Source organism: Pituophis catenifer, unplaced genomic scaffold (genome assembly GCF_029215685.1).
Source record: "Pituophis catenifer annectens isolate HBS135680 unplaced genomic scaffold, rPitCat1.0.hap2 SCAF_16, whole genome shotgun sequence".
Lineage (NCBI taxonomy): Eukaryota > Metazoa > Chordata > Lepidosauria > Squamata > Colubridae > Pituophis > Pituophis catenifer.
In genome coordinates this window covers 21,647,015-21,758,998 of record NW_027256896.1, presented here as the reverse complement: position 1 = coordinate 21,758,998, position 111,984 = coordinate 21,647,015, and the positions used below count along the sequence as shown (strand labels likewise).

The window sequence follows — 111,984 nt, the reverse complement described above, 5'->3', positions numbered from 1 at the left end:
GGGTCTCACCGACACACCTGGTGATGCTGTAATCCCCTCCAAATCATGTGCAAAGTGGGCTGATTTTAATTTATTTTAGAGTCACATGGCTGGCCATCTTAAAAACAACTCTGCACAGCTCACAACAACAATAAAAACCCTAAACAATCGTAAAACACAACACAACCTGGCGCCTCCTTCATCTCCCAGGGATGCCCTCCAGCGTCTGGCAAAAAGCCCATCTTGGTGGCCCCCTGGAAGGCCAGCTGAGGGAGGGGGGAGAGGGGGAGCTGCCATTGCCTCAGGTGCCACTGATGAACAGGAAGCTGTGCACTTCTCAACACAGACTTTCCAGTTTAATGATTACAAAAACTGGTGCAAGTTTCATTCTAACAGTCACATGCATAAATGCAATTAACAAATCATTTAGACCGGATACATTTTGCAATTATATATTTGGTTATCATTAATATATTAGTCATCATTTCCAAATTGATTTTGGGTGTCTCATATAAATATAATCACTGAATTAATAACTCAGTTGGTTTACCAAGAAGACAACCTATAATTTCCTACATCATTTGAACTTTTGCCATTTAGCCCAGAAGATATTAAGTAAAAGGCTAATCCTACTCCGACTACTTTGTGTACCAACCCTTCCGATACTGCATGCAAAAGATTGTTTCTCATGTTGATCTCCTTCCCTGTGGAAACCCAGTTTGCTGTAAAGGATTCTAGCATTTGTCAAGTTCCCACAAGGCACAGAGAACTGCAACGCTCCCCAGAAGGTGCTCGCATTAGTCATGTGGCAACGGGTCTTTCGGGAAGCCTCCAGGTTGCCCTCCATGTTTCGATGGGTAACTGCAAGATGGCGCATTGAAACCCCAAATTGGCAGCTTGTGCACACTGAAGTGGTAGCCACAGAGGTGGATGTTGGAGCAGGGAGATCTTCAGGGTTATTTATTGCTGTTGTGGCCTTCCTCCACTTAAATAAGAGATATATTCTAAAAATCAAAATATTGAAAAATAATACACACGTAACCTATCAGGATTCAGAATAGATGACTACAATCTAGATATGATCTTAAGGTGACCCAGATCAACTGAGTCAAGGCTCCTCCCTTTTGGCTTCCATCTTCGGGGACCAAGGGGTTGCTCTGCAAGCCCTCTCGGAGGGAAAGAGCCTGGGGGGAGCTCCCAACAGCCCCGCAGCCATGGAAAGCATCCCCAGCATAGTCAACACATTCGGGAGCCTTTTGATAAGGGTTAGGCCAAGTGCCCAAACTGGCCGCTGACTGGGCTTGCAGGACACCCTCTGGCTTCACTCACCTTGCACAACACGGCTGCTTTTCAGACCCTTTGCTGGCCGCCTCCCTCCAAGTCTCCAAGTGGAAGCTGAATGTGGCCTTTCAGAGAAAAGAGATTTGGGGCTGGGTGAAGAAAAACCAGCCAATCAGAGAAGTCTCCCCTCCTTTCTGAACCAGAGGAGCATCAGCGACATGCAAACATCGCAGCCCCACCCCCCACCCCCCCAGCAGGGAAATGACACTGGTTCCTTGGCTTCCCCTTGTTTGGCCCAGCAGATGAGACACGTTGGAGAACAGGTGAGCTGCCCCATCCCTCCTCTGCCTCCCTGGTTTTTGGAAGGCAACAAATATCAAATTACTGAAATAATTCAGCAACTGAAATAAGGCTCCTAGGGGGAGAGCCTTCTCTGTGGGGGCACCTACAAGCTGGAACGAGCTCCCCCCGGAGATACGGAGGATCCCGGATCTGTGCACCTTCCATCGCGCGCTTAAGACTTTTTTATTTCATCAAACTGGCCTGGCCTAAATCTTCTCCTTTTTAAATGTAAATTTTAATTTGTTTTTAAATTATGGGGTATTTTAAATTCAGCCAAATTATTTAATTCATTTTTAATTTATTTTAAATTTTTGTATTTATGTGTTTTATTTTGTGGCTGTTCACCGCCCTGAGTCCTTCAGGAGAAGGGCGGTATAGAAATTTAATAAAATAAATAAAATAAATAAATAATTGCAAGAATGATGAGCAGTTTCTGGATTCACCCCCCGTTCAGAAAACAAGGGGATGCAGCCAGCATCCTGGCAGGTCCCTGCCTCCTGATGGTCACTAATTCCCAGGCATGTGGACCTGCAACGGGCTGCTTTGATGCTTTCAGTGGCAGCGAGACCTTTGTCCTTTGCCCTTTGTGAACTGGGTAAAGAAAATGGCTCTTCAGAGATTGAGACCCCCCTGGGAAAAGCAGCACCAGCAGGACAGTTCGGAAAGAGGAGGGTCACTACCTTAAGCTTCACTGCAAGGAGGAAGCAGCCGGTCCTTCCCAGAAACGCCCCTGGGCTCCCTCGCCTTCCGCAATGACAGGATTAGCACAGTGGGTTCAGGAAGAGCAGCAGTACCCCAGTGGGCGTCACCTTGGCGCTGATGGTGTCATTGAAGGCGTAAACGCCCATGGACAGCTTGCCCAGCACATCGTAGAGCCTGTAGCCTGCTCTGCAGTCCGAGATTCCCAGGCGGCTGGGAGTTGTGGCAAATGACCGTGGGGCCCCATCAGTTCTGTTGTTCAGGACTGCGACCGCATACTGGCCATTGACCAGGGGCCTCTTCCAGACTTCAAAGTTCTGCTTCTGTTCGAGAGACAAGTGAGGGGCACAGCGGTGACCCGCCTTGCTCAGGCCACAGAAATGCTTTTTCACCCGGACTTGCTCAAAGATTCCCAAGCCGGCAATGGCTCCTGCACCTGGAGAAAGACTGCCACCCAATGGCAGAAGTGCCAGGGCAAGGGAACCGTTTCCCCAGGCACAAGACAGCCCTGCTCTGGTGAAGAGATTCTCCCACACACACCCTGACAAGGAGTCTGCCTTGAACTCCCCTCAGGTCCTGGTTAATGTAAATCAGGAGCGGGTTCTGCAGCATGTCCTTGGCCTCCTCCGAGATGTTCCTCAGGTTGCAGGAGATGAAGAAAGGGGCTGCCAGGATCGCCCACAGCGCCGCCTGCACCTTCGACTGCTCATGGCTCAGGCCAAAGTCGCTGACGATCAGCTGGAAGGAGACAGGATGCCAGGCGGCCTGACCCAACCCATCGGGAAGAGAAATCAAAGGAAGCCCACTTTGGGATTCTGCAGACCCAGAAAGTGGAGCTGCTTCAGAACCGCAGAGTTAGGCACTGAAAGCAGGATTTCTAGTTGTGCATTTTCCAGCCCACCTCTGTGCCTTTTCCCCTCACCTCTCCTGCCAACTGACTTTCAGGGTCCCCGTGGAGTGGCCATCAGACCTCGAACTCTTCCCTGGGCTCAGGGCGTGGGCAGGAGGTAAGGAAGAGAGTCTCACCATGTCAGGGTCATTCCACCTTCCGGGCCCCGAGGCTGGCTGCAGGATATCCTGGTTGTCTCCGTACCACTCAATGATGTGGAAGAGGCTGTCCCAAGTATCTTCAATATCGGCGTAATTCCTCCAGAAGTTACAAATCTGGCCCAGTAAGGTGTAATTCACCTTAATTAAAAGAAGCAGATTTAGGCTTCTGAAAGGAAAGACAGGTCTACCGTGTATTGGGCAGAAGCAATTATGACTGCTGCTATCTTCAAAGCTGCTTAGTAGACCAAAGGAAAACCGAAAGAATTGCCACAACTAATGGGGTGGGATCGATGACTGGAATGCAGATTTGATTTTGCCATTTTATGCTCTCAGAAAGTGTGGGGGGAGGTGACTTCAAACAGCCACCAGAAAGAGACCTATCCAAAACCTGGGAGAGGTACTGGCTTCTACTCCCCCACCTCCGCTGCCATCCTTGCCATCCTTAACTGCATCCTAGGCTCACAAGGCAGCCTTAAAAGAAACCATGCCCATAAAGGGGCCCTTTGCTGGAAAAGGCGGGAGTCGGGGTCTGGGATTACCTTTGGAGGAAGACCCCCTTCGTAAGCTGGCCAACTGCAAGACAAGGCTATGGGCCGCCCAGTTTGGTTCAGCGCTCTGCTCATTTTGGGGTAGCCTGAAAAACACCCAGAGAGGGTGGCAAGGAGAGACTTTGTCAGCTGCCCAGACAGAGGCTGCCTCAGTTACTTCAGCCCCCAGAAGCCATCAGCCTCCACTGCTTGCATGGGAGGGGGCTGTCTTGGAAGCGACAAGCTGGCACATCCCTGCCTTTGGCATGAATGAAGGCAAAGGACTTTGAGAACCCCAACTCAACTGGCCCTCCCTCAAAAGATGAAGCCTGGCTTTCATCGGAAGCAAAGCCACCTTGTCTCTGGTGCCTGAAGGGGAAACCCTGCCCCCAATGTCCCCAGCAAATTGTGATGTTGCCATAATGAGCAGCAACAGCCTCATGCAAACTCTGCACCTTTGTGGCTTCATGCATCAAGGCAGGCATGAAGTGTTGGCAGCATCTAGAATTACCTGGTTTGCTCTTTCCTACCTGCCCCACAGCCTCTATGTCCTGTGTGCTCCCCCAGCCACTCTTCCCCCCCCCGCCTCCTCGCCCACCTATGGCCTTGAGGGAGGAGTCGGAGAAGCAGCCGTCCAGCTTTAGCATGTCGACTCCCCACTCTGCAAAGGTGTTTGCATCTGTCTCCACAGTATCCAGGGTTGTGCCCGGATAACCTGCACAGGTGGCGTTGCCCAAGTCGCTGTAGATGCCGAATTTCAAGCCTTTGGAATGAACCTGGAGGAGGGGGAGGAGGAAAGAGGGGCTGAGGATGCCCAGTGCAGTCATCTGGGATGAGGGTCTGAGAGGCCCAACTGGCAGCCAGAGCTGAGCCAGGTCGCTGCATTGCGAGACCCTCCCTGGGTGAGAGTGAACCCTGGATCTTAAGACCTGGCTCACGTTCCCTTTTCAAATGGGTGTAACACAGCATGCCCACCTCCTGTGTTGGGTTAAAGAGGTGGAGCTTTTCTATTTATGTGCAGCCTTTTTAGATCACTAATGAATGATAAAACAGGCACAGATGCTTCATGTTACATACGTGTGGCTTAAAGTTACAGGTCAACATAGCTAACCTGCCTGAAGGCGCTTGGCCCTCGGGCCACTTGAGGGCAGGCCCTCCCTGCACTCACATAGTCAGCGAGGGCCTTCATCCCGCTGGGGAACCTCTGGGGGTCTGCCTGGAGCCTCCCGCGGGCATCCCGCTTGCCAGCCGCCCAGCAGTCATCCAGGGTGACGTACTCGTAGCCCAGCTCCTTCCACCCGTCCACAGCCAGCCGGTCTGCCATGGCCTTGATCAGGTGCTCACTGTGGGCAAAGGAAAGGCGGCCTTGGTCTTCCAGGGAGCTGCCTCTATTCTCCTCCCTGGCAAAACCATCCAAGCCCCCAGAGGGCCCACGATCTCCGAGCGGGCGTCCCGACAGGCTCCGGGCCAGCGTCAGCAGCCTGCGGGTTGCGAGGGGAGTCTCGGCTGCCCCTCGCCTTCCCACACCTGATGCAGTTCTCGGGGTCCTTCCCGCAGTCCGTGTTGCACTTGAAGCGCAGCCAGGGCTCCCAGCCCATCGGGGGCGTCCTCAGCAGCCCGTTGTCCAGCGGGGAGACGCCGGGGGCCAGGCCCAGCAGGACCCCCAACGACAAGGGCAGCAGCGCCACGGTAAGCCGCTCCAAGGCGCGGCGCCCGGGCATTTTCCAGCTCTGTTTATGGGCTTTGGCAGCGACACGCGTCTTCCCCTGGGGGTCGTCAGAACAGGCGCCGAACCTCCGGCCGCCTTTCGCGCCGGTCTCGCCCGCGCGAGCAGAATCTGGCGCCCAGGCAGGACCCCCGCCCAGCTGGCGGGCTTCCCCCGAAGGCGCATTGCGTCACAGGGAGCCCCTCTGTGACGTCGCGACTTCGAACCACGCCTCCCCTTAGCACCGCCCACGGGGGGGCTACTGGTCGCTTCGCGGAAAGCCGCGCGCAGGCGCACATCTCCACTGCCTCGTGGAGGGGCAAGATTGTGGGCTGGGCAGGTGCTCAGGAGCCCCCACCCCCCCACCACCCACCCCGCAGGGCGTTCCACGCCTCCCTCTCTTGTTAGCGTCCGGATTGCAAACGGCTCTGCCTATAGGGTGTGGTGGGCAATTTCGGCCCCCTCTTTAGCCGCCCTCCTTGCTGAGTTGAGGGACACCCGGTTGCCTTTTAAAGGGGCTCGGAGAGCGCGGGACTCTAGGATCGAAACGATTGATGGCCACCCATGCAAAGTAACCAATGGCCAGGGAGCAGCTTTACGTCCCGGCCAATGGGAACGCGCGGGAGAGCAATCTCGGGCCGGCCCTTTGCCCGAGTCGCCGCCCCCGAATCGGCTGCCGGCTTAGAACGCCGATTCCGGTTGCGGCGCCTCCAGGCGGCCTCCGGTCGAGAGGGGGCGCTCTAGCTCGCGTGGCCAGAGGTCCTGCCCGGAAGGGGCCGGCGGCGAGGCGGAAGCAGCGGAGGGGGGAGAGAGGCAGAGGGCCTGGCTCGCCGCGACGCTCCTCGACAGCCGCCGCCGACTCCGCGACACGGCCCCGGCCTGAGGGAGCCGGAGAGGCCGCAGGCAGAGCAGGCGCGAGAACGGAGGTGAGGCCGCGCGGGGCCGCCCAGCTTCTCCCGCGGCGGGCGAGGACCCCACGCTCCCCCGGAGGGGAACGGCCGCTTCCCCCGCGCCCACCCGGGAAGCAAAGCCGCGCGGCCGAGAGCCGGCGGGCCGAGGGGGAGCGACCCCGGCCGGGAGGCGGCGGGCTTCTCCTGTCCGACGGCGCCTCTGCCCCTCCTGCCGGGCCGCGGGGCCCTTCTCTGGCCGAGGCCGGCGCCCGGGAGGCCTTTCCGGCCGAGGGGAGGGAGAGTCCGGCCGCCGCGCGGACTGTTGCCGTGGAGGGCCGCCCGGGGCCGCTTTGCCCCTCGGCCGAAGCCTCGGCCTGCTCGCCATCCCAGCCCGGCGTCCCGGGCACTCGCGCTTCTTGTGACCTGGGAGAGATTCCCACGTCCAATTTTATAGAGGCCGAGTTTTATTCCTCCTCCTGCCTTGGTCGTCTGCATGTTTGAACGGGGAGCGTTTCCCGCGAATGGGCTGGAAGGGAAAAACGGGCCCCTGTTCTGCTCCCAGCTGCTCCTCGGGGCTGCTCCCCAGGAAAGCGGCTTCTAAATGGGATAAAATCAGGGCATTTGCGGACTACCCAGGCTGTCTGAGACCAGGTGAGGGAGATTTGGGGTGATTCGGTCTTCCCATTATGATTCCCCCCCACCCCATCCCCATCTTGCCTTTCAGAGGTTTGGGTCATTCTTTTGTCAAAGAATGACCCAAAGATCTGTCAAAGAATGAGACAGAGAGGTCGGTAGGAAGAGGCGGATGCGGGTAGTTCTCGATTTATGACCACAATTGAGCCCAAAATTTCTGTTGCTAAGGGAGACACGTGTTAAAATGAATTCTGCCCTGTTTTGTGACCTTTCTTGACACATTTGTTAAGTGAATCGCTGCAGTTAAGTTAACACGGTTGCTTCACATGAATTTGGCTTCCCCATTGATTTTGCTTATCAGAAGGTCGCAACAGGGGATCACATGACCCCAGAACTCTGCAACAGTCATAAATGTGAGTCAGTTGACAAACTCTGAATTTTGATCAGGGAGATGCTGCAACAGTCATAAGTGTGAGAAAGTCATGCCACTTTTTTCAGTGTGTTGTAACTTCGAACAGTCACTAAATGAACTGTTATAAGTCAAGGAATTCCTGTAGCCTTGTTCTTTGGTTTGGTTTTCCTTTCCGTTTTTGGTGTTGCTGTTCTCTGTTAAAATGGATTATATGTTGAAGGGGACTCATGATTAATGGTGTCTAGAATAGATTTTCTTAAAATATGTTGAGGTAGACCAGTTGTCTGGAATGTTTCAGAAATATTTGAAATTGTTAGCTTCAGTAAACTCAAATAAAAAGTCTTGCATTATTTGAAGTAGTTTGTTTTGCTCCCCTAGATGGTGGGACTTATCTTGAGAAATTTCTTTAAAATATGGCTGTATTTATTTGCATTTACTTTTTCTGTAATAGTTTAGGTTTATGTTGCAATAGTTAGAATGATTGGTTTCCAGCTAAAACAGTGAAAAATGTTATAACATCTTAATGTGCACCATATTTTTGTGAACTAGATTCAATTTTCGCAGATAAATGAAAGGGTTTATTGATGTCCACTGGATTGGTTTAAATATATTGCAACAACCTTGCTGGGTGGATATCTTGGGAAATTGTTGTCCCAAGTATTGGGAAGAAAACTGCTAGCAAAGGTGCATTGTAGCTTCCCTCACCACCACTTGGAATTAGATATATGTTGGGGTTTGTTTGTTTTTTTGAAAAATGAGATTTTGAAAGCTATATACCGTAGATCCCAGTTTTAGAGGGATATGATAGAACAGAGGCAGTATTTATTGCCTAATTTATTTTCTTGCCTAATTAACAAAGCTAATTAATGTATGGCTCACTTCAGGTGAAAACAACTATAAACATTTATCAATATAATTAATATAAAAAAACAAACTTACTGTATAAACATGGATTTATTTTATAAGAGTTGATGTTGAATAATTGTTTTGCAAGCCAGCGATGAGCTGTTACTTTTGTTTCAGAAGCTGTGTACGGAAGACGAGGGTGCTCATGATAACATGTCCAGTGTTTCAGTGGACAGGAGCATCAGGCTACAGGACATTAAGAAAGGGCTGCAGTTTATACAGTAAGAGCTTTGAGTAACTAGACTTCTCTGTCAGAACTCTTGAACTCTCTCTGCTTAAAACATGATATATTTTCTTATTACATATCTTGTGCTAAGTTTATATTAAAGATCAGCTAGCTTTGCTGTTATAAAATAAAACACGGGCAAACAAATTCTCTTGGTGTACTGTCTCTCATATCTTGTGTTGCGTAGAACTCTTTAATCTGCATTTGATTGCATCTTTATTTTGGAATATGTGCTATACATGGAACTGCAAATTCTGCCCTGTTAGCAATATTATGTTCCAATCATATTTTTTCACTGGTGTTTTTGGAGATAATCTGGATTGCAGAGTTCATTCTTGTGACAAGTGTGTAGCACGGATACAAGCCAAGATCAAGAATTTCAATGGCAAGTGCCTTGGGTGTGCGAGATGCTTGAATGTGATCTGATATTTATCTTTGTGATTTCTAGGTCTACTCTACCATACCCTGGGTCTCAAGAACAATATGAGGTAACTGATATTCCTTTCTGAACTTCTCTACCTGAGGCATTGTGGTCTCAGCAGTGGGTAGAAACTTCTAGAATCTTGGCTGTTGTAGGATGCGATGATTTCTCTTGACTTATTGACCACGTCAGCCTTGTCTAATTAGTGCTTGGTTGTTAGTAGTGGTTGTGTGGAGGTAGCGGAAGGACAATAGGTTTCAGGATTTTCTTACCGCATTTTGTTAGATGGAACCTTACTCCAAAATGATCTAAAGCTTTGCTCTGAGATGCGCTACTTTGCGCCTCTGCCTGGAGCCCCTCCAGAACAAGTTGTTGACGATAGCAAAGTGCCCCTTGTTGAGCTGCAGAACTGCCTGCGTGACTTAACTGAGGATTTATGTTTCAGATCTTCATACGAGAACTTGTTAAAAACTTGTTTAATGAAGGAAACGACGCATACCGAGAAGGTGATTGGGAAGGGTCATTGAACCATTATTCTGAAGCTTTGAACATAGCCGATTATGCCAATTCTGAAGGAATCCACATTTCTGATGAAATATTAGAGAAACTGCATGTTAATCATATAGCCTGTTACTCCAAGAAGGTAGGTGCTTCCTAAAAAAGCTCATGGCTTATCAAGAACTGTTTCTATTCTGTAACCCTGGTGGGTGTGATGGAATCAGCATTTTATCAGCCCCAGCAGTTAACAGTATAGTAGTAAAAACAAACACTGAATGATTCTTAACACAAACATAGCAAAATACAACCGTTTCATCACCTTAAAATGGCAGTAATAATAGTCTTGGCAATGAGCATTCTGAGCTCCCAAGAACTTAAAAAGACCTGGCCTGATCTCCCTGATGTACATTTTGTGTTTGCGTGTGCGGCATGCGTTGTCTTGGAATATGCTTGCAGCCTGAGATTCGAATCACAAAATGCTTGACACTGTTCTGTCCTTCATTCTTACAGGGGTCGCATGATAGAGTTCTAGAAGAATGTGGGATAGTTTTAAAGTTGAATGAAAATAATTTCAGAGCCCTTTACCGGAAATCCAAAGCTTTAAAAGAACTGGGAAGATATAAAGAGGCTTATGATGCTGTAGCAAAATGCTCTCTCGCAGTGCCCCAGGTGCGCATGTCACATCAGCTAGTGTGTGTGTGTGGGGGGGGGGGCATTAATAGGGTTTACCTGCATGTGGTTTCAGAACAACAGAGAGTAGAAAATTCCTCTAAAATAAAAAGCTGCTGACAATCCCATGGCCAGAGAGGAAGTGAATACATGTGCAATTACTATACGTTGTTGTATTATTTTATTGGAATGTTGTACGTGGCCTAGAATCATAGCTGACTGAGGTGATAAATGAACCTCATGGATGCATAAATGTACATCATTCCCTTGCCTGGACTCACTGCAAGAATTATTAATTTAGATATACTGGCACCCCACTCCAGAGGCCTCCAGAAGCCTCTTGGTATACAGTCCCAACTCAGAGTTGCTCCCTACAGAACCCAGATCAGATGCAGGTGTCATTGATGTGACAATACGAACCCAGACCTGATACAGTTGTGTGACATTTCTGAAAAAAGGTTTGTTGCTAATTTGCATTGGATTCTGTTTTTATTTTAATTTCTAGGATGAAAGTGTGATAAAATTAACTCAAGAACTTGCTCAGAAGCTTGGATTGAAAATAAGGAAAGCCTACGTTAGGGCCAAAGTAAGTGAAAATAGTTGTATACTTCTGTTCTGAAGTTTTTCCTAATGCGTTTGTTACTTACAATGATGTGCTTACTTGCAGCCTCCCCCCAACTCTGTTTCTGGAGAAGTAGCAAAGGTAAGATTTTGTTCTGCTTTCCCTTTAGATCCTATTAGTGAAGTAAACATGTGGCATGGTTAAAAGATGCATGGCTTTCTTAATGTTTAAGTATTTCAGTTGAAACCTCTGTCTGCTAGAGGTTTGTTTGATTTAAATATTTAGAATAACTAGCTGTTGAGTTTGAATGGTCTGTGTACTAGGATTTTTACCCGAGATTCTCCTTTCATCACTATAAATAGAAGTAAAATTTGCTTTTTTGAAAAGAGGATTGCTGATTTCAAGCCTCCTGTGTAAACAGCACTGGAGTCATGCTTCAGTGGCCACTTTGCCAAAAGCGATTTGCAATTTATTGAATGTATATGCCACCTAACTCCCAGCAACTTTCAGTGGTTAATTGAAAGGATATCTAGTATCAAAATTGCAGGAGCATCTTGTCTTTTACTTAGCTGGATCTGACATATTTTATAAAACAGCTGACCTAAGTCTTTTGCTGCTTATGCTTCTGGATGATAGATTTTTTGTTTGCTTTCAGAGCTCAAATTCTTCTGTAGAAGACATTGAATCAGGTGAGGCCTCCTGGGCTTAATGGGAGTAAATAACAGCATCACTTTGTGTGGGTCAGGTTGAGGTGGCTCTGTCTGTTCTTACTACTTTGAATTTCTGTGGGATGGAGATACATTTTTCCCCTCCCGAAGACTCAGTTGGGTTTCATTGGCTTCTAAGTGGGCAAGAGAAAGTCGGGGATGAATGGTATCCAAGAATTGAACAGCTGAAGGAAAAGTCCCTCTGCGATTTTCCCTGCAGCCTTCTCCTTGCAGTTCAAAGCATGCTGCTTGTTTATTTATTTCTTTATATAAATGTAAGGGGTAATGTTTGCTTAAGTTTGGACAGTCACACTTCTCTGGATCTTTTGATCTGTTGCACAAGCTTTGCCTCTCTTCTGGGGAAAGCATCCATTGGTACTTTTTTTTTAATCAGAGGGAGGCTAAGAAAGGATGTGGCAGCCTCCAAGCTCTGGTCCTTTGAGAATCTCTGCTAAGAGCTCTCTTCCCTTACCAATATCTCTTTCAGATTTTTCCAGTTGGACGGAAAAGGTTCTTTCTTCCTCCTCCACTTCCTCTTCCCCTTCCAGTTTTGCTCCTGAATTGCCAAGTGACCTGCCTCCCTTAGCAGCCGTGTCCCGCATGGCTCTCCCAGCAGAGAAGACCACTCTCTCTGCCCCTTCGCTGGCCAACGGAGGGCCCTTCTCTATCCCGGATGGCTGCTTGGACTGTGAGGACGGGGACGACATCATTGGAGATGAGCTGGACGAGTTGCTCGATTCGGTGTCCGATCCTGGTGAAGGTGGAATGGTCAGTTCTCTCACTTTATGGAATGCGGCTGGGGGGGAGGGGCTGCCTTTTCCTCCAGTGCTTCTTGCAAGCTCTCCAGGGCCTTCAGTGTGGCTCTTCCCTTTGGGAAGTGGGAGGTTAGAACCGGAGTTTCTGCACAGCCCCTGACTCATCATCTGTCCGGCAGGCTTCTCATGAAGCAGAATCAATCACAGGAGGGAGTGAAATTTTGTCAGGAACCTGGCAAGAATTAGTTGGTGTTGAAAGCTGTAGCCTTTTTCTCTTCCTTGCTTAGCCAAGTGCTGTCGTCCGAGGAGCCATGCCAACTGCCACCATTGCTCCCAGCATCCCGTTCTCTGCCCCTCTGCTTGGGACGTTGTCAGTCGGGGCTCGATTTGTTCCTGCCGCCTCTCTTTCCGAAATGTATTCCCAGCCCCTGGTTTCTGCCCTGGACAACTTTTGTTCCTCTTTAAATAGTTTCTCAATCGGCGACTCTAAAAGAGGTAAGATCAGTCTTAAGCAGAACCTAAGAGGAGATGTGCTTCTGTCGAGGCTGCAGCCCTCTCTTGAGACATGGGCCCCAGGAAGGCAGCGCCCTATTGGGCATCAATTTCAGGGGGCAAAAAGCTCTGACTTTTCTACTTGAAATCAAAGCTGGTGCTGAGAATCTCACAGAAACAAATCCTGTCCCAAGTGAGGCCATTGCCCATTTTGCTTTGCGTGCATAACCCATCTGTACCAAACTAATGTGTGGTCTTCTTAATTCCAACAGATATACCCAATTCTCTTTCTAGAGATGTCAACGCAGCATTAAGCAGTAATTCCCCTCTTCGGCTTGTAAGTATCTTTCACAAACACTTTGCGGTTCTAATATTGTTTTGTGCAAAATTAAGATGTGTTTGTTTTGGTCATGTCTTTTTTTATTGGAATTGGAATTCAATACATTTTAAAACAAGCTAGGACCATTTGAGGCCTGGATTCAGGTCTATCAGGCCCTAGGATGGCCTTGGGGTCAACCGCCAGCTTGCAAGATGGTGGTAATGATAAGAAGGAGCAGAGGAAAAGACCCACAAAGAATTCCCTGGGTTCCTGGAAAAGAGGGCAGGGTGTGAAAATGGATTCGACAACTACAGTGAGACTGTTTTCCAGCAACAATGCGTCGGTCTCCTCCAACAGATGAACGGCCCCACAAGTTTGTTTGGCTCTGAGACCTACATGGGGATTGCAAGTCCAGCTCGCGGTGACTATTCTGGCGTGTTCAGCAGCGCATCTGCCAACGTGCCTGTGCCAACGGCAGCATCCTCATTAGTGGCGAGAAACCCCCTGGAAGGCACCCATGAGCTCAGGCAGGCTTGCCAGGCGTGTTTTATCAAGAAGGGTGAGGAGCTGGGGGGCTCTGGGACGACCTGGGCTTTGATGTGGGAGATGAAGACAGCTTCCTGCATTTCAAACTTTTCTGAGAACAGAAGGCCCGTCATCCTATCTGCCCCTCTTCCTTTTCTTCTTTAGCTTGAGCTCTTAACCGCTCTTTCTTTTGGTTCCTAAAAGCATCCCTAAAATACAGGCTGACTGGGTAAGAGGACATTTTGGTCAGCATATGCAGCTGTGTATATGATGTTTGCTTTCTACGCATGAAACCTGCCATTTTAGGTTTTACAACTCAGTTACACGATCTGTTTTTTCCCCTTCATTTGTTTTTCAGTATTTATAACTTGTAGAGATTACCCTGCTGTCCTTTTCCATGTGTTAGTTTCAGAGCATTTCAAGAGCGAGAATGTAAATGTAAAAATTTGTTGCTTTTGGAAACAAAAATGACACCCCAAGAGAACAGCCTCCCTTGATGGAGACCACACACGTCTTACGGACCCCATTGTGCTCGGCTCAGCTTCCTCCCGTCAAACCCTGATAACATTAGCTTCCAAATTCCCCCATTCCAGCACTTAGCAGCGAGAGAGAATCAAGTGGGCTGGGAAAAAATGGGACAAGCTTTGTAACCTCTCTCCCATTTCCCTTAGATCCCAAATTACTAGAGTACACTTACCATCCGAACTTGGAGCACATATGTAAGAAAGACATCTTAATTGGTAGAATAAAGAACTTGGAAGATAAATCCTGGAAAAAAATAAGGCCAAGACCAACAAAGACCCAGTATGTGGGACCATATTATATATGTAAAGGTAAGGGTCCCCCTTTGTTGAGCAGCCCCATTCCCCAGGGGGTTTGTGGCGGGGAGCAGCATTTCCTTATTGAGACTTATTGAAAGAACGTTCCCGGGGAGGCACCTGGTTTCCCCATTTCCACAGGGGAGACTGAACTAGGACCAGCCTTCTCTCTGCCTCACTTGCTGTCTGGGGGTATTGCAGATGTTGCTGCGGGAGAGGAATGCAGATATTCTGGCCACTGCACTTTTGCCTATTGTCAAGAGGAGATTGACGTGTGGACCCTGGAGCGGAAAGGAGCCTTCAGCCGCGAAGCCCTCTTTGAAGGCAGCGGAGAGATCAGCTTGACAGTTTCCCGGCTTCTTCAGGAGCATCATGGACTCTTCATGTTTCTGTGCGAGGTGCTTTTCTACTTAGGCCGCACGAGAGAACTTCACCGTAGAGCCTCTTTTGCTTTGGGGAATGGTCTCATTAGGGGTGGGGCAATGATCCTGCCTTAGGCTGCCAGTGTCCCCTCTTCCTGGTTGTCGTTTTGTCACTATCCTTTTAGCCACATCAGACCAATTCATCCTGGCAGCAATGTGGACTCCACAAGGACCTTGTGTGGGCTTCTGGAAACGAAAGGCATGGCTGTCAGCAATCTGCCCCTCATAAATTCTGGTTGTTTTTCTTCTGGTTTACCAAACCAATAGAAAGTAGCTACTCAATCAAGCCTAAGAAAAGAAAAGCTACACAGTCCCGGAGAGAGCCAGGTTGATTCTCTCTCCGGGACTGTTATTTCCTTGCCAGGGTTATTCCTTCTCCCCAGATTTCTGGTCTTGACTGCCGTTGGGTTTGCCCTTGCAAGCAGAATTTGTCAGGAGTGGATTGCCTGTTTTGCTGAAGCACCTTGGTTTTGCATTACAGAAATGTTTTGAGCATAAACCCAGAATAATCAGCAAAAGGAATAAGGATAACTCCTCTTCCTGCTCTCACCCTGCTATGCACGACTTTGAGGAGAACAAGTATGTTCCTTTTCTGCCTTGCAGTTCAAATGATAAGATGTGCAGCTTTGTTTCTGGTGTGCACGTATGCTCCTTCTCCAGGGCTCCTATTGTGCCCCTTTCCCCGTTGAGAATGTGAGTGTGCAGGAGAAGATGGCTGCAGTAAGAGAAAAGAGTGCAAGTGTGTTATGACTAGAAAGATGTTGCTAATTAAAATGGCTTGTACGATTTTCAAAGACTTCCTTTACTTACACTGGACCTTTCTCTAACCCCCCTCCCCCTCCCATAACGTAATCTAGGTGCCTTGTCCACATTTTGCGAGAAACGACCGTGAAGTATTCTAAGATACGACCCTTTCACCCTCAAGGTCAGCTAGATCTGTGCAGGCATGAAGCTCGCTATGGCTGTTCACGGGATGATGAGTGTTTCTACGCTCACAGTCTTGTCGAGCTCCAAGTGTGGATGATGCAGAGTAAGACAGGTGAGACTGTGCTTTTAAAAAGCCCTCCAGGAATTAGGCAGGCGGTTTCTCACCCTGCCATCCACATGCTCTCTTCTAAATGTGGTTGCTTTTTAAGCCCAAATCTCTTAAGAACCTAATATTTGCTTCTGCATTTGGTGTTCTTAGGCAATTGTACTTTGTGTGTACTATGAAAGCAGAAAATAATTTGTGTGTAAAATCACATGTGATCTTCTGCTTGTCTTATCTGAAAGTGAGCCCTTGCAGAAGGGGAAAATCAGTGCAGAGATGCCTACCATTGCACTGCTTGTATCCCTGGGCAAGATCTTCCCTCTCGAAGCTGTTTTGAAATACTGCATCACAATATTGAACTGTTCGTAAAGTAGTCTTCTTCCTTACAGGTATTACTCATGAAGCTATTGTTCAAGAGTCAAAAAAATATTGGCAGAATCTGGACTCTGCTACACATGGAGCACAGGTATTTCTCTTAAACTGCCTTCCAAAGAGATCAAAATATAATACTATCTTGCAAAAAAAAAAAAAAAAACCATCACCACCAAAAAATCCCTCTCCTGAAGGTGCCTTTACTTGCTGAAGGAATTAGGTTCAATTCCTGTAGATGTTATAGCCATCTCTTGCCTCAGAAATACTTTAAAAGAAATGCCAAAAGCTAACAAGCCTCCTAAAAGCTTAAAATGCTGCCTTCACTGCATCGGTTCCCTTCATTGCTTGCTGAGGAAGATATTCCATAAATGCTGTCACAGAGCTCTCTCCATGATTGCCATCCACCGGACTGCTCCTGCCGTTGCATTCGGTTGGGGGGTGGGGAGGTTCTGCACCAAATTTTAAGGTTCAGGTAGAGCCACATTGGAGAAAGTGGCCTTTATGGCTTTGTCCCTTCTTTGTGGGTAGTTAATGGCACAAAGAATCATTTTGACCAATCTAAAATTGTGTTCTGTTGTATCTCTCAAGATTCTCAGCAACCAGGTGAAGCATGGCTCCCTGAATTTGAAAATGAAGTTTGTCTGTGCTCAGTGTTGGAGAAATGGCCAAGTTAGTGAGCCAGACAAAAACAGAAAATACTGCAGTGCAAAAGCCAGGCACCCGTAAGTCATTTCTGCCTTTCAGAGGTGCAGGAGGGGGGCAGCAAATGGGTTTACCTGAGTTATGTGGTTTCTTATTCATGTAGTGACACTTGTATTTGCCTCCTGAGGGAATCTGTGGCCTGCTGTGTTTGCAGGCTGACCCTTAGCAACCATGTAGACTGTAGATCAGGTTGCCTGTCTGTCTCTGTGTTGTCTGACTTGGCTGATAACACAGCTGTCATACCAAGCTGTGAGTCTTTCCTTCTGCTATCTGATCCCGAAAGCTGCTTTGCTGGCCCTAAGTAAAGTCCTCAGCTCCACAGAAGGCCTCAGAGCCACAGCAGAGCTATAAAAGGTGCAGACCTCTCCAGCAGCCTAGATCAGTGCTTCTCAACTTCGGCAACGTCTTCAAGTGTTGCTGGCAGGAGAATTCAGAGCCACAAGCAGAGACACTTCCATTCGTGGGAGTTCCATTTTGTTTCCTGGGGCAGCCATCTTGAGGCGGTGATGTAGCCAAGGGGGCCTTTCCTTTACAGGTGGACCAGGGATCGCCGTGTCATGCTAGTGATGTCAAATGAGCGCAAGAAGTGGAACACAATTCGCCCCCTTCCCACAAAGAAGCAGGCACCTTTGCAATTTGATGTGAGCATCTCTTTATAACCTACTTGTTTTTCTTTTCCTAATTTGTCCTTATCCTATTTTAAAATCTTTTTCAACCATTTGAATATTTTAAAAAAATCCTAAACTAGGAAAATAAGTTTAAATTTTACCTTAAAGGAGTGGAGGTAATTTATTTGCCTCCTCTTTGTCTTTGAAAGTGTCCACGGTGGTGGGCTGAGAGAGTGACCCAGATCTATCCACGGGCTACATGCCAAGCCCTCTGTGCCACAGGGACTGCCATCAGAATCCTTTGCAGGCCAGAACAGGCGTTGGGCTTTGCTGATCTCGCCAGGCTTTGGTTCCTTCGTCTCTTCTTCCCATCCACTCCCCTTGATTTCCCAGAGCTCTTTCTCTTTCCCCTCACCCCCCGGATAGAACATGTCTTCGCTGACTTGTTCCTTTCCTTTGTCTAGCTATGCAATCATATTGCATCAGGCAAGAAGTGTTTGTATGTTGGGAACTGCTCCTTTGCTCACAGTCAGGAAGAGCGAGAAATGTGGACGTACATGAAAGAGAATGGCAGTAAGTAAACAATCGTTGAGAGGAGGAAGTAAATTCACAGGCCGCCTTGCCTTGGTGACTCTGCCTTGCAATGTGCTCTCCCTTCCTTTCCCTCCTTCGTTTAATAGATGCGTCTGCCCCTTTCTGACTCCTCTTTCTGGGGGTGATCTGATTTATTTATTTATTTATTATTTATTCAATTTGTATGCCACCCCTCTCCGAAGACTCAAGGCGGCTCACAATGATTAACCTTTGGCTTCCGGTAGTCCAGTTCCCAGACGGAAGCATTACCATAAAGATATGAGAGAATAACCCCAGGTTTCTATGACAGAATTAAGTTGCATTAATAAGAGTCCTTGAGTTTATTCTGTTAGTAAGTTAATGCCCCCGAGAATTTCCTTGCTCAAATATCAATTGCTGTGGACTTATGTAAGCCCCTTTCCTTCAGTTCAAGACATGGAGCAGCTGTATGAAATGTGGCTGAAGAGTCAAAAGCCAGAAAAAGGAGAGGATCCAACCCCTCAAGGAAACAAAGAAAATGGGAAACAAATTCATATGCCAACCGATTATGCTGAAGTCACAGTAAGTCACAGAGACAGAACAGTTACCCTGGAATCGGTCATCTTGCTATGCAATGCTTGCTTGATGATTGTGTGGCCTTTTAGCAGAGGGGAGTGAGCTTTGTGATGGTCTGAAGCGCAAGAGGTCAGGATATCCAGAAGCTGCTGTTCTGGGTGTGACCTAAGCATGCCAAAGGCCATCCCTGGAGGACTACTTCCTGGTTGGTAGCAACGTCTGGCAGCTTATATGCTTAAGCCCGTGGCTCTTGGGGAGGAGGCAGCAGGTACTGCGAGGGGTTCTCGGGCCCTCTCGACACATTCACTGCTGGAAAGCTGCCGGTTTGGCTCAGTGCAAATTGCTTAGATTCACACGTGTGGCCTGCCCTGCAGTTCTCCTTTGGGTTTGTATCAACAGGTGGACTTCCATTGCTGGATGTGTGGCAAAAACTGCAACAGTGAGAAACAATGGCAAGGCCACATTTCTTCCGAAAAACATAAAGAGAAAGTTTTCCACACTGAAGATGACCAAAACCGCTGGCAGCATCGCTTTCCAACTGGGTATTTCAGCATTTGTGATAGGTAGGTTCCTTCTGCAATTTTCGGATCTGCTTATCGTATCCAGAGCAAGCCAGCTGTGTCAAGTTATGATTCCTTTAGGTTCCCAGAGGTTAGCAGAGTTGGAAGTAAAAGGGTTAATCCATTTCACTATCTGTACATGCCAAACAGAGGGCTTCTCTGCTTTGCCTTTTCCATAGCGAGCAGAACTGATGTTAAATTTGACAGCAAGGCAAAGCCACAATAATTTTTTTTTTGCTTTAATTTATATGCCGCCCTTCTCCGGAGACTCAGGGCAGCTTACAATGCGTTAAGCAATAGCCTTCATACTTTTGTATATTTATACAAAATATACAAAAGTATATTTGTATACAAGTATACAAAATATACAAAAGTCAGCTTATTGCCCCCACAATCTGGGTCCTCATTTCACCTACCTTTGAAAGGATGGAAGGCTGAGTCAAACTTGAGCCTGGTGAGATTTGAACTTGCAGTAATTGCAAGCAGCAGATGTTAATAACAGTGCTTCAGTCCACTGTACTACAGGCTCTTAATAAATAAGCCACGCCCTCATCCCTCCCCTTTCATTGCCTGCTTAGAGAGACTCAGCCAGGTTGGAAGCTGGAATTGGCGGCAAAAGGTTTCACCTGGTGTCCGGCATTGTATTGGGCCCCTGATGCCGTCCACCAATGTTGCATTCGAAGAAGGTGTGACTCGCTTATTCTTTTGTGCAGATTTGTGGCTGGTGCATGTATCGAGGGGAATAACTGTAAATTTGCACATGGACCAGCTGAACTCCGTGAATGGGAGGAGCGGAGACATGTCCTAAGGATGAAATTCAACAAAGCCCGAAAAGACCACTTGATTGCTCCCAACGATAATGACTTTGGAAAATATAGTTTTTTGTTTAAAGATTTAAACTAATGATAACAATGCATTGTGTTGCCAGATGGAAGCATAAAATCAGAATTTGACAATAATCAAAAGCATGTGACAGAAGCTGCAGATTTTCTGCTTTTATTGGCCCGTATTGTTCCTCCTGAAGAACAAAATGTAGTAGATGTGTTAGGGGGAGTAAGTCGGCAGGTCTGTCTGTGCTCTCATGAAACAGAATGGTGAAGTCATAATAAAAACCACAGCCTGAAGTCTTACGTGCTTATTCGCCTTCTGTTGGACAGAAGAAAGTTGGAAAATAGCCAGAGGAGGGTGTTGTAATGCCGAGGGAGCCCCTCCGGCTGGCCTTTCAGCTGAAACCTTTTAAGGTAAGCTTCTTAAAACAGAGTGTTTGAGCTCAGAAGAAAATGATGGATGAAATTCTTCAGATGTTTTAATGGAAAGGATTTCTCTAAAAACCAGTTTGCTATTTATCTCTATGTAGGTTGCTTAATAAAAGGATTTTCTTATTAAAAAGATTTTAAGCAAAATAACCATTTAACAACAATATATGTTGAATGGGGTATTTTTCTCTATTTGTATGTTTCAATATAACTTACCAAAAAGGATCTTGGAAGAGAGATGCGTATTACTTTTTTGAGAATCAAGTAGTTAAAAATTGTTTCTTGGTCTTTACTGTTAAATGATGATTTTGAAAGATTCAGCTTGTATGTCAGTATTGTGTATTGTACGGACCAATATTGCCTGTAATAAAAAGAACTTTACATAAAGACTTTCCTAAACCGATCTCGGCCTCCCAAAAGGATCATTCATAAGGAACCTGCTAAGGGAGACCCAGAGGCTGACACCTGCCTGCCAGGTGGGGAGGGGAGGGGAGGGGGGGGGCTCTCCAGGGGCACCTCGGCCGCTGGAGGGATGGGGGCGCTGCCCCTTCCATTGGCCGGCTGAGGGCCAATGCCCGCGCAGGCGCCTTCCCATTGGCTGAGAGGCGTCGGCCCAGCCGTATAAAAGGCGGCCGGCGGGGGGCCCTCGGCTCAGTCCCCTCCGGCGGCCCGGGGCTGGCGCCGCTCCGGTTCTGCGGCGGCCTGGCGTCAAGTGGCGCCGCTCCTATCCGGAATACTCGGGGGGGCCCCCGGGGGCGCTCCCTTCTCACGTTCCACCTTCCCCGTGTCGGCGGCCCCTCCCCCGATAGGCTTCTCCTGGCGCGGAGGCTCGTCGCGGCCCATGGCGGAGGGCGGGCCCGCGGAGAAGGCCGGGCGTCGCGCGCCCCCGCCCAGTTACGCCGTCATCAGGCGGGCCGGGAGACGTGGCGGCGCCCCGTTCGGCTTCCCGGCGCGGGCCCGACCCGGAGGCGCGCTCGGCCCCGCCTCGGGCAGGCAGGCCCGGCCGCCGGGGAGGGGATGTCGTCGGCCAGCGAAGGCCCCGCCGCCCCGCCGCCGCCCGCACAGGAGAGCGGAGCGCCCGCCGCCGCCCCCCGCATGGCCCGGCGGCCCGAGGTGCTGTGCGGCGCCGCCGTGGTGCTGGGCTGCGCCTGCCTGCTGGCGCTGCGGGCCTCGTGCAGGTGAGCGGCGGAGGCCGGCCGGGGGATGCGAGTCCGAGCCTGGTCCTGGAAGGGGCGCCCTCGCCACGCGCGTCTGTTCCGCAACGCCAGGCAGGCAGGCAGGCAGGCAGGCGTGCGGGGACCAGGCCCCTCGAGCCTGGGCTGTGCGGGGAGAGAGGGCCGGGAAAGGGCCTTGGCTGCAGGGCCGGCCACGTCACGCTTCCTTTCTGGGAAAGGGCCGGTGGAGGGGCCGCGGGGCTGCCTGGCCCTGGCTAAGGGGACCCTGCGGGATTCTCTGGTCCAGTGCAGGAGGCGCTCCGTCCCATTTAATCCCCCTTTTAAGCCTGTATTTGAAAACTTTCCTTAGCAGTTTTGGAATCGAGTGGATTCCAAGATCAGAAAGCCGGGGAACATGCTGGAGCGGAGCCCTGGCTTGCTTCCCCCTCTGGCCCCTCCCTTTGGAAACCCCAACGGGAAAGTGATGGTCAAGAGAGTCGAGCGGAGCATGTTTGGAAGGTCCTTTTTCACAGGACCCCCAACCAAGACGGCTTGGAAAGGAGGCTGGCAAAGGAGGCCCTGCTTTCCTCTGTCCTGGGCCCCCGGGCAACCTGTTTCTACGGATCCCTGCTAGTGGGGATGACCTTTTCAGGAGCAGAGCCAGCGTGGGTTTCTGTGGGCTGAGGTTGAAGGACTTTTCCTGCGAATGGACTATCGGTGTTTTTCCCGCTTTCTCTACTAGTAGGGAGAGGGTGAGTTCTGTTGATCTTGGTCTCTGAGCCCCCTTTTCTCCCCACCCCACCCCCCAGCCGTGCAAAAGATGTGACGATGCCTGCCAAGCTGCCTGTCAGCTTCTTCCCTTCGACGTCACCAGTCCACGATCTCTTTCTTGGGCAGCTGGATCAAGCAGAGGACATCCGTCAAAGTTCAGAAATCTCGCTGGTTTTTTTTTACGCTCCATGGTGCGGCCAGTCAGCCGCTGTGCGGGAAGAGATCGAGCAAGTGGCAAAGAGCCTGGCTGACCAGGTAAGGGAGGGTGGGCTGTGCCAGGCCTTGGAGGGGCTGCCACTTTGCATCCGCTGCAGATCCTTTAAGGTGCAGCCTGCAGCTTGTGATCACATTGATTGCTGTGCGTCTCTCAAAAGGTTTTCTGAATCTAGCCTTTTGTGGTTGCCTCTTTTACGAGTCCCCCCCCCCCCCCCCCCCGTAGGTGTTGTTTGTAGCCATCAACTGCTGGTGGAACCAAGGGAAATGCAGAAAACAGAAGCATTTTTTCTACTTTCCTGTGATATACTTGTACCATCAGAGGTGAGAGCTTCTGTGAAAGGCATATTGGGGCTGTAATGGGAGGAACAAAGTCGGACTGACCATCGTGTAATCCCAGAGGCCTGAGCAAAATGCAGGAGGTGCGACTTGAGGGCAGCTCCAGTGAGGCTCTTTCCAGCTCTGGTTTCATCTGCTGCGTCCTCTGCCTGTGGCCAGGCTTTTCTTCAGTGCTGCTCGGGCTGAGGGCCTTTCCAGCAGCTCAGGCTGCTCTTTGGGGCCAGGCAGAGAGTTTCTGCAGGCTGAGGAGGGCATCAGGCTGACAGCTCCTCTCCTGTTCGGGATGCCCATGGCCGCCTTCCCAGCCAGCAGGAGTTGGCTGGGTCTTGAGACGGAAGAAAGTGATTTTCCATTTATATTAAATTCTTCTTTGGCAGACCCTCCTGGCCTCCGATGCTGAGGTTCTGCCTTTGCCAGCTCCAGCCATTCTCAGCATAGGAATTTGATTTGCGTTGGCAGTTTCTGACACAGTCTCTGTTTTTTTCAATGGCAGCTTTGGGCCTATCGAATACAAAGGGCCGATGAATGCTGTTTACATTGAGAAATTTGTCCGTCGAGTGATGACTCCCCTTCTATACGTCTCATCTCAGTCCAAACTGCAGCGGTTCCTCTCCAGTTATGAGGTAACCTGCTCTGTTCTGGGGGTGAGGGGCCTCTAATGCTGGGTCTGGTTGCTTTCAATGGCAGTCCTACTATCCCTCACTGCCAAGAGCACAGCTGTTTCTTCTGAGGCTCCTAAAAGGTTTCTCATTGCAACTTTTTAAAACTGGAAACTGGTTGGCATCTTTCCTAATTGGCCTCATCCGTTTCTTTCTGATAACGTTGGGAAAAAGGGCCGTAGCTGGGTGGGGAGGGGGGCAGTGTGATATGTGAATATTATCACATTCTGAAATGTCTGCACCCCTCACAAAGTCAGAAGCTCACGTCAACTAAGGTAGTTGCTGGAGGAAATTATTAGCTCTGCGTTTTCAGAGCAGAGGCTTTAAACAGCAGAGGATGTATTTCCGTTCAAGGAATGGTGTTTTTTTTTTTTTTGGGTAAAGCACAGCTGGCAGCGTCTCAGAAGCAGCTCATCCCTGTGCAGCAAAGGGAAGGATTTCTTTGCAGGTGGTGCCTGCCTTCTCTCCCCCCCACTTTCCCTCCCCTTTTGAAATTATGTTTTTATGCTTTTCAAGGTAGACCAATTAGATTAGGGCAAGGGAGGAAGAACAGGAAACAAGTTTCACCTGGCGTTCCAATTGCTGCTTCTGTTTTTAGTGTCTGGCTGCCTAAGCAGAGATTGTGGTCTGATTGTGGTTTGTGGGTTTTCTCTGTTGCTCCAAGCCACCTGGAGGGAGCCAGCTGGAAAGACAAACGCCTCTGAGTGGACAGGCTGGCTTTTCTGCCGGGTTTTGTAGCTGCTGCTTAGCTGCTTCCTTCCCCCAAATAAGTTTGCCCGAGTCAGATTTTAACTTTCCCAGCTCTTGCAAAGCTTGGGCATTTGCTGGATCTTGGTCCCATTGCAATTCCCATTCTTCTTGTAAACTGGGTGTGTGTAGTCTACCTCCCCTCTCCCACCATGGCGGGCAGCGGCGAGTCTGGCCATCTCCTTGCAAAGGGAATTCCTGCATTCATTTCGTCCCGCCTTTGCCTGTTGCAGCCTGGCATCTTGGGATACTTTGAGTTCAATGCTTCTCCCCAGCCCCCCGGCTACCTGACCTTCTTCGCTTCAGCGCTGCACTCCTTAAACAAAGGTCAGTGATGGGGCCGCCCTCTTGGCATGTGGCCTTCCTGGCTTTCACTTTCATGGGAGACGAGGGCAGGAGTGGCCTTTATGGAGCCTGTGGCATGCTGTGTCCTGAGGGGGCAAGCGCTACTTTCCAGGAGGTGCCATTTTCTGGCCTCCATGGCAACAAAAGAAGCCTAGGACACAAACAGCACAGCTGGATGCACATGGGGGGGGGCGCGGACACAGTTTTCTGCAGGGACTCCTAATTAACCCTGTTTGAACCTGAAGGCAGGCAGCAGCTCTTACGGCTGCTTCCAGCCTGGCCAAGGGAGGGCAATGGTGGAGCTGATGGAGAATCTCCCGTCCTGATTTGTCCAAGGGCTGCAGGGGTCTTTTTGGTGGCGCTCAGGCACCCCGCAGCCTCTGAAGCCACAGGAGCCTTCAGAGGCTGGGAAACCCCCATGCTTTCCAGTTGGCTGCTGCGGTGGCTGCACCGGTCGGGCAGTCGTCACAGAAGATGGAAAAGTCATCTCCCCTGCCTGTTGAGAGGACTCCTGGGAAAAGCCAGCTGTTGTTTTCCTTACGGGTTTCCTGATATATTCTGACAGATTACCTGGGAACCATTCACTTTGGGGTGATCACCAACAGGCTGCTTGCTAAGGAAATTGCGCTGACCGATTCGGGCACCATCTACTTACATAGACACGTCAACACATCCCTTGTGAGTATTGCCACCCCAGTTTGCAGCCCAAAAGAAAGCCAGCGGATGCCCAGCGGCCCCTGAGAGATCTTCCTGCTTGGCGTGAAGCGCTGCCCTCCCCCAGAGGCACCAGTCCCTGGCTCAGCCCCAACAGCTGCTTCTGGGCTCAGCAAAGGAAACGTCTAAAGAACCGAAGCTGTTCCTCTGAAGAGCGTCCAGGGCAGGCACAGCTTTTAGATAAAAAACTAAATAAAGGTAGAGAAAGGCATTTCATTGCTTGAGGGGCTGAGCTGGCTGAAGCTGCTTCAACCAGCCCTCAGAGCTGTGCCTTCCCTGTGACCTCCTGTGTCGGGTGGAATTTCTTGGGTGATCCTGCCTGCTGGTGGGCTCTGCTCCTTTGAGCTATGCTGGGAATCGACCCAGTTCTTTGTATCGGGCACAGAAAGGCTTCCTTCCTGGATCAGCTTCTTTGGGGCCCTTACAGGGGTTTTGCACACAGCCTGGGGTGCAAGAGGTGGGTGCTGAGAGCATCTGCTGGGGGGGGGTCTGCATCCCATCAGGTGGTCGGTCCAATTGCTTGTTCTGTGACTGGCTTGCAGCACTCGAGAACCGTCTCTCCTCTCCTTTTAGCTTTATCCCCACGAAACCCTGAACTTCACTGCTGAAAACGTTTGGAAGTGGGCCCTGGAGAACCGGGAAACCTTCCTCCGCTGGCTGAGACCCCACGGTGGGAAGAGCCTTCTGCTGTACAACGAGCTGAAGAAGGGGCCGGCCCTTTTCCTCTTCCTGCCCTTCGATCCGCTGGCCGAGAGCCACCCCCTCCTGGATGAGGTGAGCGAGGGCCGGCTTGGACTGGCCCTTGGTGGCACAGCTGCCCCTTCCTGGTCCTCTGCTGCCCCCAAGCAGTGTCGCCCTTGGGGAATCTGCAGTTCAGAAATTTGGGTCCCGAGCCATTTTTTGGCCAGGCATCCCAGAACAATCCCAAGGGAGGAGGAGGAGAAATGACCTGGCATGGCTGCTGGCTAGCCCAGCTGCCCTCTGGGATCAGGCCTCCTCTGTGGCAGCCACCGGGCCCTCGTGCTGCCAGGGCTGCGTTTGCGAGGTTCCCTGGTAGGAGCAGGCTTGCAGTTTGCTCTTCTGTTCTTTTCTCTAGATTTCCAAACTGGCTTTAGAGTACAAGAGTTGCAACCGAAGCCAGCAAGAAGACGTGGAGTCCCAGTCCCTGCAGGGAGGGGACCCCCCAGTGCCTGCCAGTCTCCGCCTCCCCACAGCTGGAAGCTCCTCCAGCCCCCCCTGCTGCAACACGGTGTTGCTGCCTGCCCAGTGGCATGGCCTCTCCCGGACTCACAACGTCTGCGAGCTGTGCATCAACCGGACGGGCGGGGTGCAGCCCAGCCCCCTGGTGCGCCTGAGCTGCAGCTCCGTGGCCATCGAGGCAGCCGTGGACTCCTTCTACCTCAAGGAACAGGCATTCTTCCGTGTCGTCTCCAAGACGGTTTCCTGGTGCAGCAACTTCCTCAGCTTCTATAGCCCTTTCGGCTCCTACACCGCCTGCTGTAGGACGATGAACAGGGACCTGCAGGACTTGGTCAAGGCCAAAGAGGCCCCTTTCCACCCGCGGGAAGCCTCCCTCGCTCTCCACGGACAGAGCCGGCAGGAGGGCAGCCCCGAGTCTCTTCCACACGTTGAGGAGCAGGCTGGCCTCCCTGGCTCTGCCGTGGCCGGTCTTGGCTGCAGGACCAACAAGACCCTCAATCTCTACCTGCTGGACTCAAACCTCTTCTGGAAGTACGCGGAGAGGCTGGGGGCCGCTGGTTCTCCCCCGGCAAAGGAGTTCGCTGCCATCGTGGACCTTCAAGAAGAGGTGCATTACGTCCTGGGCCAGAAACGGGCCCTCTTAAGAGCCAGCCTTGGTACGGCCTGCTGCTGCCCCTCCACCGGCTCCACCTTCGCGGCAGGGGCAGCGGGAGGAGGACGGCAGCCAGGAAATTTTGCCTGGGAAATGCTGCAATTTCTTCAGCTCTTTCTCTTCTTTCCCGCAAACCTTTTATGCCTTTGTGCTTAATCCCAAGAAGACCCAGAGCAGCTCTCGCTCCATTGACCTCCCGCCTCTTCCTTGCAGAAACCTTCATCCGCAACTACACTGTCCTGTTCAGCCCCTTGAAGAGGCATCTCGTTGGTGACTCCCGGCCCAGCCAGACCCACCTGCAGCAGCACCTGGTTCAGGAAATCACCACCAGCACTTTCCAGGCACTGATTCTGAGGAGCCCAAAGGTGAGGCTCCCAGAACTTGTTCTGGGGGCGGCTTTGCATCACAGCTGTTTTAGGCAACCCCTCCCCTCCCCCCAACCAGGCTGGGGAAGGCTGCCAGGACGGTTCCGTTCAGGGATTTGCATTTGGGGGAAGAGTTTGGCCAAGGCACTTGGGAGGGGCGCTCTCTGCCCTCCCATGAAAGGAGGGGCTTCCTCCCCAGGTTGGGATGACTGACCCGTGTCGACTCCTGACCTGCCTCTCCCCACCCCCACCCCCAGGCTGTCCTGCTGCTCTATTACGCCCCCTGGTGCGGCTTCTGCGCCTCTCTCAGCCACATCTTCATCCAGCTGGCTCGGATTCTGCCCCCCAAGCGCTTCATGGTGGCCAGGTAGGCAGGTGTCTCCTTCTTGCGCCTGGAATCTGAGGGGATCATTTTCTGGTGCCAAAGAGGGAGAGGAGGCTACCTCACCCCTTCTGCCTTTGGGGGTCTTGGTGCCATTTTGGGGGAGCTGGAGCCCAGGAAGCTCCGAGGGGGCCAGTGGGTCTGGGCACCTGCCTGGCTTTTCTTTCTACAGCTAGGACCCCTCCTGCCTATTCCTGGCCAAGTCCCCACTAGGAAAGTAATGGAAACTGGCATCTCTCTCGGAAAAGTCTCCTGGGGCCCCTCCACCCCTTTCTTCTCATGCCTTTCTAGGGGGAGAAGGAGGGAAGCCATCATGGGTGACCCCTAATCGGCAGGTGCTCTGCGGGGCTCAGTGGCCAGAGGAGAGGTGCTCTTTAAAGGTTGTTTCTCCTGTTGCTTTGCTTGTTTTTGCCAGGTGTGATCTGAATGCTGCAGGAACAAATCCCAATTGTGTTTAAATCCAAATGAAGCCATTTTGATGTTTTGATTTTGAGCAGAGCTTGCTGATGCTTGACTTAGTACCCCAGTTGCTGTTCCCTGGAAAGGAGGGTCTCTTTTGGGAGGCCTCTCTACCAAAGCCTGCAGCCTGTCACACCCTGCGTGCTTCTCTGTTTTAATAGGATTGACGTTTCTCAGAATGATCTCCCCTGGGAATTCATGACTGACCACCTACCCAACATCCTGTTTTTTCCTCATGATCGGCAAGTAGTACATTTTGCATCTGGATTGTAAGATTTTCATAAAATATATGTATAATATGGGAAGGCAACTTAATTGCAATAATACTATGTTGGATTAAGTCTCAAGTAAAAACCTTGATTATCAGGGAAAAAATGTATTGCAAATTGTACAAGCTGAATAACTGAAGACAAAACAGCAAGGTGCTCAAAAAGTCGTGAAAACTATAGTTCACACTCTAGTTTTGTAAATCATTAGCATAAAATGCTTTTTTCAGAAAGGAGAATTTCAATGCAACAAGAAACCACTTTGTATCTGAAAGGGCTGCCTGCTTAAAAGCAACAATTTTGTTGTTCATGTTGTTGCCTCCAAGTTAGTGTTGGTTCCTGGATGAGCAGTTTTCTTGGCAAGCCTGGCTGATCAGTGTCTCTTTCCTAGGGTTGAGGGAGAGGGACTCGTCCAAGTCACCCAACTGGGCAGAATTGGAACTCATAGTCTCCTGGTTTCCAGCCCGGTGTCTTAACCAAACTGGCTCCCAAAGCCACATGACCGGTTGGGAAAATCGGTTAGTCCTTGGCCTGATGTCACAGGCGCCATTGCATTGAAAGTAGGCCAGAGCTCCTTTCTCCAGCAATGAGAAGTGGCCATTAAGGAAACCGAAAGTGGGGATTTCCTGCTCAGTTTCTTCCCACACCTGGGCTTCAGGATTAAACAGCGATATTTTAAGGGGTGGGCTCCCTAAATGAGGCCTCCACAATCTGCAGAGTGCACAGGAGGCTGCTTTTCCTCCTCCGCTTGCAGTAATCTGAAGTGGTGGTGGTGGGTGGGAACACGGACTGAAGTTCAGCTGCAATTAATTTAATTATTGCTTTTGTTGCCTCTGAGGAAAAGAATGCTGCAAATTCCAGCTCACTTGCCTTCACCTGGGTTTTGCACCTTCGTGCAGTTCCTGGCACGGTGCACCTTGAGAGCAGCCTGTAGAAGTTCAAGGACCATCTGGATTTGGTCCAGACCCCAAAGGGTCTCAGAAATAGGGCTGATTCAACTATATCAGAACCATGTTTCTTTTCCATTCGGGTTGGGAAATCAGGTTGGAATTTCAGCTGTTGCGGAGTCATAAGGAGCACTGGCCCAGCTGATTGTGACTTGGACCTGCAAAGAGGAGGGATCCAGGACTTGCCAGCTGGGATCTTGGCCCAGAGGTTGGGCAGGATGAACAAACAGCTGCTACTGCTGCCCAGAGCCTGTATTTCCTGCCCTTCTGCTCCTGGGATAGAAACTGGCAGAGCAGCTCCCTTCCTGCTGTCTTCAAGTCCTTGGGTAGATTCTTGGGAGTCTTACAATGGCCACTGAGATCAGCACCAGAAGCCAGACTCGCCCCAAACCAGGGATCCCTTCTGCTCTGCTCTCCTAGCTGAACAAAATCAAAACCGAGGGAAAGGCTGCCTGGGAGGGACGTGCCAAGGGTTCAGTCCCTTTCTTAACCCAGGCAAAGAGGGCTTCTCATCAGCAGAAGGTTGTCCAGAAGAGACTGGACAGCCGTTTGTCTGAAACGGGCTAGGGTTTCCTGCTTGACTAGGGGGTTGGAGTAGAAGACCTCCAAGGTCTCTTCCAACTCTGGTTATGCCACCATTGACCCCGTACCCAGCAAGGCTCACACCTCTCTCTTGCTCTCCTAGCAAGGACCAGAGCTCCAACTTCCCCGCGTCTTCCCTGATTAGCGTGCCCAACCTCCTGAAATTCATCCTCCGCCACTCCAGCCCACCCTTCCTGGCTGCGGGTTGGGGGCCCGGCCTCTGGCAAGAGACCGACCTCCAGCAGGCACGCATCGCCCACCTGGAAAAGGAGATCAGGCTGCTCAAGGCAGAGATCCTGGCCCTCCACCAGGCCCAGGGGCAGCTGCAGGAGCAGCTGTCCGAAACCCGGAGCGAGAGCCAGCGGCTACAGCGAGAGACCCACGCCCTGAAGCAGCAGCAGAGCCACCAGGAGCAACTGCAGGGGCTGTGCAGCCAGAGGACCTGGCAGCTGGAAGACATGGCCGAGAAGCTGCGGAAGCTGGCAGAGGCCTCGGAGACCCTCCTGACCGAGAACACCTTCCTGAAAGTCCTGCTGGCCATTGCAGAGAAACACCGGGCAGCAGAAGTGGGCTCGGAACGCAGCCTCCCCCCTGAGGATGCCGCAGGCTTCCCGTCCCCTGGGCGGGACCACTTTCCCCAGGTGGAGAAGGAGGGGGCTGCCCCGCTGGACTCCAGGGTCCCCGCGGAGCACAGTAAGGAGAATTGGACAGAGTAGCTCTGCTGAGCCTGGAATAACAAGCAAGCCGAGTCTGGAGCAGAGAGGCAGCCTTTATGCAAACTTTATTGAAGTGTCACTAGAAAACCTCCCTCCTTTTGCTGGACTAGAAAAACGAGAGAGTATTTTTTTTGATGAGTCGTGGACCTAGAGTGGCATGGCTCTGGATTTGTGAAATTGTCAAATTGCAGGGATTGTTCTTTGCACTTTAAAATTGCACTAATTTGATAAGATTTTGTACCGGTTTAACCTAAATTAAACAATTTGGAGGGTGGCCACATGAGGCCTCTCTTTCCCTTCCCTCTTCCCTACCCACAAACAAGCCAAGATTATCCCATCAGCGCTTTTCCTTTTTCGGCTCAAAATCAGTGCCAGATTTACACAAAATATTCAAACACAAAATGTTACCTTCAAGATTTTTCTTTAAAGAACTTCCAGGAGTGTTAATTATACAGTTAAGGAGTGGGGGGAGCAAGGCTTCCACCCCACGGTACCCCTTTGTTCTCTGTTCCTGGCACAGAGCTGCTGTGCCCCTTCTGGCTGAGGGAACCTCTGCCATGCCTGCCCTGCTCTGGGAGAATGAAACAGCCCGGGGGGAGGGTGTGGGGGGGGCTGATGAGAGGTTGTCAGTGGCAAGCAACATTTACACAGTTGAAGGCAACAAGATGGGGTCACCAAACTGCTAGCCGTGAACAGAGGAGGGGGAACTCCAGGCAAAGCTGTGCAAGAGGCCCCGTTGACTGTGTTTCAGCAGCTGGTCAGAGGGGCTGAAATGGGGGGCTCTAAGTCTATTGCTTAGGCCAAAGAAAGAAGGGGGGGGGGCTTGTTCTCAAAAGTATCAGGGTCTCCCTTTGGCCATAAAAGCACAAGTGGAAATAAGTGAAAGAAAGGTCAAAGATGCTGGGAGGTGGGACGTTCTCCCCTGGTGCTTGGCTGGGTATTCCCAGAAGCCCCTTGAAGGGGACGGGTTTAGCTACAAAAATACACTCACTGGGAACTGTACATCTGAGGAACACCAACAACCCCCCCTCCCCCAACCGAACTCTGCATCCACAGGCAAAGAAATGGCTGGTTACACAAGGGCCTCGCTGCCCTTCTGTTGCACACGCCCCAAATCCAGCCAGCCTCCCGGCAGCCTTCTGACTGCACCCCAAAAGGAAAGCGGTCGTCACTGGCTGGCGGCGGGGGGCTGCTTTCAGCAATCAAACGGCTATTCCCCCCAAGACACACCCCCTCACTTCAGGGAGAGCAGGCTCCCATCATTGGATTGTAGCTCCCATCATTACCAGGCAGCATTGGCCGGGCCCTCATGGAAGTAGATCCCGTCTGCACATTGGGGCCCCTATTAAAGTACACCAACAAAACGGCTGTCCAGAAGCCGCATTTTGCAGCTGCAGCTGCCGATACCAGCACTGGTCTTCTGTCCTGGAACAGGCGATGCAAGTCCAGCATTGTACACGCACCCTGGTTTTGGAGAAATCCCTGCAGGGCTCACGCAGGCAGTGTCTCGTAACTCCAAGTGGCTCACCCTGCGTGTTGCTTCTTCCTGGAGAGGCTCCCCACACACTCCCTCCGCAGCTGCTCACATTATGTCAGGGCTCAGTGGGCAATTCAAGTAGCAGGTTGAGTAGCACACGCCGTCCGTCCCCCACCCCACCCCCCTCCATTGCCGGCAACAGACCTCGTGCCAGGAGCAAGGAGGATCATCTTCCTCTGGCATGCATGGCTGTGAGCGGCCAAGCGTTCGGCACACTGGTGGGCGCAGCCCTGCGTGTCCTTCACAGTATCCGTGGGATCCCGCTAGCCGTGCGCCTTGGGGCCACTGGGGCTCAGCTTGGCCTTCCTCTCCGTGCAAGGTCCCCGCGCAGAATACTGGACCAGGAGGAAGGGCTCCTTGGTTTCGCCTTCGCCCACGATGCTCTCCTCGTCCTCGGACTGGCTGATCCGCTGCAGGCGCAGGTAGCACCAGCAGCCCAGAATCAGGGCGCCCAGGGCTGCAATGGCGATGAGGATGACGATGACGGTCACCACCCCCGTGGTTGGGCTGTGATCCATGATGGACATGGTGAGCGGCTGCAAGGGGGCCCCGGGCCCTCCGCGGTGGAAGCTGCCTCCTCGGCAGAGGAAGGGGCTCAGCGCCTGCAGAGGCAGAAACTGGTGAGGCCCTGAAGCCCGGCGGGACCGCAGCCCACAAGCCCAGGCCAGCTTCCGCTTGACCCTTCCCCAGAGCCTCGGGCATCTTTGCCAGGGGCCCAGAGGGAGGCAGGAACGGAGGCGCCTTCCCCGGGTGACGCCCCAAAGGCCCGGGTTCTCCTTTCGCTCGCCCCCCTTCCAGCGCATCAGCAGCGCCCTATCCGATGCCCCGAGGCGGGGTCGCGCAGGGCCCCCCGGCAGCCACTTCTACGCCAGCCTGCCGAGCTCTGCCTCTTTCCCCGGCCGGCTCAGAGAAGGCAAGGCCGGCCAAGGCGGGCAACAGGCTCCGGTCTCCCAGCGGCTGAGCGGCCTTTCCAGGCGAGGGAGGCTCCCGAAGGAGGCGGGGGGCTCCAGCGCTCGACTCCGCCGCTCAAGCGACCCCGCCTCCCCCGCCTCCCCTCGGAAGGCAAGGCCGAAGCCGCGGAGGGGGAAGGCGCACCCGCGCTCGAAGGCGGTGGGCAGAGCGCACAGCGCGGGAGCAGCGGCGCCGGTGCGTCACGGCAAAGGCTCCGGGGCAAAGGCGCGCGCTCGCCGCCGCCGCCGAACAAAGGAGCCCCCCCCCCCCGGCCCCCTGCTGCCAGCCGACGCGGCGATCGGGCCCGGGCAGCGGGGAGAGGCCCGGGCGCCCCGCGAGGACGAAGCCGGCGCAGCAGCCTCCCTTTGTTCGCCCAGCGCGGGGCCGGGGAGGGGCGGCGATGCCCTGGCCGCCCCCGACGCCTCTTGTGCCGCAGGCGCCGTTTCCCTCCGCCCCCCTCCGGGCTCGGCAGCGGGAAGGGGAGAGCGGCGTCGCCCCGAGAAGCCCCGGCCCTGCAGCTCACCAGGGAGGCCGCGCTTCCGCCCGAGGAGGCGTCGAGCTGGAGCTGCCGACCGCCGCCGCCGCCGTCGTCGTCGCCCGGCCCCTCGCGCGCCGCAGCCCCCGCGCAGCCCCCATGCCGGAGCCGCGGAGAGCCCGCACTGCCGGCCGCCGCCTGGCGCAGCCTTATAAGGCGCGTGGGCGGCCAATGGGCGCGGGCGCTGGAGCTCGCTTGGCAGCAGCTGACGGCGGAGGGCGGGCCGGGGCCGGGGCTGGGGGCGGCCCAGGCGCGCGCCGCTCTCCGCCTCCCCGCGGCTTTCCGGCCCCCGGCCGCCCCCTCGCCGCATCGCGCCCCGCGCCTGCCGTGAGGGTGAGGGCTCGCGGCGCTGTGCCGGCTGCCCTGTTTGTTGGGTGCCTCTTCTGCCCGTCATTCCTGCAGCGTCCCCTCGCTCTCCCCGGGGTCTCCCTGCACATCCGCGCCTCCCTCTTCCGATTTTTTCTCATGAAGATGATGATGAGAAGAAAGGCTGGGAACCCAAGGCAGCCCCCGCCCCACCCCTGCCCGGCCAAGAAATCTGCCGGCTCGGGCTCCCATGGGCCCAGAACATAGGAGAGCCGGCTCAGAGGCCCGGCTCCTCCTTCCTGTTGGCCCAGCCTCTTTCACTTTCCAAGGGACCTTGGCATAATTTGAACCGGGCAGGAAAACAGGCTGGCTGTGGCACATCTCCCTGGCTGGTTTCTGCAGCCATCTTTGCCCTAGGAGGGCCCTTCACGTGCTGCAGAGACAGCCGGGAGCTTTTCTGGAGCGTCCCACCGATCCAGGCAAAGGCTCCTCCTGGGATTCTGAGCTTACCACGAGCAGGACCGCCTCCCACTGCAATTCCCCATGGAATTCACCCCACCCATGGAGTTTCCAGTGCTGGAGGGAATCTCAAAGCTGGGGGCTGAGCATCATGAGCTGGTCAACCCCCTTTGCAAGCTGATGGCCACCTGGGCCCAACCATCCACCTTCATAGCTCTGCGTCTATTTCTTAACCTTTCCATGCCCAACAGTTCCTCTTTCTGGATATGCCAGTCTGCCCAGCGAGGCTCTGCCAAACATTGGAGAAAAGTTGCTTCCTTGTTCTACTGGTTTGCACCATGTGATGTCATAAGACTCACTTGCTCTGATAAATGTGTGTCTTCTCATTTTTTCTCAAAGGATTGGCCCGTTTGCTTCCTGAGGAAGACTTTTTAAAAATGCTTTTCTATCTGTTAAAATTGTCAAATTATATTGTATTTTTATACTGAGCTATTTTTGCATGCACTGCTACTATGGAAGAAACTTTGTGTGGCATATTATTTAAAACAAACAAATGGGGGAAAATAAAGACTAAACTGCCCGTCTCCATTCTTGGCAGAGAACACCAGGCAGCAGTGGTGAGAAAAGGAGTCATGCAAAATCTGGTTTTGCACATTACGGCATCACACAAATGATGAACCTGGACACACTTGCTGACATAAACAGACCTGAGTGGAAATGTTTCCTGGCCTCTTTGCTTTTTCCTGTAATGGAAGCTTAAATTGTTTATCTTTTCTCTTCAGCAGAGCAGACTGGGAAGAATTCCCACTCTGCATCCAACTTCTTGGCACAGCTGGGAAACCAACATGACTTGGGAGGGGGGGGCAGCCTTCCTTTAGGAGGGAGGGGAGGAAGCTGCTCCTGGCCCCAAAGGCTTTGTGGACGTTTGAGTGAGAGAGCCCTCAACTGCCTCCCTGGGATCTCATGTGCAGTAAACTGCAGGCAGAATATTTTTAGAGATGGTCGACATATTGCAATGCTCACAAGTAGACCAAGGGTATTTTATCTGCAGGAAATGCAGGACAGCAAGGAGACACCACAGGTTCTTGGCACATGTATGCTCTTTAGCAAACAGGTAGAGAATGTCCGAAGCCAAGGAAGTGAATTTCACTGACTGAAGTGACTTTCAAGCAGCCCGAGGAAAGATCTGGGAATAAACACCACCGCCTTCTGCCATGCTTTTTCATCAAGTTCCTGCCAAACATTTCCCTGAGTTCTTAGCTGGGGGCAGCTCTCCTGGGAGCTATCCCCGAAAGCTGAACTGGGCTGAGCTCCTGTGGCCCTTGGGTGGCAGAGCTCGACCCTTGGCCCGGGGGGGGGGGAGGGCCGTTCCTCTCCCCTCTCCCCCATGTGTTTCTGCAGCATCCTTAGGGGCAGAGCTCCCTGACTCAGAATGGAGGTCTCAGCATCACTGTTTTCGACTCTCAGTAAGACAGGGAAAGGGTTGAGTGGCAACTTCAGAGACATGGAGGGAGCACAGATGGATTGATCTGCTACGCCAAACAATTCCAGGGAGGTGCTGGAAGAAGGGCCCACCTGGCGTGAAATGCAGCTTGGGAAAGGAAGCGCCCTTCTGCCCACATTGTAGTAGCTCCTCCCTGAGCCTCAGGGGGAGGATTTGTTCTGCTACAATCTGCTGGAGAGGCAAAGACAATCTGGCCGCCATCTGGAACAGAATTAAGCAAAGACAGTGGCAGAAAGGCTGCGTGCCTCTGTTCAATGTAAGATGGGCTAGAGGGTCTTCAGGTGTCCCACCAAGCACCATGTGTTTTGTGAGCCAGTTCCTCCTCTCCAATCCCCCTCAGAGAGGAGGGGCGGGGGGGGGGGGTGCGGAAGAGGCTGCTTGACTCCCACCCTTGCGACCTGCAGGATGCTCTGGCCCATCCCTTCCCAGGCTCCAGCACCTGCTGGTCTTCAGGCTCCTTTCTCCTGCCAGCCCACGCAGGCCACCACCACAGACCCGTCCCCAGCCTTCCCAGTTCAGCATTGTCTCTGGGACCACAACCTGTAGGAGGAGAGATGGGGATGACCCACCTTCACCCTCCCCATCCTTCCAAGGGGGAGCCTGTAAAAAGCTTGTGATGCGGGGGGGGGGGCATGATTGTCTCCAGGGGCTGTGAAGCCAGAAAGAGAGAAAAATGGGTCAGTTGTCAAGAAAGGAAGGAGGAATGCTGGAGCTTTAATTAGCAGGACCATCTTTTTATGGAAGTCTGAGCTCAGCAAAGCAGGGGGGGAGAGGAGAGTATAAATGGAAGAACTGTGTGAGGAACAAAGGGGAGGGAGGGGAAATGAATGTAGGGGGATGCGGGCAGGAAGGAGCCCTTAATTTTGGGGGTGCCATCCAGCCTGCCCCATTTTAAGACAGACTATAACCATGAGATGCTCCCCCTCCCCCGCTCCTGGCATACGGTGACATGTGCCAGGAGATCAGAGATCACCTGGTCTTCAAGAGGCTGCAGGTCTCTTGAAGGGATGGCTGCTCTCTGTGCCATCCTGCCCACAGAAAGACCCTCCCCTCCATGTCCAGCTGAGCCTCGGTTGTTGAGGGCTGTCAAAGCAGAAGTCCGGCAGAAGAACAGCGGAGCAGAGAAACCGGGGCCGGGGGCTCCCTTCGCCCGCGTCGACCGGCAACGCGGCCCGGTCCCCAAGCGGGCGCCCTCGGCGGGCTGGTCGGGCGGCGGCGGAGCCGTCGGGGCCGCTTTGAAAGGCGCCGCGCGGGCCGGGTCGTCTGGCAAAGCACCTCTGCCAGCCCTGGCCGGGACGGCGGCCCGCCAAGGCGGCCGGGAGCCCAGCGAGGAAGGGTGGGGCGGGGCGGGAGGGGCGCGGCCTAGAGGACGGGCTGCGGTCCAGCCAGGCGGAGGAGCCCGACGGCGAGCAGCTGAAGCGCGTGCCTGGCGACCGGTAGGTAAAGCGGCTCTCTCCCTCCTCGGCCCCGCGCGGGAGGGCGAAGCGGGGGGCGGCGGGCTGCTTGTGCCGGGCTCTCGGCTCGCCTTTCCGGGGGGCCGGGGGGCGATCTGCCCCTCTTGCAGGGGGAGGGGAAGGACGGGGAGGGGTGGCTTAGGAGCTCCTCGGGGAACGGGGCGGGTGGGGCTCCAGGGGCTGGGGCGCCTGCCCGAGGGCCCGCCCGCCCCGCTCTGCTGCTCCGCCGGACCCCCGGCCTCCCGGGCCTCGATGGGGCTTCTCTGGACCCCGCCAGCAGCCTGGCTGAGGTCGGCGCTCCAGCTCCAGGAAACAACTTGTCTTTTTGCCCCGCTGAAACCACCCGGATCCTGTCTGGGGGCAGCGCGAACAAACCCATCGGCCTCTTCCCGTTCCCCGGTTTACAGGCGAGCCACTTTCCGCTTTAAGCCTGGGCAAAAGTCGGGCGCTGCGCAGGGGAGGAATTGGGGCGGAGATTTCGGGGCGCTGCGGGAAAGGCTTTAAAACTTGCTTTAGCCGAATTTCCTACTAAAGCCAAATAGGTGAAACATTTTCTGTCCTTTAAAAATCAATTTAGGGCACCGCATCACAAACCCTTACAGCCATAAAAAACGATATCGGGGGCCATAGCACATGGGCCGTGCAGGTTGAAGGCCACACTAAATCTTCCAGAAGGTTGGAATAGTTAGAATCACAGAGTGCAAGGACTGGAGATATTAGAGATCATCTAGTCCAGCCCCCTGTCCCATAAGAAGAGAAAAGGCCTTCAGGATTTCAGTTGGACCATCAGTTGAGAGGTCTGACCTCTGTCCCATTTTCCTGCGCTTTTCTTTTGAAGCAGAGTTTCTTTTGAACCAGCATCAGGTTCAACCTGGTGGGCATTGAAACTTTCCACTCACTCCCTTCTGCAAGTGTGGGTTTTTTTTTAAGTTATCTATCTATCTATCTATCTATCTATCTATCTATCTATCTATCTATCTATCTATCACCTATCTATCTATCTCTCTGGTGGCAGAGTTTAATCATCATCCTGGCATCCCAAAAATTGCTGCACAGGTAAGGCTTATTGGCACAATCACAGCCCCAGGGATGGATTATGGCATCTCCCTGGCAAAGAAGCCCAAAAGCAAAAGGCAGTTTCTCACTTGCTGGGTTCCTGTCCTCCCTTTCTCTTCAGTCCTTGCACTCTGTTCGGGACAGTTGACCACTTCCCCACAAACTGGGGTGGGACAGAACAGGCAGTGACTATTACTCACACGGGAGGTGACAGGGTTGATAGTATAGGGCAGCGTTGTGACCCAAGGCAGGTGAGCTGCTTTGCCCCACAGGCAGTCAAAGGGGCTGCCCTCTATGAGGTTGGCATAGCTGTGGCTCCTGCTGACCTCACAAAGGCTGACTGGGCCCCTCCCCCAGCTTCTTAGGGGCCTGGGCATCTCCAGAGCCACTCTGGGGCCTCAGCAGGTGGGTGTGTTGTCTCCTTCTCACTTCCCCTTGAGGAATTCTGACAGCAACTGGCTTGGCTGAGATGGAAATGACTCCCCTCTCCTCCCCTTGGGTCCTGGGCGGGGGGGGGGGTAGCTGCTCCCCTTGCAAAGAGTGGGACCCTTCCACTCCCACTCCGCAAATGCACAGGAGGCCAGGGACTGCAGGCAACTGCACTGTCGGTGGGAGGAAGGGTGGGGAGGGGCAGGCTTTCCTCATTCGGGGAAGTGTTGAAAATCAAAGTCCCGGTTGTGTAACGAGAAACATTGCAGAATAGCGGCCTGGGGAGAGGCAGTTCCGGGCTGATTTCTGGGCTTCGGGGAACGGCAGGGTGGGGTTGACAGTCACTTCACAAGCTATGGGGAGGAGGAGCTTGAAGCCGTTTTCTTGGCAGTGGGACGGAAGTCATAAAAAGAGGCGGTGAGAAGACAAAGCAGAGAGGCTGGGCTGCCTGGCCAAAGGTCCGGTTTGGCAGGTCTTGACGATTTGTCCCTCGGCCCCTGCCTGGTTCTCTGATACCTGCGCGGCCCTTGAAGCCCTGCATGAGGGAGGCAGTGGAGTTGGGGAGGGGGCTGCCCCTTGCTGAGAGCAGGCTGCTCGGACCAGGCAATTTTACACACTTGCAAAGTTGTGCAAACTCCTCCTGGGGCCACTTTCAGGGCTGATGGGGCCTGAACCCACAAGGGCATTCATCGTTCTGGGGCTGCCCCCATCCTGCCTAGGGAGTGAGCCAAGTAAGGACCGCCTGTCACCCACATCCCTCACTTCTAGCTATTTGGGTTTTATGATGTCTGTTCAGACATTACAGAATCCATTTCCCCAAATGAGAAGTTTGAGACCAAGATGGTGTGTGTGTGTGTGTGTGTGTGTGACTTTCCCTGAAGCTCTTCCTCTCTCTCCTTAGAAAACTCTCCCAGGAGCCTCGGTTCCTCTTAGGGACCCTGGCCTGGGTGACAAACACCTGGTGACAACCTTCTCCTGGGGTGAAGGAGATCCCGGGTTAAGGGCCTGCTCTGGGTGGCAGCATTCTTGGCACAAGAGTGCCAGTCCTTTGAGGTGGGCCAGGCTAAGAAGCTGGCAGGGCAGGGATTCCAGGAAAGCCAACTGATGGTTGTAGGTTAGGAAAACCAACTCTTAAAGGCTTTCTCACTCTAAACCAGACCAAGTTCCCTTGAGTGTCTTTCTCATCACCATAGGTAGCTCCTGGCGGTGGAGCTGACTCAGAGCTTCCCCAAGGTCATTATTTGAGCTGTTTTGTCAATATTGCTGGGTGTGGGTGTGGGTGTAGAGTTTAATTCCTGGAACAGGGAGGCAGGCAAAGAGCCTCAGAGAGGAAGAGGGCCAGAGGGAGATGACCAGGAGTGTGGAACTCCTCTGGGCATCTGAGGCACTGCCAGCTTCTTTTCCCTTTGGGGCAGCACTGTTGGTCAGCTCCTCCTCCCATCCTCCTGGCAGGGCTGTCTCTCCAAGGGGCCACCAAGCACCCCAGCTTCCTTTTGGCCTCTCTCCTAGAAACATGGCTACTCCTTCCTCAGCTCCTCCACCGTCTTACGAAGAATCGACCACCACCAGTAATCCAACTCCGCATCCCTACCCACCTGCAGGGGGAATTCCTGCGAAGGGGGCACCGGCCCCTTACCCAGCCCAGACCCAGCCGCCATTCCCACCCCAGCCCTATGGCATGCAACCCCAGCCAGCCCCAGCAATACCTCCAGGTGAGTCCCAGTGGCACCTGCAGGAGGTTGCTTGGGGGGGGAGGGGGCCCGGCCTGGCCTCAGCTGGTCTGGTCCTGGGAGCTGTTCTTGGGGCGTCTATGAGGGGCACCCCAGAACCCCCCACCTCTCCTTCTCTCACCAGTGCCCATCCACACCGTTTACATCCCGGGGCCACTCATCTTCCTGGAGCACCCCATGCAAATCTGCTGTCCTGCCTGCAACCAGATGATTGTAACCCGGATCTCATACCAGCCTGGAGCTCTGGCCTGGCTCTCCTGTGGCGGCCTTGCCCTGGTGGGGTAAGTTGGTCCCCTTGGCAGCTCCTCCTCCTCCTCCTCCTTCGCCCAGCTGGAACGAACTGACCACGCTCTGCCTTCTCCCGCAGGTGCTGGCTGGGCTGCTGCCTGATCCCCTTCTGCGTGGATGCCATGCAGGACGTCCAGCACTTCTGCCCCTGCTGCAATGCCTTCCTGGGCGTCCACAAGCGCCTGTGAGCGGATCCGGGCCCCGATGCCAAGAAAGCCCCCTTTCGTACAATGCCCCCCAAGTCCTCCCTGGCCGTGCCTTGCGGGGCAGGTCCAGCCTCTCTTCAAGACCAGGCCTTTGGAGCAACGACCACCTCTCCAGCCGCTCTCCCAAACTTCGGCCTGCCACAGCCCACACAGCTGCCCATGGGATGAGCGGGTCCCGGCTTCTTGCAAAGGAGCGAAAGGACCACACAGAGGCTGCCACCACCCCTCTAGGCCAGGCCTCTGCAGGGAGAGTTTGCGGCACAACCTACAAGGGCCAAAGGAAGGCCACTTTCAATATTTGGTCCAAGCCATGCAGGGCTCCAGCTGGCTCTCGCCTTTTCCCTCATGGCACATGCCTAGGAACAGAGTCACTGATGTGGGCATCAAAAGCGCCTGCTGTGATGCCAGGGCTGGGTGTTTCCCCGATCCGAGGGTTCCCAGTTTAGGGAGCATAGACCCTTCGGCCTCAGCCCTCTCCCCCAGCCCAACGGGGAAAGAGAGGCCCTGTGGCTGCCTTGGAAAGCGGAGCGGGTGCTGCTGGCAAGGGCACCACCACCGAGACTCAGCTTTGCACCTGGGGGTTCAAGAAGCGCCTTTTGTCCTGCGGATCATGGGGCACAGAGCAGTTAGAGAGGGAGGCAAATCTCTGGAGCACTTGAAAGATGTTGGCTCTGCAAATCCAACTTTATTCTGATTTGCTTCCAAACTTAGTCCTGACTTTTTCAGCTTTTGAAATAAAACTGTCTTGCAAAAAGAAAGAGCTGGAGGTGATCCTACTTTTTCCAAAGGGAGAGACCCGGCCCAGCCTCTTTGCTGTGGGGAAAAAGCAGGGGTGGCCAGTCGCTGGGAGGGGCAGGGGGCTCTGCTGGGAGCCTGGCCAGTGCTCGGGGCATCTGTGGGGCCAGGGCCCTTCAGGGAGGCAGGGCTGGCAGTGCGACCGGGACCACACAGCCTCCCTGCAGCGGCTACAGAGGCATCCGATATAGCCAACTGATACCATCGCTGGCTATTGGGGAGGAGATCTTGTCCCCCTCGGAGAGGGTTCGCAACTTGGGCATCCTCCTGGATACGCGGCTGTCTTTAGATGATCATATGACGGCCGTGGCCAGGGGGGCCTTCTATCAGGTTCGCCTGATTTCCCAGTTGTGTCCCTTTCTGGATCGGGACGCCTTACGCACGGTCACTCATGCCCTTGTCACTTCCCGTTTGGACTACTGTAACGCTCTCTACATGAGGCTCCCCTTGAGGAGCACCCGGAGGCTCCAACCGGTCCAGAATGTGGCCACGTGAGTGGTTATGGGAGCAACTCATCGCTTCCGGGTAACACCTCTCTTGCGCGAGCTGCACTGGCTCCCAGTGGTCTTCCGGGTGCGTTTCAAGGTGCTTGTCACCATCTTCAAAGCGCTCCATGGCTTAGGACCGGGATACCTACAGGACCGCCTTCTACCACCAAATGCCTCCCACCGTCCGATACGCTCTCACAGAGAGGGCCTCCTCAGGGTGCCGTCGGCCAAGCAATGTCGGCTGGCAACCCCCAGGGGAGACCCTTCTCTGTGGGGGCTCCTGCCCTATGGAATGAGCTGCCCCCAGATATAAGAAGGATCCCCGACCTTCACGCCTTCCGTCGTGCTCTGAAGACTCTATTGTTCAGTCAAGCCGGCCTGACCGAATAAATTAATGTTAATGGGTTTTAAATTGGTTTTAAAGGGGTTTTAGTTAAGGGTTTTAAAAAATGGCCAAATTGCTTTAATTATTTTAACTGTTTTTAATTTTTGTGATGGGTTTGTTTTAATATGGCTGTACACCGCCCTGAGTCCTTCGGGAGAAGGGCGGTATAGAAATGTAAATAAATAAATAAATCCTAGATCAGGGGGCCTGCAGAAAACCAGGGCTGGGCTCACCTGCATTGGGGAACAGGTGGCTCATCCTGGCAACCTGCCACCCTCACTCAGGGCCAGCCAAAGTGGCCTCTGATGCACTTGGCCTTCCGCAGGGGACAGCAAGGGCAGCTGCGCTGGCCACCGGGCTTCTTCAGTGGGCCTTGGTGCCAGGGAAAAGAGATCCCCTCCCCCTCCGCTTGCCTTTATTCGGCTATCGAAAGGGGCGCTGCCAAGATGAGGCTGCAACCTCCATGCAACAAGTGTTATGGGAGTTGTGATCCAATTCACAATTCACAACACAAACCTCTCCCCTCTCGGCTTGAAGTGAATGGGTGACTTTACAGAGGAAGGGCTTCCTGGCTTCACAGGCCTGGAGGGTTGTGGTTGCTGAGCCTTTAAAGCACTTTCCAGTTTTGGTGCACAACTTTACATGGAAACAGACTGGTGGAAATGTGCCCCCCCCCAAGAGACACCCCCAAGGCCGCTTGAGAAGGAATAGAAAGGGCCGTTCTCCAACTAAAAACAATTTACTACAAAAGCATCAAAGAAAATTTCAGTCTGCTCAACTTTGGAGAAATTTATTTACAAAAATTAAATAATTATCTTCTATGAAAAGAGATGTCTAGGGTGTTTTCCCTTAAAAAAAGGTCCACATTATTCAAACGGATGTTTCTAAATTCCCAAGCTGGCAGAGGGCTCTCCTTCACTTAAAATGTGACAAGGCAGCGCCAGGAGAGCTGCGAAGGCGGCTGGGGCTGAACCTCCCTACGGGGGAAAGAGCAGTTTTCCTCTTCTGCATCTTAACAGCCTCTGACCTTCTGCAACTCTTGAAGGAAGCTGTTAGAAAACCAAAAGGGTTCTTTCTGAATCTCCTGCAGCCGCTTCTCCCATCACCAGAATAAGATAAAATATAGATTTTTTGGTGCAGACGGTAATTCCAGCAAGATGGTCCTTCAAGTCAGGGGAGCCCCTTCTGCACCCCAAGCTGCCGTGCTTCTCCTCTAGAGCAAGGAGGAAGAGGGAGCAGCTGTTCTACTGTCCAGGTGCCGGCTCTTTGTGCAAAACGGGTCCTGGCAGATGCTGCCAACCTGCCTGTGCTTTTCCCTGGGCGTGTGTGTGTGTGTGGGAAGGCCGGCTTCACCTGGTCAAACCAAGCCGGCATCTTTGGCCATGTTGCAGAAGACGCCTCTGCTCTCAATGAGGTCAGCAGGAGCCCCACACTCCACGATTCTGCCTTTCTCCAGGACGATCACCCTAAACGGACAACAGCCCCGTCCATCACCATCTTCCTTTCCCTGCACAAGGGCCGCCCCGTGCCAACTCCTGCCAGTGGCCAATAATCCCAGAGCCTTACCGTGTGTAGTCCATGATGGTGTTCAAGCGATGCGCAATGGTCAGGACCGTGCAACCCTCAAACTGAGTCCGGATCGTCGACTGGATGAGGCTGTCGGTCTCGAGGTCTACCGCGGCAGTGGCTTCGTCCAAAACTAGGATTTTGGATTTCCGCAGCAGGGCTCGAGCGAGGCACACCAGCTGCCGCTGACCCACACTTAAAGGCAGAAAGGGAAGCGTTAGATGCCAAAGGAGCAACGTGCTGGGTGCTTCGTCCTTTTAAATGAAACAGGAATTTTGTAAAGAGAGGCTGTGTGTGTCCTTGTGCCTGTTTCCCAGACACAGGCCGATGTGTGTGTGTGTGTGTGTGTGTGTGTGTGTGTGTGTGTGTGTGTGTGTGCAGAGCCTGGCTTCTGTTTATCTCAAAACTGACTTTTTACAGCTGCTCCTAAAAGGGTGGAGATGTTTGCCTGGACTCTGATCATTTCAGTCGCAAGGCACAGCTCAGGCTGGCATTTTCCAGGCAGCTAGCAAAAACTGCCCCAGATTACAGCCCATGCCAGAAACCAATTTCCTTGAATACTTAAGACATCCATTGCATCCTCCTTTTACAAAAAGGCTGCAGCCAGAAATGGGCCGCAACCACTTCTCTCTGTCCCCCCTCTTTGCAATTAAAGAAAGTTAAGAAGAGGACCAGAAAAAAAACAGAAAAAGATCCAGAGGAAGAAAGAACATCAAAGAAGAAAGAGAATGAAATATATTAAGAAAAAAGAAATGCGTCCTCTGTTATCCCACTGGAAGTATTAAATTGGTACAATGTATAAAGACGATCTTATATCAGTTTCATGTGTGATCCTCCATAACAACACGATTAGGAGAACACAACTATCTCCAAGGATTCTGAGTCAGGCTGTCCTTGAGTTGATGACTAACCAGGAGGAGGAGGGCGCACCGCCCCTCCCCTCAGGAAAGACAGCCAACCAAGTAAACACCAGGCACGGTTTTTCTCCTGGTGGTGTGTTAAGGCAAGGCTCAGCTTCTCACATCTGCTTCTTCCTAGGTTCCCAGGCAGCCAGAATCACACCTGAGTCTGAATCAGTCCTAGATGGAGAGCTGGGCACACAGCCAGAGACCAGTCAAAACTGCTCCAAAACTGTGGAACTCCTGCAAAGCGAGCAGATGCTTTCTCAGCAGTGCCAGTTTAACAAAGGGCTGGCAGAGCCAGAGTTTAGAGGCAAACAAGCTTGGCGGAGCTCAGCATCATGCTCTTAAACACGTGCCTAACATGCACGCACCCTTGTGTGTGGCAAAAACTCTGGGGCTTTTGAAGTCCGGTTGCCCTGTATACCTGAGGTTTTCTCCACCCTCTGAACACTCATGGAGGAGCTTATCAGGAAGGGAGGAGACGAAGGCTTTTAGGTGAGCAAGCTCCAATGACATCCAGACGTCGTCATCAGAGTACTGGTCAAAGGGGTCCAGATTCATACGCAAGGAGCCAGAAAACAGGATGGGATCCTAGGTAGGAAAGAGAAAGGAGAACAGAGAACCACCCATCCAGGACAGAACCCACCAAAAGGGTCCGATGGGCTCATCGCTCCCTCAAAGCTTCACAGCTGTTTCTCCCCCTTTCTAAAAGGGCCTCCTGGGTGGGAAGATTAAAATCTTCCAAGGGCTCTGAAGCTGCAAACGCACCATGGAGGCACAACTGGCCTTTGCATTTTCCACGGGCTCAAATCCAGGCTTTGCTTGCATGCATTCACTCCCAAGTGATTCCATTAAATGGGACTCCAGTTTTGGGGAGAGGCGGGGGGGGGGGGAGAGACCTTGCAGAGAAGGTCAGGCCCCAAGGCAACCCCTACCAACCTGGGGGATGATGGTGATCTTGAAGCGAAGGTCATGGAGCCCGATTTTGGCAATGTTAACCCCGTCAATGAGGATCTCTCCTTCCGCTGCCTCTTTGATCCGAAACAAGCCGAGCATCAGAGAGGACTTCCCGGCCCCGGTCCTTCCGACGATGCCCACCTGCAGAGGGCGGAGAGCAGAGACAGAACGGCAGAAGCAGCTGCAAAGGGCCCAGCCTCCCCTCTTGGCCCAGCCCTTCCCAAGAGGAGTTAAACACATTTTGAGGGATCGGAGGATATGTGGGCAGCACCGGACGGACATTCAGGAAACCATCCCAACCTCTGCAGGCAGAGACGATTCTCCTTATGGACCTTGAAGAGGTCGTGCCACGCAGGATCCCTTCTGGGCACACGGTATCTGCACTGCTCCCCAGTGATTCAGATGAGCACGGAAGGAGCTCCTGCCTTCACCAGCTTCCCTGCTGCCCCCTCCCTCCCAGTGCCAGGAAGCCTCTCCTCTCCCACCCTCCATCCTGCAGAGACGCGGCTGCTTCCAACCTCCAGCGCTGCCTGGAACTCACTTTCTCCCCACCGTGTACCACGATGGAGATGTCCCACAGCACAGGGTCCATGTCGCTCCGGTAGCGAAGGCTGTAGCCCCGGAACTCCACTTGCCCTTCCTGAGGCCAGCCGGGAGGGGCAGCCGTTCGCTCAGAGGTCCACTCGGCCTGTGAGAGATGGAAATCAAGCTCCCATGCGCCCCAGCTATTCCGTGGTCCGGGAGCCTTCCCAAAACCACCCACCGGCTCATCCCTTGGGCCCAATCCCCCTGCTCAGCACTCGGTCTCTCACCACCCACAGGATATTTTTCTGGAGAGTGCAAACGCCATAACAGGTGATTCCCAGCAAACGGCCAAGGCAAAAGATGCTACTTCTCTTGGCCACCAGAGGGTGCCGCTGCTCTGCAAGTTGAGCGGTGGGAGACCAGATGCGGCCACTGTGGCCCCTTTGCCCTTGGATGGACAGGACTGGAGCTCATGCTGAGTGACAAAGCCACGGGGAGCCTGGGGGTTCGCTTTTGAGACTTTTAAAGAGAGGATTCAGCCAATTGCAGGGGGTTCCTAAGCATTAGCCAAATAGAACCTTCTTGTTTAGGATCAGTCTATCTCAAAGAACTATCTGCCAGGAAGTGAGAACAGGAAAGGGTGCAGGTCTTCCTTACTTGTGGACCCCGTAGAATCTATGAGATTCTACGAGAGGTCCCTTTCAGTGCTGGCTGACCAGCATTTGAGCAGCTCCCTGAGGCTGCATCCTCCCCCGCCCCACCTGCCCCAAAGCTTCTCCTGGGAGAACCAGGCGGGTCCCAGGGATGCCGCTTCAGGCTTTTATGCCCAAAGAAGACAATGCCGGCTGTGAGCAGAGACTGGCCTCTTTCTCCTTCTCTGAGTATTCCTTGACTCTTTCCACAGCTACAATGTTGGTCTCCATCTCGGAGGACATTCGGACCAGCCAGTTTAAGTAAGTGGTGATCTGCAAAGCAAGGGCACCCCTGGTCAACCCCAGAACTCCAGAGGAATCTGATCCCCCGAAGCACAGAAGCAGGCAGCACCTTTGGAAGACATCTCTGAGACAGCCGCCAGCAGGGATCATGGACAATTTAGGGCTGGGATTTAAGGTGAACGCAGCCCCCCCGAGAGGTTGCAGGGAAGGACGCCTGGCTCAGGGCAGACCTCCAGACCAGACGATGGCAGGAGCGGTTCTCAGGGGCCAGAAGAACCTGGCCAGCCAATCCTAGGAGGAGCCCCCGTCTCTCAGGCGAGAGGCTATGCAATTATATCAATGCGATTATATTTCTAAAATCCCCCCATTTTACTAGAATCCCTCCCACAGCAGGATGCATTCTCCCATCTGAGAAGGTTCGGCTCATGAAGAGGCTGAAACCAGCCGGGCCATCCTGAAGCCGTCCTACCTGCAGCGAGTAGGAGATGGACAGGCCCACCAGCCCCGCACTCAGGCTGTGGCGAGCAATGACGGCAAACAGGGCTGCAAAAAGGACGATGCAGTTGCCCACCGACTCCAGCCGGACGGCCAGCCACCTGCACAGGCCAGGGAGAGCAGGGTTAAAGGCCGGCAGAGAGCACCCTTTCCAAGCACTTGAGGGCTTCCTAGTCCTCCCCCAACAGGGTTACCGGTTGGCCACAATACTGGGGTAGTAGGCCTTCTGGTTTTCGTCCACTTTCAGGTCACTCTGCCTGATGAACCGTTTCTGCTCTCCGAAGGCACGGATGACGCTGACACCCAGGAGGGTCTCATTGAAGTGCGAGTAGACCGGGGAGCGGCTGACCGACTCCAGACGCTTCAGCTGGCGCGAGGTGGCAACGTAGAAGCGCTGGGGAGGCATGAGAAGGGGCGGCAATCAGAGGGGTCCCAGGACCAGGAGGGAAGCCCCAGGGAGGGCCATGAGTGGCCCCTACCTGCACGAAGAAGTAGATGAGTCCCAGGGGGGGGATGACCACGGCCGCAATCGGTGTGGCCAGCAGGATGATGACACAGGCGCCCAGAACATTGAAGAGTGAGCCCATGAACATCTTGATGACCTGTGGCAGGGTGGAGTCGATGATGTCCATCTCCTTGGAGAAGCGGTTGACCAGGTTCCCGCTGGGCGTCTGCTCAAAAAAGCTCACCGGGCACCGCAGGACGTTGTGCAGCAGGTTGAGGTGGAGGCGGCGGGAAGCGAAAATCCCCCCTACAGAAACTGCCATGGAGTAGCCAAACACTGCCACGCCTGCAGGAAAGAAGAGGCCAAAACATGGACCTGACTGGAGCCGCCCAAGGAGGCCAACTCAGCCCAATGAGATCTGGGTCATTGGGAGCCCAAGAGCATTCTGGAAGATTCCAAAGGCTGCCCATTGTCACCCGTCCCAATGAAATCTCCTGCAGAGGATGCCTTTAGGAGCGCCAGCCGATATGCCTCTGATCTGCTTCCCAACTATAGAAATATCCCATTCAGGGCAATGAAGCTGGCTGAGATACCAGCTTTGGGCATCCAACCCTGTGCCAGCTGTGAGGTTGCCACCCTGCCGCCCCGCGACCAGGATCAGGACACCCAGACATTACTCGCTGGGCAGATTGTGAAGAGCCCAGGGCGGAGAAGGGAGAAGACAAGGCCAGCACCTAGCACATAACAGCCTCCCTTCCATCTCATCCTGCTCCCCAAAAGACCTTCCCTTTCAAAAGATGGCACAGATCTGGACACTCTGTGAGTTCTGTGCCCACAAAATACAGGATTCAGACCCTTGAAGAGGGGAGCCCTCCCTCCTCCAGCAGGGGCCCCGGGGATGTCCCTAGGTGAGCTGCAGGCCAGAAGGAACCCCCAGGGCCACAAGGGGGGAGGGGCAGACCTTGAGAGATTCCCAGGGCACCATACACCCCCAGGCGCATGTTGGTGTGCTGCTGCGTCCCGTTGAGGACGGGGTCATCTGTCCACAGGCTGAGCCAGTAGTTGGAGGCCAGGGAGGCCACGTGGTTGCAGAGGAAGAGGAAGATGCTCAGGAAGGAGATGCCCAGCCCGATGGCTCTCATGTACTCCCAGTAGACGGTCGTCTTCACCTGCGACGCACAAGGCGGCCATCAGAGGGAGGGCCCACCACTCCATCAGGACCCTTCTGGCCCCCCAAGCCCAGGAATCTGCTGCCTCAACAAGTGCCCCCCCTTCTTCTCTGGTCACAGAAGGCTTGGGGGGCTCCTGGATCTGGTTCCAACTCTCCCCCCCCCAATTCCCTCTCTCATTCTCTGCCTGTCCCGGCTCCCTCCTGGATGGCCAGGGCAAGAGATGGTCACAGCTCACACCGTCTCTCCTTCTGGGTCCCCCAAAAACCTCGTCTCAACCTGAGAGGCGACCCTCGGCAGGCACTCGGCAATGGCTGATCAGAGGACAAAAGCAGCGGCGCCCTTTCCACCAGCCGTGTCTGCACCCAAGTGCCAATGTCCCTGCCCGTGTGTGTGTGTGTGTGTGTGTGTGTGTGTGTGACGGGGGGGGGGCTTGAGCTGGGGCCGAGGAAGATGGAGCCCAGGCGGGCAGAGCGAGGTCAGCCATGAGCGGTTGCCACTGGCCAGTTCAGCCTCCCAGTGGGAAAAGGCAAACAGACATGACCTTGGCGGGCAGCAATGAAGGCCCTGAACTTGACACAGGAACCTGGGCTGGGGCCAGCTGTCCGAATTGCAGCCAGGAGCCTGGGCCAGCTGGAAGCCTTTTCCAGAAAGAAAACAGCCAATTCAACCCCCAGCTATTTGCTGTTTACACTGAGTGACCTCGTTCAACTGTGAAGCGTTTGTGATCAGCAGCTGGCCAATTTTTTTTTTAAAGGAGAGAATGGCGCCAAGTTATTGTTGACATAAATACTAATAAAACACTTTATCCCTGAATAAAGGAATACACTTAATCCCTGAACCTAATCTCCAAATAAAGGGACTGTTGGCCCTTTGAAGGCCGGCCAGGGATGCCAAGAGGGCCACTGGATCACTCTCGGGCACATTCACTGAGTCTTGGAAGAGATCCTCTCTGCCAAAGTGCCTCGACTTCCCTTCTCACACTTCCCTCAGAGTCTGGCAGTGGAAGCCAGTTCCCTGAGCCCTCCCTACGGCCCCTTCCCCCTTCCCTAGGGCCAGCCCTCATCATCCCCACTGAGAGTCTTTTCAAGGCTGCTGCTGCTCTGGGCAACGGCTCCTCTTTTGGAGGCAGGGGTTACTATGGTCAGCCCCCAACTCCAAAGCCCTTTGCTGCCAGTCAGGGGAGCCGGTTTAACTGGGCTAATCTGTGGAACCCCCAGTGGGCGGTGGCTGGGCTCTCACTTTCCCTGTCTGGGCAGTGTCCGCTTCGGTTAATTTCCAGGCGTTCTTCCCATCCGGCGCCTTCTGAGCCTGGGCCAGGCTGTTCTGCACCAAGGACTTCTCCGTGTCGCTGCTGTAGGTCGAGGAGTGGCTCAGCTGCCTGCAAGGCCCACATGCCACACTTGAACCCGGGCTGCTGAGCTGCTTCATGCAGTGCTCTCGCCCAGCCCAAAGCCCTCTGCCCATGCTCAGAGCAGACCGGCTCCCGCAGGCGTCCCACTCCCCCAGCCTCCAAAGACCCCCCCACTGTGCGGGCATCACTTTGGCTCTGAACCAAGCGTCTTGTTGCAAAGGCCTGGGATCATGACAGAGGACACCTGGCAGGGGCTGAGCGCTCCGCCCTCCACAAGAGCAGAAGCCGCTGAGAAGCAGCCCTTGCCCACTGAAGGACTTCCCTACATCACCGCGAGCAGAGAAGGCAGGAAAAATCGGGCTGAAGATTCAGTGATCAGGAATTTCCTCCCTGTGCTGGAGCAGAGTCTGCCTCCAGGACAGAAAAGACCCCCCTCCTTCCCCGTGCGTCCCCTCGGCCAGCAACTGAAGGGCTCCAGGTGGGGCTAAGGCACCTGCTGATGCCAGGGAAGGAAGGGAGCAGCAAATGTGTGGGGGGCGGGATTTTTCCTAGCTTAGGTGAAACTCAAAGTCTCTGGGAGCAAAGCACCCGGACGTGCCCCCCAGGGGCTGCTCGCCTTGCCCACCTCCTCACTTGGACCGAGTTTTCGCTGGCAAGGACCCCGTTCTCCAGCAGCTTCTCTTCCTTTGTGAGCAGACCAGGGGTCTCTGCAGGGATTAAAAAGAGGACAGATAGAGGGTTGGTGCATGAAACGAAATGGCCAAAGCAAAGGAGAGATTCCCAATTAAATCCGCTACTATCCAGGACTATCCTCAAGGAGTCTGCCTCTCTGCAAATATTTAAGAACTGAAGCTATTCATTTCAATCCACTCGCTGAACGAGAATTTGGTGAGAATTTGGACTATTTTTTTTCCTAGCAAAGAATACAAGCCATCAGAAATTTGGGGGGAAATTATCGAGCTTTTATTACTGCACGCTGCTTCTGCAGACTGCCAATTGCCAGCAGTTTGGCAGTTGAAATCTCACCAGGTTGACTCGGCCTTCCATCCTTCCGAGGTGGGTCAAATGAGGAGCCAGATTGTTGGGGGCAAGAGGCTGACTCTGTAAACCGCTCAGAGAGGGCTGGGAAGCGGTATACAAGTCTAAGTGCTCTGGCTCTTGCTGTTGAGCGTTTCAGTAACTTCTCTCCACCCTCCTCTGTTCAAAACGCTTTTTATAAAGCCAAAGAAAGAGGAGGAGAATGAACACAGAAGAGGTGGAGGTGGTTTAAGCCCTTCTTAGGCTATGCTGGCTTGTTTAAGGAGAGCAAAGTACAATTCAATTGGGCTGATACGGGCAAGAGTTAAACAAGCGATTTCCACGGCTCTCTTCCCACAATCAAGGAAAGCGGGATTTTTATTAGCTTTATAAACACCCAATTAAGCAACTCTGTTTTCAGGGTATAAGATGAACCGGCCTTGTTTCCCCAGCGCCAGCTGGCAAGCCCAGAAGCTGTTTGTCCAGCAGAGCAACGGCTTGGGCAAGAACAGCCGCGTCCCAGAAGGCTCTGCAGAAGCCTGGACTGTTTCTAAACCAAGATACACAAAGGGTTTGAGGAAGCAGCTCCAACCCTTGACTGGCCCTGGACCAGGCATTTCCAATCCTGCCCAAGAATGAGAAGCAACCCAAATTAGTTTTGGGACCAGTGGAGGAAGAGAAGCCTCAAAACCAGCCACACCACTGATGTCCGATGAGCCGGTCAGACCAGTCTTGGCAACTTCCAAGACTTCAACTCCCAGAATTCCCCAGCAGACACTTAAAAGTTGCCAAGTCTGAAAACACCTATTTAAGAACAAGACAGATTTTTTTCAACTCAATTTCTAACAACCATAAGCTGGAAACCCCTCCAGGGCTCGGCCCCTTAGGGCACCCATTCACACACAACACTGCACAGCAACCAGCCAATTAGATAAACCAAGCCTACTTCTAATACCCCCTCAATAATCGCAGGAAAAGGACAGGCAGTAAACACACGAGCAGCCCCAGGAAGCAGCCAAGACACAGACAGGATGGAACCTCCAGCTATCAGCCATCCAAGGGATTTTCCCACCCAGATGGCATCAACAGCAACATTTGCCCAGGGCTCTTTCCAATCTCAGCAACCCAAGTGGGTGGGGGCAGGGAAACAAGAGCACCCATACAGTAGTGGGACAGTGGCTATATCTACATCCGCCAGTGCCCGCTCCTTGCCTTCGCCAGCCACGTTGTGATCCGCCCCGGCGTACGTGCGCAGGAACTCCGCGAAGGCCCGGTCTTGCTTCAGCAGCTCTTGGTACGACCCCATCTCCGATATTTTCCCTTCGGACAGCACTATGATAGTGTCCATCAGCGGCAGGTAGCTGACCCCGTGCGTCACCAGAATCCGAGTCTGGGGCAGGAAGGAAGAGGCAAAGCCAGGGAGGTTGGGGGACGGACGGGTTTGCGGTGCCCACTGAAGGCATCCAACGCAGCTCAATATAAAAGAGTCAGCGAGAAGATCGGGGATGAAAAAAGAAACCCCACCCTTTGAGTTCCCAGAGGCTGCGGAAAGGCCACCCACAAGCTTTCCCAGGCACCTACTTTGTTTTTCAGGAGGCCCTTTGGCCCAATGACTTTGTCGAAAATGTGCTTCCCGACGTGGGCATCCACGGCCGACAGGGGGTCATCCAGCAGGTAAATGTCAGTGTCGGCATAGACGGCCCGGGCCAGGCTGACCCTCTGCTTCTGGCCGCCTGACAGGTTCACCCCCTGCGGAAGAGAGAGTAGCGCCCTCAGGGCCGGGCAGGAGCCAGAGTGCCACGGAGAGCCCAGGCGCTGCCCGGGGGCTCCACAGAAGAGGACGTGAAAGGGAAATGGCACCACACAGAGATTTTAAGCTTTGGTGTGGCCAGAAGCAAGCCCTCAAGCACCTTCTCTCCAATCTCCGTCTGGTCTCCGGAAGGGAAAAGCTCCAGGTCCGGCAGCAACGCGCAGGCCTCGACCACCTGCTGGTAGTGCTTCCCGTTCAGCTCCCGCCCAAAGAGAATGTTCTCCATCAAGGTTGCGTTCTGGATCCAGGCTTGTTGAGGGACAAAAGCCACGGAGCCCTGCCGAGAGGAGAACCCCCCCTTGAATTTCCCTTCCAGGCAGCCCACCGCTGGCCCATGCTGCTGCCCTGAGAGCCCACAACTTCCACCGGGGGAGGCCGGCTGCAGCCCCCCAGGAAGCCCCTGCAAGAGAATTCTGCTTGCCTGCCCCTTCCCCAGAATTCCCTTTGGCTGAAGGACATCATAGGTGGCCCCCAGGGAAATGAGACCCTCCTCTATTTGCCAACCCAAGGAAAGGAGCCGCTCCAGTCAGGGCCTGAGGTGCTGCTGGTGGGCCACGCCTCAGAGATGCCCCTCCCTCTGCCGGATCATCAGATAAGCCCCCCCAAGCTCTTCTGCCCGCCTGTCCCACGCACCCTGAGAGAGACGTGCCCCTCCTGCTTCTCCATTTCTCCTAGAAGAGCTGACAGGAGGGAGGATTTGCCGCACCCGACCTGGCCCACCACAGCCACCAGGGAAGAGTCCTGGATGGCCAAGTTGATGCTGGAAGAAAAGGAATCACCAATTCAGCCTGGACCCCCAGAAGATCACTGGAGCAAAATGAGGGAGGCCTCCAGGGCCTGTGAGAGGCCAAGGACCATCTCTGGGGGCCCAGCTGGAGAGCCAAAAGTTCAAGCATCCGGGGGGCAAGGGATGCCATCCAGGGTCTTACCTGTTCAACACGGGGGGCTCTGTCCGTGACCAGCTGAAGGAGGCGCTCTTCACGCTGACACTGTTGCTGCCCGCTAGCCAGTGGCAAAAGGAAAGGTGCCCTTGAGCAGGATGGAGGTGGCCAAGGGCAACAGCTGCCAGGGATAGGGACCCCCTGGCCCTCTCCAAGGGATGCCTTTCTGGACTCCCCCGCCCACCTGCCACCTCCAGACCCCACAGTGCCAACCTAGCTGAGCATCACAAACTGAGAACTCTGGTGACGGTGCAGATGTTGGAAGATTCCAATGAGCCATGCTGAATTTAAATGGGGGGAGGGAGAATCTGGCAGCTGCTCTTGACACCAACTGCCCCCTTGGCTGACAGTGCTCAGCTCACCATTCCTGAGGTTTCCTCGGACGACACTGTCGGGATCCAGCTCTTCATGGGACAGGAAGACCCGGAGACGCTTCAGGGACACGCTGGCCTGGACCCCAATAGACAGGCCTATCCTGAGCATTCTGCCCTGAAATTCTGGGGCCAACAAGGGTGGGGGCTGTGGGCTGCCCACCCCGGAACGGCAGAGTTGGGAGGGACTGTAGAGATTGTCTAGTGCAGGGCTAGAGACCACCTCTCCTTGAAGGCCTCCAGGCGAGGAGGACTCAGCCTGTCCTGCTGGTTGACGCTTGTCCCCCCCCCCCAGGAAGCCCCCCCGGCCCCTGCTGAGTCTCGAGTCCTGCTCGCTCCCACCCCGGCTGACCCCTGGCCAGAAGACTCTCACTTGCACGATGCTGCTGACCACCATCGGAAGGATGTTGAGGGGGAACCGGAGGATGTTGAACAATGCCAGGGACACAAATGCCTTCTGGGCATCCAGGATGTTGTTTTCCGAAATGGACACATAAACGGCGAAGGTGGACAAAGCAACCTGGGAACAAGCAGGCCGGGAGGAGTCACACCTAGAGGGAGACGCACCTGACCAGGTTGTGCAGCAGGAGGCACACGCTACCCCCCAAGCTCACGGAGCCTGGGAAGCCCCTAGAGAACCCTGGAAGGGCTCACCAGGAACGGGGCACAGACCCAGGTGAAGGTGCCAACGGCCGCCAGGTAGGCTGATTTCTTGAGGACCTTCAGCTCCTCCTGCCGGATCTCCAGCACTTTCCGCTTGAAGGCCAGCTCCCAGGCGTAGAGCTTCAGCACTCGGATCCCGTTGAGGATCTCGTTCATCAGCTTGATGCGGCTGTCCTTGCTCTTCATGTGAGCCACCTGGAACCGGCCACGGAAGCCCGTCAGGACATGCCTCACAGTGGCCCAAATCCTGGACTGACTGCAGCTGTGCAGCTCTGGGCTGGGCCCCCGAGGAACCTGGCTCACAAATCTTTGGCCGTCCTGGACTCTGATTCCCATAACCTCCACGCAGTTAACTCGGATTCTGGGAGCCGATTCCCAGCCCCTCCAAACAGCTCAGTTGGGGGATGGCAGCGCTTCATTGGCGCTTAGTGATTTAGTTGTTCTTGTATTTAAAAGGGGAAGCCGAGCGATCTAAGGCAGCGTTCCTCAGCTTCAGCAACTTTAACATGAGTGGACTTCAACTGCTGGCCAGGGAATTCTGGGAGCTGAAGTCCAGCCATCTTAAAGGTGCCGAGGTTGAGGATCGGTCACCTGGACAAATCAAACCCTTTGGGGAATCAAGCAACGCCACCTGGGAGAGACCCCGGCCCCTCCAGCCCACCGTGGCCGAGTCCACTTGACCGTCACGGCAGAGCCTCCCACCTGGTAGGTCTTGGTCTTCATCGCTATCACCGCGTTCACGGGCACCAGGAGCAGCATGACCGCCACGCCAGCCAAGACGGAGGGGCCTAGATTCTGAGGAAACCATTGGAGGCACATCGGTTCTCACGATCCGGAGAGGCCTTGCGGGGTGTGAGTGGAGCCCCTTCCCCAAGGGCCCCGGGGCTCTTTGTACCTGCCACAGCAAGTAGAGAGCCAGCATCACTTGGAAGGGGGCCGACCACACCATGTTGATGTAGGTCGCCAGGTCCATGAAGCGCTGGGCATCCACTGACATCAGGTTGACGATCTCCCCCACCGTGGACGTCTTCCGTGCCGAATTGGTGATGACCAGGGCCTTGGCAGCAGAGACAGCAGACAAGGAGGGGGGTTTAAGCATCAAGGGAGCCCCCACGACAAGAATGAGCTCGCAACACAAACGGAGAACTCGGAAGCCTCACGTGGATTTAGAGCTGGAGGCCCCATTAGCCAAAAGAAGCCTCAGGAAGGCAGCCTGGGGTTTATAATCCCTGCAACAGCTACACCAAATTCCCCTGCCCTTCTCTTTTTTTGGAGGGGGGGGAAGGGGAGGCGGGGATTGGGGCAGGTAAGTGACATTTCATCCTAATTAAGTTTGACTACATTTTCAACACAGTTAACATTAACCATGATTTATGGCTTGGATATTGTGGGATTTCCTCATCTCCGGGCCAGCCTAGACGGGGTGGGGAGACGGCACGAGAGAGCCAGGATCACAAGCCGGGTCTCTCTTTGGGGAAGTCGCAACCCAGCGAGGTGCCAATCGAGCCCATCCCGAGCAGCGGAGAAAGAGCCCGAGGCCTTTCTGCCCACAGAGCCTTTCACAGAAGGTCATCAGACGCTTTTGCAGTTAATGAATTGCCAGCTCTGCTCCCAGCGATTCGGGCAATGCCACCCCCGCCCTGTGTCAGGAAAAGCTCCTTCCAAAGCCAGTCCTGGCAAAGACTTTGCTAATAAAGCAGGGAGGAAAATGCCTCTTTGTCCCTAGGAGCCTCCTGCCTTGCAGGGCTCTCCCTTCCTGCCTTTCTTCCCTCCAATCTTCCTGCCTCGGCAGACATGCAGTTGCCCCCTTACTTCTGGGGTGACCATCGCGTCAAGGAGGGGCCGTCCCAGGTGGTGGCTCCCAGTCCCCTTGTCCAGCCAAGGACGGAGGTGGCCCCACCCCAAGCAGGCGGCCACCACCGTCCCGCACCTTTCGGTAGATGGCCCCGATGACGGCCGTCTTGAGCCTCATCCCCGTCACAAAGCAGATGTGGAAGTACTGGTGCAGGACCAGCGTCTGCAGGCCGGCCGTGAAGAAGAGGAGGCCGGTGTAGAGGAAGCCCTGCCAGCTGGGGGCGCTCTTGTCGTTGACAAAGTTAATGAGCAACCTAGGAAGGAGAAGGTGGAGATGTTACAGGAAGGAACCACAGGCCGAGTTTTGGGGCCGGCCAGCCCAAACATCCTTCCCCCCCCCTCCCCCGAGGCCGGGAGAACACAGGGTGCTGGGACGCTCTTAGGACAAAAGCAAACACACCAGTGAGGTTCAAAGCAGCAAAGGAAGCACAAGAGAAAACAGCCTGCGATTCATGACATCAAAGGCAGGGAAGTTTGTAACACTGGGGACGGAGAGGGGGATTCGACGGCTGGAATGCTGGGCTCAGCCTCCTGAAGTCCTGGTGTGAGTTTGCCACCCAGGAGGAGCCCCGGCAAGGGAGCAATGAGGCAGTCAAGCCACCGAAGGTGAAGGGCAGGGAGGGAGTCCGGCACTCACTTCAAGAGCTCAGGTCCTGAGAACATCATCAGGTCGTGGAAGGCCTTGAAGAGGAAGCTCATCAGGAAATAGGGGCCGAAGGTCTTGTAGAGCACCCGGGAGAGCGAGGGCTCCCTGCTCCTGGTGGGTGGTCCGAGGATCAGGGCCTCGGCCTCCTCTGCCACCTCCGAGTTGGAGCTGCTCCCTTTGGCCGGCTTCTTGGGCACGTAGCACATGGGGCTCAGAAGCCTGTGGAGGCAGAAGGGGGTCGGCATGGAGACTCTTTGGGATCACTACCCAAACACTGCTCAGGTCACCAAAACCGGTTATCAGGGTGGATTGTGGGGCTTCCCCCCTTTTGGGATCAGCCCCCCCCCTCTTCTGGCCAGAACCACCAGCCAGGATGGGAGTTGCAGCTCAACCAAGGCACCCCGAAAGCCTCAGCCAGGGAAAGCAGCCACAAGGTGGTTTGTGCTGTGGGAGGACAAGACGCCTCCTTGCCCCCCAGTTAGCACTGGGAGACCCTGGGGGCTGTCGATCACCACCGACTTAATTCAAGGGCCCCAAACCAAATGACAGGCAGGGGCGGGAGCCACTCCCACCCCCCACCTTTGCCTTCTCCGTGAAAGGAATGGCACTAAAGAGCAAGGTAACAAACAAAAGGCTTCTGTTGACTAGTGTCGCACAAAAGGGGCCCTCCTGAAGCCCCCGCGTTTCCAAAGCAGAGCCAAGCGCTAACGGCCTCTGAGAGCAACACGCACTTCCTGGCCCGGGCGTACTCCCGGGCCCAGTGGGCAGCCAAGCCGGGCACCACCTGCTCCGACGTGTCTTCCTTGTTCAGAGACCATAAATCTTTGGCTTCCAGCGGCTGCCGGTACCCGTGAATCATCAGCCTGAGGGGAAGAGGAAGTTTCGGCCTCAGAGTTACACAGAAGGGCTGCTCTGCACCAAGCCCCTTTCAGAGGAACTGCACTGTGGCCCCGCAAAACGTCCCACAGGGCCACAGAAGTTTTGGCCTCCAAAGGGCTAGTCGGCTCAGCCAGGCTTCTTAGGCCTGGTGCCCTTCAGGTAAGTGGGATTACAACCCCCAGAATCTCCAGCCATCATGAGCAGGCAGAGTCCCCTCTCAGCTGTAAGGCTTGACTGGAGAATCAAGAAGTTCAAGTCTATAGAAATATCTGTTTTCTTACCCTGAGATCCACCAAAACGTGATCTTGGACAGGAAGGAAGCCCCGGACTCTGGGCAGGGATTCTTGGGGGAGGGGGGGAGGAGAGAAGGGATTAAGCTGGTTATTGAGTATCACTAGTTTCTAATGGCCTTCAGACAGCGGGGGGGAGGGGGGCAAGCACGAAGCAGGGCAGCTGTGTCCACATCGCCAGCTCAGCCGACGGCCGCTCTCTCCCAGAGCCCTTTTAGAGCAGAGCCAGTTTTAGGGTTCAGACCCTTCAATAGGATCAAAAGACGTAACTGGTTCACTTCATGAAGCAGAAAGTTGGCGATCCCAAGTTGACTGTATACAAGGGAGATGGGAACGTGCCTTGTGTGGCCCTGGGGACAAATTCTGCCCGTAATTTGTTTATTGTTATGGTATGATCTCAGCAAGATCCACCTTCAGCCTGTTATCCACCTCCCTTCTGGTTTTGCAGGTGCGGCTGGAGCTCATGAACTCACTGAGGCCGGAGTGGCCACCAGCGGCATCACAAGCTTAAAATTAAATCACAACCAAACAAGCTTAAAATTCCCGACTCTTCCCCAAAATCCTCTCTGATTTGGGAACCTCCTTCGTCCCCATACAAGACTTTGATCATTTGCACCAATGGAAAGGAACAGAACCACCTTTTGAAAAACAAACCTCTAACCCAAACCACAGCCAACAATTGTGGTGCAGACTGGAAATTCAAGCCACAGAGGTTGGACAAGCGGATGCAAACAGTTCAAAGTTGTTTATATGCAATTGAGCAGAAGATTAAAAAGAGTTTCGTTAAGCAAACACATTACTTAAATACCCAAATATGACTCATTCAGCCAATTGCCGGGATAACACTTACCGGGCCACGAATGTTTTCGGAAAATAAAGGTGGATGTTCTGGGAAACAGGACAGAATAAACTGAATTAGCACCAAAGCGAAGTAGATGTAGAAAGTGGTATAGCGGAAGGCATCTATTTCCGCATCCTGGGAAGGAAAATAAGAACGCCACTTAGTGAAGTTTGTGGAATTGCCCTGGGAATATTAGCGCCTTTTTCCCCAATAAGAGAGTTCAGCGTTGTCCAAGAGGAAACTCCGGTTGAACCTGCCTGGGTACTAAATTAATCGAGGGGAGATGCAAATTGTGTTTGCTTCATCTCACTGAGCATTTCGTTTTGAAAAGCCCACAGGAAAGTCTCCGAGTGATCACCAAGGAAGGATCCCCCCCACCAGCTCTGGCCACAACCACTGGCCACGGGGTGGGCAGAGGGGTCCTTCTTCCCAGAGGACGGGTCAGCTCAAAGGGTTAGTCTCAAATGAAATCCCAAGGGGTCAATTTATGGCCTCTAAAGCCACAAGACCCCTGAGCGTTCAACCTGCCATTAACCCCAGCCTCACTTGTTCAGCTGCCCCTCCAGCTCGCCAAGGATTCTGCCCACCAGAAGCTGGCACTCACCGGGCACAAAGCGTGCAACATTTTGGATCTGAACATGATGACCGCACACAGGAATGCAATCAGCCAGAAAAGGAGCAACACTCCCGAGGACTGGGCTCCTTTGATCCTCTCGTACTGGATCAAAAACGTGGCAAGGAGCTACAGATACGGAAGTCAAAAGAATAGACTGTTACTGCCTACAGAGGCTCGCAGAGCCAGAGCTCTCCGGGATCACAGCTGCTCACTCCGCCCTCGAACTGGAGCAGGCGTGATCCGAGATTTGCTTCCCAGGGTGGGCAGCACAGCCGCCATCAGCCACGCTAACGGTTGCAAGGGAGAAAGTCTGATGGATCAAAATGCACAAAGCCCAATAATCCAAGTTACTCTCACTCACCATTGTTATGCCCAAAATGGTAGGGCTAATTAAAAAAACTGGAGCTCGCACAATGTGGTGATTTCTTTCCCAGAAAGAGTAGAAAAGGTCTGTCCAGCAGACGAGCCACAGGAAGAGGCCCAAGGCCTGCAAGACAAGAGAGGACGGGCTCTTTATCTGTGCAAATCACTCCTCCCCAAGCAAGGGCCCAAGAGGCCAACAGAAGTTTTAGAGCGTCCTAAAGACTCAGAAAGGAAAAACCTGCATTCAAACCAATCCGTCCCCCAATTCCCCGGTGCAACACACTCACAGGAGAGGCCCTTCTCTGCAGGTTTCCAGCCATCTCCCCACCCCCCCCCCAGCACTAGGGCTCCCAAGAGAGGCCAGGGGGCCAAGCCACAGGGCTGGGGGGCGGTCTGGCTTTCCAGCTCACCGTTTTGGCTTTGTTGAGGTGAGACATTTGGATGTAGCCCCGGTCATGGCGGCGGAGGTAGGCGAAGTAGATGGGGAAGCCCACCCAGAGGTAAAGGCAGGGGGTCCAGGCAAGGACTGTGTTCTGGAAGCACGGTGTGAAGTCCGGGTGTTCCGTGTACCACGTCAGGTTCCAGTCCTGGGGAAAAGCAGACATCAGGCAGGGAAGGGAGGTGAGGCAGAGGTGAAATGCTACTGGTTCAGGCGAACCAGCCCAAACCAGTAGTAAAAAATGCTACAGGTTCACCAAACCAGTAGTAAAAATTTTTTTTAAAAAAAGTTCCGATGATCAGCTGAGCAGATCCGGGCGCTGCCATTCTAAGCCTGCCGGGGGCAACCACCGCCTCACCTGTTGCGCCTCTTGGGTAAACCGGTTGGGGGTCTCCAAGGTGGCCAGAGCAACTGAGGCGCCTGCTCCCCTTCCTGCCAGGGCAAGGTGAGGTGCCTTTAAGATGAGTGGTTGGGGACAGGATGTCGGGAATGGGCTGCTGCGAAAGATCAGGAGCAAAGACACACACACAGATACAGGCTCAGAATGGCAGTGCCTGGATCTGTTCCAGGGAAGTGGGTCTACTTGGTGGAGCTGCCGTGGGGGTCATGCGGCGTGATGGCTGATTTTCGCTGCTCTTAAAGGCTCCGGAGCACTCCAGGAAGGGGAGCAGGCGCCTCAGTTGCTCTGGCCACCCTGGAGACCCCCAACCGGTTTGCCCAAGAGGCGCAACAGGTGAGGCGGTGGTTGCCCCTGGCAGGCTCAGAAAGGCAGCGCCCGGATCTGCTCCGGGGCCTTTAAGAGCAGCGGAAATCGGCCGTCACACCGCACGACCCCCAAGGCGGCTCCCCAAGCGGACCCACCGCCCAAGGAGCACGATCTGGGAGTGGCTATGGCTAGCCCTGGCTGGGCAAGGCCAGAAGGGGTAAATTCCCCAACTCCGGTTCAGCCAGCCAGGGACGGGACATCGGGCACAGGCTGCTGCAAAAGACCAGGAGCAAAGACACAGATACACGCAACCTGTGCACACAGAGGTACCGGTGAGGTTTTTAGTGAGTAGCGCAGGAAGCCAGACTTGCCTTCACAGGTACGAAAGCTTTCTACAAATGGAAAAACGCCAGGAGCAAGCGCGTGCTTCTTTTTGCACTTGCTCCTGGCGTTTTTCCATTTGGAAGACGGAGAGGAGAAAAAAGAAGACGAGGGCGACGATCTCAGGCACGTGAAGCAAGGTGTGAAAATCTGCAGCAGGAAGCTCGGGTTGAGTGAAAAGAGGGAGCAGCTGAGCGCTTTGTTTCTCCGGAACTGGTAGTAAAAAAATGCTTAAAAAGTTATTTAAAAAAGTTCCGACGATTGCGTGTCACTCAGCTGATGGTTGGAACTTTTTTTAAAAATTTTTTTTACTACCACTTCAGCCGAACGGCCTGAACCCGTAGCATTTCACCCTTGCCCCTCCAGCTGGGAATGCAAATCAATTGGGCCCCAACATCAAGGGGAAACTCATGTGGCAGGAGTTTCTGCCTTGTTCCAGGAGAGCCCCAAACCTGCTGGGGGGCTCCTGCCTGGAGGGTCAGTTAAGGGTCTCTCCCGCTCCCTTCAGCTCCCACCTAGCTTCACTTCCAAAGAAATCCCCCTGAACTGGCGAACTGCAGCTCTGGGCGATTCTACAGGTGCATATCCTGCAGGGCCGCCTCTTTCAGAGGGCCAGGCGGTGGCCCCCACTACTCCACAGGAGGGGAGGGAAAAATCTTGGGGGGGGGGAGGATGCCTCTTCGTTGCCTCCGTTCAAAAGCACCACCTGCATTTTTAACACTCCCACTTCTTTCTTCCTTTTCTTTGCAGCGATCCCAAAAATGCGGTAAGAAGATTAGCTCAGCCCCTCCTCTTGGCGGCCTCTCCAGAACCCCAGCAGAGAGATTAACGGCTATTTTTAATTGCGAAAGGAGGGTGGCAACAGGGAAGCTATTTTAATGGCAAAACATCCCACCAATTTAGGAATCGGCCAAGGGAAGGTGGGAGGCCTGTCAAGGGATCCGTATGAAAGCCTCACTCCCCCGCACCCCAACTTTTCCCCTGGCCCATCATCCCCCCCCTCCATGGTTTCTATAAGAAAGGTTCACAAACGTTTCTAGGCCCAAAACATGGCTGCTCTGCGCATCGTGTCTGATTCGGAACCGCCCAGCAACCAAGTCGAGCGAGGGGGAAGGGGCCGAAACCAGACTCCTTGGGGAAAAGCCCTGAGCCGTCCTGGGGGCCTTGCGTGGCTCTTCATCCCAAAACTGAGGCTGGTTGGAGCGATGTCCAAAATGTCCTTGAGTGAAAGGAGAGGGCTTTTAAAGATAGGCGAACCAGAGAAGGGCAGAAGAGAAACGCCAAGGAACCTCTACCCAACCCGGCTCTGTGCAGTGTGAAGGGGAGAAGTGGCTTGCAAAATCTCCTTTCTTGGAGCTCGGAGGAATCGACCACAACAAGGAGAAAGTGCGTCATGCTGGCCGGCTTTTCAGAGATGACCTGAGGTGACTTGCTTATCCTCCCAGCCGCCAAATTTAGCAAAGCATTTTGCACCCAGCTGCTCCTTGCCCTGCCCGGCTCCTGCTTCGAAGTTAAGGCAAAGATGAGTCAGGAGGCAGCAGGGCCACTCCCTCCGCCCACCCGGTCACAAGCGCCCACGGGAACTCCAGCAGCCTTCATGCCCCAACCTGACCACAACAAACCCACAGCACAGCAAGTTTCTCCCCTAGCGACAAAGCCAGGGCCTGGCACCCCCTTTTGAGCGCTTCCTGCAGGTCCCTTTCCCACTGAATTGGGGGGGGGGAGTTCCAAAGCCACAGGACAAGCAAACCAAACAAATTCTGCTGATTGCAGAGCTCTCCAGGGACAAATGGACAACCCCTAAAAATATTACAAATCATCAGAGCCACGGACCATCCAGGCCAACTCAGCTTGAACTAAAGCCCCAAACGACCCAGGGCCAGAGACTGGCTGCTTTGCCTGAAACCGTTTGGCCTAAAATGCAGTAAACAAAAGTTGGTGCCACTGTAATTCAACTCTGGCTCGCCAGAGCTACGATTTATTGAAGTATGGCATTTTGCACACAAAACAAGTTTAGCTGTGAAAAATAGGCAGGACGTCTGGCCAAACTTTTAAAGCAGAAGCAATGAGAAGCCTTTTCTCATATTGACAATGTGCAATTCTGTGCCATTTAATACAAATGCATACAAGTTGGGGACAGTCAACATTCCTGGATCACTGATTATTTGACAACCAAGATCCTATTTCTCTCCCGTGGACTTTTAATACTGGGAGTTCACCTGCCACTATGAAAACAAACCAACTGCCTGCCCCACCAAAATTTCTCAGAATTTGAGACTCAGAATGTGGCTGTTATTCATTTTTTACACTGCAAAGCCAAGATTTTACAATTGTTGGCACATTTCAGAAGCATGAAAGTATTCGCCTGAATACTTAAAAAATGACACCACTTTTCCAAGCGAGTCAGAAGGCAGGGAGCTCAATCATTAGGGTGAGGCTAAGCAAACCAAACACTTGAAAACCTGTGTTTTGTCCAGAAATCAACACCACATAACGATCCCTAATTTCCACAACGACTCAGCCTGCTGTATACAACCTTCAACAGGCCATGAAAGAGAATTCTGTTCTGTCCCACAGCTGATAAATGGCTTTTTAGTGGAAAGTGGGCATCCGCAGCCTGGCTCTCCTGGCTGGGGTCCAGGAAAGCCACTTTGGCCAAGAAGGACCCTACTAAGCTTAGATGGGGATCTGGGATCAGAGGAAAACAGAGCGACCGAGCCCTTGGGCAAGGAAAGCTTCCAAGCAACGTTTCCCATTAGAAAACCTCAGTCCAAAGGCTTTTAACTGTGATCCCTCAAGCCATCTGGTCACGTCCTGGACCAAGCCCGGCCCGAGGAGGCTTTTTGAAGGTGGTTGCTGGTTTGGGAGTAAGGACCGTTTTGTTTCCGTTAACTCTCCTGTCATAAACAAGCAACGAGCACAATTCCCTGGCAACCATCCGCTCTCCTGCTTCAAGCAGAGGGAATCCTTGCAGGTCGAGACATGCGGGACGGTGAATGCCAGCTGCTTTCTGGGCTGCTGCAAAGGCCTGGCTAGATGTGCCACGTTCAACGCCCACAGCAACGGCTAACGGATGGGGGTGGGGAAGCTGGGCATTGAGAGAACCAGCAGGGTGGCTGGCAAGACGCAACAGGTTTGCTGGAGGGGGAAATACGTAGCAACGCATAAACCGAGCAACTGGACACCTAACTTATATTTATTGCACGCTGCCTGCAAACCAAACAGTTGCTAACAGTCCTGGCCAGCTTAAAGGCCAACGTGGCTGGAAGCCAAGGAAAGTGCCAGCCCCACGGGTGCCGGGGCAAGGGACGAGAGGAGCAGTCCTGGGGGGGGGGCATCTAAGACGCAGCAGGGAGAAATCACCTTTCAGCCGCAGACTCAGGGTGCCAGGCGGCATCCTGGGTCCCTTTCCAGGTGTGACCAGGACACCAAGGCTGGCTGAGAAAGGCTGGCGGGGCATCTCAGCCACTCCTTCAGCGGTGGGCGGGCGAGCGGGGGACTGTCCAGGGACACACCACCGCCCTTCTTCCTCTGCACCAGCATGGGAACCAGGCGGAGCCTGCCCACCCGTCCAACTGGGCAGTGGGAAGCTCCTGAGCGAGTCTCAGATCCGGCCCCAGCCTTTGGCCCCCTCCGCCCTTCTCCATTTGCAACGTGATGCCAGCCAAGACCTTTTGTGTTTTCCGAGACGGCCTTGGCAAAGGCTCGGCCACCGGCCACCCCCGCCCCGCCTAATCCCACCAGGAAGCCGCCCCGCTTTGGCAGCCTCAAGCCGGCCAGGCGCCTCTGGGAAACGCTTTCCCTCCCTGGCAAAAGAGCCCTTGTAACCCGAGTGGGGCCCGAAAGCGGTTTTTCCGGCTCCTGCCGCGGCCTCGGCTGCCCGCCCGTTATACCAGCGCCTCTGCGTGCGGGAGGAAGGGCCGCGCAAACTCGCCAGCTGACAGCCGGCCTCCCCGCAGTCGCCCGCCGAGACAAGTTCCCGCGCGGCGAACGGAGCTCTGGAGCCCGAGCGCTCTGCCAGACCGGGGGCGGAGGCGCAGATGCTGCCCGGGCGGGAGGATGCGCCCTTTGCAGGCAGCCCGGGCGGGCGGGCGGAGGTTCCCAGGCCGACCGAGGCAGCCCTTCGCGCCCGGAGCCAACCAAGACGCCGGCGCAGCGCAACTCCCGCCGGCCGGTCCCGCGATCTGGCAGCCCGGCCCGCTTTCCGCCCGCTCGCTCGCTCGAGGCGGCGCATCCCGGCGCGGAGAGCGCGCCTCGCCCGCCGCGTGGCCGGAGTCGGCTGGCCCTGCGCGGGGACTCTTACCCAGAAGGGCGCGTGGCAGAGCCAGGGGGCGCCCATGGAGCCGCTGGCCGGGAGGAGGCAGGGCGCAGCTCCCGGGCCCCTCGCACCGCCGGCAGCGCAGCAGATGGGCGGCCGGGGCAGGAAGGGGGCGGAGCGGCGGCGCCGGGGGGCGGGCGCTGGTTGGGCGCGGCGGCCGCGGAGGGGCGGGGGGGGGCCGGCAAACCGACGGGGGGCGCGGGGAGCCTCTCTCGCCGGCCTTCCTTGGCCAGCGGGCGGGGAGAGCGGCGCGCGGGGGCCCGGCCGCCCCCTTCCCTGGAGGAAGCTGCACGGGGAGGGCGGCGGGGCGGGGCCCGCTCGGCTTAGAAGAAAGGCCGCCACGCCGGCTGCAGCGAAGCGCCCCTCCGCCCACCAAGCCCCTCGGCCGCGGTCCCCCTCGGGGCGGGGCAGGTCGCCTCGCGTGTGCACGATGAGTCCGGGCGCCGCCGCCAGAGGGCGCCGGCGAGCGAGCCCGGCCGCACTGATTCAGCATCCCCCCTCCCGTCGCTGCTGAGTCAGCCCGCGCTGCGATTGGGCGGGCGCGGGCCAATGGGGTCGAAGGGCGGGCTCCCGGCCCTCGTGGGCTTCCGGCTCCGCCCCCTCCCAAGATGGCGACGGTCGCTGAGCTGAAAGCGGGTAACGGCGGCGGGCGCGGCGCGGGTGCCGGGAGGGGAGGGCGGCGGCGGGGCAGCCCCTGTTAACGGCGGCGCGCCTCTGTCTCCGCGCAGCCCTGAAGGAGGCGCTGGGTCGCAGCGGGGCGCTGGGGGAGGTGCGCGCCCGCGTCCGGGCTGAAGTCTTCGCCGCGCTGGACGACCCGGGCGAGCCGCGCCCCGCCGCCCCCCGCGAGACCCTCCTGTTGAACGAGCTCATCCGCGAGTACCTGCAGTTCCAGCGGTTCCACTCCAGCGCCTCCGTCTTCCTGGCCGGTGAGGAGGTGGGGGGTGCGAGAGGTCATCCATCCGGCCCTGCCCAGGAGGGGCGGAGGAGCCTTTGCTGAGAAGGGCTCCGGGAGGAGGAGGGCAGGCGGGACACACACACACCGCCGTCTCAGGCCAGGGAACCCGGGCGGCCTCCGGACAAGCCCCCGGCCAGACCGGTCCCCGCATCTCCGTCCGGCCGCCCTCGGACCTGAGCCCGCTCCCGCCCCCCCCCGTCTGTTGCAGAGTCCGGCCAGCCCGAAATCCCCTTGGACCGAGATTTCCTCGCCAAGGAGCTGCATGTCGTTGAAGACCCCAGCAGCAGATCCGTGTAAGAAGGCGACCGGCTCTCCCGAGGTTTTTCTCCCTTGGTCAGACATTGGTTGCCTCCCAGTCCAAATCCCAAATCATTTGCAAGCGGCAGTGATCATTTTTGCACTCTTGGCTCTAAAAGCAACCCCTTTTCCAGCTGGACATTGGTATTTCTGAAGTTTCATGTGAGTGGCTGTCCAGTGTTGCATTTGGAGGCTGATAAATCCATCCCAAAGTCCTTGTGCAATGAGCCCTGCTGGATTTGGAGAGCTTGATTGCTGAGTGACTCTACCTTTGTGCCTTTATTTCTCTTCGGGGGTGGGGGGGGTGGCTCTCTGCAGACCCCACTGAAGGGGGCACCTGCAACCCTTTCGCAGAGTCTCCTCTTTTAAGTATTGGGATTCTTTTCTTTGTCTTAACAGGCCACTTTTGTATGGAATTCTAACTCGGCTGTTACAAGGCAATGAAGATAAGCCCCCCCCCACATCCCCCAGAGCCCCCTCGGTGGCACCTTCAAAGTGGACTACCAGCAAGCCATCTAATTGAAGCAGTTAAATGGGTACAGCACACACAAACCGACAGACGTGTGTATATATTAATAATACTTCATTAAACATATATACTGCCTGACTCTCAGTGACTTTGGGCAGCTCACCAGTTACAGGGAAATCAATGAACGATGGAGCCAGGGGTCTTCCTCACCAAAGACCTGGGCGAAGAGCTCTTTTAAACAATGCTTGTCTGTCTTTGAGTCACCACATTGCAGTCTGTTTGGACACTAATGCGTTAATGGCTTTATCTTAACTTTCAGAAACTGTTGCAGACTCGAAATATGGTGCGAGGCTTTTGAAGATACATGGGGTTCACAAGGCATCCATGAATAAAGTAACCACATTTTTTATGAGTAGCAGCTGTTTACATTTGTTATTGTGGTAATCATCTCTTTGGTCCGATAAAAACAGTTGATTAAGAAGGGCCACAATCAATACATTCAATGTTTCTTTCAGTTCACCCCACAGAAGATCTATGTAATAGGTAAAAGTTGAATGTGATTTGATGGCACTTAAGTCATCTGGTCGTTTAACAGCACAGTAAAATAATCAAACCTTCAGGACATTAAACCTTCAGACAGGCTGTTCCCCTTTTTAGAGGAAGGCATAAATCAGCTTCGTAAGGGAGGGGAAAACCCCTCAGTTGGCCTTGGCATCTTTTGAGAAGTGTGTGACACGTCAAGGCCAGACTGATTTCCCAGGCATTCATCTGTTGCAACTCAACTAACGGATCTGGCACACTCACAATGCAAGGAGCATGAATAGAGGCGGGTCTCTTGAAAGGGGATCCCCAGAGGGACTCGCTTCAACTCTGCAGCTATCCTGGGATGGTGAACGGAGCCTGGGCAGCCACTCCCTACTAGCAGCTGGCTTTTCCTTTCTGGCCATGAGGTAGTGGTCACTGCCTGTTGAGGGCTGTTCCCCTCCCTCCCTCCCACAGGACAGGACAGGGCGGCTTGGCCTTGTGATCTGGCTGGTGGAGAGTTGCTCTCCTTTGATAGCTTCACGTTTCCAGCTTATTTCTGACATAATCAGAGTCTGGTCAGCTCCTGTGATGCAAGTTGGTTTCCTTAGTATGTTTCCTTTCAAAACGAGGAGGAAGCCCCACTGCAGTTCCTGGTGGTTTCTGTCCACCAAGCATCCTGCTTAACTTCTGCAACGTGTCCTGATGAAGCCGCTGTTTCTTCCCCGTTCCAGCTCAGTCCCCTCCTGCCCATAAATCATCCCTTGCTTGGGATTCTTGCTTGTCAGCCAGCCGGGTAAAGGCCAGGAAAGGGTTTCCACTCCTTTTTAAGCTGTTGCCATTGAGAGGTGCAGATATTTATAAAACAGTTCCACAGCTCTTCCAGCTGCCCATCTTCTGGAAGGCGTGTGAAGTTAGCCCACAGATGCTCAAAGAGGCACCCGTGTGAGGCGGTGGCTGCTGTCCATCCACCTATGTGCATCAACTCGGAGTTTGCCTGATAAAGAGAAGTTGCTCATCCATCACTGCCAAGCTTGAATTGCCAGATACCATAGGGCCTGAACTCTGCCCAGCGGGGCCAGGGTCTGGGTGGGGCCTGCTGCCTGACCACATCTGGCTTGGCTTGTGGAGCACAAGTAAAGGGAAACCAGGTTCACCCACAGTGGGGCTGCAGCTTCAAAAGGCCTAAGAAAGGGGCATCTGGACGCCTCTAGGATAATCCCTATGAGTTCTGTGCCCCCTTTCTTGGCAAAGGGTGGGCAGGGAGCCCACTGGGCAAATAGTCCAATACCCTGCAAAAGCTGAGTGCCTGCTCCCCTGGCAGAGCTCAAGGCTTGGGGGGGGGCAGTAGAGTTGCACAGCTGGAGAGCATCAGGCCAGACTTGGCAGGCAAGGGGACTCCTGACCCCAGGGCAGCAAGTGAGTCAGCCAGGCTCCCCCTCCTTTCCTGCTTGGGAAGGTGGACCTGTGAGGGGCCACCAGCTTGGACCTCCCTGCCTGCCTTGGGCTCCATATTTAGGCTGTTGCTGTTCTGCACATCTGCAAAGACATGTTTGCATCTGGAATGTGGACGGGAATTGCTGGAGGATCCTGGTGTTTCCTATTTGGGATGTCTGAGGACCCTGGGCCAGCCAGCGTGTGGGGCTGGAGCCGCACAGGGAGGGAGAGGGAGGGAGGGAGGAAGGAAAGAAAGCACCCGAGGTATTAGGGGGCTCAACCTCCTCCTGCAGGACCTCTTGCCTCCTTCCCTGCTGGGCCAAGGGGACCCACTCCTCCCCTTCTTCCCAGTGCCCCGGGCTTTTAACAGCTGCTTTTTGCCATTTAAGGACAGGGAGGCATTGGGGAGATTTGCAGAGGTTCTCAGGAAGGGAGCTCCAGGCAAGGTTTCTGCAGAAACAGCCGGGCACGAGCTGGGAAAAAGCGAGCCCTTCCATTCCCCAGAGATGGGCCAGCCCAAAACAGCCCAAGGTCCCCAAATGTTACATAAACAGGCCAGGGACAACACACAGCTCCTTCCTCCTTGGGAACGGCCGCCCCCACTGAGAGGCGCCTCCGGCTTGAGTTCTGCATCAAAGCCGGGGCCAGATAAGAGCCTGCTGATGGCCAGGGAGAAATGGGGGAGCTGCCTCTTATCTGCCCCCCCCCCAACATCTCCCCTTTGCTGGCCCTGGGAGCTCATGAGAAAGCAGGAGCGGTTAAGCGGCTGCTTATATCTCTAGACCAGATGAAAGAAAGCTCCATTCTGGGAAATAGTGTTGCAATGGGAAGGCAGATAATTTCTGAGCCATCCCATAATGCCACGACACGAGTTATTAGGGGAGAAAAGGAGAGGGAGCAAATGCCTCTTAGCTGGGGGTGAACTCTGGCTGTAAACTCATCGCTGGAGCCCTCTCTCTCTCTCTCTCTCTCTCTCTCTCTCTCTCTCTCTCTCTCTCTCTCTCTCTCTCTCTCTCTCCTCACCCCCCCCCCCGGCACAAGTCTTCGTATCTGAGCCCTGGAGACTGTTGGGGGGAGGAATTCTGTGGCCCCTCCCCTGAGCCGCCACCTCTATATAGAGGGGACCGAGCACATCAGGCTCGGTCTGCCCAGCTGCTAGCAAGCACCCATCCGGACACGCCTGCATCTTCGGCTTTCTTCCTGGACTTCTGTAAGTACCCTGGTCGGCCAAGGACCATCCTGCACCATCCCTGGACAAGAGCTGCCCCCCTTCAGGCTAACTGCGCCTCTTGGGGAAGGCAGTGAAGTAGATGCCCCCCCCCGGGGCACAGACAAGCTGGTGGCAGCGTGGCTAGACCCAGGTTGTCGTCCTCCTGCTTTTAAGCACTGCCTGAGTAACCTCAGGCCAGGACGGAGGGCTTGGAATTGCCTTGCCAGGATTGCTGTCTGAGCACCCAGGAGGCAGAGGCACAGGGAGAGGGCCATTGAGGTGGAGGGGACCCCAAGGATCACCTAGTCCAACCCACTGTGGGAGTACCAGTTCCACTGTCCTGGGAAAGTGGGTTGCACATCCTCTTCTTGGTAACTCCAGAGATGGAGACCCCCCATAGGTGGACTACTCAGCTGCAGTCCAGATCTTACTGCCAGGAAGTGTAGAAATAAAATCAAAATGCAAAGCAGAGCTAATAACTCCACCTGCACAGAACTTAAGAATCCGAGACTGCATTCAGCACCAGAATAAATTTGCACTGAAGACAATCCCAAATAGGAACAATCCATTGATGAAATGATCCAAGATCATTTCTTTCAAACATGTTTTATTGTTGGTATATACTATAACAGACTCAATTAAGACATCTTTTCAAATTGCCTTCATGAATTCCTGAATGTGATTACTTGCTGGCAATTAAAATGCTTTTTCTGGCCCGAGTCTCCCTGCAGTCACTATGTCCCCCACAACTTCAGTGTCCACCCTGGGGCAGATGAGCTGGGCTGGCTGCTCAGCCTCTCAGGTCTGAGGAGCATTGGGCCACTTGTGGCAACATCCTGATTTTAAAAAGAAGCTCGGTGGAGCCTCAATAACTTAGTTACTGGGCTTGGTCTTACATTTCCCTGAGAAAGCCAAGGATGCCTTAAGAGGAGACCCAGCTGCTGTGAGTAAAGGGGGAAAGCAGCAGAGGGCAACAGAAGCTCCCTTTTTCAGCCAGGGGGTCAGCGCCTGTTGTAAACCGCTCAGAGTAAGGGTCTCCTTACCAGCAAACCTGGATGTCAGCTGAGCTCAGCGTTGAGAACCAGCAGCAGCCGTGCCGGCTTTTGAACCAAAGCCTTCCTCTTTGCACGTTCCGTATTTAGAAGTTCCCTAAATAATTTGTTTTGACAGCTCATCCTTGACTGTATCCTTTTCTCCTTTTCTCCTGAAACAAAGAGAGCCTTCCGTGCAGGTGAAGGAGCCGGGCGGGGGCTGCCCCCCAAGGCAGGTTTGGTAGGAGGGTCTCATTTGCAGGGCTGCTAAATTCCCACCCTGGAAGCTGCAGGCAGCCTTCAGCCCGGAGGTGGCCGGTGCGGACAGCTCCTGCTGGCCTCTCTCCTCTGCAGGGATTGTGGGGGATCTGGCCTTCCTAGCAGAGCCATTGGATCTAAATGGCAACTTCTTTCAATTATTGTCTTTGGAAAGGATTCTGTTATGCCCTAAAAGGTATTTGTTTTGAACTTGTTATCATTAGGGTATTTTTTTTCTGTCTCCCTTCTTCTTTTTTTTTTTTTGGCTGGATCTGCTCATAATGAGAAGAACGTGGCCATATATGGTAGCCTGCCCGCATTTGTGCAAGCAGAGAGCTTTGCAAATGGCCTCTCTGCCTTTGGGGGCCTGGATCCCTTTGAAGCTCTCCATGAGGTCAAGGGAGCTCTTCTGGCTTCTCCCCAAAATGCCCCTTTATTCCGTAAATGAAGAGGAGGCTAAGGATTTTAAAAGAAACAAATGAGCAGGGGGAAGGAGGTGAATCAAAAGGTGCTTGGAACGTTTCTTTCTGCCCCTTAAAGATTCTGGGAACTTTTCAAAAATCTGCACTCTGGCTGAAAAGGGCAAGGATTAGGAAATGCAGCAGAAAGCCCCAAACTTCTCCGTCTTCATCATGGGTGATGAATTCCTGTCTTCTGAACTTAGCAGCCTGTCGGCAGATGCAGCTGACAATATTTATATTGCCTGCAAATGTTTAGATCCTGCCTTCCACTCTGCAGTGGAAAACCTCCACGGCAGCTAAGAAATGTGAATTCCAAGCACAGCAATAAAGAACAACGTAGCCCAAAGAGATGCCATCAAAACAACCTTAGTGAGGCAAATACTTAACCAACTGAGCAAAAGAGGAAGCGACGAGTGGAGACGAGGCCTGAGACCTGCCAAGGCTGGACCAACCCAATAAGCCCACATTTCCAGTTCTACTGGCCATCGGTGGCTGAGCAGGGCTTTCTCCATGGACTCAGCTGGCCTGTGATTATGTCATAAAATATCTTGACCAAAGGCCAGCCAGTCTTGCCAAACAAGTGATAAAAGTTTCCAGTCCTAATCCATTAGTAACACAGGGGAAAGAGACCCTCCACGAAATCTGCAAAAAATTCCCAGGCTGTTTTTCTGGAGAAAAGTTTGAGTTGCCACCAGCAAACATGCCAGGGAGCTGTTCACAGGCCTGCTTGGCTGAGAAGCTGACAGTGGGACTTCCAAGGCAGCAGATCTTTGATTCCTGATGCTGGGAGTTGGCAGAAGGAGGCCTGTTTTCTCTCTGCTTTGCCAAGAATTAATTAATTTTCTCTTGAAAAGAAGAGATTTTGATCATTATTTGATGCATAAAACAATATTGAGCTGGACGTCATTGCTAAAGGTTATCTTGAAGTTATTTTTCACTGCAAAAAGTATGCACTTTAATATAGCTTGATGTAAGAATTAAAACAAAACCCCAAATATAGTGATGCTTTTCTAAGTGATGGGTCTGCTTGGAAGGCCCCCCCTCCCCTAGCCAAGTTGGGGGGTAGGGTTGTCTCTTCCAATCAGCAGCAATTCTTGCAACCATTCTGTTCATCAAAGCATCATCCTGATCTCTCTGCCAAATGCCCCCCCCCTTTTTTATCCCAGGCTTTGCTTAAAATGTGGCCACGGGTGAGTCCTGCATCCCTGCGGAGGTAATATCTTTAGATCAGAGCCACACGTGGCCCTGTTTGGTACCAGCATTGTGTTGATGTACTGTATCTTATTCCGCCGGCATGGTTCCAAAGGGCCCCGAGTGAGTTCCCAGCCTTTGTCACATCCAGAGGGAGATATTGTGCTGATTCAGGGCTTCATGGGTAACAGAGCGGCATTCAGTTAACCTGTGTTCTCTCGCCCAGGTGCCCTTTGAGCCAAAATGGCACAGAAGAGCCAACTCAGCGACGATGAGAAATTCCTCTTTGTGGATAAGAACATCATCAACACCACAGTGGCCCAGGCCGACTGGTCAGCCAAGAAGCTGGTCTGGGTCCCTTCGGAGAAGCATGGCTTTGAAGCCGCGAGCATCAAGGAGGAGAAGGGGGACGAGGTGCTGGCTGAGCTGGCCGAGAACGGGAAGAAAGTGACCTTCAGCAAGGATGACATCCAGAAGATGAACCCGCCCAAGTTCTCCAAGGTGGAGGACATGGCCGAGCTCACCTGCCTCAACGAAGCCTCCGTCCTGCACAACCTCCGGGAGAGATACTTCTCAGGCCTCATTTACGTAAGTCTCTCGGCCCAAGAAGGCAAGGCGTTGGCCCTGGGCTGCTAGCTGCTGATTGCCAGCCCAGCCTTCCCCAGCCCTATGTCCTCCAGGTGGCCGATGGCTGTCCTCCATCAGCAAAGGGAGGGGAAACGCACGGCAGGTGGGCTGGGGAAGTGGGGGGGAGGGACGGAGGGCTTTGGCTTGAGAGAGGTTTTGTTTATTTTGGTTGCTATAATGCACAAGTAAGGAAAGGAAAAGGAAGATGGGTGGTTAAAGAGGGATGAAGACTAGAAAGCCAAGCAAAACAACACACACACACACACACACACACACACACACACACACACACGACCTAGCCTGCTGCTCTTTCCATCTGACTGCTTGTCAGGATCAGCTTGGAAGATCTAGTTCTACAAAATTCTGCAGGAAGCCACTTGGCAGGATGGATCAGCCTCTTTTTCCTAGGGGTTTCCTGGGAACTCACGGCTCCCTTTTGTGTCCTTTTTGAGGGCTTTTCTTTTAGAGAGTCCACTTTCTGGGAAAGAGGAGCAGCTTCTTCTGCAGTCCTCCCCTGCCAGCCAGATGAGATGGTCCACCCTGGTGGTCATCCCTTTTCCAACCTGAATTTGCACCGAGAGGGGAGACGAGAGGGACACGACTGAGCCGTCTCTTCTTTAACAATTTACTTGCACATATTTCCACGCCCAGACTAATCTTCATGTTGGGGGAGGGGGGCACAGAAAGTGCCATTTTCCTTTTGAGGGAGTGGAGGGTTTGTGGCTGAAAGCTGAGGAGAAGAGAGGCACTCCAGGCCGGAAGGGGGGTGTGAGATTTGCGCATGGAGGGAAAAGTTTTTTTTTTTTTTATAAATACTTTATTGAGTTTTCCAAAACAAAAAGAAAATATACAATCTATCTCTCCTTTCGGAGGTACAGTGTTTATACAATATAGTGAAACAAAAGTTAAAAAAAAGCTTCATCCTTAACTATACATTATTCTATACAATATAACTATAATTCATGTGCCAGGTCAAATTCTAAAGTCATGTTTTCATCTTATTGTTCAACCAGTGATACCAAATACCCCATACATCATAATATTTTGAGTTGTCCTCGTTTTTTAACTCACTTGTCAGTTTCGCCATTTCTGCGCACTCTAGGATCTTATTTATTAGAGTTTCTTCTGAGGGTATAAATTTGTTTTTCCAGCATTTTGCGAAGGCTAATCTAGCCGCAGTTGTGATCTGGATTATCAGTTGGGTTTTATTATTGTTAAAGCCTTCTTCGGTTATGCCTAGGAGGAAAAGTTCTGGGGCTAGGACTACCTCCTGTCCCGTTATTTCACAGAGCCAGTGTCGGATTTTGGACCAGTACTTTTTAGTCTCTGGGCAAGTCCACCATAGGTGATAAAAGGTGCCGACCATTTTTCCACATTTCCAACATGTGGGAGAGAGATTTGGAAACATCTTGGCTAGCCTCGCTGGGGCTAGATACCACCTGTGTAACAATTTGTAATGATTTTCCCTAAAAGTTGTCGAGGGAAAAGTTTATGCCCCTGTAAATCTGTGAGCCACAAACACAGATCCACAAGTGAGACATCCTAAAGCTCCTTCCCCACGTTTATGGGCCTTTGGCAGGCAATATGAGGAAAGGTCTTTCTTCCCAGTCATAATGAGGATGGGTGAGGCTGCCGGGAGTCCCCTGGCAGAGTTTCTGAAGGCAGCCATGAGGGAGAGACTCAATCCGGGGGTGGCCACTGGCAGAGGCAAAGAGATGCTGAGAGAAACACAGAGGAGAAAGTTGCCCCCTTCACCGCGGCCTCGAATATGGAGGCTCTCTTTCCGGTCTCTCTCAGGGTGCCTCTGGCTGGAAAGCTTCTCATAGTTCCCCCAGATGCCCAGCAAGCCCCCCACCATCCAGCCGGCATTCCCATCCTGGAAAGCCCTGGCTCAGCCCCCGCAAGAGGTGCATTGCCAGAGCAGCCGGGGCCCTGACTTCCCTGGTCGGCCGAGAGCCATACTGGGCACTGCTTGGTGTGAAGTCTTTGGGACATTTCCTAATATGGTCAAGAAGAGGAAATCCCAGGCTGCAGATTTTGCCATGAAGCCTGGCTGGATCTGAAGGGCAGCCTGGGTGCATCTCTGCAATTACGGACTTGGAAGCTTTAATAACAGATTGTGGGGGGAGGGGCAGTGAGGAACAGGCAGCAGAAAACATCCTTATGGATGTTGCATCGGTTGCCTTGGTCCCAAATCTTGAGCAGGGGCATCAGGGAAGAGGAGGACCGACCCCACCCTTCAAAATGTGGTGTTATTGTGCAAAGTGCTGGGCATTTACAGGCATCCTGGGCTGACCCAGAATCCCCCCAATTTCCCTTCCCATACAGAAGTGACTTTAAATCCAAGGCATCCTCCTCCTTCTCCTATGAGGTCAGTGATTAGGAGGGTTCCAAGGTGAGGGGGCTGCAGAGAAAGTGCCCAAAACCTGAGCAGGATGGGGAGGGGTTTCTAGCTACAGCTATCATGGCTGTGATGGAGCCTCACTGTTCAGAAGCAGTCCATCCCTGGATGCCAGACCCTGGGAAGGAGAGCTCCCCTAGACCTGTCTGCTTCCTGCCCTCTTCCCCCCCACCCCCGACTGCCATGGTCCCTGCAAAGAACTGGCCTTCTCCCAAAGTTTCAGAGATGTGGTGGTCCCAGGTGAGGAGGCTGACTGCTCGGGGGTCTTTCCTTGCAGACCTACTCAGGGCTTTTCTGCGTGGTGGTCAACCCTTACAAGCAGCTGCCCATCTACTCGGAGAAGATCGTGGACATGTACAAGGGGAAGAAGCGCCACGAGATGCCGCCCCACATCTACGCCATTGCTGACACCGCCTACCGGAGCATGTTGCAGGGTAAGATGGCATGCCCTTCCGATGGGCACCAGACGGCTGTTTCTGCCACCCGGGGGCTCCGTCCGGCTGGTTGGCTCCTCCATCATGGAGCAGGAGTGCCAGAGCATTCCTCCCGGTCCTTTGGCATCGGTGTTTGCCATCTTCCACCAGCTTGTGCCTCAAAAAGGAAAAGCTCTCCTTCCACCCACCCGTGCCGGGGCACGTGGCCAGAGAGAATCCCAGAGCATAGTTTGGCAAATAGGGGCATGGAGAAGGAAGGGCAGGCAGGAAGGAAGAAGCTGCCACTGCGACACCCAGTTGGCAGTCAGGAATCTGCCACGCCATCCTTCGCCAGGGAGATGGAATTTCTTCTCCTAGAACCGTTGCCCAAGTCAGAGAGTCCGCTGCTGGCCCGAGGGGCACGCGTGTGCCAATGGTTGGGCTTGGGATCCGGGTGCCTGGCAGTGGACCCCTAAATCACGCCCCCCCCCCCTTTGCAAAAAGGCTTCTGGTTGGCTGGACAGGAGTTGGACTCATGCGCAGCTTTGTGGTGCAGAGAGGATGCAGCCATCCCACAGTGGCTTGTGGTTTCTGTTCTCTCAGTTGGTGAGCCATTCTGAGCCCGGAGCCGGAGGGCCCCTGTCCCTGGGCAGAAGCGATAGCTGGCACCTGTGGTTTGCCTTTCCTGCCACTCCTTCCACCCCATGCAGCTCCCTGTCGGGCATTGTAATCTAGGATTTAAATCCATTGAGTTGAGGCTGGCAGGGCCCGGGTCTGCAGGGGAAGCTTCTGTGGGAGAAGCTACGGGGGTCTTAGAGATATCACTGAGGATTTCTAATGTGTACAAGAACCAAGGTGGTGTTTGTTGAGGCTCTGAGTTTTGTGATGCAAGGTCCAAGTGCTCTGAATTACTTGCTCCTTCTTCTGAGTCTAATGTCTGAAGGGTCTCCGTCAATGGTTTCGCCCAAAGTCTGGCCTGTTTGGGTAGCAGCCAGAGGGCTGTTGCTGCCAGACCTCCCCTTAGAGGGGGAGCACGTGAAGAAGCCTCTGCTCTTGGGGGCTCTGGGGCTGCAGGGAAAGGAGCAAAGGAGACACCTGGAGGGTTCCTACCAGGCACCGCTGCCCTGCCGGTGCTTGTAAGAATCTGCTGCAGGTTAATCTTGGTCTGCTTACAGCACCACCATCAGAGCCAAAGGTTCTTCCGTCAGAACTCCCTGTCTTGTTGCCTGCACAGATGCCAAAAGGACAGAGGAGCTAACGTATAGCTTGAGATAGTTTACAAGCGAATGTTTGCTTCACTCAAGCGTGTCCAGAAAGTGCTGCTGATTTACTAGCACATAATACTGTTTGGTTCCAGCCGCATTTGTGGGTTCTCCAACTTCACTTATGGGCTTCCAGCTGCTGCTATAAATCAATTGCATTGATTAAATGTTTATCTTCGGAAATAACATGGAGAGAGAGCAAGGAAGAAGAATGCAGTATGGACAGCTGGTGGTTTATGCCAGCCCTTGAGGAAGCTGATTAAGCCGTAGGGAAGATCCAGGAGCCTCTGCTGCCTTTCTGCAGAGCTCTTCCTCAGCTCCCTCCCCTCGTCACCTTCTCTTCCTCGACTCCCCTCTGGACACACCTGGGGACATGGGAGACCTTGGGGCCGCCAGCCTGGCACCCGAGCCAAGGAAGCTGCTACCAGCTTCTGAGGCTCCTTCCCGACTTCTCACTCTTCTTTCTCCTTTTATGGCCAAGCTGCTCTTTGCAGGAAGCCCACAACTCCAGCAGTGCTGAAGCGGAACAAGCCGCTCTCTGGGATGGGAGCAGGCAGACGCTGCCAGGGAGGGGCCCCGTTCTCCCAGGGGAAGAAGTGCTGGTGGGAGTCTCAGTTCCACAGGCACAGTGTTCAGCCTCTTATTGCAGGGGGTCCAGGAGGGAGGGAGGGCTAAAGTAGGAATCCTCAAACACCAATTGCTTCCCGCCTACATGACCTTCAGCGATGTGAAACGAAATGTCCACAAATAAAACTAAAAATATGTTTCTTATAGTCACTGAACCAGGGATGTAAGCAATGTGCTAAAATGCTTTGATTGACAACCTTGGAAATTAAAAATGGGGCTCTCAGTCCTTTCTGTGGCTTCCCATTGGGATGGATTTGGGGAAGATTGGTGCAGCAAAAATGTGAATTCCTCTAAGGATTGCATGTAAAAAACTGGAATTGCCAAAGTGCCTCCCTCGCCTGCACCAGCTGTGTGCTTCTTTCCTTGTGGCGGGTCAGTTGGAGGTCCGGGCCTTTCTGGCGTTGGGCTGCCATCCGTCTCCCCTCTGGTGCATTGGCACTCCAGGGAGGCAGCTGAGGCTAGGATGTAGGTAGACACTCCCCTCCCCACCCACCCCCGGCACCTTCCTGGTCTGAGGGGCTGCCCTGCTCTGCCACTTCCCTCAAAGCCTTTGCCAGCTGCCTCCGATTCCACCTTTACTCTGGCTTGGGTGGGGGAGGTCTCTGGCTTTTCCCCTGCAGATTTTGGAGACCCTAAAGCTCTGCCTGAAATCCACCTCAGTGGCCCCAAAAGGACAGCTTGGGACTCTTGCTTTGGATCTCATCCATAAATAGAACTGTTTGCGTCTCTAATCCCCTTTCCTCAATTCTTTCCCTGTGGACACAAAAGCAGGAGATCGGCCTCCCCATCGGGAAAACGGGATAAAAATAAATGCAGTGCTGATGGGTCACGAGGGGCAAGGGGCACCGGCCTGGTCTGTCTGTGCCAGATGGGAAGAGTCCTCCCAGTTCATCCCCAGCTCTCCCAGTTTCAAAAAGAAGCAGGTACCTGGTGGCAGAAGACCAGGATGACTCTACTTGGTAGCCCAGCTTCAGAAGTCTCTGGAACTCTCCCCAAAAGGGCTCTGGGGGCCAGGATCTCACGGCTTTCTTTTCTGTCCACAGATCGAGAGGATCAATCCATCCTTTGCACGTAAGTAGAGCCAGAAGAGTTGGCGCGCTCCCTTCTCAGTTCAAGCTCCCTCGCAGCTCTATTTTTGGTGGCCTTTTAAGGACTACTAAGCACATCCTGGGCATCCTGCTGATGAGTTGGAGGGTGCCCAGCTGGCAGGGGGGATGGAGGGTGTGCGGAGCGGGGGGGGCACTCCAAGATAGCTTTAGATTTGCTTTAGATCCCATCGTAGCAGCCCTCCTGCTGTGGAGAACATCTGGGCACTTTCCAGGTGGCTTCCTCATGGCAATGCCACCAGGCCAAGGCGACCATCTCTCGCCCGGCCCGGCCCAGCCCCAGCCTGCTCTCCCCACCCCTCCCTTCCCCTAGAGTGAAAGGCCTTAGGAGAAGCAGCCCTTGGCTTGGGGAACATCTGTGCTGTGCTGGGCTAAGCTAACAGCTGGAAAGGGGCGGAGACTCTGCCCAGGTAGTGTTGATGAAGGAAGCCCCCAGGAGACTGGAGTGACAGGGAGTGATGGGGGTTGTAGTCCAGCACATCCAGGAGAGGCATGCTTGGAAAGATGGTGGCTTGTTCCTGCCTTTGGGGAAAAGAAATGCAGCAGAAGGAGGGACGGACAGAAAGTAGTGGGAGGTATGAAAGCCCAAAGGCCGGCTCTTCTTTTCCCAACAGTGCGTGTGGGGGGGAATTTGGGGAAAAGCTTTCTCCATCAGTGGCCTCCCACTGGCCTGTTTGTTCTGGAATTCTTCCCAGAACACTTAATTTTCATCAATACATGGTCGTCTTTGGGGCTTCTGGGCAGGGAAGCCTAGCCGGGCATCGGCCTCCTGCAGCCAGAGGGGCCTCCGCAGGCGTCGGTTCAGCTCCACCCAGAGCCCAGGAGAAGAGTCTGCCCTCCGGCCTTGGCAGGGAAGGGAAGCTCACCCCATCCTTTGAAGGGGCCGAGAAAGACTGGCCGGCAGAGACCGAGAGCTCATCAACCCAGCCTCAGGACCAGAGTGCCGAGTGGCAAAAGAGATGGACTCCCTCTGGCCAGGAGGGTCCTGTAACCTTCCTGCAAAGCTCAGGATGCGCCAAGACAGCTGGCCTGGGGGACAAGGGGCAGGGGTTGTAGAGTCCCTTCCCCACCCACTAGCTGATCTGCAACACTCGGTAACCTTGAGCAGAGCAAAGCTCCTCAAAATCTCCTCCTCCACGGCCTGCGCATCTTCGGCCACCCCAGGGTGATCGGAGGCAGTCATCTTGAAGAACAAGGAGTCCCGCAGGAAGCAGCTGCCTGGCCTTTTAAGGCTCGCCTCCTCCCAGGCCTGTCCTGTTTCACCCCCATCCATCATGGGGGAGAAAAGGCGCCTCCAAATTAGGAAGAAGAATCGGCAAGGCGGCCGGGCGTGGGTGGGAGGCTCAAGCTCCACAGCCAAGCCTCTCCTGGCGGTCCCTCCCTCCCCCCCTTAGCAGGGGGCTGGATCCCTCCATCCAGGAGCTCCTCTGGCCCTCCTGGATCAAGCCAGCCCCTTCCTTGATCTGAGCCACTTGGGCTTCCTTGGCTGGATGTTTTCGTTGCCAAGTCATAAGTTGCCACCAAAAAGATCGCAAAGCATCTCCTAAGACTGATGCACTCCAGATCCAGGATGGCTCTGGAACGATGCCACGGAAGGAAGAGAAGGAGAGATGTGAGCCTCTCTGGCAGCCTCTCTGTTACTGCCCAGAGTGCCAGGCATTCCGACACACGTGGGCAGCCACACCAGGGCAGAGCTCTCCAGCTTCACTCCTTCTGCCACCATTCTAGTCCACCCAGAGGATAAGGAGGGGCTGGGAAGGGGCGTCTGGGGTGGCAGCTTCATGCAGGGAGTCTTCCCTTCCTTGGGAGATATTTCCTCCTTACCGGGCAGGTAAGGAGGAAATATCACCCCAAAATGCCCACCAGCTCCTCCAGGGAGGGCTGGGCAAAACTCCCCGAAGAGGCGAGGAGAGAACGCATGTAGGAGGCACCTGAGTGTGCCAGCAGGGAGCGTGTGATGCAAGGCCACAGAGTCTGCAGTGCCAGAGGTTGGCGGAAGATCAGACGCTCACACGGAGATTCCTAAGTGCTGGAAGAGCTTAATGAAAGGAACAGCCTTCAGCTGCAGCCTAAAAGCCCCTGAAGCTCCCTTGCCTTTCCCTCCTTCCCTCCCTTCCGGGCATTGGCTCTGCAGGAGCCCCCACTACTTCATGAAGGACAGGGGGGGCTGACAGTCTTTTTCCTCCTCCTTCCCCCAGGGGAGAATCGGGTGCTGGCAAGACAGAAAACACCAAGAAAGTGATTCAGTATTTGGCCGTGGTCGCCTCCTCGCATAAGGGTAAAAAAGACACCAGCATCACGGTGAGCAGCCCCTAACACCACCCCCACCCCCGTTCAGTCTAGTGGGCAGCAGTGGGCGAGGGGGGGCTTCTTTCTCTGGGGTGATGACGAGGCGGCGTCCTTTCAGACCAACCTTCAGCAGCAGCAGGAAGAAGGTGACAACTTGGGAGGAAAGAACTTTTTTTCTGACTTGTAGATAACACCACTGGCTTCCCCAACCTGACATCCTCTGGGTGATTTGGACTCAACTGAGACCAAACTGGCCCATCCACCAGCAGGAGTGATGGGAGTTGTAGTCCATGACTTCTGGAGGCTGCCAGTGGGGCAAGGCATGTCAGATGGTGCCTGCTTAATCAATACAGGCATTGAGGTGTCCATTGCCACACTGAGAGGGCACATTTTGGGAGGGAGCACGGACTCCAGAGGTGAAAGAGACCCCCCCAGGGTGGGTAAGATCTATCCCCCCCCGGTGGGTCCTCTAATCGCAATGTTCCTTGCGGAGACACCTTGCACAGCTGGAGACAGAGGTGCCTAAGGTGAATAGTGGCAGAAATGCTTTGTAAAAAGACGCCGTCTGGGAGGCCGAGACTGACGCTTCTTTTATGCCGTGTTGTTTGACTGCAGCAAGGGCCGAGTTTTGCTTACGTGAGTAACCTGATTCAGTGTGTGTGTCAAGACACAGCCTGTAGATCTGCATGGTGTTGTTGCACTCCCTCCCCAAAGAGGGTCTCGGGGGCCTGGAGGTGCCCCACCCAGAGCACCCCATGGCTAACCCGTCTGGTTGCCCACCTGGATCTCACCCACGCATGCTGTTTCTTGGGAGCAAGCCAGTCCTTCCTCCAGCTGCTCCCAGGCAAACAGGATCGTGGCCCCTCCAGCACCAGGGCTCTTTGCGGAAGAGCATCCTCTGATTTGCACAACGGAATGCTTCCTTTTTGGACCGGCCTTGAGGGCGGGTGGGGGGTGGGGGAGGGCAGCCTCAGAGAGGGGTGCGTGGGTTGGGGGGCTTATGGAAGCCGGTCTTACTTCCCAGATGATCACCACCGTGTGCCAGTAGAGTGACTGATCCGTTCTTCTTGGCTTGCCATGTGCCTCTTCCCCCTCCCTTGCCTGCCATCCTGCCCTTGGGGTGGGGGTGGGGGTGGGGGTCGTTCCTGGGTTTTCTGCATGCGGTGCAACTGGCTGAGCCTGCCGCCTTTCTGCTAGGGAGAGGTTGGAGCCTCTGGCAATTGTGGGGATATGGAGGGGGCTACGTGTGAGGAGAAGCTGGGATGGGGAGCGGAGCCAAGTGGGAAGACATGCCCAGCCGAAGAACCATCCCTGCCAATTCTGCCTTCTTTCAAAGAGTAGCCAAGAAAGCCCTGCCCAATTTCAGGAACGTTTTCCTTTCTAGAGCCTGGGGTATCAGGAAGGAAGAGCCTTTCATATAAAATGGAGGCTTCTGCCCCCCTCCCCCATTGTGGAGCAGAGACCTTTGGAGAGCAAAGATCCTGGCTATCCCTAGATACCTGCTTCTTTGCCATAGACAAATGGGTGTAGAAGCCAACAGCATCTTCTACAGCTGATCAGAAGGTTTTTCATGACCCTCGATTTCTTCATCAAAATCCATCAGCCTCTGTCTTTGCTTTGAGACGGGGGGGGGCAGCCCCCTCCTCCTCCTCCTCCCAGCTTCAACTGTGATGAGAGGGTAAGGAAAAGAGGCCGCTCTTTAGCATGGCTTGGAGGTGTGACTTCATTGGTGTGTACCTGCCTGGGTGTTCCTTTTTCCGCATGCAAAAGCCGCCTTATTTTTAAATATAAACCATGCATTTTCATAGCCAGTATTTAACCGAATTAATAGATGCCGTGTAATCTGCTTTGGGCTGCATTAGAAGGAAGGTTGCGTGCAACCATTCCTTCGGCCCCCTTGCCTAATTTCTGTTGTCGTTTCCTTGCCAAATGAACGCTTTGGCGGCAATTGCAAAAAAATTTCTCTGATTTGCTTTGGCCTAATAAATATGCTGAAAAAAAGATACGGGTTATGACCGATTGCCTCCGTGGTTGAAGACGATCCAGAATGCAGCAATCGGCCGTGTTGACTAGTTTTACAAAACAAAAAAAACCAAAAAATGACCAAGTCCTACAAAGGCGGAACCAGAGGCCAAAATCAGCCACAGGGAACCTGTGTAGGTAAAATGCGCCCTGCGGCAAGTGCAGCTGGAGAACAATGCGCCTCTTTGATCCACACAGAGATAGTTTCTCTGAGGGCAACTCGAATTGCACCCCCTCCCTTTTTGATTCACACCCTCCTCTGCCCGGCCATGGACTGACAGCCAAATCCTTGGATCAATTTTAGGGCGAGTTGGAAAAGCAACTTCTCCAGGCCAATCCCATCCTGGAAGCTTTTGGGAACGCCAAAACTGTGAAGAATGATAACTCCTCCCGATTCGTAAGTTGGCACAACTTCATGAATGGGGAAAGGCAGGGAGGGGAAGGGGGGGCTGAACCAAATAAGTACAAATGGAGAATAGGACTTCTTCTTCCCTGGAAAGGAAAGGAAGAGGAGAAGGAAGGGAAGGGAAGGGAAGAAGGAAAGGAAAGGAAAGGAAAGGAAAGGAAAGGAAAGGAAAGGAAAGGAAAGGAAAGGAAAGGAAAGGAAAGGAAAGGAAAGGATTATAAATGGGGAGGAAGGACATCAAAACTCTCTGAAGCCCCCTGCACCCCACCCAACCATGCCGTCTCCTTTCTCCAACAGGGCAAATTTATCCGCATCAACTTTGACGTGACGGGGTACATTGTGGGAGCAAATATTGAAACCTGTATCCTTTTTCAGAATCCCCCCCTTTTTTGCTTCAGGCAACTGCCTTGTTTTACCTAACTGTGGGTAAGTTAGTATTTATTTTAAAAAACGGTTGACTTGCTGAACCTTCATGGACAGATTTGCTGGAAAAATCTCGCGCTATTCGGCAGGCCCGAGAGGAAAGGACCTTCCACATCTTTTATTATTTACTTGCCGGGGCCAATGAACAAATGAAGAGTAAGTCGCCTCCTTGGCCGATTTTAGGGAGGGTGGCCTGAGAGGGAGGGGCACTTCAGAGCAGCTGCAGTTTCTGGTGGGGGGAGCAGGTTATCTCCCTTCCCCAAAGGGTGTTGGCACTGAAGCCAAGAGGACATTTTTGCTCTCAAAAAAGGCCAGTGGCCCCTTTGGGGCAAGAAGCTTTGTGCCCAAAGCCGGAAGCTCTACTCTCCACATGGGCTCCCCACTGAAGGAGACTCCGGGGGGGGGAGTGGGACTTCCTCTTCAGCCCCTTGGTTAGGAGCGGGGTTGCCCAAGCGGACCTTTCAGGGCCAGGCTGGCCAGGGCAGAGGACGGTTGGGGAGTAAGCGATGAGGCCCCAGGAGTTTGGACCCAGAGCTGGGGAGGGTCCTGGCCGGCTCTTGGCCTCACTGAGGTTTTGTTCTGTCTGCCTTGCAGTGGACCTTCTGCTGGAAGGGTTCAACAACTACACGTTCCTCTCCAATGGCTACGTGCCCATTCCTTCTCAGCAGGACAACGAAATGTTCGAGGAGACCCTGGAAGCCATGACTATTATGGGATTCACAGAAGAAGAGCAAATTGGTAAGAGAAGCAAAGAGGACCTCTGGCTCTGGATACTTAGAATGCAACCACCTCCCTCGGGTTCCAGGGCTTAGTAGTGAGGCTGTTGAAGAGTTTCCTGAATCTTGGCACATGGGGAACCTATGCAGGTGTGTTCTCGACCTGATCCTAACCCTCGCTGAGTTCAGTAAAGCCACTGGTGGGATAGTTATGGGGAAGAAAGCCTCTGTGATCGAGAGGGAGAATCCACCCACCTACCTAGAGACGTCCTTTGAATTTCTCTCCTTCCTAACCTCACAGCAATGCTGAAAGTCGTCTCATCAGTTCTCCAGCTTGGCAATATTGTCTTCAAGAAGGAGAGAAACACCGATCAGGCATCCATGCCGGACAACACAGGTAGGTGCCCAGCAGTGGTGGAAGAGTTTTGCCTCCTCAGGGTGAATTGAGTCCCTGAGGAATCCAGGTTGCCAGAGCAGCCCAGTCAGCCATGGATGGCTGCAGTCACCAGAATGGTCTTCATGAGGATGTTTCTTGATTCCAGCTGCTCAAAAGGTTTGCCACCTCACGGGCATCAATGTGACAGATTTTACACGGTCCATCCTCACCCCACGGATCAAGGTTGGACGAGACGTCGTTCAGAAGGCACAGACCAAGGAACAGGTGAGGAGGCCAGCTCAGCTTTCTGACCTTGAGCCTTGATGCTTTGCTGGTCTGGATCCTTGAGAAACTCAGCCTGGCTCCCCTTGCCTCCTTAGGCCGATTTTGCAATAGAGGCCTTGGCCAAAGCAACATACGAACGCCTCTTCCGTTGGATCCTGACCCGGGTGAACAAAGCCCTTGACAAGACCAAAAGGCAAGGCGCCTCCTTCTTGGGCATCCTGGACATTGCCGGCTTTGAAATTTTCGAGGTAGGGCCTGGGGCAGTTCCAGGGTGTTTCTGGCCGAGCGCTTTCTGGCAGGGAGGCGTGAGCTGTTCTCAACTGTCTTTCCAGATCAATTCTTTTGAGCAGCTTTGCATCAACTACACCAACGAGAAGCTCCAGCAGCTCTTCAACCACACCATGTTCATCCTGGAACAGGAAGAATACCAGCGCGAAGGCATCGAGTGGAATTTCATTGACTTTGGGCTGGACCTGCAGCCTTGCATTGAGCTGATTGAAAGGCCGGTGAGGAGGCCGGGCGGCTTTTGATGCCGAGGAGCAAAGGGGGCCACCCTCCAGCTCTCGCCTTCAAGAATACGGGGAAGTGGGCAGGGAAAATGGCGCTTTGGGGCAGTGCTGGATTTGGGAGTTTCCTGGCTGAGCAAAGGGCTGGACTAGAAGACACTTTCAACTCCGTTAGTCTGTTATTTCCCAGGATGCAGGAAACCTCAGTCAAAAACCTTCGTTTCAGATAGGAGGGGACAGAAGGGGTTGACTACATTAACTATCTAAATCAGTCTTGTCCTCCACTCCTCAGGGTAGTCCGCTGTCCACTCGGGCCTCTCCTCCTAAAAAGAGTTCTGTTGAGTAAAGCAACAGAATGGAGGTTTGGCTCCTCTCTCTGCCAGTGAGTTGGGCAAAGGCTGCTCCACCACAAGTCCCCAGAGCTTGAGATGGTACCGCAGCTTCTCTTCCACCAGCAGCCTCATGCCCCCCCCCCCACTGCTGTTCCAGAATAACCCTCCTGGTGTCCTGGCCTTGCTGGATGAAGAATGCTGGTTTCCAAAGGCTACCGACACCTCCTTCGTGGAGAAGCTGTGTACCGAGCAAGGCAACCACCCCAAGTTCCTGAAGCAGAAGCAGCTGAAGGACAAAACCGAGTTCTGCATCGTCCACTATGCCGGAAAGGTACCAAACAGGCTGAGGTTTCTCTTCCTGGTGCCCAGAGAACACGCTCTCTCTGCGTTCTCTTAGGGACGCCTTGCCTGCCTCTCCACCCACATCAACTGCTCCCAGGTGGCCTTTCTGGCCACTGTGGTGACCCCGGCGGCTCTTTCGGTTTTCCTCAAGGTGTCCTACAACGCCAGTGCCTGGCTGACCAAAAACATGGACCCTCTGAATGACAATGTGACGGCCTTGCTAAACCAGTCTTCTGAGAAGTTTGTGGCAGATCTCTGGAAAGAGGGTAGGGAATAAAATCTTGGCTGGGTGGGAACAAGAGGAGCCGTAGTCCAGGTTTTATTAAGCTACCAACTGGGCAAGGTCAGAGGTTCTTAAAGCTGCTCGGGGCCCCCTAAAAACTGGGCCTCCCTGGAATTGTGTGGGAGAAACCCAGTGGTTGAACCTCGCTGGGCAGGGGCTGCTCGAGCCCCCAGCTTGACCTTCCGGCCTCCCTTGTCCTGCAGTGGACCGCATTGTGGGCCTGGACCAGATGGCCAAGATGACCGAGAGCTCCCTGCCCAGCGCTTCCAAGACCAAGAAGGGCATGTTCCGGACGGTGGGGCAGCTGTACAAGGAGCAGCTGACGAAGCTCATGACAACCTTAAGGAACACCAACCCCAACTTTGTCCGCTGCATTATCCCAAACCATGAGAAAAGGGTCGGTGCCCCAGCGGGGCTTCCACCTGGCAGATGCTGGGCAGCCCTTCCCTACCTATATGCCAGACACCCAACTCCCATCACACCCAGCCAGCCACAGGAGTTTGGGCTCAATGCATCGGCAGAATAGAGATTGGCTCCGCCCACTGCTTCCCTGCTTAAAGGGGTGTCAGATGTGGCCCTTGGTCACTTTTGGGGAGGCAGCATTTCATTCCAGGCTCTGGGGTCCCTTTGGGAAAGATAATTTATTCAAGGATATTGCTGTGTGGGTGTTTTAGCCCTCCTTAGGACTCCAGGAACCAAAGGGCCCCATCGACATCTCCCTCCTTTCCTCCTCCTCCTCCTCCTCCTCTCCTCTCCGTTTGGAAGGGTGACCCCCTCCTTCGTTTCTTCCAGGCAGGGAAGCTGGACGCCCACCTGGTGCTGGAGCAGCTGAGGTGCAATGGGGTTTTGGAGGGCATCCGCATCTGCCGCCAGGGCTTCCCAAACAGGATTGTCTTCCAGGAATTCCGGCAGCGGTAAGGGGGGCTTCTGTGAGAGACAGGCTGGGAGTCCTGGAGCCCATTCAGACGGGTAGGAGCCGGGTGCCCAAAGTGTGCCAAGGCCTGGGGAGATCAGCAGGAAAAGCTCTCCTCTGGGGTGAATGCGAAGGCCTGTTTCGGAAGAGGCTTTTGGGGCTCTGGGAGCCATTCTGACCGTAAAGCAAGGCGAACCCAACGAATTCCAACCCTCCCCCCCCCAGAGCAAAGTAGATCTGTGGGCTCAGGGCTGTCTAGGAGAAGGTCCTGTGGTTTGGGGAGGGGGATATTTCTCCACGATGGGAGTAGGAAATGGAACACGACAAGAGTCCAAGTTTAAGGCCGGAGTGAACAGAGTGATGGTGCTCTTGGGGGTGCTTTTTCCCCCCACAGGTATGAAATCCTGGCTCCTAACGCCATCCCAAAGGGCTTCATGGATGGGAAGCAGGCCTGCATCCTGATGGTGAGCATTTTTCCTCCAGGCTCACTTCTCTTTGCCTCCTTGTAGCTTTGGTCTCCTGTCTTAAGCACAGTTTAGAATTCATTGAGAGTTGCATGAATTGATTGCACATAAGTTCAAACATGCCTTGGAAAAAATACATTCTTTAACTTCCTCCCTCCCTCCCTCTCTCCCTTCCTTCCTTCCTTCCCAATGAGGTTTTTGTGCCTTGAGTAATAGCTTCTTGGCATCAGAAGCCCAAACTCCACCTGTTGGACTTTTACTGATCAAGCAGCACCTGCCCGGTTGGGAAGAAAGTGGGAGAACCCATTAAGTCCTGCTGAGGACCAACTGCATATTGCACCTCCCCCTCCTCCAATAGATCAAAGCCCTGGAATTGGATCCCAACCTGTACAGGATTGGCCAGAGCAAGATCTTCTTCCGGACTGGCGTCCTGGCTCACCTGGAGGAGGAGCGAGACCTCCGGATCACTGACATCATCATCTCCTTCCAGGCCCAATGCCGGGGCTACCTGGCCAGAAAGTAAGGCTCTCTCAAGGGGAGCAGGGCAGCCCAGCGGTGCTTCCAGGGCTCTGGGTTGAATGTCAAGGGGCTCCTCCCGGGGCCCAAAGGGGTGAGAGAGGAAGCAGCTGTGGGAGATACATTGATGGAGGGATGAGTTGGCCTCTTGCCCGCCAATGTCTGGCCCCTCATTGCAGCCCCCGCAGCCTCACAGCCCCCTCCCCCCCTGCTCATGGCAGACTTCTGGGGGTGCAAAGGGCCCAGGTTTCATGCTCCACTTCTGCAGGGCTTTTGCCAAGAGGCAGCAGCAACTGACCGCCATGAAGGTCATCCAGAGGAACTGCGCTGCTTACCTGAAGCTGAGAAACTGGCAGTGGTGGAGACTCTTCACCAAAGTAAGTGGCTGGTCCTTGGGGAGACACCCCCCCTCAGACCCCTGGAAATGCCAGTCTTGCTTCTGCTGGGCCAGTCAGGCTGAGCCCCAAGGTGGTTGGGAATAAGTGACCCCATAAACTCTTGCTCTGCAGGTGAAGCCACTGCTGCAGGTCACCCGGCAAGAGGAAGAGATGCAGGCCAAGGACGAGGAGCTGAAGATGGTGAAGGAGAGGCAGATCAAGGCCCAGAGCGAGCTGAAGGAGCTGGAGCTCAAGCACAGCCAGGTGAGCCCACCTGCTCCTCCTGAGTCCCCGCAGGGAAGGGCTGGCACCCAGCACACCTGGGGTGCAAATGGAGGATGGGCAGCTTCTCTTGAGCTGTTTTGCCCTGTGGAGGACTTTGCTTAGGGTGCCCGGCTCACCCTAGGATGCCCAGAGCAGCCACTGGCCAACTAGCCCTCTTGCCTTCTCAACCTACTGCACAATCTACTGTAGACATTCGAAACATCTTGAAGCCGAAAGGAGGGAACCTGTGGGAGGCGCAGGCATGGCTTTCTCAGCCCAGCAGAGCCCACCCGGGGTGGTTAGCCAAGCCTTTGGTGCCCCAGGCAGGGCGTCCCCCCGACTGAACACCCTCCTCTCCCTCCGGAACAGCTGAGCGAAGAGAAGAACCTGCTTCAGGAGCAGCTGCAGGCTGAGACCGAGCTCTACGCGGAGGCCGAGGAGATGCGGATTCGCCTGGCTGCCAAGAAGCAGGAGCTGGAGGAGATTCTGCATGAGATGGAGGCCCGGATCGAGGAGGAAGAGGAGCGCGGGCAGCAGCTACAGACCGAGAAGAAGAAGCTGCAGCAGCACATGCTGGTACCCGGGTGGTGTTGGCAGCTGGAGGGCAGCCCCAGTCAGGCCCGCAAAGCCAGAGAGTTTTGCCTTCAGCCTCACCCGCTGCCTCTTCCAGCTGTTTCAGAGAAAAATGGCTTTCCTGGGTGCAGAAGCTGGATCCCTCAAGCCCCATTGGAGGGGCAAGCCAGGAAAAAGCCACTGCAAGCCATGCTGGCACGGTTTCATCTAAGATTCACCTCCGTGAGAACTAGTGGCTTGTAGGGAATGGAGGAGTCTTAATTCTGTCTGCTGTGTACAAGGCCGAGTCGGGGAGCCCGGAGACAGCTCAGCTGGGAGCTTTTAGGGGTGCCAAAAGAGCGAGGGCTGCCAAGGAAGAAGCCGAAGGTGGCTTTAGGGGCAGGAGCAGTGAGTGGCCGTTTGTCCCCCCCCCCCTTACTTCTCCTTCTCCCCATGCTTGTGACCCCCAAAGGACTTGGAGGACCAGCTGGAGGAGGAAGAAGCTGCGAGGCAGAAGCTTCAGCTGGAGAAGGTCACCGCGGAAGGGAAAATCAAGAAGATGGAGGACGACATCTTGGTCATGGAAGACCAAAACAACAAGCTCTCCAAGGTCGGTGCCGGTTCACCCTCCCCTTGGGCTCCAAGGCCAGGGAAACGAGGAGAGTGGCCCCTCCCTGCCCCCTGCAGTGCAGTCAGGCTCAGGGGGCGGCTGGGGGTGCAACCAGTCCTGCGGTGAGGCTATTTTGCCTCTGACGGGTCGGCCACCCAGCCTTGGAAAGATGCATCTGGGAGACGGGCAGCGCTTCGGTCCTGGTTGGGGGAGCCATTTCACCGGTTGACCAGGCCCCGTGGGCACCCCTGCCCGAGTGCCACCTCCTCCCGCTCCAGGCTTCAGGGAAGGCGTCTTTCCTCCCCACCCCAGGAAAGGAAGCTCCTGGAGGAAAGAGTCAGCGATTTGACGACAAACCTGGCCGAGGAAGAGGAAAAAGCCAAGAACTTGACCAAGCTGAAGAACAAGCACGAGTCCATGATTTCGGAACTGGAAGTCCGCCTGAAGAAGGAAGAGAAATGCCGGCAAGAACTAGAGAAAATGAAGAGGAAGCTGGAGGGGGACTCGAGCGACTTCCATGAGCAGATCGCTGACCTCCAGGCCCAGATTGCTGAGCTGAAAATGCAGCTGGCCAAGAAGGAGGAGGAGTTGCAGGCCGCCTTGGCCAGGTGGGGCACTCACCTCCCCCGGCTGGCTCCCCTGGATGGCCGAGAGCCTCGGGACAGTGAAGGGGCCAGGCAGCCTCCCCAGGACAGGAGTGCAGAGGACTCCCTTGGCTGCTTGTCTTCCAGGGAAGGGCCGTTGTGTTCCAGAGGGACTTCCATCTGGCCAGCCAGGAGGTCTCTTCCCCACCAGGGACCTCCTTTCTGCTCCCTCCTCCGGTCTTTCTGTACATGGAAATCCCTCAATGCCCCCAGACAAGACCAGTGTTTCCAGAGCCAAGCCAGCTGGCCTTGCGGGCTGAAGCCCCTTTCTGCTTCCCTCACCCAGGCTGGAAGACGAGATGAGCCAGAAGAACAATGCGCTGAAAAAGATCCGGGAGTTGGAAGCCCACATCTCAGACCTGCAGGAGGACCTGGACTCTGAGCGGGCGGCACGCAACAAGGCCGAGAAGCAGAAGCGGGACCTGGGCGAGGAACTGGAGGCCCTCAAGACGGAGCTGGAGGACACCTTGGACAGCACAGCCACCCAGCAGGAGCTCAGGTGGGGCCGGGGAGGGGCCGGGGCAGTTCAGACTGAGCTGCATGGAAGCCAGCTTCCGGTGGGAAGGGGGGATGGTCAGGAGAGGACGGAGGAACCGCACCCGCTTCATGCTCCTTTGTGCTGGGGCTCAGAGCGAAGAGGGAGCAGGAGGTGACGGTGCTGAAGCGAGCGCTGGAGGAGGAGACGCGAGCCCACGAGGCCCAGGTGCAGGAGATGCGCCAGAGGCACACCCAGGCCGTGGAGGAGCTGGCCGAGCAGCTGGAGCAGTTCAAGCGGGTAACCCATACTGGCGGAAGGGGAATGGGGGCCCTGCCACGGAGACCCTGCTCGTTCCAGGTCATCCTCCTGCCCGGCTGAGCATCTTTGATGCTTTCAGGCCAAGGCCAACCTGGACAAGACCAAGCAGACGCTGGAGAAAGGCAACGCAGACCTGAGCAACGAGATCCGGTCGCTCAATCAGGCCAAGCAGGAGGTGGAGTACAAGAAGAAGAAGCTGGAGGGGCAAATGCAGGAGCTGCAGTCCAAGTTTGCTGATGGGGAGCGAGTCCGGACGGAGCTCAACGAGAAAGTCCACAAACTGCAGGTAACTCCGAAGGGTGGGGGGATCCTTCCCCACCTTGACAAAAACAGCCAGTCGGGGAAGGGCCTGGACCCCTGATGGGTTGCTGAGCCTTCCTTGTCTATGGCTGGCAGAAGGCAGAGCTGGGGTTCCGTGATGCTGTGCCATCTGTGGGGTTTACTCAGAAGGGAGTCCTGTTCAGCCCAGATTCCACGAACAACTTGGCTCCTCTTTCCTGTCTGGGCTGCTTCCATAGTGCAGGTGGGGCAACAGGCGCTCAGTGGTAGAGCTCAGGGAGGCCTCAGCTGCTGAGAAAGATGGCCTTTCCTCCCTCTCCAGCAATCAACTTAGATCCGCTGCTGCTCTTCTTTTGCTTTGGGGAGCTATTTTACCTTATTCTTAGCTGCTTTTTCTTTTGAGTTGCTATTTCCTAGTAACGCAGCCTATCAATGCTGGAAATCAAACACAAGGCAGATCAACGCTCCCGATGCCGTTTCCCTTTCCTAGGCGGAGGCTGAAAGCATGGCGGTGCTCCTGAATGAAGCCGAGGGCAAGAGCATCAAGCTGACCAAAGATGTGGTGACTCTGAGCTCCCAGCTGCAAGACACGCAGGTAGGTGCTTTGGGGGCTCCCATCTGGGGAAGGCTGAGGTGGGTCTTTGGGAAGGGGCTCACCAAGGGCTGTCCCGCCATCCAGGAGCTGCTGCAGGAGGAAACTCGGCAGAAGCTCAACCTGTCCACCAAGCTTCGGCAAATGGAGGACGAGAAGAATGGCCTGCAGGAGCAGCTGGAGGAAGAGGTGGAAGCCAAGCAGAATCTGGAGAGGCAGGTTTCAACCTTAAACGTGCAGGTATGAGCAGTTCTGATTCTGTGTGTTTATGCCTTGCCTGTTTATCCTTGCACAACTCTTGTAAGGTTGGTTGGGTTTTATGGCTGTTTTAGAGCCTGTTAGTGTTCCAAAGCATGGGGGCATCCCATGGCATTTTGATGCAATTGGCCCAAGAGAAGATGCAAAATGGTGGTGGGACCCAACCTGCCCAGGAATGAGAGACCCACCCCTGCTGGCTTTTAAAGTTGGGGGCTGTCCTGTTGAACAGACTCAAGGAGTCCTCCTTGCTGTGTCTCTGAATCTCACCCGCAGCTCTCGGACTCCAAGAGGAAGATGCAAGAGTATCTTGGCACCATTGAAACCATGGAGGAAGGCAAAAAGAGGCTCCAGAAGGAAGTAGAGGGCCTCACCCAGCAGTTTGAGGAAAAAGCTGCTTCATACGACAAACTGGAAAAAACCAAGAACCGGCTTCAGCAGGAGCTGGATGACCTTGTGGTTGACCTGGACAACCAACGTCAGATGGTTTCTAACCTGGAGAAGAAGCAAAAGAAATTTGACCAGGTGAGAGTGGAACTCTTTGATCTAACATCTACTACTAACCCTAACCCTAACCCTAACCCTAACCCTACTCTAACATCTATTCTAATGCAACTGGACATTCCATTGATGCAAAAGTTGACCTGTGTTTCACTACATTAATACATATGTTGATTAATTAAAGGTTTTAGTAAATTAATTCAGTATAGCCATCAAAGCGGTTTTAGTAATGTTAGTATTCTACCCAGTCGCCTGAATTTTGTATGCTGGTAAGGAAAAGTAGACGGGGCCTGCTCATTGAGCCTGGCACTGTGGCTTCATTCAAGTGGCCCCCAACGCCTTCTCTCTTCGTAGATGCTTGCTGAGGAGAAGAACATCTCTTCCAAATATGCTGAGGAACGAGACCGAGCAGAAGCCGAAGCCAGAGAAAAGGAGACCAAAGCACTGTCACTGGCCCGAGCTCTGGAGGAGGCTCTGGAAGCCAAGGAGGAGCTGGAGAGGACCAACAAATTGCTGAGAGCAGAGATGGAAGACCTCGTGAGCTCCAAGGATGATGTTGGCAAGAACGTAAGTCCCTTCTCCTTCTCCCTCCTTCCCTCTCCTCCTCCTCTCGCCCCCACCTCTCCTCCTCCCTCACGCTCTTTTCTCTGGAAGGTCCATGACCTGGAGAAGTCCAAACGGGCCCTGGAGCAGCAGATGGAAGAAATGAAGACTCAGCTGGAGGAGCTGGAAGATGAGCTGCAGGCCACTGAGGATGCCAAGCTGAGGCTGGAGGTCAACATGCAAGCGCTGAAGGGGCAGTTCGAGAGGGACTTGCAAGCCCGGGATGAGCAGAACGAAGAGAAGCGCCGGCAGCTGCAGAAGCAGGTACAGGAGGCCCCTTTCCCGTTGTGGGCATCCCTCCCATACCAGTGACCCTTTCCTGAATGGGCAACCTCCATTGAATAGAATAGGATAGAATTTTTCATTGGCCAAGTGTGATTGGACACACAAGGAATTTGTCTTTGGTGCATACGCTCAGAGCGCACAGAAAAGAAAATTATTTGTTTAACAGAGTGATGGCATTCGGGGAAAAACTGTCCTTGTGTCTAGTTGTTCTGGTGTGCAATGCTCTATATCCTCGTTTTGAGGGTAGGAGTTGAAACAGTTTATGTCCAGGATGTGAGGGGTCTGTCACTATTTTCCCAGCCCTCTTTTTGACTCATGCAGTACACAGGTCCTCAATGGAAAGCAGGTTGGTAGCCATTTTTTTTTGTGCAGTTCTAATTATCCTCTGAAGTCTGTGTCTGTCTTGTTGGGTTGCAGAGCCAAACCAGACAGTTATGGAGGTGCAGATGATAGACTCAATAATTCCTCTGTAGAACTGGATCAGCAACTCCTTGGGCAGTTTGAGCTTCCTGAGCTGACGCAGAAAGAACATTTTTGTTGTGCTTTTTTGATGACGTTTTTGATGTTAGCTGTCCATTTTAGATCTTGCGATATGGTAGAATCTAGAAATATGAAGGTCTCTACTGTTGATATTGTGTTGTCTAGTATTGTGAGAGGTGGAAGTATGGAAGGGTTTCTCCCAGGGATGAAATGCTCCTGGATCAGACCGGATCACCTGATCCGGTAGCGATTTTTCCCTGTGGTTCAGCAATCTGGTAGCGATCGCCGCCTGGGTGTCATTACTTCCTGGTTTTAACCAGGAAGTAATGTTTTTTTGCCTTCTGCGCATGCACAGGTTTTGTGCATGTGACACGCGTGCGCTTCCGAACCGGTAAGTAAGGTAAGTAGATTTCATCCCTGGTTTCTCCTAAAGGCTACCACCATTTCTACGGTTTTGAGTGTGTTCAGTTCCAAATTGTTCCGGTCGCACCACGAGGCTACTTGTTCAACCTCCTGTCTGTAGGCGGATTCATCATTGTCTTGAATGAGACCGAGCACTGTTTTGTTGTGGGCTGTAGAGTTAGAAGGGTGGGCACAGGTGGCTTTGGGTGCAGCTGCAAACTCCATGCTGCGTGGCATCACCCTCCCGGTCTCTCCTCCCTCTTCACCAGCTCCATGAGCTGGAGGTAGAACTGGAAGACGAGCGCAAGCAACGGGGCCTGGCAGCGGCCGCCAAGAAGAAGCTGGAGGTGGACCTCAAAGACCTGGAAGGGCAGGTGGACTCTGCCATCAAGGGCCGCGAGGAAGCCATCAAGCAGCTGCGGAAACTGCAGGTAGGGAGGTCCACACGCCTTCTGGAGCAGTCTCCCGCTTCTCCAGGGGGGCTCCAGATGCATTTGGGAGACAGCCATCATGCTCCCCCCACCTCACTGGTCCTGGAAGATGGGACTGTCTGGGGGAGGAGGGGGTTACATGAGGGGGCAGGGAGGGGGCAGGAGGAAGGCCTGAGCTAAGGAGTGACCCTCTGACCCTGCTCCCAGGCCCAGATGAAGGACTTCCAGCGGGAGCTGGACGATGCCCGGGCTGCCAGGGAAGAGGTCTTTGCCACCGCCCGGGAGAATGAGAAGAAGGCGAAGAACCTGGAGGCGGAGCTCATGCAGCTGCAAGAGGTGAGCTGGTGGGAGGCTGGAAAGGCCAGGAGGGGATTCAGCTCTGCCGAGGTGAGCACCCTGGACATCCACTGCCCAGGATGTGTGTGTGTGTGTGTGTGTGTGTGTGTGTGTGAGAGAGAGAGAGAGAGAGAGAGAGAGGGACAGTGAAGGGCTGAAGTGGGAAGACCTAGCTCTGCTGTCAGCCATGGAAGTCACTCCGGCCACCCCCTGCACAGGGTGGTTCTGGGGCAGAAGATTGAGGGGGGAGCTGCACAGGCCACCCCCAACCCCAGGAGAAAAGCAGGACTGAAACCTGGCCAAACAGCCATTTAAAACATCTCCTTTGCCCAAGTGGGGAATACTATCAAATCGAGCCCTCTCAGGGCGAGTTAAAGGGCAGCTCCCTGATTCTGAAAGTGGGTCCCGGGCCCTGCGGAGTCCCTTCTGTCTGGAGAGAGAGGTGCTCAAGGAGCCTCTTCCTTGGCAGGACTTGGCTGCTGCAGAGCGGGCTCGGAAGCAAGCGGAGCAGGAGAAGGAGGACCTGGCGGAAGAGCTGGCCAGCTCTGCCTCGGGGAGGTAAGGGGCCTTGCAGCACCCCCCAGCTGGAGCTGGAGAGCACTCAGATGAGCTGCCCAACACTGGAGCTGGGAGCTGGGGGGGAGGCAGGGAGTGGACCTCAGCTGCTGGTCCCTTGCAATGCCCCCAACTGCCCCCCAGGATCAGCCTGCAGGACGAGAAGCGCCGCTTGGAGGCCCGGATCTCTCAGATAGAGGAGGAGCTGGAGGAGGAGCAGGGCAACATGGAGGCCATGAGTGACCGCTTCCGCAAGGCGGTGCAGCAGGTAAGCCCCCCCCCGGGGCGGGGGGGAGGGGAGGGGGTGGGCATGGAAAAAGTGGGACTTGCTCCAGATGGCCCCTCGGGAAATCCCCTTTTTCCCCTCTCCAGTCGGAGCAGCTGAGCAATGAGCTGGCCACGGAGCGTGCCACGGCCCAGAAGAACGAGAGCGCCCGCCAGCAGCTGGAGCGGCAGAACAAGGAGCTGAGGTCCAAGCTGCAGGAGATGGAGGGGGCCGTCAAGGCCAAGTTCAAGGTCACCATCTCGGCCCTGGAGGCCAAAATCGGCCAGCTGGAAGAGCAACTGGAGCAGGAGTCCAGGTGCCCAAAGGGGGCGGTGGGGCAGGGCTGCATTGTGTGGGGGGTTTGCAGCCTGGGTGCCCAGGTGTGCATCCAGCTCCAGGCCTGGTCTTGGTAACCTTCCTAGGGGAGTTTTGAGATGCCATCACTAAATCATTCAGGCAGACCCCCTTTTTTAGCTTTTAACTTTTCTCAGCACCTTTTTAACATTGTATTCAGTTCTGGGTCAATAAAAACCCTTTCTGAGGAAATACAAGCAGCCTACTTTGAAACAATTTGACCAAAACTCAGAAATATTTTTAAAAACGCATCAATTTTCCTTCCTTCGCCCTGGATGCAATTCACAAGGCAGAATCTCTTTCCATGAAAGGAACATGCCGGCTGCTCATTTTAAGGCAGCAGATTGTCCCGTCTTTGGATTGGGCGGGGCTGTTGCTGTCAAGCCCTGGAGAGCTTCATGTGGACTAGCCCCTTTGAGAGCCTTTCTGCCTCCCTACAGGGAAAAGCAGATGGTGGCCAAGGCCCTGCGCCAGAAGGACAAGAAGCTGAAGGAGACCCTGCTGCAGGCGGAGGATGAGAGGAAGCAGGCCGAGCAGTACAAGGACCAGGTGGGTGCCCGGCTGTGCCAGGCAGCAGGAGTTCATGGCCAGGTGGGCAGGCGAGGGAGTGGGGAGTGCTGTGGCAGAGCTGAGTGAGACCTCCACTCCCATCATCGCCCGCCGGAAACACTGGGGTGGCTTTACGTCCTCTTGGGCTGGCTCTGAAGCCCCTGCCGGCCTCCCCCCACCCCAACCAGGCAGACAAGGGCAGCGCCCGGGTGAAGCAGCTGAAGCGGCAGCTGGAGGAGGCGGAGGAGGAGTCCCAGCGCATCAACGCCAGCCGCCGGAAGCTGCAGCGGGAGCTGGACGAGGCCACGGAGAGCAACGAGGCCATTGGGCGGGAGATGGTGGCCCTGAAGAGCAAGCTCAGGTGAGGGCCCTGCACCCCCACACGCATCGGCCCCTCCTGCCCAGCGGCCTCGACCCATTTCCATCCAAGGTCGGAGCCAAGTGGTTGGCTGGCAACCCTTGGCCTCCTCACTTGGTGGCTCCTGGCAGCTGAGTCAGTTGAGCAGGACTGAGCAGCACCGGAGCATAGGATGGCAGCGCCTTCTCCTCTGGGGCCCTGGTCCCCCCAACCAGGCCCTCTTCTGCCTGCCAAGGTGCTGCCGGCTGGGGCTGATGCCGTGGGACCTTCTCTCTTTCAGAGGGAACCCAGAAGCTCCGCAGTGACTCGGCAGGTACCAGGCCTTCACCTTGGCAGCCTGCTTGTGATTGCAAAGCCCCAACCTGCCTTTAGTCCCCTAGAAATCCAAGCGAGCAAACTCTGAAGGCTTGGATCCCTCGTGGGCAGCGGCTTCTTCCACGAAACAAATATTACAGTTTGCTCTGCAGGCTCCTCTTCTCTAGAAGTCTCCTGCACACTGATATTCTAGTCCGGGGGTCTAGCAGCCATCTGTGGCATGCCAGAAACGGCGCACACAAGCAAACCCTCACCCGCCGGATGCAGGCAGCAGGCGAAACCTGCCCCCTTCAGTTCTGGGAGTTGAAGCCCACAAGTCTTAAAGGGCCACGTGTGGAGACTCCTGCTTTAAATAGCGGCAGCTTCTTCCCTCCGATGCACGTGGGAGCTTTGGGGGGAAAACCTGGCTTCTTTCATGAGCAATGGAGCAGTGTGGAGGCCCAAAGCATTTCCTTCAGCTGCTTTTGAAGCATGACCAGCCCTGGTACTGGGGGGTGGGTGGGTGGGTGGTCAGGCAGCTGCCCCATCACGCTGCCAGGCAAGCCACCACTTTGTGAGGCAAAAGCATGCAGCTCGGGCCGGCTCCCTTGGAGCCATGCTCTACTGTGCAGCTGTGCTCCAAACACTCCTTGCGGCCCTCAGTTCTCCTCTTAGTGCCTGGCAAAGGGCTGAGCTGCTTCTGCCAGCCACCTCCAGCTGCAATCCTCAGGACTGTCCCCCATCCTGAGATGGGAATTCATGCATCGGCCCCAATTCGCCAAAACCTCTCCAGATCGGTGGAGCCACTTCCTTCTGTAATATTTGTAGATTCTCCTTTGCAGGAACTCCTTGCCACCAGCACTCAGCTTTGCCGCTGCCACTGAGTGAGTGTGTATGTGTGTGTGTGTGTGTGCGTGCGCACGCCCGCACATAGCCAAACTCCTGCTGCTGCATTTCACACACCTTTTCCGCTGGCCTTTTCTGTTCCTGCACAGGAGCTGAGCGGTTAGAGCTGCCCCCCCTCCTTCACGTTGTTCTCTTCACTGCAGAAAAGGCGCACCAGGCGCCGGGAAAAGGCTGCCCCTGTCTCAGTTCTTGATCGAAGTGGGGTCTCTAATGCAGGGAAAACGTTTGGCCCTTTTTCTCAGTTTAGGAAAAAGGCTAATCGCAATTGGAGGTGGGGGATGGAGGGGGCTAGAAAGCAGCCAGCAGGAAGTTTCAGCTAGTTTAAAGGAAGTCAGAGGAATGCCCCATTGGCTTAAGGAACTCTCTGCCACAAAACATGGAGGGCAGGTTAAAGGAATTTGGGGAGCTAGCAGCTCTTGGGCAGAGTGTCATCTCTGAGGCCTTTTCCTGGCCAGATGTTCTGAAAGGATCTCTCTCCTTTCAGATAGCACCTTCTGCTCTTAAGCCTCCACCGACTCCCGAGAAGTGGCACCCATGCGCCTCCCTTTCTCTAAAGGACTCTCTGCTCTTTGTCATCCATCCTTTTTCCCAACTGCAGGCGCGGGAACGAGCCGGTGTCCTTTGCCCCCTCGCGCCGATCGGGGGGTGCTGGTGGCGGCAGGCGGTCGGTTGAAAATGCTGCCGAAGGCTCCGAGGAAGAGGGAGACCCCCGGGATGCAAATTTCAACGGAACAAAATCCAGCGACTAACCAGCTTCCTCCCCTCCTCCACGCTTGCCCGTTTGACTGCTGCACCAGAAAAAAGGAAAAGGGGGGGCCATTAGCAGCACTCTAGGCCGCTTCACCTGTCCCAAAGCCACGTCCTCCCCGACCACAGCTGCCTCTACTCCCCCATAGACACTGAGCCACGGTGGCCTTAGTCACGTAGCTGCCTTTCTGCAAGGGTCACACCCATGCCTGGCTGACCAGACCAGGGCCACCCCCCAGAAGTGCTCCGAACCCCTAGGAGACAAAGCCCACTTGCCTTGCCCCCCCCTCAAATTCTTGTTCTTCCCCGATGCTTTCAGCCTTTCAGAAGGCACCCCAAAATTTGCCAAAATCCAACTGCCTTTTTGAGTCACTGCTTTGGGGTGGATGGGAGGGGAGGGAACGAGAAAACAACTCTTACTACTTGGGATGACCTTTGTGCTTAACACACACACACACATATTAATAAAGGTTGTTAAAAATCAGAAGAACCTGAGTGCAAAGTGTGCAGCGAAGCATCCCAGGGACAACTCACAAGCATGTCTCTCTTCAGGCAGAGGACTAGAAACTTACTGCCTTTTGAAACATGTCAGGGCAGGGGTGTCAAACTTGATTTCATTGAGGGCTGCATCAGGATTGTGTTTGACCTCGCAGGGCTGGGGTGGGCGTGGCCAGCTTGACATCGGCACCTGTGGTGGCCCGAGCGCACTGACAGCGAAAACGGGCTCCCGAGCTCCATTTTCATCTGCGACAGCCTCCTGCAACCCTCTGCCAGCAAAAACAAAGCTCCGGAGGCTCTCCTGAGCTGTTTTCGCTGGCAGAGGCACTACGGGGCCAGTCCTTCGCTCTTTCCAGGGTCAGATCTAAGCACTCTGCCTTGAGTTTGAAACCCCTGTGTTAGAGGAAGCCTGCTTCTTTTTGTTCAGATTGCAGGATGGTTCCTTGCTGCCAATTCTCTGTTCTGTTCAGTTCTAGCCAAGAAAAAACAAACTGGAGAGAGCAGCACAGTAGATTTGGATGACAAATCAGTTTAATAACCCAGCAACTGAACTAGGCCCCCTTCCCAGTGCTCCCCCCCCCCTCCAGAGAGCAAGTTGGAATAGGAGCCTCCACACTAATTCTCCCCCAACAAACTTTTTATAAACCGCAGGGATTAAAAGGCTCCACTTTAAACAGGGAAGGGGACAGGATCAAGGCACCAGGGCAGAACTTTTTAATGGTAGACTTCTGGTTCTCCAGATGGGTCGGACTACAACAACCATCGCCCGAAGGCCTTGTTGGCTGAGGATGAGGGGAGTTTTTGTCCTAAACCTCTGGAGTATACCAGCTTGTGCTTTTTTTAATTTAGAAGATTTCTATGCTGGGCCCCCTTAACTCTCTGCGCTCCCAGCAGCTGAGAAAGCATCTGACAACGCAAAGCTGGTGTTGCTGAGCTTCCTGAGACCCAACCCCCTTTTCCCAGCAAATGACCCCTAGGCAGCGTCAGAGGAAGTCCCATGGGGAGGCATTTCAAGTGGTTCAGCAGGCGCTTTGGGAAAAGGCTCCTCCTTGGCCAGGGCAGCCACAGCTTAAGAGGCCCAAAAGATACACTTGCGGTGTCCAGAAATGCTGGTGTTAAGAACCCTGAAGGCTTCTCCAGAAGTGCCCCATTCAAGGGCAAGGACCTTTGGGGGCCCAACTGGAGGCAGGAAGGAAGCCAGGGCAGGAGTCCAAGATCAAGGGGCTCTACTATCCCTGGTGAGGAAAGCAGAGCCTCCCGGCTGGGCAAGGAAAACTCATCTCCGGCTCCCTTGCAAGGTTCTTGATGTGGCCCTTCAGCATGCTGGGTCCCAAGACAGGCTCCCTCTTCCTCTGGACACAGCCAGCTTTCCTCTCGCTGCTCTCCCCCGTTGCAGGTGAACAGCCATTACCAGCTGCCCGAGAAGCGGGCTGCTCCCAAGGTCCCTCAGAAGAGCATCTGGGCTGGAAGGCCTGCCGGCCCGGCAAGGTTAGGTGGCCGAGTGCCTAAATCCAGTCTCTTGGCCAGCCTGTGGAATCAGAAGGGGTCATTGGCCTTGGAGCCTGTGACGGACCAAGAGGGCTGACAGTGGGGGAATCAAGCGAGGGATGGCCACAACTCACCCCAGGCGAGGAAGGCGTTAGAGGATGCCACACGCTCCTGAGGCGGAAGAGCCAGGCAAGGAGTTGGCACCTTCCTACCCCAGGAGGGCTGCTCCCAGTTTCCGGCCCATCTGTAACTGGGAGGACGCCAGCTGCAGAAGGCTGTATCTGTGGATGCTTCCCTCCCTGTTCTCCTGGGAGCCATGCCGTGGGGCTGCTTCCTTGCCCGCTCTGGGGCTTCCCCCAAGGCCTGCAGATGCCAGCCAGACTGACCTTGAGGCCCATCCAGCAGGGCGCTTTTCCGCTGGGACTAAGAAGCCCGGAGTGGGGCATTTGAACCAAGGGCCAAAGTGTTTAAATAAAAAGAAGGCAGGAGTGACTTACTCCGCCTGGGTCAAAGCTCTGTACCAAGGCGGGGGCTCCGGTAACGCCCATCTTTTCACAAACAGGCTAAGAAAACCTGTGCTTGCAAGGCCCGGCTGACGTCCATTCGATTCCAGCACATCCGGGGGACACAGAGTTGAGAGAGAGCCTCTGTGGAGCCCTCTCTGGGGGCGAAGGCCTCCAGCCACCTCTCGCGGCTCAGCACCTTTAGACAACAGTGGCACGTAATTTCTGCAGTGCCCCTCCGCAGGGAGGGTTTCCTGTAGACTCACCCCTGGGGCACATGAGGGCTGCTCAGCCGCCTCTCGAACGCATCTCTGCCCAAGTAGGGAGGAGGGGGCGCTGGGCTTCGGTAAGGGGTCTGGTCGTAGACAAAGTTTCGGCAGGAGGCCAGCTTGGATTCCAGCGCCTAGGAGCGAAGAGCATGGCTGGGTCAGCCCTGGGAAACTCCAGCCTGGATCCCACTGCTTGATAGGGATGGAGGGTAAATCCAGCTTTTCCCCTCGTTCCTCTCAAGAGCCCAGAAGCCTCACCCCGACTTTCCGCAGGAGGTCCCCCACGATGTTCAGTGCTGATATCCGTGCAGCTGGCGTAAGCGGGGTTGCCCCAGATCCAGTCTCAAAACCTGGGATAAAAAAGATGCTTTATTTGCAAAGGGAACAATGGGTGGATTTTAGATCTTTCTAAAGAGCTTCTTCTTGAACTGATTTTGTAACAGGACTTGAGGTTTTTCTACCCAGACTCAGTTCCAGGCCATCAGTGACCCCGGCCATCTTCCCCACTGGGAAGGGCCTAGCGTACAGCCACTTCTTCCCCTTCCCCACCAGGGGGCGCTATTTCTTCACGGACTCTACTGGGCAAGTGAAAAGAAAATTGTGTGTGTGTGTGAGAGAGAGAGAAACTTTTCACCTCTCCTGAAGGCTCCGGGGGTACTAAATCCATTGCTCGGCACTTGGGGGACCACAGGGGTCGATGGCCTGGAGAAGGAGGCTTGCATGGCTGCGTCTGTCCGTCTGTCTTGCAGGGAGCCCTCCACCGAGGCCTTCGGCTTCTCCTGCTTCTGCTGCACGGCCAGCTCTTGGCGCAAATCTAGGAGGCCAAAGTAGCTCAAGGGTGAGATGACCCTGCCCCTCCCCGCCCCCAGTGGGCCTCGGCACCCCAAAGCGCTCTGAAGCGCACAGCTGTGGCCAGGGAAGAGTGTGCAGCAGGAGGATTCAGGAGGCAAAGGCTCCTTCTGCCACGTGCAGGAACAGCCCTTGAAAGGGGGTTGCTGCCTGCCCGGCTCCTCTTCCCTCCCTGACATCTCTTCTTTCATGCTGGCCCAACTGCAGGCTCTCCTGGGGCTTCTGGCCCAGAGAGTGGCTGGGAAGCGGCAGAGTGCGGACCGAAGCACTGCCCACCCACCTCTGGCTTCGTCCTTCAGCCGCTGCACTGACTCCAGAAGGCTCTCCTTCTCATCCAGCTCGCTCTCTAGGAAGGCGTTGCGTTCGATGGCCTGGTTCAGACGCTGCTCAAAATCTTCCAGGGACATAATGGTGGCTCTGCAAGGAGCCCAGGCGGAGCGTTAGCCGGGCCTGGAGCTGGGGGAGCCCCCCCTCTGAGGAAGCTGGGCCCCATGGCCTCAGAGGGTCAATGGGGAGGCTCCAGGGCCTCTCTTGAGAAGCAGCCAACCCTGTCCCACCCCCCCTCCGCCCAGGGTACCTCTTGGCCCTCTCCAGGTCGTCGTTGCACTGCTCCAGTTCCCGGATATACTTCTGCAGCTGGTCCCGGGTGGCCCTCACCTGACCCAGCTCTTCCTCCAGGGCTGAGATCTGCCGGTGCCCATCGGCGTGGTGGCTGGCAATCTTCTCCTAGCCCCAAACAATCACAGAAAACAAGATGCCACTCTCACAGTCAGAGGTCCTTTGCCCTCCCCCACGGCGTGTCCTGCCTTGTCTTGCTTCCCCCCGCCCCCAGAACAGGGCTCTGAACGCCAACGCTGCCCCTGAGAGACAGACCCCTTGCCTCAGCTTGGCTCTCTCTCTGCCACCTGGCAGCTGGTGCAGATTCAATGGGCCTCTGTTCCAGCACTGCTCCGGGGGCGGGGGGTGTTGCGGGGGGCATGGATGAATGATCCAATTGTCAAAGTGGCTTTCCCTGTCCGAGAGCTGCTTCATCAGGTGATGGACTGTGGGATCACGACGTTAAAAACCGGATCCCCAATCGCTTTAGGCTGGATGGGGGAGGGGTAGTGTCCCTTTCCCCTTCCCTTCATCTTTGATGAGCCTCGCATTATCTGCCCGCCCCTTTCTTCCACCAGCCCACAGAAGCGGCCAATTTCCCCTGGCCAAACTCTGCCAACATCCGGAGCGTGAAGAGAGGGCAAAACCCAACCATCCAGCTGAAGCCAAGATGCCCATCTTTGCATATTTAGGTGCCCTGAAAGGCCACATTAGCAAGGCCACAGCTGCACCACACACCTGGAGCCTCACCCCGTGTAAATGCATGCGAGACCTACATGTAAATGTCCCTGACTGAAAAATAAATCTCAGACACACACTACCCTTGCAAGGTAGGCCTCTGCCTCGCCCAGTTCAAAGAACTGCTTGCCAGGCGGCCCTGCAGCCGTCCTTCCCCTGCTTTCCCACCCAGGACTCCGTTTCTCTCCTCCTCCCCCCCTCATCCAACAGAAACTCAGGAGCTCAAAAGGTGCCCCCTAATGGCCAGGATGGCCCTTGCAGGACTGAAATATTGTCTGCACCCCAAATCGGCTCCAGCCCCCCTCACAGGCGATGCTGGGGCTCCCCCGGCCCTAGCCTGTCTTGCTATGTCTCCTCCTGCAGGGGGTCTGGCATACAGGAATGTCCCCGGCTCCCTCCTCACCTTGACCGTCTCCACCTCCATCTGCAGCCGGGCGTTCTCCGAGAGCAGGTCCCGGTTTCGAGTCTCCAGCTGCTGCAGTTGCATCTCCAGCTCGGCTTCGTACTCGCGGCTGCCTTCTTGGAACTCACGCAGCTCCTGCTGGGCGCTCTCCACGCTGAGGGCAAAGCAGGGCAGGAGCCGGTCACGCCAACCTCGAGGCTGACCCTGGTTAAGGGACCGGGCATGTGGCTGTGCCCCACTCCACCTGCTGGCACCCCATGCCTGCCCAATGCCCAGAAGTGTCGCTGCTCAGTGCCCAGGGAAGCCAGAGGGGGACCTTTACCACTGCTTGTATTTGCCGGAAACCTCCTTCCAGTAGTTTATCTCGTCTTCCGCAGAATCGAACGGGCTTCTTTCAGGGTCAGTCATGGTAGAAGCCGCCTGGCATGATCTTCCTGCGAATTGGGGAGAGGAGAGCATCGGGAGCAGGTCAGTTGCAGAGCCCACCAGACCAGGGGTGAAATTCACTTACCTTCCCTACCGGTTCACAAATGTGCATGCACCACACGCGTGCTCGCTTTGCTCGCTCATGCTGTCACCTGCGCATACGCAAAGCCTTCTGTGCATGCGCAGAGGTTGAAAATCGTCAGAAAAGGGACATCATGACATCCGCACGGGTGGGCGGAGCTTCCCGCAGCTGCCGCTACCATTTCACCCGAGCCGGATAGAACGGCTGAATTTCACCCCTGCACCACACGTCTGACAGGACCAGCCATACAGGATATCCCTCCCAGCCTTGTGGTCTGAATCATTTTAAATAAAGATACGTTTTTAAAGAAAAATAAAATAAAGGCACGTCCTAGAAAGCAGGCCAGAGTGGGACTTGGGGAAGAAGAAACGCGTTTGGGCTTGTGGTTGGTCCGAGAGCTCATAATCCGGCTAAATTGAAAAGCGCACTTAATAGGTTTCTGTCTGCTCCTCCATCGTATCTGCTTGTGACTTGCTGAGCCAAAGGAAGAGGCTCACTGCCTGGACTGGCAGCAGCAACAAGGACGCCATAAACAGAGTTGTGGGGGAGCCACTCGGCTGGGCAGGCAGGGGGCCAAACGGGGCAAGCCAGGTGAGAGAGCTGGGCCAGGGCAAGGCGGCCTCTAGCTGCTTTCTTTGCTGCCTTCGAGAGAGGCCAACTGAGAGGACCTGGGGACCACTTTGCGAGCTGAGCCATTATGTCAGGAGGCTCAGGGAACCCCCCACAGCTGGACTGTTGTTTCCTGCCTGGGCCTTCAAGCTGGGAAGGGGTGAGGCTGCCCACCCCTCCCTCCTTGGCACACCGCTGGACTGGAAGGCAAAGCAACCCCGAGGTCTCTCCCCATCACAGGTTGCCCCTTCCTCAGGCCACACTCAACTCTGACAGGAGGGTAGAGGGGGGCACGTCCTCTGCTGGCCATGCACTTTTCCTTCTATCAAATTTTTGTGGCATGGATTTTAAAATGGACTTTACAGTTTTCCTGGATTTATTTTTACACTTCATATGGATTAATTTAAAGATAAACCCCTTGTCATTGGTACTTCTGTAGATTTTGCTCCAAAATATGATTCAGAAGTAAAAGAAAATGCTTCACTTCTACACGTCAATGTTTTACTGCATGTCCCGTGCCGGAAGGCCTCTGATGGGGGTGTCCAGGGGTTTCCGGCCAAGAGGGAAAGGCCCCTCACCTCTGAAACTGGCTGGAGAAACAGTAAGAGGCACCAGGAGCCAGAAGAGCCCATCGGGAGTTGGGGGGGGGGGCGAGGGAGCCAAGAAGGGGCCTGGTCAGGCCAAGACAACTTCCCAGCCATCCTTGGCACTGCCCTAAGCCAGCCATTCCTTTCCCAAACGGCCACAGGGGGAGGGGCAGCGCCACCACCGGAAGAGCTTCGGCCAATGGCTTCACACTGGACGGTGGCTATTCAATTGCCAGGCGCTCCCCAGCGGTACGGAGGGCGTGAGATCACCTCCCCAAAGGCTGCTTCCTCCCCCCTCCCCCCCGGCCTGGCGCTAGCAGTCAGGGCATCGGGCTCAGCTTCCGTGGGCCACTTTCCCACCTGGCCCCCCAACTGCGCTGAGACAGCGGGGCTGGCCGTGGATGCTGTTTGGGGGGCATCCGCGAGGGCCCGGGGGAGGGGGAGGAAGAGCCCCACCGGTCAAGCGCTCGGAGCCACGCAGGACCGGCCTCCCCTGCGGCCAAGGGGAGCCAGGAAATGCCGCTCAAGCCCCCTCCCGGAGCAGCGGGAAGGCCGGCCGGAAGACTCTCCTCAGGCCCGGCGAGGGGCGGCTGGCTCGCTCGCGGATCTCGTCGCCTCCCGGCCCCGAAGCTTCGCCCGCCGCCACTCACCCTGCCCGCAGCCAGGAGACGCCGCCGCCGCCGCCCCGCTCAACTGGCAACTCTCGCCCGACCGAAACAACACAAGCGGCCTCCCATTGGCTGCCGGGTCACGCGACTCTGCCGCGCTCCTCCAATCGGCGCGGCCCGGCGGAGCGTTGAAACTTTTGTATCTTTTCTGGCTCTCGCTCCCTTTTTTCTCAATGGGGGAGGCGCGCGCGCGCGGGCGGAAACGGTGGGGGGGGATGGGCTGTTGGAAGCCGCCAGCAACGGCAGAGCTTCTCTTCCCCCCCCCGGAAAGCAACCCAGCCCCCGCGGGGCCCCTCCCGCCAGCCCTTGACCACGATGCTCGGCAGCCAGCCAGTAGGGTAGCTCCCACGGCCAGAATGATGGGATTTGTAGTAGCCCAATGCCTCCGGAGGATGCTCGGCCGATTCGCTCGGCCCCCTTTACTGAAAGCCATTCCAAACCGGATCCTGGGGAGATCACGGAGGTGCCAAAAGATGAGCAAAGGACGCCGGATATTTGCCAATCCAGCTGGCCTTGTTTGTTCTCACCCTGAGAGAGAAACAGGCTTAAAAAGATAGGAAATGAGAGTTCCCCATTGTTGTTTTGAGCTTGGCAGAGACTTCACCCCAGCCTGTTTGAGTCCTATGCTGGTCCCCTGACCGTGCTGGCCTAAGGAGGGTAGCATTCGCACGCTCACTCACCTTTACCTGGCCTGCAGGCAGCTTAGCCTAGCTGGTGGGGGGAGGCCGCCTCGGCCCTCTGCTTATTTTCCAAAGTTCCAGTTCAGCTGAGCAAACTGACTGACCCCTCCGTCTGTCCTCTACGCAAGAGAGGAAGAGCTGCCAGGAGAGCTGAACCTCTTCTGTGGAAGGAAAGAGGCACTTTGGCCTCTGTGTGAAGGTAGCCCCAGCTCCCTCCTTCCTTCTCATTCCAGCTGCCCATTGAAGGCAACAGGTGGGTCAGCCAAAGATGACTAGGAATGACCAACACTTTTACGTGGAGCCCACGTGAATTGCCAGTGTGTGGCAGGATCAGGCTGGACTAAGCGATGACACATCCCTGTCAAATGGGCTCTCCTCAGGTCAATATTTAGCCCGAAAGC

At 54.5% G+C, this 111,984-nt stretch overlaps 9 protein-coding genes across 15 annotated transcripts; 5 read left to right on the top strand and 4 right to left on the bottom strand.

Moving 5' to 3' along the window:
- Window positions 1-489: 489 nt before the first annotated feature.
- On the bottom strand, window positions 490-5,769 carry LOC139325253 (alpha-N-acetylgalactosaminidase-like). Its single transcript, XM_070955056.1, is given in 10 exon segments — window positions 490-983; window positions 1,309-1,385; window positions 2,412-2,624; window positions 2,842-3,066; window positions 3,241-3,489; window positions 3,891-3,985; window positions 4,477-4,654; window positions 5,047-5,221; window positions 5,406-5,701; window positions 5,704-5,769. Coding segments are annotated over 10 exon segments (2,001 nt in total). The 3' UTR covers window positions 490-556.
- Window positions 5,770-6,379: 610 nt separating this feature from the next.
- ZC3H7A (zinc finger CCCH-type containing 7A) lies at window positions 6,380-20,897 on the top strand. 2 transcript variants are annotated; one of them, XM_070954892.1, is made up of 23 exons: window positions 6,380-6,509; window positions 8,545-8,645; window positions 9,099-9,138; window positions 9,517-9,714; window positions 10,080-10,238; window positions 10,744-10,824; window positions 10,906-10,941; window positions 11,456-11,489; window positions 11,995-12,275; window positions 12,550-12,757; window positions 13,027-13,091; window positions 13,431-13,632; window positions 14,270-14,431; window positions 14,618-14,814; window positions 15,320-15,417; window positions 15,696-15,877; window positions 16,258-16,334; window positions 16,829-16,962; window positions 17,478-17,583; window positions 18,015-18,123; window positions 18,551-18,684; window positions 19,078-19,241; window positions 19,952-20,897. In XM_070954892.1, exons 2-23 carry the CDS (start codon window positions 8,578-8,580, stop codon window positions 20,139-20,141), a joined length of 2,925 nt encoding a protein of 974 aa, XP_070810993.1. In that variant the 5' UTR covers window positions 6,380-6,509; window positions 8,545-8,577; the 3' UTR covers window positions 20,142-20,897. The 2 variants fall into 2 exon arrangements, with proteins under 2 accessions (XP_070810993.1, XP_070810991.1); XM_070954890.1 differs by having other exon boundaries at window positions 8,542-8,645.
- Window positions 20,898-21,464: 567 nt separating this feature from the next.
- Window positions 21,465-31,283, top strand: TXNDC11 (thioredoxin domain containing 11). The gene is made up of 12 exons (XM_070955400.1): window positions 21,465-21,672; window positions 22,458-22,674; window positions 22,859-22,956; window positions 23,465-23,594; window positions 24,611-24,704; window positions 25,288-25,400; window positions 26,010-26,210; window positions 26,533-27,292; window positions 27,502-27,653; window positions 27,911-28,020; window positions 28,656-28,736; window positions 30,393-31,283. Exons 1-12 carry the CDS (start codon window positions 21,512-21,514, stop codon window positions 31,003-31,005), a joined length of 2,730 nt encoding a protein of 909 aa, XP_070811501.1. The 5' UTR covers window positions 21,465-21,511; the 3' UTR covers window positions 31,006-31,283.
- Window positions 31,284-31,409: 126 nt separating this feature from the next.
- Window positions 31,410-34,136, bottom strand: SNN (stannin). Its single transcript, XM_070955401.1, has 2 exons — window positions 34,017-34,136; window positions 31,410-33,144 (listed from the first exon to the last, which is right to left on the bottom strand). The coding sequence occupies exon 2, from the start codon at window positions 33,067-33,069 to the stop codon at window positions 32,806-32,808; it is 264 nt and encodes an 87-aa protein (XP_070811502.1). The 5' UTR covers window positions 33,070-33,144; window positions 34,017-34,136; the 3' UTR covers window positions 31,410-32,805.
- A 6,448-nt stretch (window positions 34,137-40,584) lies between these two features.
- On the top strand, window positions 40,585-42,172 carry LITAF (lipopolysaccharide induced TNF factor). The gene is made up of 3 exons (XM_070955127.1): window positions 40,585-40,948; window positions 41,091-41,247; window positions 41,334-42,172. Exons 1-3 carry the CDS (start codon window positions 40,585-40,587, stop codon window positions 41,440-41,442), a joined length of 630 nt encoding a protein of 209 aa, XP_070811228.1. The 3' UTR covers window positions 41,443-42,172.
- A 1,732-nt stretch (window positions 42,173-43,904) lies between these two features.
- LOC139325299 (multidrug resistance-associated protein 1-like) lies at window positions 43,905-68,104 on the bottom strand. Its single transcript, XM_070955107.1, is given in 34 exon segments — window positions 43,905-44,594; window positions 44,695-44,889; window positions 46,021-46,187; window positions 46,536-46,694; window positions 47,095-47,241; window positions 47,942-48,043; window positions 48,483-48,609; window positions 48,703-48,902; window positions 48,988-49,298; window positions 49,915-50,122; window positions 51,365-51,503; window positions 52,102-52,183; window positions 53,706-53,883; window positions 54,075-54,242; window positions 54,404-54,580; window positions 54,937-55,063; window positions 55,233-55,305; window positions 55,607-55,694; window positions 55,989-56,135; window positions 56,270-56,473; window positions 56,981-57,073; window positions 57,174-57,335; window positions 58,209-58,386; window positions 58,770-58,997; window positions 59,510-59,641; window positions 59,939-60,000; window positions 60,798-60,923; window positions 61,393-61,530; window positions 61,766-61,891; window positions 62,178-62,354; window positions 67,597-67,710; window positions 67,712-67,833; window positions 67,836-67,975; window positions 67,977-68,104. Coding segments are annotated over 34 exon segments (5,034 nt in total). The 3' UTR covers window positions 43,905-44,485.
- On the top strand, window positions 67,971-69,747 carry CEP20 (centrosomal protein 20). Of its 3 annotated transcripts, none has more exons than XM_070955110.1 (5): window positions 67,971-68,247; window positions 68,340-68,537; window positions 68,775-68,859; window positions 69,263-69,399; window positions 69,652-69,747. In XM_070955110.1, exons 1-4 carry the CDS (start codon window positions 68,220-68,222, stop codon window positions 69,384-69,386), a joined length of 435 nt encoding a protein of 144 aa, XP_070811211.1. In that variant the 5' UTR covers window positions 67,971-68,219; the 3' UTR covers window positions 69,387-69,399; window positions 69,652-69,747. The 3 variants fall into 3 exon arrangements, with proteins under 3 accessions (XP_070811211.1, XP_070811210.1, XP_070811209.1); XM_070955109.1 differs by having other exon boundaries at window positions 67,972-68,247; window positions 69,263-69,424; XM_070955108.1 differs by having other exon boundaries at window positions 67,972-68,247; window positions 69,263-69,747.
- Window positions 69,748-72,462: 2,715 nt separating this feature from the next.
- Window positions 72,463-103,639, top strand: LOC139325218 (myosin-11). Of its 2 annotated transcripts, XM_070955005.1 has the most exons (41): window positions 72,463-72,501; window positions 75,669-76,030; window positions 78,748-78,904; window positions 81,816-81,843; window positions 84,077-84,179; window positions 86,494-86,586; window positions 86,893-86,956; window positions 87,076-87,174; window positions 87,613-87,756; window positions 88,036-88,131; window positions 88,277-88,395; window positions 88,491-88,643; window positions 88,728-88,901; window positions 89,391-89,564; window positions 89,727-89,841; window positions 90,062-90,255; window positions 90,651-90,772; window positions 91,166-91,235; window positions 91,594-91,754; window positions 92,020-92,128; window positions 92,261-92,392; window positions 92,762-92,968; window positions 93,417-93,554; window positions 93,867-94,162; window positions 94,485-94,697; window positions 94,829-94,973; window positions 95,074-95,280; window positions 95,764-95,868; window positions 95,953-96,105; window positions 96,397-96,645; window positions 96,976-97,188; window positions 97,276-97,488; window positions 98,661-98,822; window positions 99,030-99,158; window positions 99,628-99,716; window positions 99,858-99,981; window positions 100,086-100,294; window positions 100,773-100,881; window positions 101,070-101,242; window positions 101,520-101,552; window positions 103,038-103,108. In XM_070955005.1, exons 2-40 carry the CDS (start codon window positions 75,686-75,688, stop codon window positions 101,542-101,544), a joined length of 5,811 nt encoding a protein of 1,936 aa, XP_070811106.1. In that variant the 5' UTR covers window positions 72,463-72,501; window positions 75,669-75,685; the 3' UTR covers window positions 101,545-101,552; window positions 103,038-103,108. The 2 variants fall into 2 exon arrangements, with proteins under 2 accessions (XP_070811106.1, XP_070811105.1); XM_070955004.1 differs by lacking the exon at window positions 101,520-101,552 and having other exon boundaries at window positions 103,038-103,639.
- Window positions 103,640-104,259: 620 nt separating this feature from the next.
- NDE1 (nudE neurodevelopment protein 1) lies at window positions 104,260-110,941 on the bottom strand. 3 transcript variants are annotated; one of them, XM_070955008.1, is made up of 9 exons: window positions 110,886-110,941; window positions 108,854-108,965; window positions 108,532-108,685; window positions 107,371-107,519; window positions 107,074-107,210; window positions 106,579-106,758; window positions 106,203-106,294; window positions 105,942-106,078; window positions 104,260-105,212 (listed from the first exon to the last, which is right to left on the bottom strand). In XM_070955008.1, exons 2-9 carry the CDS (start codon window positions 108,937-108,939, stop codon window positions 105,131-105,133), a joined length of 1,017 nt encoding a protein of 338 aa, XP_070811109.1. In that variant the 5' UTR covers window positions 108,940-108,965; window positions 110,886-110,941; the 3' UTR covers window positions 104,260-105,130. The 3 variants fall into 3 exon arrangements, with proteins under 3 accessions (XP_070811109.1, XP_070811108.1, XP_070811107.1); XM_070955007.1 differs by lacking the exon at window positions 110,886-110,941 and adding an exon at window positions 109,043-110,464; XM_070955006.1 differs by lacking the exon at window positions 110,886-110,941 and having other exon boundaries at window positions 108,854-110,464.
- Window positions 110,942-111,984: the final 1,043 nt, after the last annotated feature.

Bases quoted from the DNA above. Each gene is read 5' to 3' on its own strand.
- LOC139325218 (XM_070955004.1), top strand. From the start codon at position 75,686: ATGGCACAGAAGAGCCAACTCAGCGACGATGAGAAATTCCTCTTTGTG. The intron at 88,902-89,390 runs GTGAGGAGGCCG...CTGCTGTTCCAG, and splicing joins TTGAGCTGATTGAAAGGCCG to AATAACCCTCCTGGTGTCCT. The intron at 99,717-99,857 runs GTAAGGGGCCTT...ACTGCCCCCCAG, and splicing joins GCCAGCTCTGCCTCGGGGAG to GATCAGCCTGCAGGACGAGA.
- NDE1 (XM_070955006.1), bottom strand. From the start codon at position 108,990: ATGCTCTCCTCTCCCCAATTCGCAGGAAGATCATGCCAGGCGGCTTCT. The intron at 108,686-108,853 runs GTAAAGGTCCCC...CTTTGCCCTCAG, and splicing joins TCCGGCAAATACAAGCAGTG to CGTGGAGAGCGCCCAGCAGG. The intron at 107,211-107,370 runs GTACCCTGGGCG...GGCTCCTTGCAG, and splicing joins GACCTGGAGAGGGCCAAGAG to AGCCACCATTATGTCCCTGG.
- SNN (XM_070955401.1), bottom strand. From the start codon at position 33,069: ATGTCCATCATGGATCACAGCCCAACCACGGGGGTGGTGACCGTCATC.
- LITAF (XM_070955127.1), top strand. From the start codon at position 40,585: ATGACCAGGAGTGTGGAACTCCTCTGGGCATCTGAGGCACTGCCAGCT. The intron at 40,949-41,090 runs GTGAGTCCCAGT...TTCTCTCACCAG, and splicing joins AGCCCCAGCAATACCTCCAG to TGCCCATCCACACCGTTTAC. The intron at 41,248-41,333 runs GTAAGTTGGTCC...CTTCTCCCGCAG, and splicing joins GGCGGCCTTGCCCTGGTGGG to GTGCTGGCTGGGCTGCTGCC.
- ZC3H7A (XM_070954892.1), top strand. From the start codon at position 8,578: ATGTCCAGTGTTTCAGTGGACAGGAGCATCAGGCTACAGGACATTAAG. The intron at 15,418-15,695 runs GTATGTTCCTTT...AACGTAATCTAG, and splicing joins CACGACTTTGAGGAGAACAA to GTGCCTTGTCCACATTTTGC. The intron at 18,685-19,077 runs GTAAGTCACAGA...TTGTATCAACAG, and splicing joins CCGATTATGCTGAAGTCACA to GTGGACTTCCATTGCTGGAT.
- CEP20 (XM_070955110.1), top strand. From the start codon at position 68,220: ATGGCGACGGTCGCTGAGCTGAAAGCGG. The intron at 68,248-68,339 runs GTAACGGCGGCG...GTCTCCGCGCAG, and splicing joins GGTCGCTGAGCTGAAAGCGG to CCCTGAAGGAGGCGCTGGGT. The intron at 68,538-68,774 runs GTGAGGAGGTGG...CGTCTGTTGCAG, and splicing joins CGCCTCCGTCTTCCTGGCCG to AGTCCGGCCAGCCCGAAATC.
- TXNDC11 (XM_070955400.1), top strand. From the start codon at position 21,512: ATGTCGTCGGCCAGCGAAGGCCCCGCCGCCCCGCCGCCGCCCGCACAG. The intron at 24,705-25,287 runs GTCAGTGATGGG...ATATTCTGACAG, and splicing joins GCTGCACTCCTTAAACAAAG to ATTACCTGGGAACCATTCAC. The intron at 28,737-30,392 runs GCAAGTAGTACA...TTGCTCTCCTAG, and splicing joins CTGTTTTTTCCTCATGATCG to CAAGGACCAGAGCTCCAACT.